Raw genomic sequence first — 144,179 nt, 5'->3', positions numbered from 1 at the left:
AGCCTCTCCTGAATAGGTGTTATCTGATTAAGAATGAGCTGGAAACAGTGGGACAAAACTTGATTTCACATTATTGCTGGATAGACACGGATGAGTAAGGCCATTTGGCCCGTCACTCCCCCTTTTCCTGTCCCATCACAGTAGCCAATGGTCTCTTAAATGACTGCAGGGTGTTGTCTCCACTACCTGACCTGGAATTCCTCACCATGTATTGATCACTGTGTATGACGAAGATCTTCCTGACTCCACTTTCAACCAGCGTCCCTTTATCCTATTGCTTAGTTTGAAGTAGTGTCCCTATGTTCAACAGAGCGATGATGCTGGAAAGGCAGGGTGGGGGAGAAATCTTGGGGTTACAGCTGTGGAGGAACAAGGGATTGCTGCTGACATCAACAGACAACGGTATTCGATGAGTGGTACCGGGTTGATAACAAAACAGATTATTGCTAGCTGCCAACACAAACCACAGGCTACAGCCTGCTCATATTGGCTATAATGATTTTCCCATTTTTTTCTTAAATTACTTCAATACAATCATAAACCAACAGAAATGGACTGCAGCTATCAAGCTGTAATGTAACTGGTTGCTTCGAGCAGTGCAACAGGTCTGTTAATGGTAGCAGTGTTTTCATTATTGCTGCTGTAACCCCTCCCTCCCCCACCTCCCCATAATAGTCAAATGTTGTCAGGAGCTATCAATGTTACTGTAATATATAGGGTGCTAAATGGATTCCAGCATTATCCTAGTTTTGACCCTTAGACTGCCAAGCATGTTCGGGAAGCTCCAGTGTCTGTGGACTGAGTGCCTTTAGCTGCTGTTATATTGGTGTGAGTGGGGTAAGTGCGGTGCTGGTTCACGTACAGCTGGCAGCGACCCCACTGTACATCTATCAGATTCATTACCTTCCACATCCAGGAAGCCCAGTATAAACCGCACTGTGACACTGCAGCAAACACTGGTATTCATTCATAAATCTACTGCAACATTGGGAGTAGATTTATTACTGGAATATTAACTCTCAGCCAGCTCGTTAAACGCTTAAAACACAATCTATATAGAAATTAAACCTCGCCCTGTAATCTTTTTTCCTCGAGTTCTCTATTCTTCCCAACTCTCGAACCTATTTTAATTTTGCCACTTATTCTAACCATTTCTCCCTACTTTTTAAAGCTCCCAATTATTTGGTTCTTCTGCCTCCCTGCTCCCACCATCCCATTCCTGATCCCTGTCCCGTGAAAGTGTGGCGCTCGGATGAAGCCAGGGTCAGGTGAGGTTGTGCTAGCCTTCACGGTTGAATAATCTGCTAGCACTCAGTGCCTAGGCTCACATGTGTAGGAGAACCACTTGGGACAGTCGCCACCCAATGGAATCATACCCCATCAAGTCAGTGCCTTCAAGGGAGGAGAGGGAGACAAGAGTACTGAACACAGTAATAAACTTGCGTGTAATAAAATACATTTACAGTGGCAATGAAGTCATCCTGTGCCTTATTATACACTGTTCATCTGTAACATCTTTCAGTTCTGAGGAAACTTATACCTGAAACAAAAACTGTTTTTTTCAATAGATGTGGGCTGACCTTCTGAGTGGCTCCACCGTTTTCTGTATTTGTTCCACTTACAGTACATTCATTCCAATGTCTCAATTCACTTAACTGGATTGCCAATCCAGGTACAAGTTTTTTTTTAAATCACAAATTGTAAAGCATCTATTTATGTTTGGAATTCTGACCTCAATATTTCTGTGGCTAGATTCACGTTTTACATAGGAACAGGAGTAGGCCATTTAGCCCCTCGAGCCTGTTCTGCCATTCAGTTAGATCATGGCTGACTCCATTTACCCACCCTTGCTCCATATCCCTTGATACCCTTACCTAACAAAAATCTATCGATCTCAATTCCAACTCTCCAAGGCCAATATATTCTTAGAAGTTTGGTAAACTGAACACAGTACTCCAGCTGAGCTCTGACCAAGGCTCTGTAGAAATGAAGCACCACTTCCTCATTTTTGTATTCCGGCCCCATTGAGATAAAGGCCAACATTCCATTAACCTTTTTAAAATTATTTTTTGGAATTCTATTCATTGCTCTTTGTTCCTTACAGGTTCTTTTTATTAATTTTTTTCATGGCGATTGTCACAACTCCAAAGCCACGAGTTGAATTTGACTTGTCCTGTGAGGATGGGGCAGATGACCCGATTAACATCCCATCAGATTTTTTGCTCTAGTTCAATGGAATGTCAAATCGGGTGGGGTGTAAACTGGACACCTGAGACAAACCCACCGTGTTCTCGCCAGGTGAGTTGAAATTGGGGCTTTAAAGTCTCTGAGGTAGTACATTAAGTTAACATTCTCCAACCTATAATTTCCTTCTAATTTGCTGTTTTTTTAAAGCTACCTTAGGTTAAGGTTGGCTTGGTTGGGTAAATATTGATCTAGTTCTGCCCATTCTGTCTGATTCTAATTCAGTGTTTTGTTCATCCTATGGGACCCAGTTGGCTCCTGATACAGTAACACTTCTCATATTATAATAATAACTGCTTTCCTGATACAGTAACACTGCTTTCCTGATACAGTAACACTGCTTTCCTGAGACAGTAACACTGTTCTCTTACTGGAATTAGTTTCTAGACACAATTTTCTGTCTTTTTAAAAAAAAGTTATCAGCAAACTCCAATTTGCTCCCTTCACAGAATCACAGAAACCCCACAGTGCAGATAGAGGCCATTTCGGCCCATCGAGCCTGCACCGACACATATCCCACCCGATCCCTGTAACCCCTACACCAACACATATACCACCCTATCTCTGTAACCCCACACATTTTAATCCCCCTAACACTAAGGGTCAATTTATCATAGCCAATCAACCTAACCTGCACATCTTTGGACTGTGGGAGGAAACCAGAGCACCCGGAGGAAACCCACACAAACAGGGGGAGAATGTGCAAACTCCACACAAACAGTCACCCGAGGCCAGATTCGAACCCGGGTCCCTGGCGCTGTGAGGCAACAGTGCTAACCACTATGCCACCGTGCTGCCCTGGGAAGGAAGAGTAGGGTGAGAGGCAGTGGGGATTTTGGTGTAAGCACTACTGGTGATATAAAAATTGTTATTGTTATAAAAAGCCTTAGATATATAACAGGGTATCAACTTGGCTCAGTTGGTAACACTCTTGCGTCGGAGTCAGGAGTTTGTGGGTTGCCGCCCCATTGCAGGACTTGAGCACATGACCTAGGCTGGCACTCCAGTGCAGTAATGAGGGAGTGCTGCATTGTCAGAGGCATGGCCTTTCAGATGAGATGTTAAAGCGAGCAATTCAGGTGTCTGTTAAAGATCCCATGGCAAAGTTGAAGAAGGAAAGGCTCCTAGTAACCTGGCCAACATTTATCCCAGCATGTTATTGCTATTTGTGGAATCTTGCACAAAATGGCCACCAGAGACCTTGTAATTCAAAGTAATTTATTGTATGTGAGGTGTGTTTTGAGGCGTTACATAGTCTTGCTTTATGATGAGGTCTCCTGTTTGAATTTCAGGCCTCCTTCGGAGCATCCCAATACTGGGTCTGATGCCTGGGACCTCACAGCATCTGACCATAGTTAACATCTCACTAAAGTTTTCTCACTTTGAATGTTGTGTTGATGTGTGTCAGTGTTGTGTGTTGGGTTTAGAAATACTCAGATTATACTCTTTATGCAATGTGGAATTTATGGAGTAAGATGTGGGACTGGCAGACCTGAGTTACAGGGCTGGATTTTGCCAATAGGGAGCTTTTGGAGGCGGGACTCCCACTTGTCGGGTTTTAGTCACGCCTCCATCGACTTCTGGCCAACCCATGCTATTTTTCCTTGATTGACCTTGTTAAGCCCACCCAGCGGGCTTAGCAGGCCAATTAAGGGGAAGCCGGTTACAGAGAATGTCAGCGTATGACGTTTCATCTGTCAACAATTTTTGACAGATGAATTGTCATCATTTGACAGCTCTGTGAAGCTGTCAAACACTGACATTCTCTGTAGTTTGATGAGTTCTTGAATTCAAGACTCACTAAACCTCTTTCTTTAGCAGAAATTAGATGGCTGTTGCATTGGAGAATGCAGCAGCCATCTGTCATCTCTGCCAGTGAGATGCGAGACTCTCTGCATCCCCAATGATTGAAGCCTGCAGGAAGAAACAAAGGTAAATAAACTTTTTCTAACACTTTCCACTTACCTCACATAATCACCTCTCCACACTTGCACCCATCACTTACCTTCACAGTGCACTTTTGCACCCCTCCGACCCCCGCAGACCCACTGCTTGCCTCGGTGATCCTGGCGGGGTTTGCAGCCTTCGGGAAGCCCGCACTTGTGTGGGTGAAATGGGGATAATCCTCTTATCTGCCTGTTAACTACCTGCTAACAGGCAGTTAAGTGGCTGTAATCCCTTTGCCGCCTCCAAGGAGACGGGACCCGGCGCTGGTCAGCTACCCGCCTCCTGGCAAGATGGCACGGAGGTGGGTTGGGGCCGGATGGGCACCCACCCCCAGATTCTGCCATTGTCCCAGCAGTCCCGCCTCCAAACCCTCCTCCCCAGGGCTGGCAAGATCGCGCCTACACTGCCGGCAGTGAATCTCAGTCTATTCAGTTACAAAGAGAGCGCACGTGTGCCAAGCTTGGCTCCCCATCTATTAAATTTAATATCAGCAGGGCCTGGGCTCCCACCCAGCATAAAAAAAATTCACAGTTAAATCAGCTTTTGTGCTGAAGTCTGGGTAATGGAAGATTGAGCTAACTGGGCTGCTCTCCTGTATTGAGTAGTGGTCAAGGCAACTGATCTTACCATAAACCTTGTGCACTGTGGGGTTCAATATACCGTGAATTGGCTGACTGGCTGAGGCAGTTTTGCCGGTGAGCATGTGTGAAGTACTGACGTCATGGCTTATCGTCAGGGCATCACCAGCAAAACATGCCGCTGGCACCTCAACAACCTGTTTACAGGCCTCAGGGTGACTGGCGACAATTGGGAAGCCCAAAAATGGGTCTTCGGTTTTAAAATCTTGAGCAAATTTATTTTGATAGCGCCAGCAGCTGCACCAAGACCCAGCCTATAGGAGGCAGTGGCTGAAGGCCAATAGAAAAGCAGCTTAGTCTTAAAATGGCCTCAAGGTGAACTTTCCAACTTGGTTTTTGATGGACTACAATTATACTGCACCTGGTGCGCAGCCACAGCAGTGTGATGCTCACTCCTGGATGTGGCAGCAGATCTCTTGGTATTAGTCACGTTCAAGGAGGTACTTTTGAAGTGCAGTCACTGTTGGTACGTAGGTAAACACAGCAGCCAATGTGCACACAGCAAGGACCCCAAACAGCAACAATAACAGGTAAGTGACCAGTTAATCTGCTTTGGTGGTGTTGGTTGAGGAATAAATATTGGCCAGGACATCCGGGGAATTGACCGCTCTTCTTCAAATAGTGACATGGGATCTTTCACATTCACCTGAACAAGCAGGTATGGTCTTGGTTTAATGTCTCACTTGAAAGCTGGCACCTCCAACAGTGCAGCACTCCCTCAATCCAGCACTGAAGTGTTGGCCTAGATTATGTTCTCAAGTCCGTAAGGTACTTGAACCCACAACCTTCTAACTTAGAAGTGAGAGTCCTACCACTGATTAAAGCTGACACTTGAGGGATGAAAATTGGAAAATGTATTGTTTAAAAAAAAAATGAGGTTTTATACTCTCAATAATTAAATAGTTAATATTTTCATTTCTTCTTGAGTAGGAGTAGCAAGCCGTTTCTTCTCAATAATTAACAATTAAATCAAGTGTTGGATAATGGGTGACGTACATGAAATTTGGCAATGTTCAGTACTGCCTGCAGATAATATCCTGTTCAGCTTAATTGCACTGTGATACTGCTCTCAGGGTTACTGAATTCCATATAGAATAACACACAATCTGAAATGTGTTACAAGATAGGAACCCAATGAAAGGTTAAGACAATGTGCACACAAAGAATGCATGATTTAGTAAAGTTATTTTAACCGTTGGATGTGTTGCTGGATCTGAAAACACTCAGTGTCATTGGTAATTTGTAGAAATATGCTGAAACCTAAGAATGCAAGGAACAAGAAAAGGCCATTCAGCCCATCAATCCCACTCCTTTAACAACCCAAGTACTCTCTACCTATCATGGACTCTATCCACCCATTTAATCTCATTCCACAGCATGTAGTATCTACCCTGTCACGGACTCTACCCCATCTACTTAATCTCATTCAACAATCCACATAGAATCTACCCTGTCACGGACTCTACCCCATCTACTTAATCTCATTCAACAATCCACGTAGAATCTACCCTGTCATGGGCTCTACCCCATCTACTTAATCTCATTCAACAATCCACGTAGAATCTACCCTGTCACGGACTCTACCCCATCTACTTAATCTCATTCAACAATCCACGTAGAATCTACCCTATCATGGGCTCTACCCAATCTATTTGCTTATTCCATAATCCATATAAACTCTACCCTATCATGGACTCTACCCCATCTATTTAATCTCATGAGGGAAAGTTCTGTTAAAATATTCAAAAGTAATCAAGTGAAATGGCACAACGTTCTTCCCATCTCCATCTCCAGAGCCTGCTAGTCTTGAGACAATGGGGGGAATTTTTCGGGGGGGGGGCTCAGCAGGCGCATTCAGTGGTGGGTCAGGTGAGGGGAAAAAAATTTTAACAGTGGGTCGGGGCCCCACTGTCAACCCTCTGCCACGCGCCTTTCCCAGATGTTGGGTCTGTCAGCGCTGAACAGACCCGACACACAGCAACAGGGGAGGGAATTCAGGTCATTATGACCTTGTTAACAGCCCATTAAAAAGTATTTTGAGCTCACCTTTACATTTTACGAGGTCGCCCACGGGATCCACGCTGCTCGGGGATCACGTCAGGTAAGCAGGTCGGGAGTTGTATGACCATGGGATCATCTCATTACTTGACAGCTGCAAATGTGCTATAAAAACTCCCATCTCACAGCTGTTCACTTTCCAAGCTCAGAAGCTGTTGCCTACTGCATTTGGAAGACAGGTTGAGCTTTATGCAGGTTTCAAGTGTTTGGAGCAAACTCTCTATCCAGTGTCACCTCATTGGAACAACCTCTCTCGCCATTGACAGATTGCTTGTCATCTCAAGTTCACCTGCTATCTATTACAACAGCATTGGTGCCCTTGAAACTACCTCACCTTGGTCCTCAGAATCCCACCACGATCAGCCCCAACACCAACAGCACCAGGCACACCAGCAGCACCAACAACCACACCAACCTTCCCCGCAATCAACTGATGCAGCACAGGACACAGGGCATCAGCACCTGACCACATTGCTGCCTGGGATGCAGGGATGGCCTCACCATGGCCAGATTTACTTCACTTGATGCTGTACACCCTGGCTGCCACATGATGCGCCAGGTTGGCACCACCAGGCACACCAACACCATAAAGCATCCCTACAATGCCCAAGCCATTCCTTTCACACTCATCACCATTGCGGGGGGTACCGTTATGTCTCACCATTCACTGCAATTCACTAAGCCACTTCCAAAGGTGCACACAGATCTGTCCAAGAACAAAAGTAAAGGTTTCAATGTTTGACACCACATTAACAGAAATTTTACATTAACACTGGCTAAAACACCCAAGTGCCTACCCTTGTGTGTTGTTAGTTGATATGATTGGACTAGGATGAGGGTGAGGGTGAGCAGTGGCTAGTGAGATGGGAAAGTGATAATATAGATAGAACAGATGAGTAGAGGTGCAAGGTAAGTTGGTGTGAGTAAGGATATGCAGGAGTAGGGTAGGGAAGGCAGAGTGTTGGGGATGTGATGAGTGGCACAGCAGGATGAGGTTGAGTGTGGCTTTGTACTAACATTTTGTGATCTACTGAGATCATTGAAAAGTTTGCACCACTGTAGCCTGGTCCCCCTGACAACCTCCCTGCTTGTGTCCTCCTGTGCAATGTGCAACCAGGCTGCGTTGGTCTCCTGGGGAGGTCTCTTCCGCCCATTGGATCAGAAAAGAACCTCTCTGCTTGGTGCGACTCCCTCCAGTGGGAGCTGTGGCTCAGTGGGTAGCACACTTGCCACCTTAATGCTGTAGAACACTGACAGCACAACTGTCAAAATCAATTTGCGCATGGTCCCTTTAAGGAAACCGGCTGATGATGCGTCATCAAATGACCCGCTTCCTTCAATTGACTGGCAAACGCGCTGGGTGGGCTTAACAAGTCCAATCAGGGGGAAATCATTTTGGTCAGCGGGCTGGAGCCGGCAGCAGGGCCGGGACCCGCCACCGACATCGCCCGCCATGGACCTGCCGAGGTAGGGGAAATCGCAGCCAACATTTCCTGTCCCTGACCCTGCCCCAACCCTATCCCTACCCCTGCCCATACCTCTACTCCTATCGCTAACCCTGCCCCTACCCTTACCCCTGCCCTGCTCCTACCCCTGCCCTTATCCCCCACCAACAGTACCAGAAACATTGTGCCTCATAAAGCAGCTAATCATCTCAGTCTGAACCTGTCCCTAAAGCCTATTATCTCCCTTCTTGTTTTTGCGCACTGTGGTGCAACTGCCGACACAACGAGAATCTGCTGTATGCTGTGTGCCATCCGATTAAGCTAGAAGCAGTTCCATCGACACTGATTTCTCTGACCAATACAGAGAGTTATCAGAGTGTATACCTCTTATCCTGTAACACAATTCGATGACTTTACATCATTACCTGTATCGATGCCTGGCAGTTCTCTGCTCAGTTTTTATTTAATTATATTCCTCTCATTTTTAAATGATAATTCCTTTATATTCCTCCTCTGCTGATCTGCAGGCTCTGGCTCTTGCTGAGGTTGTTTTTTGCTGCAGTGCTGGCAGGCTCGCAGCTCCTCGCCCAAGTGACCATTCTTTACAAGTGAGTGTCGGCAGGCTATTTAACCATGTTACAGCCAAGCCTGACGTCCACACGTGCACTTTCCAGCAAAGGTCCCTGGAATGCAATCAGGAGCAGGAATCCTGGCTGATTTTTTCTCCTCCCCTAACCCAGGGGCACTGATGACAATGGTGGTCCCTCTACTCTTGCCCTGGCTGAGATCACTAACTCCACAAAGACCAGGATGGAAGGTGGGATCTTTCTGGTCTGTGCGTTTACCCACTGAGGCATTGGGGCAGCTTTCTATTCACAGTTTCGTTATTTTACAATACCAGTCTCAGTTTCACTCAAGCCAGAACTCAACAGACAAAGGCTTAACCGATCATTATAAGTATCAGCCATGGCTCAGTGGTGGCACTCTCACCTCTCAGTAAGGAGGTTGTGGGTTCAAGTTCCCCTCTGTGAGACTTGAGTACATAATCTAGATTGGCACATCAGTGCAGTACTGAGGGGTGAGCTACTAAACTGAGGCCCCATCTGCCCTCTCAGGTGAACGAGAGCAGAGGGAAATCTCCCCAGTGTCCTGGCCAATATTTATTCCTGAAGCATCACCACCAACAGCAGATTATTTGGTCGTTTCCTACATTATAACAGTGACTACACTTCAAAAAGTACTCAGTAAAGTGTTTTGGGACATCCGGTGATCGTGAAAGGCGCTATATAAATGCAAGATTTATTTCATTGCTGTTATTTGGAGCTTGCTGTGCGCAAATTCGCTGCTGCATTTCCTACATTACAACAGTGACTGTACTTCATGGGCTGTAAAGGGCATTGTGGCATCCTGAGGTCGTGAAAGGTGCTATATAAATGCAACTCTTTTCTTTGCTATGATTTATTCCTACAAATCGACAATAATTAAATGATAGCAAAATACCGCGGATACTGGAAATCTGATATAACAGCAGAAAATGCTGGAAACACTCAGCAGGCCAGGCAGCATCCGTGGAGAGAGAAACAGAGTTAACGTTTCAGGTCTGTGACCCTTCGTCAGAACTGGAAAAAAGTTAGAGATGTAACAGGTTTTAAGCAGGTGCAGAGGCAGGGAAAGTGGGGGGGGGGTGGAAGGAACAAAAGAACGGTCTGTACTAGGATGGAAGGCAGGAGAGATTAAATGTTGCAAATGGGGGATGGCAGAATCATCAACAGCTGCTGCCTGAAAAAATGGGGGCAGGGGTTATAGTGTAGGAGTGCTTGAACTCCTAACGAAAGTACTGAGACTGAAACTAGCAGTTAACCAAACGTGGTTTAATGCACGAGTAAAAGTTACAAACAAAAACGCAGGAGAAACTCTATACAGGTCTGTACACCAACTGGTTCCACGAGGACTGAGGGGGAACGCCTCTCCCCTCTAACGTCATGATGTCATCACGTCTCCCGCCGTTGGGAACGTCACGTGGCCTGCGTGATGACGTCATCGCGCTGGATCGCCATTTTACCGAACCCGCGCTGTTTATACAGAGCAAACACTTAAAGGTAACAAGCCCCTGTTAAAGGCAATTATATACATTACTGCAAGAGTCTCTTGGTGGCTTTGCCACATACGCCCCCCCCCAGAATTGTCTTTAATAAGGAAAGTCAATCGCAGAGGAGGTCGGACAAGCCTGTTTGAACGACTCCTAAATTCCCGGAGAGGAAAACGCTGAGCAGCTGATGAGCTGGAGGGGATAGCGGCCTGGTCAGGTGCGGCAGCAGCCAGCGGTCGACCCCTACGCGGTGGCTAAGCGGGCTCAACTGGCTGTTCAAGGTCAAAGTGCGTGGGCTTGAGGCGATCGATGGCGATGTGGTCTGGCCTGCCCCCGAGGTCGACCAAAAAAGTCTTAGCCCCTGTCTGTAAAACCCGGAAAGGACCCGTATACGGAGGCTGGAGCGGGCTGCGATGGGCGTTTTGACGAACGAACACGAATTTGGCCTTCATCAACTCCACTGGAATGTGGGAGGCAGGAAAACCGTGTTGCGACGTCGGAACTGGCCGGAAGCACTGGGCCGCTTCCCGGTGGGCTTCCCGCTGAGTGGCTGCGGATCACGGCTGTGATGGGGACGGCAGGAATTCGCCTGGTACCCGGAGCGGCTGGCCGTAAACCATTTCCGCAGCCGAAGCCTGCAGGTCCTCCTTTGGCGCCGTGCGCAACCCCAGCATAACCCAAGGCAGTTTATCGACCCATGCCGCATCCAGGAGGCTGGCCCTGAGCGACGCCTTCAATTAACGATGAAAACGCTCACACAGCCCATTCGCCTGCGGGTGGTAGGTTGTGGTGCGATGGAGCTTGGTGCCTATGGCTGAGGCCACCGCGTTCCAAAGCTCAGATGAGAATTGTGGATCGCAGTCGGATGAAATATCCGTCGGAACCCCAAAGCGTGCTACCCATGACGAGATAAAGGCTCGAGCAACATCCGCAAAGGTGGTAGACGTCAGGGGAACCACCTCTGGCCATCTCGTGGTGCGATCTACCATCGTCAGAAGGTGTGTGAAACCCCGCGATGGCGGGAGTGGCCCCACAAGGTCGACGTGGATGTGGTCGAACCGACGTTCCGGTACATCGAAGGTGGCCAAGGAGGCCCTGACGTGTCATTGTACTTTGGCTCGTTGACAAACCACACATGTGTTCGCCCAGTCGCGGATGTCCTTGCGCATCCCTCTCCAGACGAATTTGGATGCTAGCAACTTCTGCGATGCCCTCACACCCGGATGCGAAAGTCCGTGTATGGCGTCGAAAACTTTCCGACGCCAGGTGGACGGAACAATCGGACGGGGGTCTCCCAAGGAGACGTCACAGAGTAAAGTGATGCCCGCCGAATGGAACGGCACATCCTTTGGTTGAAGGCTGGCGGAGTCGGAACGAAAGGCTTGAGTGTCCGGGTCGGCAGCTTGGTCGGCCGCCATTCTCGCATAATCGATCCCCAACTGCACGGCTTGGACGGTGGCACGGGAAAGGCAATCCACTACCACATTGTCCTTGCCGGCCACGTGCCGGATGTCGGTGGTAAATTCGGAAATAAATGTAAGCTGTCGCTGCTGTCGAGCCGACCGCGGTTCGGCAGTCTTGGCCATCGCGAATGTCAGCGGTTTGTGGTCGACAAACGCAGTGAAGTGGCGCCCTTCGAGCAGAAAACGAAAATGGCGAATGGCCAAAAACAACGCCAACAGCTCCCTGTCAAAGGTACTGTACTGGTGTTCATGCCGTCGCAGCTGGCGGCTAAAAAACGCCAGTGGTTGCCACGTGCCGTCGACCCATTGCTCTTGGACGGCCCCTATGGCGTAGTCCGACGCGTCAGTCGTGACAGCGATGGTGGCTCCTGGCAGGGGGTGTGCCAACATTGTCGCATTCGCGAGGGCAGTCTTTGTGTCCCCGAAAGCGCGGTCCATTTCCGGCGTCCAAACTACGGGCTCCTTTCCCGGCTTCCCTCTGAGGGCCTCGTACAGCGGCCGCATGAGCTGTGCAGCCCTGGGAACAAAACGATGGTAAAAATTTACCATAGGGCAGCACGGTGGCATAGTGGTTAGCACTGTTGCCTCACAGCGCCAGGGACCCGGGTTCGAATCCGGCCTCGGGCGACTGTCTGTGTGGAGTTTGCACATTCTCCCCGTGTTTGCGTGGGTTTCCTCCGGGTGCTCCGGTTTCCTCCCACAGTCCAAAGATGTGCGGGTTAGGTTGATTGGCTATGATAAAAATTGACCGTTAGTGTTAGGGGGATTAAATACGTGGGGTTACGGGGATAGGGTGGGATATGTGTTGGTGTAGGGGTTACGGGGATCGGGTGGGATATGTGTCGGTGCAGGCTCGATGGGCCGAAATGGCCTCTATCTGCATTGTGGGGTTTCTGTGAGTGAGTTTCTGTGAGTACCCAGGAACTCCCGGAGTGCCTTCACGGACTGCGGCCGCGGGAATGCGGCGATCACCTCCACCTTAGCCCGAAGCGGCATTGCCCACTCTGAAGTGATGCGGTGGCCTAAGAAGTCGATTTGCTGCAGGCCGAACTGGCATTTGGCCGGGTTGACAATGAGGCCGTGCTGCTGAAGGCGACGAAAGAGAATGCGCAGATGCTTGAGATGGTCCGCCTTTGTGGCGCTGGCAATCAGTATGTCATCCAGATAGACGAACAAAAATGTGAGATCCCGCAGCACCGAATCCATTAGGTGTTGGAATGCCTGCGCCGCGTTTTTAAGTCCGAAAGGCATGCGGAGGAACTCAAACAGGCCAAAAGGGGTGATGACCGCTGTCTTTTGGACGTCCTGGGGATGCACCGGTACCTGATGGTACCCACGGACGAGGTCGACCTTGGAGAAGATCAAATTCCCCGCCAAATGTGCGGAGAAATCCTGTATGTGCGGTATGGGGTACCGGTCGGGGGTCGTGACATCATTGAGGCGGCGGTAGTCACCGCAGGGCCGCCATCCACCCCCGGGCTTAGGGACGATGTGGAGAGGCGAGGACCAGGGACTATTCGACCGGCGAGTAATCCCCAACTTTTCCATGGCGGCGAACTCCGCCTTAGCAGCCACGAGCTTGCTGGACGCTAGCCGCCGTGCCCTGGCGTAGACGGGCGAGCTGGTCGTCGTTATATGGTGCTCCACCCTATGTTTGGCGGTCGAAACCGAGAAGGTGGGCTTAGTCAGCTCTGGAAAGTCCCCGAGGAGGCGGGAGAAAACTTTGCGGGGTGGCCGAGCGCAGGAGACCGAGTGCGGTGCGACCGTGCCATGCACACAGGGAATGCAGTCGAACATGGCGGCGTGAACGAGCCTACGATTTTTTAAATCAACCAACAGGCCGTTGGCGCATAAAAAGTCGGCACCTAGGAGTGCCTGTGAAATTTTGGCGGTGACGAAGTCCCATATAAAGCGTTGGCCACTGAAGCAGACCTGGATCCGCCATGTCCCGCAAGTATGAATCGCACCCCCGTTGGCAGCTTGGAGGGGAGAACCACGCCTGCCGGACCGAAGGTCGAGGACTGACGCGGGAAGGATGCTGCACTGCGCCCCTGTGTCGCACAAAAAACGATGGCCCGAGATGGAGTCGGTTAAATAAAGTAGTTTCCCGGAATCGCCGATCGCCATCGTGGCCGCGGGGCACGCCCCGGAGTCGGTGTTTTTGACGCGCAGTTGCTTGTTCGGTGTTTTGGGCACGAAACTGCAAGGCGGACGGCAGCTTCTGGCCTTCACGCCAAACCGAGCGTGGTAATAACAGAAATCGGTTGTTGGAGGCATTGAGGCAGGGCCCTTTGGGGCGGGGCATCTCGCGATGGCGCAGTATTGTTGTCGGACCGCGTATATTTTATCCGCTTCTTCGGCGAGCGCTATGCAATCCCCGGCGTCCGATCTGGCGAGGGCCGCCTGCACCTGTTCGGGCAGTTGACTGAGGAACAGTTCGCGGAACAGGAAACATTGCGGTTCAGACCCCAGGGGTGTGAGCATCTGGCTCATCAACTTCGAAGGTTTGGAGTCTCCTAACCCGGGTAGTGTGAGTAGGCGGCGTGCGTGCTCTGCCTTCGTAAGGCCGAATACCTGCATTAGCCATGCCTTAATGGCGACATACTTGTCGGTGGCCGGGGGGTTCTCCAGTAGGCTGATGATCCTCAACGCCGTCGAGCTGTCGAGTGCGGAGATCACGTAAAGATAATGGGTCTGATCCTGCACGACGTTGCAGAGCTCGAACTGCGCCTCCGCTTGTACGAACCAGGAGGCCGCCTGTTGTTCCCAAAATTGGGGGAGCTTCAAAGCCACTGCGTTGGCTTCCATCATGGCCCTGCGTTCCGTTTCCGCCGCGAAGAACGTCCGCGAGGATTCGGGGTCACCAATGAAGGAGTGCTTGAACTCCTAACGAAAGTACTGAGACTGAAACTAGCAGTTAACCAAATGTGGTTTAATACACTAGTAAAAGTTACAAACAAAAACGCAGGAGAAACTCTATACAGGTCTGTACACCAACCGGTTCCACGAGGACAGAGGGGGAACGCCTCTCCCCTCTGACGTCATGACGTCATCACGTTTCCCGCCGTTGGGAACGTCACGTGACCTGCGTGATGACGTCATCACGCTGGATCGCCATTTTACCGAACCCGCACTGTTTATACAGAGCAAACACTTAAAGGTAACAAGCCCCTGTTAAAGGCAATTATATACTTTACTGCAAGAGTCTCTTGGTGGCTTTGCCACAATAGTCTGAAACTGTTGAACGCTTTGGCCTGCAGCTGTGAAACCGGCCCCAGTAAAGTCATTGCCTCCATGAGGGGAGGGGAGAGAGTTAGGAAAACTGACATGTCTGGGAATATGATCTGTTGTCTAATGCGTTCTGATACAAAGTTTCATTTCACTTTGAAAATCTTCCAGGTCGGAAAGTGCTACAAATCTTATATAACTGCTCCAAATTCAATAAATATTAAATAGCAATAAAAAGATAATTAAAGCTATATATTGTTTAAAATGTCTCACAGTTAAATTTCAAGTCAATATAACTCAGGTTTTTATATTTTAAAATTCCCCGCATTATTTACAATAAAACGCCAATGAGGTTGCCTTACAGAGCTCTGCTCTGCTGCAGTTTCTGCATCAATGGGTGCTTGACTTTGCATTGCATTGATGCAGAAAGTAGCCAAGTGGATAGGCTTGACACCAACTCCCGTGCAACTGTCAACAGGGTGCGGATGTCTTTCAAAATTCTAAAAGTAAAAGTTAAGTAAGTTCCAGGCTAGCTGCGGGGCCACTGGTTCATTGTTAATGAGCAGGCAAAACTGTCACCTTTACATTAACTTAAAAAAATGCCACAAGAACCCTGAGTAGTGCTCTGAACATCCTCTCCTGAAGGTGCTGACTCCCCCCCCAACCTTTGAGGTACAGTTCCATGGGTCCCAGCAGCCACATGTGTGCCAAAACCGTGAGTATCAACAGGTTATACCACTGTGGGAAAGGGGTGGCAATGCAGCCAACCTCAATCCTGTTCTCATCCAATATTCACACTTCCCAGCAGGGGTCCCTGCATAGTGATCAGGACCCTGAGAAACATAGAAACATAGAAGATAGGAGCAGGAGTAGGCCATTCGGCCCCTCGAGCCTGCTCCGCCATTCAATGCGATCATGGCTGATCATCCAAATTCAGTACCCGGTCCCTGCTTTCTCCCCATACCCCTTGATCCGTTTAGCCTTGAGAAATATATCCAACTCCTTCTTGAATATATTTAATGAATTGGCCTCTGCTGAGAATTCCACAGGTTCACCACTCTCTGGGTGAAGAAATTCCTCCTCATTTCTGTCCTAAATGGTCTACCCCTTATCCTTAGACTGTGACCCCTGGTTCTGGACTCCCCGACCATCGGGAACATTCTTCCTGCATCTAGTCTGTCCAGTCCTGTCAGAATTTTATAAGTTTCAATGAGATCCCCTCTCATTCTTCTAAACTCCAGCAAGTACAAGCCCAATCGACCCAATCTCTTCTCATACATCATTCCTGCCATCCCAGGTATCAGCCTGGTGAATCTTCGCTGAACTCCTTCCATGGCAAGAACATCCTTCCTCAGATAAGGCGACCAAAACTTCACACAATACTCAAGATGTGGTCTCACCAAGGCCCTGTATAACTGCAGCAAGACATCCTTGTTCCTGTACTCAAACCCTCTCACTACGAAGGCCAACATACCATTTGCCTTCTTAACCGCCTGCCACACCTGTATGCTTACCTTCAGCGACTGGTGCACAAGGACACCCAGGTCTCGTTGCACTTCCCCGTCTCCCAATCTATTGCCATTCAGATAATAATCTGCCTTCCTGTTTTTGCTACCAAAGTGGATAACCTCACATTTATCCACGTTATATTGCATCTGCCATGCTTCTGCCCAATCACCCAACCTGTCCAAATCATCCTGGAGTTTCTCGGCATCCTCCTCACAGCACACACGCCCACCCAGCTTTGTGTCATCTGCAAATTTGGAGATATTACATCTAGTTCCCTTGTCTAGATCATTAATATATATTGTGAATAGCTGGGGTCCAAGGACCGATCCCTGCGGTACCCCACTAGTCACTGCCTGCCATTCGGAAAAAGACCCATTTATTCCAACTCTTTGCTGAGTAGAGGGGCCACTGTTGTGCCCCTACTCCTACTGGCTGAGATCAGCAAAGCCAAATACAGCCCAGAGAAATCCTTGGTGTGTATGGTCCAGTACCACGCCAGGTAGTACATGCACTCCCTGAGCCACTGGACGAACTGTCGTATTGTAAGACAGGAACTCACAGACAACCAACAGCATGGAAATTGGTGCCGTTTAAAATTCAAAAACAGAATCTCAAATGTTTTACATAAGATCACAGGGCTGATGCTAATCACATGACTCCGTTCATTAATAACTCCAGCTTGCAGGGGAGTGGAAACACTTACACGGGGCTTAACAAGGTAGAGTGGTGTTGGCTCGGCCTGCCCTCTAGTATGAATTTAAATCAATAGCGGTGTGACCCGAGCTGATTTATTGATCCTGCGAGCTTTATTTAGCCTGCTAATGGCAAACATTAATGCATTTTGAATAAAGTAAATATTCTGAGAAATACAGAGCACAATCAATAGCAAGATACAAAATCCAGAACTATAAACATAAATGTGTTAATTTATCTGTTGGGAAGGTCATTTGCTTCCAAACTAATAGCTATTTCAAGCTACATTATATTGAGTATAAATTAACAGTGCGTTTCCATTGCAGGAAGGGTTGGGAAAACGTTCTAGAAGTTTCCCATAGCTCGGTGACTGTTTTTAAATGCACTTAAAATAGCCTTTCAGAGTCCCGAAACGCTTACTTAAACTTTTGATAACTCATGGGGTAGCTGCACTACCTGGTCTTTCACTAAACCGCATAGGTGAACAAGGGTCTATACCAGGGCTTGGCAATTATTTGGGCTGAAGGGCAACTTAAGCTTTGGTGAGTGTTGAGGGCTGCGTGGTCTGGAGGCCCCGCACAGGCCACTTTCAAATTAATAGCTGCATAATTAGTACAGTAATGAGCTCAATTACATTGCTCACCAATTGCCTAACAAGCAGAGAGTGTTAATTAGTGAATAAATCTGTTAACTAATTTACTAATGATCAGTTAGTATAAATAATTAGTGTTGAATAAATTTGAGATAATTAAAATGTTAATTAGTAAACACAAATCAGTTTTGCATTAATTAGTTAGGTGGTAGTTAATAACTGGTTAACAGATCTCATCCATCAGTCACCCCATCACTGGGGTTTGGGTTTGGGTTTGGGCCTGGGCCTGGAGGGACAGGCCTGCGCCCTCCCCGCTGCTGCACTCACTGCTCTCCACCGGTTTAGGGGTCACGCTGCCATTGGTAATAGGTTCTCACCAGGGGGGCCATGGCCCAATCCACAATTCCCAGCCACCTTCTGTCCACCTCAGCCACCGGTCTCCGTATCTTCACCTTCCGTCTCGAAGGCCCATTGCCTTGGAGACAATGACCCGCCTCCCGACGTCTCGTGGGGCGGGGTCCGGCTAGGGGTCAGGTGCGGCGGACATTCGGCCTCGAAGCCAGGCCTTGGCAGGCCGGACAGAATCCATTGGTGGGCTGGATACGGCCTGCATTTTGCTCGCCACTGCTCTATACTCAAACTGAAAGAGACCATGTTGAGTTAGCTTATCTCAGTCAAGGTGCTGCAATTGACCTCGGTGACCCCTGACCCAGAGACAGAAAAGAAATCAGCTCGGATTCCTGCTCCAGGTCACTATCCAGTGACTCCTGTTGGAAAGTGCACGTGCGGCTATTGGGATTTAGCAAGTACTGTGACTCCCCCATGGCCCATTAGCCTGCAATATCTAACTTCATACATGAAAAATGGCCACTTGGACAACACACTAAAAGGACAGCTGGTGGTTAAGGAACCATATCTCAGCACATCAGCAGCATTAGGAAAGGCAGGGAGAAAATAGGGACAAGAACCGAATGAATTGAGCATCTTCTAGGTATAAATGAACTTTTTTTTCTCCCAAGTAGATATCGAGTTGGGAAATAATTTGCCAGGGAAGGACAGTATAAATGTGTTCAAGGGACAATTAGATGTGTTTCTGGAGGAGTTGGTAAGAATGTGGGTAGATTGGATTGAAAACTATCAAAAAAGCGATAGCCTTGTCAGGCCTAATGGGCTATTACTGTTCCTGTTCCTAAAAATAATGAGAGTGACAAAGGACCTACTGAGTTTGTAGTGAAAAAGAGACATACATCATTACAGATTCAGTGCTGCATGCTCTCCTCTCCTTACTCCCCTGAAAAAATAAAATAAGGGAGTGTTATTAGGAGGTGGGATTATCCCAGCTTCCATAGAGCAAATGAAAGAGCCTCATTAAAGTAGAACTATTGGTTTATGTGCTTTTAATCGGGTTACATCGAGTTACAGCAGAGAAACAGGCCATTCGGCCCAACTGGTCTATGCTGGTGTTTATGCTCCACATAAGCTTCCTCCCACCCCTCTTCATCTAACCCTATCAGCATATCTGTTTTCGTACTACCGTTTTTTTTGAAGGACCCACCCTCCACTTGGCAACTGCCTACAGTAGCAGGATTGAAATCAGGAGATCTGTGTGGGTGACTCACAGCCCAGACCCATACATACCCTATCACTTCCTGATGTAAAGTGATGCAGCATTCCTGAGATCAAGTTGTGATTATGTCCTTGACATTGCATTAGTCCTGACAATGACCTAAAAAAGAACTTACATTTCTGTAGCACTTCCATGACCTCAGGATGTCCCAAAGCGCTTTACAGCCAATGAAGTACTTTTGAAGTGTAGTCACTGTTGTAATGTACAACTAGGCATGTGTTACAGCATCCTAACCCCTTGGGTAGTGTCCAGTTATATATCTTTTACTCTGGAATCTTTTACTCTACAATTTTCTCCCTTCCTCTCCTGAAGGAGTCGACCCCTTGCTGGGATCTGTTGGTTAATTTCAGACTTGTGGTCAATCATTGGCTTTCTTTCTCTCTTTTTAAGATTGTTTTGTATCAGCCATCAGGTGCCCAGTGAGAGTCTGGAGTAATTTTTATAATAAATCTTTAAACATCACCAGAATACCATGTTATTCCAACTAAAAGTGCCAATTCCAAGCCGAACGTTCAGTCTGACTTACACTATTCAACAAATTGGAAGAGTTAACAGCAACAGAAGTGCAAGTTGCATAAAACCGCACGCAGGCAGTGCATATGTACACTGAGCTACTCGAAAGGTGACACCACATTGAAAAAGCCCATCTGACTGTAATAGTGGACTAACTGACAGCAGTTGCCAAAGTTCTGTTTGTACCTGTGAAGTTTCTTGTGCATCTATACATATTGGCCTAGAAATTGAGTAGCCTTAGCGCCGCATTTGAGTCGCTAGAGGGCCTAGCGCCGGAGTTATGGCCAGTTGGGAAATTGAGTGGGGCCCTTCCGTCGGCGTTAAGCCGGTAGCGCTGCGCCGGCACCGATGACGTCATCGGTGTGCGCAGCGTCCCGGTTGCCATGACGACGGGCCCCAGCGCCGAAATTCAGTTGCGGCCGCCTCGCCCGTGGCAGCCGCAACTAAGACTCTGGCAACCGAGTCTTCCCCGAGTTAGCGCCGGCGCATTAAGGTCGCGCGGCGGCCGGCCGCTTTCCCGTCAGCTGCCTGCCCGCACCTCCCTCCCCGGACTCCTCCACCCCCCCCCCCCCCGCGGAACAGATGCGTCTGGCCTGCAAGCCCGGCACTTGTCCGAGGTGCCGGGCTCATTTTTTCAATATTTGAACGGACAGCGGGCGGGTGCAGGCAGCTCCTCCTTAACTGAAGGAGGAGGCCTGCACTTCCCCAGCCTGCCGCACCGCATCGGGTGCCGCAGCGCCGGATTAGCGCCGCAATTCGGCACTCAGCGCCCATTGGGAGGCGCTCACGCCCGCCAGTAGCGCCGGCAGCCGTCTGGGCGCGGCGCTACTGAATTTTTGGCGCGCGCAAGGGAATTAGCGCCGGCGCTAAATTTCCGGCGCTAAAGCCCTGGCGCGGCGTCAACTCAATTTCTAGGCCATTATTTATAAAGAAAGGAAGGCCATGCATTTAAATAGCGCCTTTCACAAACCCAGAACATCCTAAAGTGCTTTACAGCCAATGAAGTACTTTTGAAATGCATTCACTGTGTAGTGCAGGAGACGCAGCAGCTAGTTTGCACACAGCAAGATCCCACAAACAGCAATGAGATAAATGATCAGATAATCTGTTTTTAGTAGTGTTGATTGAAGGATAAATGTTGGACAGGACACCAGGAGAACTCCCCTGCTCTTCTTTGAACAGTGCCATGGGAATTCTTTACATCCACCATAGCAGGCAGAAGGGGCCACAATTTAACATCTCATCCAAAAGGCAGCACCTGCTGACAGTGCTGCACTCCCTCCGTAAAGCACTGGAGTGTCAGCCTAGATTATGTGCTCAAGTCTCTGGCTTCGAACTCACAACCTTCTGACTCAAAGGCAAGCGTGGCACTACCGGGCCATGTAGCGCATGTCCGTCACATACCAGAAATTACACACTGGAGGTTACACACCAAATGTCACACTTCAAAATGTTACACTATAGCTTCAAAAGTAGGTGTCTGAGAGGTGATATAATGGATGTATACTGTACAATATTATAAACAGTTTGTATCAAATAAAACAAAATTATTTTAAATTAAACTGCAAGAGAAAGGCAATATGCCACAGGTTCAAAGTTGCTAAAGGTAAATTTAGGTCTGCTTTCAGGAAGTTCTTCTTCACACAGAGAGTGATCAACACATGGAATGGACTCCTGGATAGAACAGTGAGGGCAAAAACATTTGGTATCAAAACCAATAGAATACTGCAGTGAGGGGATTTTAGAGTAATTCTAGATGGATAAATTAAGATGGGCCTCATGGCCATCCTCATCCATAATTATCTTGTGATCCTGAGTGATATTGACTGGATCATTTCAGTCAAATGAACAATTCTGATCCGATGTATATTGCTCTTGGTTACTGCCTCACAGTCACTCACCCATTCCTACATTGCACTCCAGTCATCTCTCAACCTCTCGGGGGTCATTTTCAGACCTTGTGCTCCTGCCGGAGAGCCAAGTGGCGGACGGAGCTTCTGCCCACTCCTGCCCCCACAAGAAGCTCCCATGGCACCATCTTCTGGACGGGTCTTGACCCATTTCCTGCCCCGCCATGCTTCACCCATCAGAGGACCACCACAGGTACACCGCAGGCTCCAAGGAAATTCCGAACCATCATGTATACTTCAAACAGGATATTGATGGCGAGGAGGCAGAAGTGTAGATGAATTTATATATTTAGGAAATTGTACATCTGGTGAGATGGGATGTGAAGAAGGGTGAAAGCATTTTAATAGACTATGGCAGGAGAGATGTAATATATGGGATATGTAAAAGACAGTCTATGAAGCCATAGAGGGTAATTTTAACCTAACACATCCGGGTGAGAAGCCCATGGGATCAGGTGGAATGCTGGTTTCACACCCCTCGCGCAATATTACTCTCTACTGACTTCATTGGACAGTAAACTCATGTGGCGTGTAAAACCAGCATTCCACCCAATCCTGTCAGTTTTCCGACAGGTGGAATAGGTTACTATTGCCCCCAGAATGTCCAATGGCCACTTCCATGTGGTGCTGAAAGCTGGACCCAGGTGAAAGTACAGAAGTGGAGTCTGTTTTTTTTTAATACACGGCAAGGAGGCTTTTGGTATTAATTGAGAGAGCAGACGATCCCACACTAAAGTACCGAGAAGAAAGGGCCTGTGTATCGAGGCTTTTATAGTGAGAAGATTGCGATCAGCCAGCCATATCTGAAAATGTATGATAGAATAGGTTGCTGCTGGGAAAAGCCCTCATGGAAGGCCAACACTGAGATTGTGCGAATGTGTACAGGAAGTCCAGATTGAAAGACAGCTGTAGGAGCTGGCAGAGGGGTGACTTAATGGCAAGGCCTTGTGACCTCTATGGTCACCCTGGTTACAATGATTGACTGTGACAAAAATGAAGCAGTCTTGTCTTATCTTTGTAGAGGCTCCTTTGATTCAGTAACTCACCATAAGGAGTGCGCAGATGGAATCTTGTCCCAAAAGTAACTTGATACTAATGTTTCCCGTTTCATTGATAGTCTGCAAAGCTTGAGAGAGAACAGGCAGTGTGGTTTGTTCCATTATGTGTTTAGATAGACTGCTGTCAACAGTTATTCAAATCCAGGAAGTCTCAGTAATTGTGTTTGAGGATATTTCGGGAGCTGTAACTGTTCAAATCGGAGAGTCAATTTGGAATTTCCAAGAGATCTGGTTCAGATTAGCACAGCTCCCACAGTGGTAATAAATACAAGAAAAGGAACACTGCATATAAAAATAAGAGAAAAGCTTAGCATTTAGAGTGTGACCTTTATTGCTTTCTTTTTGAGAAGCTTGATAGAAGAACTTCTTCTGTAAATATATAAATATATTATTGCTGTTACTTGTAAACCTTTGGTGAAATAAATTCACTTAATAGTTTAAACCTAAAATGAGGTTTGATGTTGTGATGCTGTACTGTTTTTTGAAGACAAGAGAGAGATCCTATGGTGGCAGAGGATAATTCTAGTAGCTAACAATGATTCATAGAAAGTTGTCCTGTTCTTCAACCTGGAAATATTGCTGAAACCTTACTTGGATATCAAGGCTAGTGAAGATGTTCTCAGACACAAGGGGAGCTGGGACTCAACTATGAGAGCAATCTAAAATACAAAAGCTAAAGAATCTAGAGTACAAAGAGTAGAAAGGACCAGTAAAACATAATACAGACTAGTGCACACTAAAGGAAAAATAACCGACATTTACATAGTGCCTTAGCCCATGCTCAGGACATTCCGAAATAGTACACAACCAATTAATTTGTTTTGAGGTGCATTCACTGTTGTTTTGGAGGCAAACATGGCGACCAATTGTCAGACTGCACTAGCAGCAAATTAAATAAATGAACTATTTTGGTAGTGGTGGCTTCTGGAAGAATGCTGGCCAAAACACTGGGAGAACTCCCTGACCTTCACGTAGGAGTAAGGGCTCTTTTACATCCACTTGAACAGGTAGATAAACATTTTCATTTAACGTCTCATCCAAAAGACACCACCGTTGAGAGAGTGAAAAGAAATACATACATAAAAAAAACTGTATGCCATAGTCGTAAATTGAATTTAGGGCATTTTATTCCTGTTCAATAGAGTTCTTTCTTGCTACTCAATCAGAGTTAAAAGAGTTTTGTTTTAAATTAAGTTGGGTTTTATCTCAAGGGCAGTCGTTTGGAAGGAGATGGTGTATTTCTTTCAATTTCAAATTGTCTGAGTGGGAGCAGGAATCTCATTCACTGTTACTGATGAGACTTTGATAGGTGTTATTAGATCCCCAACATGTTGGAGGGTCTCAGGGCAATGTGCTTAATCAGTCCTGACTATACTTCAACCAAGACCATCAGTCAACCCTCAAATAAAACGTCCCTCTGAAGGTTTGTATTATTGTTTTCCCATTCACCTTATCTCCCCCAATCTTCCTTTCCTCTAAAATGTACAGATTTTCAAAATCCAAGCTTGCCATTACTTAACCACTACTTAACCCCCGTCTGCTCTCTCAGGTGAACGTCAAAGATCCCACGGCACTATTTCGAAGAGCAGGGGAGTTATCCCCAGTGTCCTGGCCAATATTTATCCCTCAATCAACATCACTAGAAACAGATTATCTGGCCATTATCATATTGCTGTTTGTGGGAGCTTGCTGTGCGAAAATTTGCTGCCGTGTTTCTTACATTAAAAGAGTGACTGCACTTCAAAAAAAAGTACTTAATCGGCTATAAAGCGCTTTGGGACGTCCTATAAGATGTGAAAGGCGCTAGATAGATGCAAGTCTTTCTTTTTCTTTACCTAATGTTCTCCTTTACTCTTTTCAACCTTATGGTGTCCTATTGTGTTGCTCTTGGTTCCTCAGTTAGTTGTATTAAATATATTGCACAGTCCTGGGCAGAATACAAGGAAAAGTTTGTCACCTGATTGGTGATTCCTCCCTCATCTCTAGGCTCCAATTTTTCTCTCAGTCCCTTTCTTTGTCTATTTTATCAATCATTCTTTGATTATTACTTCTGTGAACTTTCAGTTCTTTTTCCTCCTAAGTTCCAAATACACTACTGCATTTACTTATCACACAATGTGCAACCCTTAGCCCATTCTTCCCTGGAACCTCCTTCAGGTGTTCAGAATCCAAACTTCAATTTACCCAAGCACTATTCTTTGATTTATCTCATCTTCTTTCGACGGGGGGCTAGGTATTCCGTTCATTCATAGTCAATCTTGGGAGCTTCCCGCACTAAGGGTCCTGCCCCCTCACCTAGGTTTCTCAATTAAAAATAGACCCTATAAATGTCTGTAATGATGAAGTTCCTTGAACATGTACTTCTGATATTTGGGACTTTATGATTCAATCCATTGCTTTGATCTGAACTCTCTAAAATGATGTAAAACATTGATAGCTTTTAATCTTCTTAGCATCTGTGGTAATTGTATAAAAAAAAGGAGAGAGGCTCATGTATGTAAAGCCATGGGTCGATTGGAATTAATCAACTCAAGTTTTCTACATCTTAATTAAGAATTAGCCAGCCAATAGAAATGACCCCAATCATTATCGAATAATCATGTGCTTTTGTTCAGATGTCTGAATCCTGAGTTTGTTTCTGGCTGTGGAGCTTCTCCAATGGATGGTCCTAACAGGGAAACCATCTAAAAACTGTATTACTGGCCTATAGAGGTGATCAGAACTAAAAGTAACCAACAGCATCCAATGTGGTTGGCCATGCTTTGCCCCTGGAGGCCTTTTGGCAACCCGTATTTATTTTTATTCATTCTCGGGTTATGGGCCTGCTGGCAAAGCTGGCATTTATTGCCATCCTTAGTTATCCTTGAGAAGCTGGTGGTGAGCCTTCTTATTGAACCGCTGCAGTCCATGCAGTGAAGGTGCTCCTACAATGCTGTTAGGTAGGGAGTTACAAGTTCTTTCTTTTTTTTCTTTTTAGTGGGAGAAGATAGTAAGAGAAGGTTAAATGTATCCAGCATGGAACTGTAATGAAGATTAGCCTTTTTAATATGGTTTTCTTTTCCAGTTTTCCTCCCTCACCCCCTGAAGGACGAATGCAATTCCATGGTGTTTCCAGTCCTATGGTACTGTTCCCAAGTGGCTATCCTGTATTTGTAGGTCCATACAATGAGTACTGTCTGGTATACAACAGTGGAGGGCATCGCACTGTGCTCAATCCTGCCCTCACCTGTGTAATGATCAATAACATGTCATTCTATAGTGGACACTAGGTGGAGCCGTAGAGCTGTATATAGCTGTATGTATAAGACTACACTACCCAGCTATATATATATTAAGACTACATTACCCATGAGGCATTAGGCTACCCACAAGGCAACAGTCAAGATGGCAGCCTGCACACAGGAGCACACATGCTGCATCTCTACAGATACTGTACCTAGAGAACGTGTATTGAATAAATGACTAGCTAGAAGCTAGCTGTGTTCATAATAAGAATGTCTAGTTATTAATGAGCATAACATGGTACCAGGATGGTGAAGATCTGCTGAAAATTGTGAAAAGCGACATGGAGAATTTGAAGCCACCAGAGCGTTTGAATCTCACAGAAAAAAACGACTACAATTGGCAGACTTTTAAACAGCAATTCGAACTCTACATTGCAGCCATCGGATTCGGTACGAAGCCAGACGCAAGGAAGATAGCATTGCTGCTTACGGTTGCAGGCCCACAGGCGATAGAGGTATTTAATACATTTGTATTTAATCCAGCGGAGAACAGAGAAAAATTAGAAGATGTGCTAAAAAAAATTGATCCACATTGCTCTCCCAAAAAGAATGAGGCGTATGAAAGATATATCTTCCGTTCTCGGACACAGCAACAAAATGAGACTTTTGATAGCTTTATAACTGATCTGAAACTGAAAGCACAGACATGTAATTTCTCTGAGCTGAAATCATCCATGATTCATGACCAGATTGTGTTTGGTATTCATAATAAAAAAGTCAGGGAACGTCTGTTGAGAGAAACCGAACTAAATTTGGAAAATGCAGTGAAAATATGCCAAGCCAGCGAGCTAGCTCGAAAGCACGCGAAGACTTTCAGTGAAATCAATAATGATGCGATTGTAATGAGTGAAAATGCTGCTGTCGGTGCTGTGTCCTACAAGGGGAAGAAACGTGGGCAGAACAGAAATGAAAAGCAATCGGAGGATGAAATTTTTTATTGTAAACGCTGTGGTTACAAACACCAGTTAAGACAATGCCCAGCATTTGGAAAAATGTGCACAAAGTGTAATGGAAAGAATCACTTTGCCAAACAATGCTTTTCAAAAGTAAAAACAACGAAAGGGCAACAAGTTAATGTGATTGAGGACACTGATTTAAGTGAGACATTTTTTGTAGGAATGGTGTCATGTGACGATATCAAAAAAGATACAGAAAATGTGCAGCCCTCAGAAATGGACAATGCTGAACATAAAGTCAATGCAGTAAAAGTGGACAAATGGATGATCCCACTGCAGATAAATGGAGCATTAGTTACATTGAAACTGGACACTGGGGCAAAAGCAAACTTAATCAGTGTGAGTGACATAAAAAATATGAAAGAAAAGCCCAAAATACAGAAAAAGTCAGTACTACTGAAAAGCTATAATGGACAGAAAATAGATAGCTTAGGTGTATGCAGACTCAAAGTGACAGTCAAAGACAAAGTGCATCATCTCATGTTTTCTGTTGTGGCTGAAAGACTTCATTCGATACTAGGTGACAAAGCTTGTGAAGACTTAGAACTGGTCAAGAGAGTCTACCGTATAAACTGTGCCATAAGCAGACCAGATGACTCAGGTGATGAAGCAGAGAGCCCATCAAGGATGAAAAGGCAAAAGGGTATCCATGTCTTCAAAAAGCCTAGTTTCTCCAAGAAGAAAGAAAAAGACTTTAAGGTCAAAGAGAAGCCAAAGGAAGAAAAGCACAAAGAAGAAAAACACAAGGAGAAAAAGTCCAAAGATATAACCGCAGCAGATGTTGTTAAGCAGTGGAAAGAGAAAAAGTAAAAAAAGAAGCCTGCACCAGAGCAGGAAGCAGTTCCGGTGGATACTCCTTCTTCCCTCAGGCCAATCTTTGGTGTTCCATTAGCCGAGGCTGCTGAGAGGACTATGCTGTATGATGGGATCCAGCTGCCAGCAGTTTTTCGAGAGTGCATTGACTACATTGAGAGTTATGGCATGAAGAGTGAAGGAAACACTGAAACCCTCTCCAAGCAAAGATCGCAAGGAGACCTCGATCTATACAAGAGCAGATTGATGACAATGCCGCAACTGCATCTTGTCATTCACCACCAGAACAATCTCATGAAGACACATCAGACTTACCCGTGTTGAGAAGATCCACACGTGAAGTAAAAAAGCCTGATAGACTTAATCTTTGAGTACAATGTAAAGCTTTGAAAATGTGTTGACTGTTATGAAAATGTTTATGTTTATAGAGCACTAACAAAAGTGTTACTGATATTATCTTTATTGTTTTCTTGAAAGTTGATTGATATTGATTTTGTTAAACCTCAAAGAAAGGGGGATGTAATGATCAATAACATGTCATTCTATAGTGGACACTAGGTGGAGCCGTAGAGCTGTATATATAAGACTACACTACCCAGCTATATATATATATTAAGACTACATTACCCATGAGGCACTAGGCTACCCACAAGGCAACAGTCAAGATGGCAGCCTGCACACAGGAGCACACATGCTGCATTTGAAAGAATCACAGAATCACAGAATCTACAGTGCAGATAGAGGCCATTTCGGCCCATCGAGCCTGCACCGACACATATCCCACCCTATCCCCGTAACCCCACGTATTTAATCCCCTAACACTAAGGGTCAATTTATCATAGCCAAATCAACCTAACCTGCACATCTTTGGACTGTGGGAGGAAACCGGAGCACCTGGAGGAAACCCACGCAGACACAGGGAGAATGTGCAAACTCCACACAGACAGTCGCCCGAGGCCAGATTTGAACCCGGGTCCCTGGCGCTGTGAGGCAACAGTGCTAACCACTATGCCACCGTACAGCATCTCTACAGATACTGTACCTAGAGAACGTGTATTGAATAAATGACTAGCTAGAAGCTAGCTGTGTTCATAATAAGAATGTCTATTTATTAATGAACATAAGAACCTGGACTTCCAGCAGAAGCCATAAGTGAGTGATTAAAAGTAGCAAGCTGCCAATGCCAATGGCTGATTCTTTTTTCCACTTCCTATCTCAGAAATGCTGATGCCAATTGTCACACCTCAATAAAGGTCAGCAAAGTCAGCACAGGCAGTTGATTGATACTGGAATCTTCTGGTCCCAGTATGGCTCAGTACCACACTGGCAAAGACAATTATGAACTGAGTCATTAGGGAAGCTGTACATAGCTTTTTCTTTCAATTAACTGCAAAGCCTCAACCATGGTCCAATTGGTCTACAACTGCCACATGGGACTCAATTCAAAAGTAAGACATGAAAGGGTAAATTTTACAGGGATGCACTCCCTGTGCAGAGCCTTGCTCACTGGGAGCATATTCTGGGAGATTGTTCATATACTCAAGTTTTTCTGTCCATGATTCTAAATTATCGCTGTCAGTCTGACTTTAAGAAGATTTGCATTGTACAGCATTAAATATCCTTTTTCATTTATCCGATTATATAGAAATGTTTTAAAGTGTCCATATAATGTGAAAATATTACTTATACCCTTTATCTTGCACAGTGAGAAATACAACTCCAAGGACTGAGTGTGCTTAGTGGTAGTGGGATAGCTTTAAGAGAGTTCAGATCTGATTGAATATTAAAATATGCAGGGTATAACTCTGGCACTGACAGAGAGGAGAGAGGTCTTTGCTGCAAGCAGCCAGGCAGTCTGCCTTGTGCACAGACAAGGCATGGGAGTGTGAAAGCTGAGAGAGAGGGAAGGATAAACCAAAATCACACAATGTCTGAGGAACAGAGCTGGACTGGCGAGGACTTAAAGGCACAGGATACTCAATCCAAGGTGAAGGAGCAGATAATGTGTATTGTGAAAGACCTGGAATTGGTTCTAGGGGAACTGAAGACAGTCTCTACTGAGATGAAAGAGGTGGGTACATATCCACTTTGGTCACAAAATTACAGTTTCAGTGTTGTCAGTAGGATTTCAGTACAGTCTTGTGGTGAGAGTATATACATTTCTTTCATATGGTGTCCACTTGAAAACGTCCCAATTTTAGATTTAGTTCTGCCAAAGTTGAGTTGTGTCTGGAGAGAGAACATTTTGAGCTGTACAAAAACCTGGTGGGGGAAATTTGAGGGGATGAATTATGAGTAGCAGACAAGAAGTGCATCACACAACAGTATAACGTATTGATTGAAGTGGGATTTTTCCTATAATGTCTTGGTACCAACATACTGGTCTGAAGAGGTCTGGCAAAACAGCCGGTATATAAAACCAGTATAACAGCAGCAAATATCATTGTTGTAGGGAGAAAAACTACAAATGCTGAGAAATAAAACTAAAAGAGAAAATGCTGGAAGTACATAACTCAGGAGCCCTGACACAGGATCTCTTCCCGAAACGCTAACCTGTCTTTTTTCTTTTCAGATGTTGATGGATCTGCTGGGTGTCTGCAGCATTTTCTGGTGTTGTTTTAATTAGTTAAACCTGCCTTATTGATGGAATTGCTTACATTAATTTGAGTTGGTAATTGTGAGACAGGAAGCAGTGCAGAAATGATTTATATTGTTCAGATTATGAGCAGTCTATCCCAATTAAGAAATTTTGATTATTTACGGAGACTCACTGACAGCTGCCAACTGCAATTGAAAGGAGTTGTGGTGCCAGTTTAAAAATCCCTGTGTTTCCCCCATCCGCAATCATATAAAATATCCTTTCTTTCTATATGTGCCGACTATCTCCCCTGTACCGTGCCCAGAATGGGCATTCTTCACATGGGTGCCTTGACGGCAAGTGTTGGTAGGCTATTCGACTGTGTATGGGGGAGCCATCACAGCTGACCCTGATCCTGCCATGACTGGACTTCCACATGTACACATTCCAGCAGGGGTCACTGGAGAACAATCTACAGCTCTTTAGCCAAAGGGCACTGAGGCCAATTGTAATGCCTTAACCGCTGCCCGGGCTGTAATCCGCTAACCCCACAAATAGGTTCAAAGCCAAGGCCTCCCTGGTCTGTGCCACACTGGGCAGTGAGCCCTCGGGGATATAGTATGTACCCGCCTCCGTTATATGTACCCGCCTCCGTTATATGTACCCGTCTCCGTTATATGTACCCGCCTCCGTTATATGTACCCACCTCCGTTATATGTACCCATCTCCGTTATATGTACCCGCCTCCATTATATGTACCCGTCTCCGTTATATGTACCCGCCTCCGTTATATGTACCCACCTCCATTATATGTACCAGCCTCTGTTATATGTACCCACCTCCGTTATATGTACCCGCCTCCGTTATATGTACCCGCCTCCGTTATATGTACCCGTCTCCGTTATATGTACCCGCCTCCGTTACATGTACCCGTCTCCGTTACATGTAGCCGCCTCCGTTACATGTACCCGTCTCCGTTACATGTACCCGCCTCCGTTACATGTACCCGTCTCCGTTACATGTACCCGTCTCCGTTACATGTACCCGCCTCCATTACATGTACCCGTCTCCATTACATATACCCGCCTCCGTTACATGTACCCGCCTCCGTTACATGTACCCGCCTCCATTACATGTACCTGCCTCCGTTACATGTACCCGCCTCCGTTATATGTACCTGTCTCCATTATATGTACCCGTCTCCGTTGCATGTACCCGCCTCCGTTACATGTACCCGCCTCCGTTACATGTACCCGTCTCCGTTACATGTACCCGCCTCCGTTATATGTACCCGTCTCCATTACATGTACCCGCCTCCGTTATATGTACCCGTCTCCGTTACATGTACCCGCCTCCATTATATATGCCTGCCTCTGGAGACAGAGAGCTGCCAACAGCAAATGTAAGTGGATGCCCCTGGCTGCCATATTCTGGCTGAAGCCGGATGGCCCACTCAACCTGCCCATGAAGGCCAGCATTTCAGAATTTATATTACTGGCCCATCCGAATTTTCCCCTTAATACCAAGAAAGGTGTGCAGTCACAAACTTAAAGGCACAAGCACAATTTTGGAGCGACCACACGTAAACGGGGCAAAGCTGGGCCAGCAGAGCCTCCGCCATATTGGAGAATGGCTTCAGCTGGGAGTGGGTCTGCAATATAACTGAGAGTAGGAAGGTTGCCAGGAACTCCTTAATCTAAAACAGGCAGGTGAGAAATGGAATTTAAATTAACCCTCTAACTTTACCAATCAAAATTGAACTAGACTTCAAGGTAGGCTTCAAGTGCTAGAGGATTGAATAAGTATTTGAAAAGGGTAGGGAAATAGGATTAAAGTAGAGATCTCCAGTTAAAGAGGTTGTACCAGCATTGGGACAAATGGCCCCTCTTGTACAGCAATTTCTATGATTTCTCCTTCCTTTTATTGAAACAGTGCAGTCTCACACAGGTGATCAACTGCCAATAGCCTGTAGTCGCAAGTTCATCACAATCAGTTTTTCGGTTACATGAAAAATCAAATTGAAAGTGAAGAGAAATTCATACCAGTTTCACACCATGTTTTAAGACTTTATAGAAAGACCTTTACTATTTTCTGACTGTACTGCAATTAAATAGTTTGAAAGTTAACCCATTAGCTGGCTGGGAAGCTCAGGGAAATTTCTAGCCAGACCAGTATTGTTTTTGACTCGCACACTGTAACAAATACTAAGATTACAGTAGTAAATGAGGCAGTGATAGCTTGCTGTAATATTAACAGCAAACTACCAAAATAAACAATTAAAATACAATTTTTAATAAAACATTTTAATTCTGCTCTCTCAGTGCCTGAGGAGCTTCATCCTGTAAAGGTTAACATTGCTTTCCATCTGTTCCCTTCCAATTTTCTCCCCTTCCCTGCTGAAAGCACTGACTGTTTTGGGGTGCAGTTCCACAGGCCTGCTCCAGCACCTCACCCACATGGCTGTTCTTCACGTGAGTCTAGGCAGCGAGCGTTGGTCGGCTATTTACTGTGTGCGAGGAAGCACAATGGATCCCTATTGTAGCCTTACAACAGATGTGGTCTTCCTACCAGAAGTTGTTGGATAGTGATATGTAGATTTATGGGAACAGTAACAATGTTACTGGACTAGTAATCCAGAGGCCTGGGCTAATGATCCAGAGATAAGAGTTCAAATCCCACCATGGCAGTCTGGGGAATTTAAATACGATTAAATAAATCTGGAATAAAAAGCTTGTATCAGTAATGGTGATGGTGACCATGAAACTACTGGATTGTTGTAAAAACCCATCTGGTTCACTAATGTCCTTTAGGGAAGGAAATCTGCCGTCCTTACCTGGTCTGGCCGAGATGTGACTGCAAACCTACAGCAATGTGGTTGACTCTGAAATGGCCTAGCAAGCCACTCAGTGTCAAGAAGGCAGCTCACCACCACCTTCTCAAAGGCAATTAGGGATGGGTAGAAAATGCTGGCCTTGCCAGCGACGCCCACATCCCGTGAATGAATTTAAATAAAAGGAACCATGCCTGATGTTTCTGCTCCCAAGCCTTGGGTAGAGTGACCACAACAGTATAAAGGCTATTGTTTTAATTTGACTCCCTAAATCACACCAATATAGAATTTATATAATTATATATGTGGAATATTAACTGGTCTTTATCATAGTTGTAGATATTCTGTTGGTCTGACTTTGAATGCATTGAGGAAGCAGTTGAGGGTTGAGATAGCCACTGCTTCAAAAAGGAGCTGGATAAATATCTGGTTGAGATTTGGACTGAAGGTTACAGACTGAGATAATCAAATACGCCGCAGAACATGGTGGTTCCTATGATGTTGGGATGGGGGAAATATTGGTCAGAACAGCAGGCTGGGTTGAACAGCAGAGATGTAAGGAACATTCTGAAATTTCATTTGATTACTTTTGAGGATTAAGGAATACTTATATAGAACTTTCCCTCAGAGATTAAGTGCGTGAGATAGTGTACGCGATAGGGGAGATTGTAATAGGACTGTGGAAGAGGAAATAGTGAGGTAGAGTCCATGACTGTACATGAGCCGTGGAAGAAGCGGAACTGATTGGTCTTTTCTCGTTCGCGGGCTCGGGAGTTACAGAGGGCTGGGATATCAGAAACCTTAAAAGAATAACATAAGGAGTCAAAGTCTTGAATGTAAAAAAACTCTTATGACAGTAAGATACAAATCCACTGGAAAAACGTTTAATTAGAAGGTCAGTCACTAGAAGTAATAAAAATGTTCCCATCAAGTTTGATGAGAGTAATTAGCTTTATACTATACACTTGAGTGAAAACTGGAATATAAATGACATAATTAAAAAAAAATCCTCCTGCCAGCTAACTGGTTCCAGTGGGTGATGTGATCCGAGAGCTTGCTGAGCTCTGACACATTAAAGTGATGCTCACTGACATCCGTTCAACAAAAGTTCTTCAACACCTTAGTGGGCAAGTGGATTTTGTGCTCCAGCACTGAGCCAGTCCAACCAGACGATCCCAGCTTCAGTCGAGTTAAGTGGTCTCGGCCCTGCAGTGTTTGGGTTGCTGCAAAATGGTTTCAGCAAACCTGGGCTGGGAAGTGAAAAATCCACAGGCGTTCTGCTTCTGATCATGTCCAGTGACCCCCATTGCGAATGGCCATATATGGATGCTGGGCAAGGACAGGCTCTGACGCGGCTGCATTTGCTCAACTCCCACTCCCAACACTTGCTTTCTTGACACACACCTGAATGTGGCCATTTGGTCAAAGTACTGGATGGCAGCCAACACCCATGAAGCTGCAGTCCAACAAGAGAAATGTCTTGCTGGATAGAGGTCAGGAGCATGAGCCCTGGCTGATTTTTATCTTTCCCAAGCCCTGGAGTCTGTTAATTGAGAACAAAGGTTTGTGTTACACTGACAGAAATACTGATGACAATGTGCCTTCAGAGTCCTGAGCAACATCATAACCAAACGACATTATTGCCTCAACCTGCAAAGGTGGAGGAAAAATTCAGTATACATTCCATTTGTATCATGACAGTGTCGAGCATATTTTCAGAACTATCTGTCGAATCAGCACATTAGTCCCTGAGTGAAATCTAGCTGCATTAGGGCCCAAATTGGACCTGTTAATAATTGGTATGCTGGACCAAGGCTGACAAATGACACCCAGTCATTATATTTGCTGAGTATCACTGGCTGGCATCTGGGCTAAACTGTCTGACACCTCATTTTCTCCATGTCAACCAATCAATGTTTCTCTTTGCATAAGACCCTCTAAGGAGGTTAATTGTACATGAAGCAATGGAACATTTTAACATTCTGAGATTTCATTCATGTGGGCTTTCAAAAATAACAATGGAATACATGAATATATAATCTAGATCAGTCTTGCCCACTTTACAGCTCCACTATAAGATGGGCAATTGACTGCAACTAAAATATTGTTGACTTTACTTAATATTTAGACTGGTTTGCTTCCCGATGGCTTAATGAGAATTGGTACTGAGCCATACAAACCAGAAAGATCCCAGGTTCACTCCTCATAGAATCAGTTAGCACAAGAGGAGTCCAATCAGCTCATCATGCCTGTGCCGGCTCTTTGAAAGAGCTCTCCAATTAGTCCCGCTCCCCTGCTCTTTCCCCATGGCCCTGCAGATTTTCACCCTGCAAGTATTTATCTAATTCCCCTTTGAAAGTTACTATAGAATCTGTTTCCACCACCCTTTCAGGCAACGCATTCCAGATCATAACTCACTGCGAAAAAAAAATCTCCTCCTCTCCCCTCTTTTGTTAATTACCTTAAATCTGTGTGCTCTTTTTTTTTAATTCGTTTATGGGATGTGGCCGTCGCTGGCAAGGCCAGCATTTATTGCCCATCCCTAATTGCCCTTGAGAGCCACCTTCTTCAACCGTTGCAGTCCGTGTGGTGAAGGTACTCCCACAGTGTTGTTAGGGAGGGAGTTCCAGGATTTTGACCCAGCGACAATGAAGGATCGGCGATATACTTCTAAGTCAGGATGGTGTTACCGACCCTCCTGCCAGTGGAAGCAGTTTCTCCCTATTTACTCTATCAAAACCCCTCATAATTTTGAACATCTCTATTAAATCTCCCTTAATCTTCTCTGCTCTAAGGAGAATAATCCCAGTTTCTCTAGTCTCTTCAAATGCACATCAACCACACTACCTTCATTGACCCTCTCCATTACTTCATCAAAGAACTCAATCAAGTTAGTCAAACAAAATTTGCCTTTAACAAATCCGTGCTGGCTATCATTTATTAACCCATATTTTTTCAAGTGTCAAATAATTTTGTTCTGTTTTATTGTCTCTAAAAGTTTCCCCACTACCAATGATAGACAGACTGGTCTGTGGTTACCGGGTTTATCCCTCTCCCCCTTTTTGAACAGGGGTACAGTATTTGCAACCCTCCAGTCCTCTGGCACCACTCCCATATCCAAGGAGGATTGAAAGATTATGGCTGGAGCCTCTGCTATTTCCACCCTTAATTCCCTCATCTGTGCTCAGTTAGGTCAATTTAGCCGAGGTAGTAGAAAGACTTCTACAATTGGTCTTAACAGCTCAGGCTCAGTCATAGAAGTTTACGGCACAGGCACAGAAGGAGGCCATTTGGCCCATCGTGTCTGTGCCGGCCAAAAAAGAGCTATCCAGCCTAATGAGTCAGAAGGTTGTGGGTTCTCAAGTCCCACTCCAGAGACTTAAGCACAAAAATTTAGGCTGATACTCCAGTGCCGTACTAAAGGAATGCTGCACTGTCGGAGGTGCCGTCTTTCAGATGAGACATTAAACCGAAGCCCCGTCTGCCCTCTCAGATGTACTTCGAAATAGTGCCATAGGATCTTTTACGAAGAGCAGAGGAGTAATCCTCGGTGTCCTGCCCAATATTTATCCCTCAATCAACATCACTAAAACAGATTATCTGGTCATTATCACATTGTTATTTGTGGGAGCTTGCTGTGCGCAAATTGGTGGCGCATTTCCTAAATTACAACCATGACTACACTTCAAAAAGTACTTCTTTGGCTGTAAAGCGCTATGGGATGTCCGATGGTCATGAAAGGCGCTATACTAATGCAAGTCTTTCTTTTTTTTCTTTCTTTAATCCCACTTTCCAGTTCTTGGTCCGTAGCATTGTAGGTTACGGCACTTCAAGTGCATAGCCAAGTACTTTTTAAATGCGATGAGGGTTTCTGCCTCTACCAGCCTTTCAGGTAGTGAGTTCCAGATACCCACCACCCTCAACTCAACTCCCCTCTAATCCTTCTACCAATTACTTTAAATCTATGCCCCCTGGTTATTGACCTCACTGCTAAGGGAAATAGCTCCTTCCTAGCCACTCTATCTAGGCCCAACATAATTTTATACACCTCAATTAAATCTCCCCTCAGCCTCCTCTGTTCCAAAGAAAGCAACCCAGTCAGGGGATAAATCAGACCTGCTCCTGATCATTATCTAGTGATAGCTACTAGCGAATGCTCGTGTGAACATTAAGTGAAGATAGGATGAAGCTCAGCTGTGATAACCACTGTGATCAAATAGTCTGTTGAGAATGACTATTTGGGTCTGGTACAGCTGGCCAGCAAAATTCAGCATGACAGGAAAATTAACTAAAACTTTAAAAACCTAAGCCAGCTAGTTTTGTAGAGTATGAGGAAATAGATTTATGGAGGATCATGGGATTTTCTGGTCTCTTTGGGCTGATCAGTTTTATTTTCAGCCCATGCATTGTGACACTGAACCAAAGACTAGCATTAGAGTAATAAATCTACTCAAACACCAGGAATGGATTTATTACTGGAATATTAATACTAAATTACTAAACTAAACACATAATATACAATTTGCACTGAACTAAACATTGATACTTTATCTATGTTCACTGTACCACCCCTTCCCCTTTTCCTCCTATGCTTTCTTTTCAATTTAACTTTAATTTCACTTTTTCTAACTAATTTAATCTATTCGAATCAGGTTAACGGACTCAATTGAAATGTGTTTTGAATACATGGGACACCAGGATTTTTACCAGTGTCTTGGGGATTGCATTCCATGATTACATCCATTTTTCTTTAAAATCAGTGGCCTTGATAGTGTTTCTCTCACATACCTGTTTCCTTCTGCCTCCCTGCTCCCACATGTCATTTTGGAGATAAATGCACTTTGAAAAAATTCAAAAAACCGCTACAAAGGCCATGGCCTAGAAATTTGATACCTGTGCACCGGTCGTTACCGCTGGTTTGCTGCAATAGAATGGCAGCTGCCTCCAGCGTGGGACATGGTGACCGCCATTTTGGTAAGGGCCATAGCACTTCCATTGGCAGCACTGGCCCCTGAAATGTAAATGAGCAGAGCGTGAGGTCAAGTGGCATGCAACGCTAATTGATGCCACGTCTGCAAACTTTGACGTTCTCGCTGTGTTTAACGTCGGGTCCTAAGCACGCACAGAAAAGCTTGCGTGAAGCAGCCCTGCAAAGATGCTGTCAGTACTTCTTAAAGGAACACACACGTCTTTCAGGTAAGTTTGGATTTAAGCTTTTGGACTTTAAAAAAATATTTTATTGAAGTAGTGGCATGGCACAATAGATGTTACAAGTTTTAAAAGAGGGCAAGGAGTGCTGCTGGATGCTTGCAAGGCTTTAGATGGTAAAGGAAGGCCTCTGAAAAGACAGAAAATTCTGCAAATACTCAGTAGGTCAGGCAGCATCCGTGGAGAGAGAAACAGAGTTAGCATCTCAGGTCGAGATGCTGCCTGACCTGCTGAGTATTTCCAGCATTTTCTGCTTTGATTTCAGAATTCCAGCATCCGCTCGCAGAGGAAAGAAGAAGTGGAAGAGCAGGAAGCAGAAGGGGCTGCAACCCAGACAGCCCCTTTCTGCCCGGGATATCTGGGATGGAATCATCTGCTTGTGGTACCAGTGACCCCAACTCCCTTTCAACATTTGTCCTACATCTTACCTTCCCTCTGTTACTGACCATCAGTGTCCTCTTGGATGCAATGCTGAAATAAAAGCCACCACAAAGCAAACGTTCCAATCCAACTTTATCCATATAGCATCCAATATGACATCAAGAAATCAACTAATCACCCTTATGCATTCTCTTAGTGACTGTATTGTGTGTGCCTTTGCCTATCCTAGTGCTGTCACGCAGTGCTACCCCAGTGGCTGCAGCATAGCTGGTGACTTTCAGTGGGGTACACTGCAGATGGCCTTGCAAGACGACCTCGAGGAGCTGGTGGCTGGGAGTGTGAAATCGAGTGGTGATTCTTCTTCTCCTTCCTTCTTCTCCTCCACTGGTTGGGCAGGATAGATTTCTTGGGTGAAATGAGGAAGGCACAAGGGTAGAGTTGTGGTGAGTGGAGGTCGGGAAAGCAAGAGCTGTATGCTTACACCATGTGCACCTTATAAAGCAGAAGATATTGTGGGAAGTGGGATATGAGGAGGAGGATAACGTAGGATGATACCAGCATCTTGCATCCTTTCAGCCCCGCTGCTGGCCAAGGGCTCAGCTATGCCGCTGCCAAGAATGGCCAGCACTGTTTCCTCCAAGGGGGTGAGGTGAGGCTAGGAATGGGAGGTATGCCTCGTGTTTGGTACAGATTGTTGGTAGGTGAGTGATTGGGGGGTGGATCGTGCAATCAGCAGTGTGTGAAGCTAGTGGTGCAGTTGGTAGGAGACGGCTTTTGAAGATGCATTCACTGACCTTGACCAGTGGTCTGAGGTCATGATGCTTCTTTAGGCACTGGAGCCAGGTGGTCGGGGTGACACTGCTGGCAGTGACAGCCTCGGTAATGTGGTCCCACATCATTGTTTCTGGAGGGTCTCCTGGCCCCTGTGGGTAGAGGACCTCTCTTGCAGTGTTGAACCCTGCACAAAGCTGGAGCTCTTTCCTGGCTTGCTGAGGCATTTGTGTTAGTACTAAAGCACTTTTACCATTTTTTTAAGGAGCTGAAGACTGCCATTTCGGAATCATTTTTAATGTTTATTTTTTTCAGGAGGCAGTTGAGCTCTAAGGGCTAAAGACTGCCTATTTTTAAATGATATTTATTTTTTTAATTTTAGAAGGCAGTTCCCTTTCGGTTCTAAAAAGACAGGCTAGCTTTAGGACAACGTTGCTGTTACTCCAGCCACACGATGGCCACGCAACATTGGGCCTCCTGCTTAGACTACCGCCAGAAAACAAGTGTTGCACTGCGCTAATTTAAATTAACAGGCAGCACCAAAATACCAGTGCTGCCTGCGCTATTATTTCAGGTGGCTGTTAATTTCAGCCACAGTGGCAGCGGCAAGTTTCCGGCCTACTCTAATTTCTAGGCCCATATTTTTAGCCAATCTGGTCGCAACATTGTCAAGATCACTTTGACCAGGTTGATCTTCGATGCATCTTTTCACATTCAAGAATATGAAGAATAATGCTCCTGGCAAACTATTCCACTTGGCAGTCCCTAGAAGGGGAGCAACCCGGCTGATGGGCTTCTTTTCGACACGTTAACGGCTAAAGTCTGAATTCTGGTGTACTGTGTATTCACTGAAAGGTAACCATACATCAGCCAGTGTGCAGAGATTAAACATTCTGGGACTGGATCTACTGATTCTAATTGATTTATGAGCTACATTGTGTTGGTCTGCCGCCTAGGGGGCTAAATAATGGAAGATTAGTGGTCAAATTTTTCACTCCAAGTAGGTAGTAATTTCACTAGAATATACATTAACTTCTTAATTCTCTTAAAACTCTGCCTTGGAGCTGCAGAAAAAATTTCATATCATACCCTCCTGTGAATCTTGTGTTTATATTGTTCCATACCATCTTCAATTAATGTACCTCGGGTTCCACTTCATGGTTATTACAGTCATTATTGTGAAAGTGCAACAGATATTATTAAACCATTCTAATCTTGGACAGTGGCTGTAATTTAGTTTGAGGTCAGGTGGCATCTATAGTGTACTCAGGCTTTGCTTGTGACTTTTTGAGAAACCACGGTGAAGGTTCAAGAGCCATAATCCCCGACACCACTGGCTCAACAATATAAAAAATTAAACTCAAGAAGTTTCCTGCCAGTGTGAGGCCCAGGTGATCAAAGCTACCTCCTTGAAGTAACCCCATCTCTAAATTCAATTCAGTTGACTTCACAACTGAGTTGCACTGCATATTAAATTGAAAAAGGGAACATATCTAACTGTGAAACATGCCACCTTGACTTCTTAAACTAATGTTCCCATGAGTCTTGGCAAATTCAAGTGGCATTTCAATAAATACTTGACCAAGAAAAGAATTGCGAGACATAGAGTAGCTTATGATGTTTTTCAAACGTAGGGACTGGCAGAATGATTCTTCCAGGCTGTGCGTTGTTAAAGCCTTTTAATTATACAGCGTTGGATCGACCCTGTGTGTTCGGACACGGTCCGCCCATTGGGCCCGCACATGAATCATACATTAACATTGACGCAAAGCAAAACTCTTTTGTATCAACGCACCCTGTGTAGTGTATCTGGCCTAGGAAGAACTTTCCAGAGAAATGTTTTGTTCTGAGAAAAGGCATTGGCTGAATTCCTAAATATTCCAGCCTCCTTCCTGGTCCATCTGCTCCTCCACTTCACCATCAGTGCCCTGCACTCTGCAGCTCACTTCCTAGCCCCTCTCCCCCAGTTGCCACATTTTCTCCACCTCCAAAAGCCTCCTCAAAACCTCGCCTTTGATCACTTTCTCTAACTCTTCGAACTCCTGTTTGGTGTCCATTCAAAGGTTTCTCCCTATGAAGGCCTTGGGTGTTTTGCAACATTAAAAACACAATACCTACGTGTTTTAAATACCAAACGTGGACTATTACCAAACAAACTGTGGTAATTGTCTAAATAACAACCTTCCTGTTCTCCTTTTGAAAAGCAACAACTTCAAAATATTCTCCTAATTAAAACCAAATGTAAGAAGTCACACAACACCAGGTTATAGTCCAACAGTTTTATTTGAAATCACAAGCTTTCGGAGTGCTGCTCCTTCGTCAGGTGAAGTGAAGAGATGCATAAAGACACAGCTTATATAGTCAGAGAATAATGCCAGATGATTACAGGTAATCTTTCTAACTGCCATTTATTACACCTCGGCAGAGAGATAATCACGGCAATCAAAGGTGTGAATGGTGTTCAAACAGGTCAGTCAGGAAAACATTACATTACATTTGTCCACCCCAGTCCAACACTGGCATCTCCACACCATAATTAAAACCAATGTGATGTTTTCTGACTACAGGTGCATAGACCTTAAAAGTGACAGTGCATCCAGAATGAGCCAGCACTTTTAGGATGGGAGCAAACTGGCTGGGGAAGGGGGGGGGGGGGGGGGTGCGGTGCGTGGTGCAAAATCAAACTATTGCAGATGCTGGAAATCTAAAATAAAAATAGAAAATGCTGGAAACATTCAGCAGGTTAGGCAGCATCTCTGAAGAGAGGAACGGAGTTTGGTTTTAACCTATACACAAATTTGTTTAAATTTTTATATGTTGAACTGCAGCCTTAAGGAAAGATTTCTGGTACGTGAACAGAAGCTCAATGTGACTTCTTCTACATCCAGCCATTACACAGAATCTGGCTAACTAAATGGTTCCAGCAGTAAATCATTGTTAGGTACTTATCCCTTCAACAGATAGACATTTCTTCATGTTATTCAGCACGTTTTACACAGAAGCTGAAATGAATCACATATTATAAAGCTACTTGAACTGGTCGGGTTGTTTTATACTATAATTTTGTGGGATTTTTTTCAAATTTAAGATTAATTCAACAGCACAAACTAGTTTGGAGTTCAATTATAACCCAATAAAGCAAAGCTTGTCGTTCAGTGGCACCTTCGTATTTCAAAATGAACGGCAGTGAATATACCTATAAAACGCATAAATGTTAGAGCAATCATATTGTTCACTTAACAGGGCAGGAGGGCATGGTTCAGCGGTTAATCCCATTTTTCCCTCTCAAAGCACCTCTTGCATGAAAGTACCAATTCAGCACCATAAAAAGGCAGACAGCTCCCAAATGACAACCAGAGCTTGGTTGGTTCATATGTCAGTGCTGCACAATAGATGGTACGTTACATCCCTGCACTTTTATCCGACTACCACGGAGCTCCACTGAAGGACTCAGCAGTATGTTCCACAAGTGATAGCCAGCAACCTGTGATTTGCAAGTGGCAGATGCATCATGACAACCGTGCATCATTTTTCCCCCTTACAATGAGAACAGGTGCACTGTTTTAGCAAGTACCCTGTACTTATTGGCCCGGATTTTTGCGGTTAGCGCAAAGGGATGGCGATCGCCGCTGACTGCGAAAAAAGCTGCCCACAAAGATTTAGCGGGCTCTAGGATGTTGATTTCCCCTATTCCGATGTGACTTTTAATCTGGTGCCATCTACAGGGGATCTGTAACATCCGGTAACAGTGAAGTCATCAAAGCAAGCTGATCAGCCAATCAGACTGAAGAATTCTCACAGATCGAAAACCAGGAAGTAAAAAGCACAGATTATAATTCACTTTTTAATCATTTTACAAAAAGCGAAATAAAGATTGGGACGTACACATGGGATTAAGGTAGTAGCTGAAATATAAAACATTAAAGAAATAAAATTAAAATTAATTTTTATTATTTTAAAAATCATGGCATTTTAAAATGTTAATTTTAGGGAATAACACTCCACACTTGTAAAATTAGTTTTTCAGGGCCAGAGAGGTTGTTCAGCAGTAATTATGATTTAGTATGCCATTACAAACTCAGTTACACCTCATTCAACAAGGCTTAACATTTTCAATGAGTTTTACAGCAAGAATAGAGCGTAAAAAATCGAAGTTCACGTCAAATCACTGATTCTGTGTTGATTGCATTTGTAAAAACTGCAACTGTTGAGAAGCAAAGTATCACTGATGACAACTTCCAGATTTCTGCGTTTAACTGTGCATGTGCGAATGCTAGAAGTTGCTGTCAGTTTTACACAGTGATGACGGTAAGCATTGACTGTTTTGCCATCATTACAACCCCAAATTCTGGTATATTGTATAAATTGAGGCTAGTCCTTGGTACTGGAAGAGGGCGTTCCTTGTTGGAAAGAGAATTAGCTTGAGTGCGCTAATGACTATTGAGACAATTTCTTCAGCACTTTTCACAGACCCAACGAGCATCCTCTGGGTTCAAAAGGCTCATGTTTCTGCTGTTGCAGTTTCCTTTCAGATCTGCGCCTTGGTGCTGGTACAAATCAGCACTACCATGCATTGCTGCTTGCCAGTTTATGAGATCAGCTGCAGGATTTCTCCAACTATTGCAATAATTACATGCAGAATAATGGTTTCTAGGGAGGGAATTACAAGGCAGGGTTATAATAGAGGAATCAAATTAATTGTTAAGTAGCTTTTCTATCGTGAAACTATCTGTTGTCTGGTGTGCTGCTGCCTGAAACCTAGAAACATTTACATCATCTCAAATTCTTCTGTTATCTGGCTGTGATGTAACTCCCTGCTGAGATATTGTTCACATCTGATGTACAATAAAGGACTCTGGTGCATCCACAATTGAAAAATGATTAGTGCTTATATGAGAGAGATGTCCCTAAATGGCAATATCACTCAGAGAATGCATGTCAGTGCAGCAAATGGGAAAATGTCACACTGGTGCATTTGCAGATGTTTTTCCTGAGGTTGGTGTTGAAGTGCATGGTTGGGGCAGAATGAAGGAAGCTTTAGTCTGTATCTAACAGTGTGATGAGATCTACAGTTTCCCATTGATTTATGAGCTGCATTCCACTGTTCTGCCACCTGAGGACTAAATAATGGAAAATTAGCGGTCACATTTTCACTGTGAGTAGGTAGTAATTTCACTATAATACATATTAGCCTCTTAATTCTCTTACAACTCTGCCTTAGAGCTGCAGAATAATTTCCATACCATACCCTCCTGTTAATCCTGTGCCTATGTTGTGCCACAGTGTCTTTAATTAAAGTACTTACAGCTCCACTTTTTAATGGTTATTAGCATAGTCATTATTTTGTGAGTACAGTTGATATTATTCAAACCCTTAGCTGGTGGATAGTGAGCTGAAGGCTGTAATTTAAACTGGGAGTGCTTTATGTCAATACAGGATGTCTGAAATGGAATGTGTTAAATTCCCAAGCACGGGGAACGATCCCTCACTGTGATGATCACAAACTTAAATAAAAGTTGAATCATTAGGTGGAATCAAAGTCAAAATGCAAGGATTGTACATTTAGCAATTAAATGTCTCAGAATTGTGACACTGGTGTTCACTTAACAGAATTAACCCTTGTAGCCTTAAGAAACACATATCTACACTTTACATGGTATAACATTTCTGACCTTATAAAACAGTGCCTCCTTTTGCTTACATAGGAAATAGGAGCAGGAGTAGACCACTCGGCCCATAAGCAGCATGGGAGAGCTGCTAGTTTTGAAAAACTTTGAGAGTTCTGCTGTATTCATAATTAGGCCAGTTACAACCCTGTACCAAATTGTACAATGGGACAGTTTAAAATTATTTATAATTATTATTTCTATTTAGGAATTTATTTGACAAGCATATTTTATCTTCCACACATGGAGGTACTTTATGCAGAAAATACAACAGCTAGTCTTGTATTATCTCAAATTGAGGATTTAATGAAACTTTTAGTAGAGGTTCATTTCTTTTGAAGTCCTTCCAGTTTGCCCTAGATATGCCACAAAGGGTGTTCCAGATTAAAAGTATGTACTATATATCTATTATCCAGCCTTTTTATAGTGGAACAGCGGTTCTCCATGCTTAATCATAAAATAGTCAATATCAGGTGATTTGTTCCCAGCTCTTTCCTCACTCCCAATGAACTGCTGTCATCAACAATGAATGTAGCCTGAAGTGCAGGCAATTAGCATGGGAATATTAAAATTTGCCCATAGATTTAAGTCTTTCTGTAATATCCTGCTATTGTTTAAACCATACAAAAGCATGATTTGTTTTAAAGCAGGGTTGTTACAATCACAAACCATATGCTAAAACAGAAAGCATGAGCTGAACATCTGTGTTACAAATTGGTCTGGTGGCCAATTATAGCAATATCTATACTCACCCAGTTGTGGATACAGTTTGATCAGATTTTTTCCTCTATATATTCTTTTCCTCAGATGTTGTCAACTCCTTGGTACCTCCTCTATGTAGCTAATTTCTGTGCGTGAGCCTAGGCAATGAGTGTTAGTAAGCTGTTCGTCCCTGGGATGCATCATGACCAAGCTTGTTCCTGTCCTCACCTGCTCTCCATGCACCTGCGCTCTTCCAGTAGAAGCCATTGGATTACAACCAGGAGTGGGAACTCTGGCTTTCTAAGATTCTACATCAGTAATCCACTTAAAACAATTTGAAAGTGGGGCATTACATGAACAAATTTGCGACTTGTGGTTCATTTAACTGAAACAATATATAATAGACATTGAAATGTACTAATCAGTTTAACTCCCAAGAAAGCAGTGATCAAATTGTTGGCCCAGAAAAGAACCAATTAGTAACAAATATAATTAGTAGATCTGACACTCAAACTTATGGTCGCTCAAGTGCGAAGTCAGCAAGATTTACTAATTTATTCCCTGCCCTAAATTAAGGCAGCGAATTAATTCCTCTGGCTCAGGGAGTAAATGCTTTACCTCTCCCAGGTGATTACATGGCTCCGATGGGGTGGGAGTGTATGTATTGTGATGCATATGGCATCATAACTTTGTGGGATGGGCTGGATGGACCAGTAGATCTTTTCCTGTCAGTTATTTTCCTATGTTCATGCAGAACAGGAAGGTGCCAGGTTCAATGACAATCTCTGCTCATGTTAGTTGATCTCAGTTTGAGTGGCAGTAGAGTTACTCTACCAGTACTCCTGCTCCTGATCAAAATCCAATGGCTCCTAATGGAAAGTGAAGATGTGGATTGAGGATGAGGACAAGAGGGCTGACTTGTGATGCCTCATTAGATTGAACAGATTGCCAACACTCAGTCACAAGCAAAGAATGGCCACCTCAGGGATGTCCTGAAGGGCTACCAACACTTGTGGAACAGAACCCTCAGGAGAGGAAGAAGAAAAAACAGAGGCGGGGTGGGAGAGGATATCTAGAAAAATAACTAAGATTATGTTGCTTTCATTTCCAAACAGGTGGTGGGACAAATAGACCAACTGACCTCGAATCTAAACCTGTGTGAGGGTATAAGCAAAAATTACAAAAGTGACACCCTTGACAGCAGTTCCAGTGGAGTGACGGTGTCTACGCTGGAGAAATCCAAAGATCGGCCGAGAGTGATTATCAGGAGTACACCAGCCTCAACAGCTATCCTGACAGTGCTTCGCAAATCAAAACCCCCACCCCCACCACCACGGAGGACACCAGTCAGGGTGATGAGTCCAGCAAAGCCAACTTGTATAAATAACAATCACAAAATAAATGGCACCCTCATCCACAACGGAACAGATTCACCTACAGACCATCTTGTGGGTGACAGTGCAGGGTGCAGTCCAAGTGCTGACACTCCAAAATGGGTGCCACAGAACCAAATGGAAGATGATGGTCCCACCAAATCAATATCAAACACACTTCATTTTGGCCAACAATCCTCAAAATGCAGCCTTTATCCCATCTCCACCAGCAAACAGGAGTTTCCCATTCAACAGAGGGATGTGTGCACTGCTAATGTACATTGCTGCTGTACCAGATCACGGCTCCACCCCTGCCTTCACAGAAGAGCACCAACATTCTGTAACAGCAGCACCTCTACAACAGCAAGTGTCAGCACAAAATCACATCCAAAGCATCCGCAGACAACAGTGAGAAAGCCTACCTCCACAACCGTTTGAGTCGAACATTTGAAAACAAACAATTTATCCCCAATATCTAACCAATGGAGTTAAATTGTCTGCCACCTTGGAATGTTCAGAGCAGTAAGACAGAGAAAACCACAAGCAGGTAAGTAGTCCAAGAATTAAAAAAAATGTCACTGCAAAAATACCCTATTGTACAATCTGATTATCTCATGGGAGGAGCTAGTCTAATCATCCAATTTCTGTTTATAAATTGGTCTCATTGAGGCTGAACAGTTTCTGACTAAAATGGAATCAACACTGGAATGGAGGGGAGGAATTGGCTTTTGCTGCTCTCTTAGCTTTCCCGAAGACACTGGCTTGTGCTGGGAATGTTGCCACAAGTACTGGCAGCCCTCAGATACCTTACCCAAGTTGCTGTTCTTTGTGCACGAGTCTGGAAAGCAATCAGTCGGAGGAATTGTGGCTGAATGTTGGTAGGGCTATTTTGACTGTGAAGCACGTTACAGACTAGCACAATCCTATCCAAACATGCACATTTTTCAACAGCAGTCACTAGATAGAAATCAGAAGCAGCAGCTCGAACTAAACTTCCTGCTCCCAAGCCCTTTAGTACTGAGGCCAATTGTAGCATGTAATGGTACCCAATCTGGAATCAGCTAATTCAGCAGATACCGAGAATCAAACCTGGGACCTTTTGGTTTGTGTGCCTCAGTACCAAACCCAGTGGCTACTTTGCCTACTAAACCTTCAGAAAGGAGACCCTAAATTATATGCAGCATCATTTAAGAATTTTAGCTGATCAGATTTACAGTTTAAAACGTGCAATAAACAATTTGATCAGAAATAAATAATTTTATTTACCTCTGTGTAAATACACCAACTAAGATCAAAGCACTCAACACACAGAACATGTTTATAAACAGCTAGCTAATGTTGATCAAACAGCAGAAACACATTACAGCCAAACTGCACAATGTCTGAAACACTACCACTCAGGTAGAATGTACTGCATTTCCAAAGCAACTATTGGCCTTCTGTGCAGCCCATTCACTGAAAGCAACTCAGCATGCATTGAAAATAAATTGAGGGGACAAATTCTATTAAATCCGCACACAATAGCTGTCAGTAAAATTTGGTGGGGTGTACTATACATAGTATAAAAGCCTCCAGTGTTTCCATACCGTGTATTCCAGTCATGTTGATGGCCAAGAGTGGGCATTCAACCCTGAGAGCCAGGTCTGCCATTCAATTAGATCATGGGTGATCTGTACTTCACCTCCGCTGACCTGTCTCTGCTTCATAGCCCTTGGTACCCTCATCGAACAAAAATCTATTGATCCAAGTCCTGAAAATTTCAACTGACCCAGCATCCACAGCCTGGGGGGGGGGGAAAAAGAGGGTTCCAGATTTCCAACTACTGAAAAAGTGGTTCCTGATTTTACTCTTAAATGGTCCAGCTCGAATTTATACGGTTATGCCACTTTGTTCTGGATTCTCCAGCAGAGGAAACAGTTTCTCTGTAACTACCTTATTGAATACCTTTATCATTTTAAACACTTCAATCTTCTAAACTCAAGGAAATACAGACCAAGTTAATGCAACCTGTCCTCATAATTTAACCTTAGTGTCATTCTGGTGAATCAGCACTATACTCTGCCGAATCAGCACTATACTCTGCCAAGGCTATTATATCTTTCCTGTGGCTCAGTGTCCAAAACTAAACCCGAGGTCTGACTAAGTCTCTGTACAACTGATAAATCACTTCCTCACTTTTATGAACATACGAAATTGATGGGCAGGAAAAGACCAGCTGATCCATCGAGCCTGCCCCACACCATGGTGGCCAAACCTTCGTGGCTTCTCAACCCCGTGCAGCCATGTAATCTCCAGGGTACAAAACCCTGGTTAGACCACAGCTGGAGCACTGTGAGCAGTTCTGGGCACCACACCTTAGGAAGGATATATTGGCCTTGGATGGAGTGCAGCTTGGTTTACCAAAATGATACCCGGACTTCAAGGGTTAAGTTACGAGGAGAGATTACACAAATTAGGGTTGTATTCCCTAGAATTTAGACGGTTAAGGGGTGATCTGATCGAAGTTTTCACGATATTAAGGGAAACAGATAGGGTGGATAGAGGGAAACTATTTCCGCTGGCTGGGGATTCTAGGTCTAGGGGACATAGTCTAAAAATTAGAGCCAGACCTTTCAGGAGTGAAATTAGGAAACACTTCTACACACAAAGGGTGGTAGAAGTTTGGAACTCTCTTCCATAAACGGTAATTGATGCGAGATCAATTGTTAATTTTAAATCTGAGATTGATAGCTTTTTGTTAACCAAAGCTATTAAGGTATATTGGCCAAAGGTGGGTATATGGAGTTAGATTACAGATCAGCCATGATCTCATTGAATGGCTGAATGGCCTACTCCTGTTCCTATGGGAAAGGAAAACAAGAGAAAAAACCCAGGGCCAGTAAGGGAAAAAATTCCTCCAATCCCCTCAGGCAATCAAAGCCAGTCCAGATCATCACATGGACCAAGTGTTATCTGTAAAGACACTTACCTTCTATATGATGCAATCTCTGCCCCAGTCAGGAACCGGTCCAGCTCCCTCTTGAAGGCAGAGAGTCAGCACCCACCGCACCAGCCAGCAGCATATTCCAGAGGCTCACCACTTTCTGGGTAAAGAAGAACCATCAAACATCCAGTCTATTCCTACTCTTGCATAGTTTAAACTCATGTCCCCCGATTCTCCCCAATCTGTTAAACTGGAATAATTTATCAATAGGGACACTATCCAGCCCTTTATTTTATAGACCTCTATTAGGTCGCCTCTAAGTGTACGCTGCTCTAAAGTAAATAGACCGAGGTCCTTGAGCCTATCCGAGTAGCTGAGGTTGTTTAAGCTAGGAATCATTATTGTAGCTCTCCTCTGAACCTTTTCCAAGGTCACTATATTACCCACCATGTGGGAGACCTAAAGTGGGCACAGTACTCTAGATGCGGTCTGACCAGCAACCTGTAGTGTCCAAATCATGTCCTTGGATTTAGACTGAATGGTTGTATTAAGACAACCCAATACCCTGTTAGTTTCAGCTACAGTTTCTCTGCATTGGTCTACATTGATCTACTTTCGTGATCTGTGCACAATAACACCGAGATCTTTTTCTTTCTCAATCTCTTTTGGTATTGTTCCCTGCAACTGATACGTATATTTTGTGTTGGTCCTACCAACATGTATGACACTACATTTATCTAAATTAAACACCATTTGCACTGTGTGGCCCACTCCACTAGCACCTCTAAATCTTTTTGGATTTGCATGCACTCCTTTTCTGTCTTAACTCTTGCACAAATTTTGGCGTCATCTTCAAACTAACTTACAATACTCCCAACACCGCTATCCAGGTCATTAATGAAGACCGTGAAGAGTAGCAGGCCTAGGACCGATCCCTGGGGGACACCACTAGTAACATGTCTCCAAGTTGAACCACATCCAGTAACTACAATGTTTTGGCTGGTGGATTGAAGCCAATTCCTGATCCAGCATTTCAAATTTCTACTGATACCACAACATTATATCTTGTGAAGTAACCTAGTATGAGGTTCCTTATCAAAGGTTTTCTGAAAGTCCAGGTAGACAATGCCTACTGGATTTCCCTCATCCACAACCTTAGTGATTTCCTCAAAAAACTCAACCCCCTTGAGATCAAGGCCAACATTACATTAGCTTTTTGATAATGATGAATGTATTTTAAAACTCAATCAATACAAAAAAAGATTAATCTTGTGTGCACGCATATTTGATGAAGGGAGTAAAGATTTTAATGGGTTATTAAACTAGCCAGTAACAGGCATCAGAAGGACATGAACACTGGAAATACACAGCCGGTCTAGCAACTTCTGAAAAGAGGAAAGACGGGTTAATGTTTTGGATAGGGACCAGGTTTCAGAGTCAAGAAACTGAAGTTATATAGAATGAAGGGTTAATGAAGGTTACAAGAGGTTAAGTCAGTCCCATCATACTGCTGGAACCAGGAAATCCTCCAAAGGAACTCAAAAGTAGAGGGTAGCAGATATAGAAGAAAGTTTTATAAAGTACCAAATATTAGACTTGTTCGCAAAATTGAAGTCCATGAAATCGGCTAAGGAACTGAAAGCAGAGAGTAGTGGTGAACTGGAGGGAAGTATACAGTGGTGTCTTCCAGGGGTTGGTATTAGCACTACTGCTCTTTTTGCTAAATATTAATGACCTGGACCTGGGTATAAAGGGCATAATTTCAAAGTTTACAGATGACATGAAACTCAGAAATGTAGTAAACAGTGAGGAGGATAGTAGCAGACTGCAGGAGAACATAGACAGACTAATGCAGACACATGGCAGATAAAATTTAATGCAAAGAAATGTGAAGTGATGCATTTTGGAAGAATGAGAAGCAATATAAACAAAATGGTACAACTTTAAAGGGGGTGCTGGAACAGAGACCTGGGGGGGGTTTACATGTACAAATCTTTGAAAGTGGCAGGACAAGTTGAGAAGGCTGTTAAAAAAAAGCAACAGGATCCTTGGCTTTACAAATAGAGGCATAGACTACAAAAGCAAGGAAGTTATGCTAAACCTTTAGAATTCACTGGTTAAGCCTCAGCTGTTATGTTCAATTGTGGGCACCACACTTTAGACAGGATGTCAAGGTCTTGGAGAAGATATACTAGAATGGTACTAGGGATAAGGGACTTATGTGGAGAGACTAGAGAAGCTGTGATTGTTCTCCTTAGAGCAGAAAAGGTTAAGGAGAGATTTAAGAGATATTCAAAATTATGATGGGCTTTGATAGAGCACTTAGGGAGAAACTGTTTTCACTGGCAGAAGCGTCGGTAACCAGAAGACACAGATTTAAGGTAATTGGCAAAAGAACCAGAGGGGAGCTGAAGGAGATTTTTCTTTTACACAGCGAGTTGTGATGATCTGGAATTCACCACCTAAAAGGGTGGTGGAAGCAGACTCAATCTTCTTCTTCTTCGGCAGTCCCTCAGAACTGAGGATGACAAACTCAATAGTAACCTTCAAAAGGGAATTGGACAAATACTTTTAAAGGAAATTTTTGTAGGGCTGTGGGGAAAGAGCAGGGGAGTGGGACTAATTGGATAACTCTTTCAAAGAGCCGGCACAGGCATAATGGAGCCAAATGGACTCCTCCTGTGCTGTACGATTCTATTAAAGTCAAACAGGTGCTGAAGTAAATCATAAGTCTTTGTAATATCTTTAAGTCTTGCATATAGCATGCACTTTGTGTCTCACTTTGGATGTCACACTTCAGCTCATCCTCTGACACACAAGACATGCCACAGGGCATATGTTAGAATTTTCCTTGTTCCCATCTAGCACTAAAAATAGTGACTCTTAGAGATAGTATTCCAGATGCATCAGCCAGCATCCAGTATCTCACCTATGTGGCCATTCTTCAAACGGGAATACTGAGAGCGATGGGACATACATAACCTAAGAAATTGGAGCAGGAGTAGGCCATACAGCTCCTGGAGCCGGATCCGTCATTCACTAAGATCATGGCTGATCTTCGACCTCAACTCCACTTTCCTGCCTGATCCCCATATCCCTTGATTCCCTTAGTGATCAAAAGTCTATCGATCTCAGTCGTGAATAGACTCAATGACTGAGCATCCACACCCCTCTGGGGTACAGTGGTCCTCAAACAGGACACTGATTGAGATTATGGCTCGCAACAAGTGAGTAAAATTGTTAAGATTATTTCAAAATAAGACTTAAAAAGAAATCATCTGGAGAGTTGCATGCTCACTGAAATTACAGAAGAAAAACAACAACAAAAATCCAGAAAGCATCCTGATTTTGACCGTATGCAATTATCAGCTCCCTGAATAAATTAGGCCATCCCTTGGCACAAAACATGGAAAAGCATTGTATTGTGACGTGGTCATCCTTTACCATCAACCAAATGCAGAAAAAACAAAATCAGAAACAGAGTTCAGGATTAATAAAGGAAACAGTTACTCTGGATGCCAAATATGTACTGCCTTCTACCACTTAGTGTTAACACAAGTAAAAGTATGAAAATACAACAGGAAAGGCACTTTAGTCAAAGATTACAGTCCTGTATTTACGCTCCACACGAGCCTCCTCCCACCCTTCATCTAACTCCCTCAACAGTTCCTTCTATTCTTTTCTACTTCATGTGTTTAACTAGCTTCCACTTAAATACATCTATGCTATTCGCCTCAACTACTCCGAGAGAGTTCCACATTCTAACCATCTCCGGGTAAAAAAGTTTCTTCTGAATTCCCTATTTACCAGTGACTCATATTTATGGCCCCTTGTTCTGGTCTCCACCGCAAGTGGAAACATCTTCTCTCCGTCTACCCTATCAAACCCTTTAAGACCTCCGTCTAGAGAAAATAGCCCCAGCCTGTTCAATCTTTCCCGATAGGTATAACCTCAGTTCTGGTATCATTCCAGTGAATCTTTTTTGCACCTTCTCCAGTACCTCTATCGTTTTTATAATATGGAGACCAGAACTTTTCAGTTCTCCAAGTGTGGTCTAACCAAGGTTCTATAACTTCTCTGCTTTTCAATTCTATCCCTCTAGAAATGAAACCCAGTGTTTTTTTTTAATAAATGGCCTCATTAACCTGCATCACTACTTTGTGATTTGTGTATCTGTACCCCCAGATCCCTCTAACCCACTTAGACATTATTTCCATTGAGTATGTGATCTCATTTTTCCTTCCAAAATGTACCACCTCACTTATCTATATTGAAGTTCATTTTCCAATTACACTACAAGTTTACTAATGTCTTTCTGTATTGTCATTGTCCTCCTCTATATCAACTACACCTCCCAATTTGGTGTGGTCTACAAATTTTGAAATTGTACTTCAGATTCAGAGTCCAAATCGTTTTATGTAAATGGTGAACAAGAGGTCCCAGCATCGATCCTTGAGGAACACCAATTCCCACCTTTTGCCAGTCTGAGTAACTACCTTTATCCCCTACGGTTGTTTTGTAGCCAGCTTGCTATCCATTCAGCTACATGTCACCTGACTCCACATGTTCTGACCATAGTCATGCGTCTACTATGCGGTACCTTATCAAACGCCTTTTGGAAATCTAAATATATTACATCTACTAATTACCCTCATCTACCCTTTCTGTTACTTATTCAAAGAAATCAGTAAGGGTTGGTCAAGCATGACCTTCCCTTTTGAAATCTATGCTATTATATTTAGTTTCTAGATGTTTTTCCAATATATCTTTGAGTAAACATTCCATTATCTTTCCTACCACCGGCATTAAGCTAATTGGTCTATGGTTCCCTGGACTTGTTTTATCTCCCTTTTTAAATAAAGGAATCACATTAGCTATCCACCAGCTCTCTGGCACTATTCCCTTTTCTAATGAATTATATAATGTGCAATAGTGCCTCTCTCGCTTCCCTAATATGTACGGATGCAATCCATCCGGACCAGAGGTTTCATCCTCGCTAAGTTTGATTAGTTTATTATCTCTCCCTTTCTATCTTAAATGTATTTATATATTTCTTTTTTTTATTTCTTCCCCGTCCTGTCCACCATGTTAAGTCTCCCTGGTAAATACCGAGGCAAAAGTAATTATTTAATATTTCTGCCATTTCACTGTCATTACCTGTGAGTTTATCATGCGTATCCCTTAGTGGCCCTATTCTGATTTTTCTTTTGTTATTCATGTGTCTGTAGAATACTTCATTTCTTTTTATATTCCTTGTAGTTTCAATTTTGCCTTTTTATTCATCCATGGTGTGTCATTACTGGCTAGTTTGTTTTTGCTTTTTAGCAGGATATATTTCTTCTAGACTCAATTGATCACCATTTTAAATGTTTCCCACTGCTGTTGTATTTCTTTATTTGTCAGTAAATTTTTCCAGTTATTTTCCCTAGTTCCATTCTCATCCCTTTAAAAATCAGCATTTTTCCAATTTATTACTTTGGTCTTTGTCTTAAACCTTATTATGTTATCACTATTGCTGAGATATAATGTTATAAAATAACGAGTAAAATTCAAGCAGTCATTAATAAAATGAGATACAAATGAGCCGATATCAGTAATTTATTTCCCTTTAACAGAGCTCTGGGACAAAAATAAAAACAATGGATCATGTGTAAAGTAGAACCAGAAACAAGGCTAACTGTAGATGGTACATCAGGTTTGTATCACAGTACTTGCAATTAATAGTAGACTATAAAGGCATATGTGGTCCCAAAATGACAATCTCTGTCTGTCACAGAATCACAGAATCACAGAAATCCCACAGTGCAGATAGAGGCCATTTCGGCCCATCGAGCCTGCACCGACACATATCCCACCCGATCCCCGTAACCCCTACACCAACACATATTCCACCCTATCCCTGTAACCCCACGTATTTAATCCCCCTAACACTAAGGGTCAATTTATCATAGCCAATCAACCTAACCTGCACATCTTTGGACTGTGGGAGGAAACCGGAGCACCCGGAGAAAACCCACGCAAACACGGGGAGAATGTGCAAACTCCACACAGATAGTCGCCCGAGGCCAGATTCGAACCCGGGTCTCTGGCGCTGTGAGGCAACAGTGCTAACCACTAAGATTATGGAGGAAATCCAAGAGTACATAAAAATTAGTTTGCACCTCACCATCTACAGCTGCATTCATTCAGCACTATGTAGGTAAGCGCTATAAATTAACACCCATGTTTATTAAACAATTTGCTTAAAAACCTTTGCACATGAAAATGAATTTTGTAAGGACATCTACAGGTCAAGGTTCATTCTGACAATTACAGATACAGGTTTCATATTTTTGGTGTAAAAAGATGTAACTATCACAGACACAGTGTATGTTAACTGATCGAATACACCTCGACTAATGCAAAAAAGTCTCAGTATTGGAAAGGAAGGCGTACTTTTTAAAGCGCAATTTACAAATCTGATATATTTAATCAGATTTAAGTGAGGTACCAACGTTTTTTTTAAAAAACAGTATGGACTACGGGGTAGGTCAACAGCTGCAGAGTACTCTGGCCTCAAGTGATCCTCCATGGGTGCTTTAATGTCTCTTCCCAAGCAGGCTGCTAAGTGAGGCATCTTGTTGGGACCAGATCTTAAGGTTTGTGAAAGAATAACCAGCAAGGATATCCGTCCTGCCCAAAAACTCTCACATGATGCCAAACGAGATTGCTTTAAGGTGGCGGAGCAGCAGTCAGCAGTCCACACTGTCCTGCTCCTCCGTTGAGAGAGAGGACGAAAGGAAGGATACAAAGGGAGGGAATGCTCCTATTAGCTGACTTATGCAGTTAAGAATATAAAGAATGAAATTATCCTAAAAGATTTTGAAACTTTTCAATTACAAAAACAAGTCATCCAAATCACAGTTCATCATGCCGTGAGCGAGCAACAATTAGAAGCTTGGATAGTTCTGATCTGAATGATCCATCCTTGTGGGTCACTGTAATAAGAAAAAAAAAATGCTTAATCACAAACTAATGACTCTCTACCCTGCAGGTATGGCTGCATCACTGCTATACAGTTCAGAACTTTGACATGAGCTGATCTTTATCAATCATAACGTTATCAGAATGTTAATTGCAACTCATTATGTATTAAAATAGTTTATGCAACAGTGAACAAGTTCATGTTATTTAACCAAAGTGAAGTTGCAGTGGGAATTCTATAGCTCCAATTCTCCAGCATGGAGCCTAAACTGTGCTTTTTCATTATCAATTTCAGATCAACCGATGGGACAGTTCAGGGACACGTTTGAGTAAAATGAAAAACAGCCAGTTGGGGAAAGTCCAGTGGTCAGAAACAAAAGTTATGAATCACATTGTGCATGTTGCTCTGGGGCTGTCAATGCCGCCTAATAACAGAGCAGGTCCCACTGCACTTGGAGTGTGAGGTATTATGGATCCATTTACTTTTGAAACAGTAATGTAACTAAATTTCAACTGGACAAAATATCTAGGTACAGGGAAAGTTTAGTCAGAGATAGAGGTATTCGCCTGGAGAATTATATTGGAGGGCCCAATCATATTGGAATCAAAGTACATCACTTGTGAAATGTAGCTGGGCAGAGCTCACTAATGTTAGATGGATATGCTGGAATTTTTGCTAGTCTACCGTCAGAACTTGGGGAGGTATTTCAGATAGTTTCCTCTCCTTTTCAATTTCACCCTGTGGCTATTTGCATCTCAAATTAAATCAATTTAGGAGGATGCAGGCAGGACAAATTGTACACATCCAGTGGAAAGGGTAGAGAAAAATGGCTGATCTTGTTCAGTACTTTGTACTTACCAGTATTCTCACCAATTACATATTCGTCTTCTTTCAGGGGAATGTCACTGCGGCCTTCTACTGCTGCTTGAGACTAGAAAGGAGAGACAGAAAAGTGGAACATTAGCAAATCAAAATATTTGTGCCACCTGAGGGACTAAGAACTGGAAACCAAAGCAATTTCCTCTATTAAACATCAAAGTGCGTGGCTATTGAAGGTTACTTTTGCCATTGGTAGAAAAGCTACAATTTTCAGACAAGAATCCCCCTGTACACAATTTACTTTCGTTTGGAGAATTTAAGAAATAGTATAATCAGCACTGATGTGACATACATAATCTTTGTTTAAAAACAGCCTCAACTTTAAAAGGGCATGGTGTTTGTAAAAAGGGTGTGGGAAACTACTATGTCTGGAAAGAGCAGGAAGAACTGGGCACCATTTGTCACACTGACATACTATGATGTAATTTGATGAGATTTGTGATATGGGAGTTGTGCATTTTAGGACTAACACATTTCCCAAACACTTTTTTCATGAAGACATTACCCCTTTAAAGAAGACAAAAAAGAAATCCATTGAATAAAAAGGTCACTAAATGTCAATTTCATCATCCAGAATCAGGTGCCTATTATCTACTCCATTTTAAAAAGGCAGGAAAAAAACCAGGGTTAAGGAAGATAAAAGGTTTTCTGTTTAGAAGGGATTTCCTTTCAGTGTTTAGAAAAAGTTATTACCCACTTTGAAACAACAATTTAGCCACCTTGGGAGAGCCAACCGTTCTCGTCTCCTCTCCGGTGCTGTCAGTTACAGGGAAGGGCTGCCTGTACCTGGCATCAGAGTAGCTCTGGAGGGACATCGGTGAGGCAGCAAAACCAATGTTATTTTAATACTGGCAATATATTACCTAATTTTTACATTATTTCCAAGATAGGGATGGGGCAGTATTTCTCTTCCCCCAGGTTTTTCTCCACCTCTATAGGTGGCAAGACGCCAGGGACATGTAGCTTTTGCACCCAGGATTCTTTGCTATGTACAACTCACTCAATATCAATCTGCAACCAGTATACCTACAATCCTAAAAGTTTTTATTTTTTATTTTTTTTAAACTGTACAATTTCAGATCCGCAATAGATATTTCCAAATACTTATATCCACATAACTGTCCATCTGTATTTTTCTATGAAATAAAAGGTTTGAAAATATTTCTGTATTGAGTACTGGTGGCATTTAAAAGTACGGTCATGAAAATAATCCTAAAATAACTTGCATTGGATACTTTACAAATAGACAATTATCATCTCTGTATATGGTGTGCTTGGTGATTTACACAAACACCTCCTTCAAGGAGAACCTATAGAATATTCTATCGTAGGAAAACAGAGAAAGCATTATTAGCGTGGAACCCAGAAACAACACGCTATGTTAGAGTACAGATCAGGATTGGCCGTGATGGGCCACATGGTTAAATATTCTGTCGACATTTAACATTCATGTATAACCACTGAATGTGGCATTGGATGCTCACTGGTGCATACGAACCATGTATCATCACCATCAGGAAAGAATGAAGGAAAATCAACATGGGAATTTGGAAGAAGCTAAACAACTCAAGTGGCATTACCCTTTACAGGTGTTGCTACTACGATTTAGGTAAGATGTAATGGTGGGCATGTGAAACTTTTATTACTTAAACTGATATACATCTCAAAATGGTACTGTTGTTTTAACACTAGGATAATTACATCTCTACAACTGATCAAAGGAGCAGTTTGAGGTGATGAAGTGTATGGGTGCAGTGTGATTTTTTTCCCCCTAGTGTATTGGACCTAATACTTTAGACAAGTTCAATGACAATACTTTTAAAATATTTATCAGGTATAGATTTTTCTATCTATATTGAATAGATGTAATTAACTTGGACCTGTTCCAGAAACAATTTAATTATTCTGCAATTAGAAATATCCACTGAAAAATGACATTTCAACAGTCAGCTCAAAGTTAATGACCTGCTCTCTATTCTTTACTCCATTCTTCCTCAGTGAGGCAAATTAAACCTCATTAAAGATTGAATTTAGCATCTGGAACAGAGATTCCCATGTTACAAATCACACACCCAAGTTTTTCAGCACAGCTTTACACCAACTTCCAGAACATTTGCTCCATTCTACATGCTCTGAGATCCAAGTAACTTGCTATGGTCACAAAGATTATACATGTGCAAAAAATAAAGTTACATTGCAGAAGGATCTATTGGAGGTGGCGGCTGGCAAGGGGTGGGGGGGGGGGGGGTGGTTATTCATATAAACCTTTCCCCCTAGACAATGGCTCATTTGGTACATTTGCTGTGCAATCTGAAAAAGGAAAGTCTCAGGTTCAATACTGGGGCATCTGTACAATAGTCCAGGTAGCCCTAGGCTAGGGAACAGGTGAATAAAATAAAATCAGCCAGGATTCCTGCTCATGATCACTGTCCACAGGTTAAGTATACCTGTGTGGATAATGGCTATGATGTTCCCCATAACTGAATAGCCTGTTAATATTTACCATCTAGGCCCACACTTACATGCTTTTGTTACTGTTTTATGTGAACTGCATTAGAAAGTTGCATTTTAGGTGAAGAATTATTCATTTGGAGGTTGGAAACGTGAGCAAGCTCCAAACCCCACAATTCTCAGTGCACATACTTACGGTGACTCTTGATTACATCATAAAAGTTTGCAATTAGTGCTGAGTTAGCAGAAATGGCCACCTCAACCGTACTCTCTCGAACTCTCTCCTGAACGTTGCCATCTTGCTATTTTCCCTACTCTTAAAGAGTCATCAAAACTTAGCTTTTCAACCATGCCTTTGGTTAGTTCTCCTATTACTACTAGGTGTCCACACACTCCTTTTTTGGAGTGCCATGGGACATGTTTTGTGTGCTATAAAAAATGCCAGTCATCTGGCTGAAGGAAATTATTTACTTGTTCTCAATATTCCCCATTAACAGGCAGTACAATAGCACCAACTGTTGGAGCACATGTACTACTCCACTCAGTTCCTAATCTGAGGCATGCCAAGTGCAGAGGGCAAAGATGATATTGCGGAGAGAAATTTCATCCATTCATCACCTCGCAGCAACTGTTGCAGTCACCACCACTCAGCTCCCACCACAGTCATTACCAACATCCCCTCCCACCCCCCCCCGAGGATGGCCGCGCATCAATCGCGAGGTCCCACGCAGGCCGCTCACCAGCTGCTGCCGCTGGAAGAGATATCGCACATGAGCGGCCGCGCAGCAAATTTAAAGGGACCGCGCACGAGAACAAAATTAGAGGGAACATTGGTCATCACTACATAGAATCATGCAGCACAGAAAGAGCCCATTCATCCCATCGTAATTGTGTCGGCTCTTTGAAAGAGCTATCCAGTTAGTCCCATTCCCCAGGTCTTTTCCCATAGCTCTGTAAATTGTTCCTTTTTAACTATATATCTACTTCACTTTTGAAAGTTACTATTGAATCTGCTTCCATCACCCTTCCAGATCATAACAACTCACTACATTAAAAAATTCTCATCTCCCCTCTGGATCTTTTGCCATAACTCCTCACGGCCACAGGTGGAGGCCTGGAAAAAAGCAACCGGCTCTCCCAGCAGTTGGAAGTATAGGACACAAGTAAAGTCTGCGGATCCAGCGGAACAAATTGTGGGTATATCTCACTCGCAGAAGTGGACATGCCTTCCAAATTAAAAACAACCCTACATAAGAACAAGTCCAATTCAGACACCTTGTTTATCAAATTGTTAAAGGACAAGGTTTGCTTCTACAGCAGTCTAGGTGGCAATGTCCTCATTCAACTGAACTTGTAGATAGATGCTAGCTAGAAACAAGGTATTTACCTTCTGGGGGGAAAAAAAAGACAAAATCCCAAGCCAATATTCTGCACAGCAGCTAACAGCTGAGGGCAGGATTGACACAAAGTTGGCATCAAGTGCCTAGTTCAATCCCTTAGAACTATAAATGGCAAAATATCAAGCAGAGATCACCTGGAAGCCAAACTTCATTTCCAGAAAGCATTATGAACCGGAGGATTATGTGGAGCCAACCTAGTTGGTCTGCCTTCCTTCACAGAAGGCGAAGGAAGTTTTGAGTGAGGCAGTTTGGAGGGGGGGGGGGGGGGGGGGGGGGGAAAGAAGGGGGTGAAGAGTTTACTCTTCCCAGCTCTACTTCTTAGTATATATGAGGTATAAAATTAACATAGCCAAAGATTTGGAATAGATATTTAATCAATCACGTTCTATCTAGCCTATACCGGTTTACATGACAATTACATAGTTGTGCAACAGACAAAATCTGCAAGAAATGATATTCTTTGAAGGATGGACAGTTGCCATTCATGATATGACACCACCTCCAGATTAAGTCTTCTAAAGTAAAGATATCATTTTCAAAGCCGCACCGAGCAGAAGTTCACAAAAGCATCAGTGTATGATCTGAACAATTTCATACCAGCATAATATGCCAAATACAAATGAGATACTGGTCAGTGATCTGCAGATTATTTTTCCTTCAAAAACAGTGAATTTGTTTTACAAGTGTATCAAAAAAAATTAGAGATTTATTTAATTGTTATTAGTTGATCTCCTGAGGGGCATGATAAATGGGGAGTCAAGACCAAGTATAGTTTGCAGGTGAAATAGAAACAGAAGTTGGAGGGAGTGGGATAATTGGACCAGGTCATGCAAATGTAATTCAATTCCCATTTTAAAGTCGTACATTGTGCCCTTATCTTTTTAATGCTTTGATTTTATAGGTAAATAGCAAAACTTAGAAAAATTTGGGAAGCACGGCAGAGTTGGGTGGAGCAGAAGTGTTTTTTTTTTTTTTTTTGCAGTACAAGCTGAGGAGTCGAGAGACGCAAAAATGAGGCACTTCAGTGACGCCACAAGTAGAAGGGTCTAATTACAGCACAAGTTTACATACAATTTCCATTATAAATGTGAACAAAGGAATTTATAATACAAAATGCTGATAGCAGTGTGACAACAGGAAGTATAGACAGGAACTGTGCACAGATGCAAGATTTTAAAAAATATATTATAGTTAGAAAGCATGGTTGAAGAGCCCAGATCCATAGAGCAGTTCCAAGTTGAGTAGAGTAGAAGAGCGCATAATCACTATTTAATTTCTCATCCGTCTACACTGTAGAAGAGGAAAATTAAGGCGGCAGGGAGTTCCACAGTTTTGCAATCTTGCGAAAGAATGAGTTAGAGTAGAAATTAATGCAATTAGTTTTGATTTCAACACAGGTGAGGAAGCAGGGAGGAGAAAGAGTATAAGGACAGGGTATTTTCCTCACCTGGACAATATTTTAAGCCATTTGTAAACTGAGGAACATCTTTAGCTAGCTCGGGATGAAATGGTTAAGGCAGCAAGTCAAAAAATGCAAAGAGAGAATTATCAAAGTATATTTTGGAATGCTTGCTGTTCAAATGCTGCAGGGTGCCCTTCCAATGTCTTCAGTGCATGAGCTGTCCTTGATGCCACCATTTCACATGGCAAATGAGCCGTATAAATGACATCTGCTTTATTATATGAAGTAATAAAAACAGCTTCCCCTCTAACATCACATTCAAACAGTATTAGAATAAAATATAAACACAGCCTTTTTAATAATGGTATGAACATCCCACTTAACAAGAATTACATCTGTATTGCTGTCAATGTAATAAGCTGGTGCTTCTGGTGAAATTCCACCCTTTATAACTGAATATGGCAACATTGATGCTGCTCCACGCATTCAGCTGCTCAGTTTACAAGAAAATTAAACTGCAATAAACGTAGAGCGATTATTACATTTTAACCCTCCAGTTGAAACTTTAATTCAAACCTTAGAGCTGAGGAAATTGATTTTAACATTTACTCTCAAGACACTGATAAATGCACTAAAAGGAAGCATTAACATATGCTGCACCAATGCTTATTTGGCATACTGATATTAATAATGAATTACTTAAGCGGGTACATTTCAATTTCACATGATATGCTCGTGTGATACTGCTAATTGATTGCCTCAAATTACTCTTGCTACCTGACAAGAGATGCTGCCACCAGTACTATACCCTAGTATTACACAGCTCAAAATTCTCCCCTTTATAGTATCCAATATTTTTAAAGAGTGAAGCAGCCAACAGTAGTCACTAGAATTTCTGTGAAGGATAGGGATGAGTGTGCAAGATTTTGATGCGTCGACTTGAATGATGAAGAAACATCCATCTGTACATTTTTGTCCACTGAAGCTCGAGTTGTGTCTGGAGACAGCATCTTCTTTTGTAACTCTAGTGAGAAGTACTGGTGGCGTGAATAACTTGAGGTGATGAATCAAGAGCATTCAAGAACCGTATTAGCAACATTAAGGTGCACTGGCTTAAGGGAGATGTTTTTTCCCTACATAGTGTAATGGTAGCAATATACTAAGCAAGTCTTAAAACCTACAGGGGTACTGGGACAACTGCATTGTCAGGCATTGCTTTTTCAATAACATTCAGCATTTTACACTTTCCCTACTTAACAAAATTGGCTAAAAGCTAAAGACCACATGTTGGCATATGTGACAGTGCCCCTAGGCCCCACAACTAGCATACAAGGCAGTCTTTGAGCATTCCACCAAATTTCCCAGCTGAAAGTCCAAATAGAAGGACACATGATATCACAGATTGAACAAGGGGGCATAATCTTAAAATTTAGAGCTGGACTATTTAGGACTGAAATCAGGAAGCAGTTTTTCCACACACACAAGGTAGTGGAACTCTTTCCCCCCCCCTCCCTCCACCCTCTCCCCAAAAATCTGTAGATGCTGGGTCAATTGAAATTTTCAAGACTGAGATTGATAGGTTTGTGTTGAAGTGTTTAGTCTATTAATTGTCTAATTAAACCACACTTTCTCTTAATTTTTAGAGCATTTAATCTCTCATCTTAATCTGAATAGTATACTAGTAAAATACAACATTTTAGTGATTCAATCCACTTCTGGACACAAAGCAATACAAAGTTTGTGTAGACATTTATGCCTTGAACTCTCTTCCAAAACATAAAGCATCACACTGCTTAATTTTATGTATAAAGATTTAAGAAAATATTCTTCAACTCATGTATATTATAAGGACTGCTGTGTTTATTTTTTTTAAATAAAGGCCACTTAAAATGCAAATGCCTGGAAATGTATTTGAATTGCTGCTTATAACTTTAGCAAGCTGTTAATAATTCTATTTGGTAACTAGCCAAGTTGACTGATCCACACAATGAGACACAGCAGGTAATAAGTGAAAGCATAAAGCTTTCAAAAATATATACAGCTAGTGTGGGATATACAGCCACAACGTGGGCTATCTAGATAAGGAAGAATTCAAATTAAGAACTTGTACGGAAGAATCTGTGGATAGATATATATTGCAATCATTCTGCCTGCATCCTTTCATTTCCTTATTTATTTTTGAACAAAATTTTAAGTTCCTTATTAAATGTACAAATTGCTATTATCTCAAGTATAATTTCTTCGGTGCAAATCATCTCTGTACAGAGAACTCCACCTCCCCTTTAGCCGAACTGCCAACATATGCCTAATACAGTAATCCATCTAGTTTGATACATGCTTCTCCCCTTCGAACTAAATACCCTTTTTAAAACCATTCCACATTTTTATAATTATATTGGAAAAATAAGGATAGTCAAGGGTAATGTGGGCCCTTTAAAAACAGATACGGATAATATTGCAAAAGAAAATAAGGAAATAGCAGGCTTGTTGAACAATTACTTGTGTCAGTCTTCACAGCAGAGGAAGAGGATGTTCCTGTCATTTCAGGGAAACGAATAATGAATCAAGGACTGGAACTTACTAAAGTTAAAGTAAGCAAGAAAACAGTATTAAAAAAAATAATGACACTAAAGACGGACAAATCTCCAGGACCTGATGCTTTCCACCCCAGGATTTTAAAAGGAAGGAGAGTAAACAGCAGATGCTTTAACCATAATCTTCCAATGCTCTCCCAATTCAGGAATTGTCCCTTAAGATTGGAAAATTGCAAATGTAACTCCATTATTTAAGAAAGGAGAGAAACACCAGGAAATTAGAGACCCAGTAGTATAACATCTGTTGTGGGGAAGTTATTGGAATCTATAATTAAGGACAGAGTGACCGAGCACTAAAGAGAAACTTGAGCTGATTAGAAAGAGCCGACATGGATTTGTAACGGGTAGGTCATGTCTAATGAACCTATTTAAATGTTTTGAGGAAGTAACAAAGGTAGCAGACAGGGGAATGTTTATGGATGTAGTTTATATGGACTTCGAGGAGGCATTCAATAAGGTTCCACATAAGAGACAGTTAGCTAAAATTAAAGCTCATGGAGTTGAAGGCAAATTATTGACCTGGTTAGGCAGTAGAAGGTAGGGGTAATGGGTATGTACTCGAATTGGAGGGAAGTGACTCATGGTGTCCCACTGGGGCCTCAACTACTCACTATATTTATTAATGACATAGATAACACAATAGAGAATCATATATCCAAGTTTGCCAATGAAACAAAGATTGGTGGCATAGTACGTAGTGTTGCGAGCAGCATAAAATTTCAAAGAAACATTGATAGATTAAGTGAGTGGGCAAAACTGTGGCAGATGGATTTTAACGCAGGTAAGTGTGAGGTCATCCATTTTCGGCCAATAAAGAATAGATCAGAATTTTTTTTTAAATGGTGAAAAGCTAGGAACAGTGGAGGTCCAAAGAGAGCTGGGTCCATGTACACAGATCACTAAAATGTAGTAGTTAGGTACGAAAAGTACTCAAAAAGGCTAATGGAATGTTAGCCTTTATAACTAGAGGGCTAGAATATAAAAAGGAGAAAGTTTTGCGACAGCTATACAAAGCCCTGGTTAGACCACATCTGGAGTAGTGTGCACAGCTCTGGACACCGCACCTTAGAAAGGACATATTGGCCATGGGTGGAGTGCAGTGCAGATTCACCAGAATGTTACCAGGGCTCCAAGGGTTAAATTACGAGATGAGATTACATGAAGTAGGCTTGTATTCTCTGGAATATAGAAGATTAAGGGGTGATTTGATTGAGGTTTTTAGGATTTTGAAAGGAATTTATAGGGTAGAAAGAAACTTTTTCCGCTGATGGGGGAGACTAGGACAAGGGGACATAACCTTAAAAATCAGAGTTAGGCCATTCAGGAGAGAAAAGTTAGGAAACTCTTCTTCACACAAAGGGTGGAACTCTCTCTCACAAAAACCAGTAGATGCTAGCTCAATTAAGAATTTTAAATAGATCACTCGATTTTTGCTAGTCAAGGGTATTGGTATTAAGGGATATGGAGCCAAGGAGGGTGGATGGAGTTAGGATACAGATCAGCCATGATCTAATTGAATGGTGGAACAGGCTTGAGGGGCTGAATGGCTTATGCCTGTTCCTATTTGCAAATAGTTGCTTTAAATAGCCCTGAGCTGACCTTACGGTCCCACGCAATTTTTTATTCATTAATGCCTCATCTAGGAGAGCATTCTTCTACGGCTGTATGCCAGGCAATACATCTGTTCTAAAATTGTAATCTTACATACTTAGCTGATATCACCACCAGTAACTCTATAGCCATTTTACTCCTATATCCAAGTCACTCTGACAGGTTAGATTCCTAGATCCAGTAATATTCAATCATCTTACATGCTGCCTCTCCACCATTTGTCCAACATTGACCATCGCCATGTTTGCAGTCTGAATTCAGTTCACCAGTGTCATTAGGAGAACCCTCAACGTTAATACATTCTACAGACTGTGCATTCTCAATGCTCACTGGCATTTTAATTCATAGTTTGCAATGCTGCCTAAAACTTCAAATATACTTACCATTTAATATAATCAGAATCTGGTGGTCTTGCATAACTACTCAATCTCCAGGTTATCAATTCCCTGTTCAAGTTTCAACATTTGTTTTATATTTCTCTACTCCCCAAATTTGTTTTCGTGGGAAGAAAATATCTGCAAGAGGCTTATTACAGCTTCAATGAGTCAAATCTTAAAACCATTGCACTTGCCTTAGTGGCATTTTGCAAATATGTGTGCTAGAAATAGACATGTTACTCCTACTGTGATCTCATTAATGCTCTACAAAGAAATGTCCCGGGACTTATACATGATTCATCTAGCTATACATCCCAATATGCAATTTGATTTGGTAGTGATTACTTCATATTGTGAGTTACACTGCTGCTACAGGAAACTTTCGATTTACCGGCACCTAAATAACCGGAAATCTCGGTTAACCGGCAAAATTCAGGAGTAGGTTCATACTTCATATTACTTGCCTTCCTCCATCTGTTGCTGTGCAAGGGTGTGGCTGCAGCTGTTGCTAAGCTACAGAGACGCTTGTAACTTGTGGCCATTGTTCTGAACCTGTTGCTAAGCAACAGGGTTTGTTGCTTTATACGGAGCTCTCAGCTCTCGTATCTTTTACCATAGCGCTCGGTGATCCGGAATTGATGATGAACCGGCACCACGTCGGTCCCGTCGGTGCCGGATTAAAAAAAAGTTTCCTGTATTATGAAGCCAAATTGGTGAAATACTACTTCTTGACTTGGGCAAATTCACATTCTGCCACACCGTACGTTTGTTGCAGTGCAAAGCTAAAACCACTCTGCTTCAATTCCTAATATGTAAATATATATGGGATTCAGTGGTGAAAAGGAAATAACTTAAATAACTCATTATTTAAAAGCTAACTTCAAAAAATTTAGAACGACACCATCTGTAAAGTTATGTTAGTGTACATAATTCAATGGCCCAGAAATTCCAGAACGAGGCTTGCAGCGCATGCAAGCCCCGTATTTACACTTACCCCGCGCTACTGACGATCAGCTCCAGGGACGCCTGGACTTGGTGAATGAAAAAGAAGAATCCCGGGCAGCGTATGACGTCACGCCGCCCAGGAGTGCAGCCAGCGCGAAGCCAGGAGCGTGCAGTGTAAGTGAGACACGCCCCTTGAGGTCTCAGTTTCACTGGACACGCCCCCAATGTTTCTGTCAAGCTGCTAAGGATTTTTACATGCAAAGCAGCAGTTTAAATAGGTTTTTGGAAGTTTTTTGAAGATTTTGGTAACTTTTATAAACTTTTTTAAATGTTTACATTATTTTGAGTAATCTGAAGTAGTTTTAAAGAGAATTAAAGCAATTTAAAGACTTTTAAAAGCCCTAAAAGAATTTTTTTAATTCCATTTATTTATTTAGCAATGTCGTCGTCATACGTGTCTTCACACTGTTCCCTTTGGGGAACTGTAGGAAGTGGTGGAAGGATTTATGGCCGTGATTAACGCTCATTCCGTGACCGTAACCATCTTTGAACCAGCCATTAGGGCGGTTAGTCCTATGGCGGGAGGGTTTTACGGGCTCCCACAAGCTATACAAGGAGGGGGGGCCACCCACACCCACGGACGCAAATATCCCACTGGATGTCAACCCAGAATTTAGAGCCGGAGCTCCGACTCCACTTGCCGGGACTGTCTGGAGCGGGGTTTGAAACCCTACCCTGATCTGGCCCAGCGGCGGGGATCCTACCGCTATGACAAAGGCCCAATCCGATTAGCAACGTGAAATGGCAGCATAGGGCTCCAGTCACGGAGGGAAAAGGCGCAGGAAACGTATGGGTGTCACCTTTTGTGCGGAGTGGGCCTTTTGCGTAGCAGTAAGCATCCCCGCCGCTGGGCCAGAAGGAGTAGGGTTTTGAACCCCACTCCAGACAGTCCCGGCAAGTGGAGTCGGAGTTCCAACTTTAAATTCTGGGTGGACATCCAGCGGGATACTTGCGTCCGTGGGTGTTGGTGGCCCCCCCCCCCCCCAGATGGGCTGTGGGAGCCCGTAAAACCCTCCCGCCATAGGACTAACCACCCTAATGGCTGGTTCAAAGATGGTTACGGTCACGGAATGAGCGTTAATCACGGCCATAAATCCCACTTCATACAGTTCCCCAAAGGGAACAGTGTGAGGATACGTACGATGATGACCTCTTGCGCAATGCACCTCCTTGGACCCTCAGTCGCAGATGCGAGGGGGCAAGTCGTGCAATTGTTAAATTTTTCATTTTATTGACATGTAAAATGTTGGCCCAGTAATTCCCTTCCAACTGCGCGAGCACGGTCGGGGTACTTACGCATCTGGCCGGATGAAATGCCTGTTTTCAGCATGCACAGTGCTTTTGGGGAAAACCGGCATTTCCTGTCCTCTGAACGAAGGGGTTCAGAGGCAGAACGCGTGCGACTGCACAGGCAGCGCGTGCGCAGTATAATTTGCCGCTTTCATTACTGCTTTCAGTGAGGTCAAGTCCTTACAACTTACACATGAAAAAAGCATGGGTACAGTTGCTCCAGAGGCTGCGGAGGAAGATATTTCTTATCGTGGAGCTTCTGAAAGTATGTATGTCTGTATATATTCCTTTGCGTGTTATGTATATATTCCTTTACTTATGTGTATGAATGTATTATTTAATTGTGACTTTCAGAGAAAGTAACTTATTTGAAAATCATAATTAAAAACATACATTCATACACATTAGTAAAGGAATATAAAACATACATACATATACGTAAAGGAATATATGTGGACATACATACATAACTCATTCTCACATTCCATTCACATAGCCACAATTGCTCCTTCTACCTACCGTTCTGAAAACCCCTTTTAAAAAAAAAAAAAATTTTAACTTTAAAACTTACTTAAAATTTCTTAAAATAACTTCCCTCCCTTTCCCAAACAAAAATATTGCATTTCAGAAGCTCCACGATAAAATGTTTCTTCCTCCGCAGCCAATGAACCACTTTACACTTGCTTTTTTCAAGTGTAACTTCTGAGGACTTACCCTCACGGATTTCATGAATGAAATCTACGAAGTTCACTGCGCAAGCGCTGCCTGTGCAGTCGCACGCGCTCGAGGTCTGGAAATGCCGGCGTTCCCCGCATGCGCTGTTCATGCTGAACGCCGGCATTTCCAACGGCCAGATGCGTGAGTACCCCGAGCGCACTCACGCCTTTGGCCGCGAATTTCTGGCCTAATATGCTATAAAACAAGCATGCCATTATACAAAAGAATAACTACTGAATTACTGGTGAAGCTAAAAAAATTTTTTTTAACATCCATGTTAGAAGCAATTACACTGAATCTTTTTAGGGTTACCACCTGAAATTATATATTCTGTTCGGAAATGACAAGCTAATTACACAGCTAAATGGATCTCATTTTACATTACTCACATTGATGTCGTGCTTAATTAACAAGATCTGACAGTTCACACTCTTGCTGATGCATGAAGATCAAAATAGAATGACCACCTTTGGAATACTAACTTTCCTATGCAATTTTCAGAATGTAAACATGTGCTTTACACAGCAAAGGGACAGAACAGTACATTTAATTCCTTACAAATATAAAAGCCATTCAAAATTTTACTAACATAAAAAAAATAAACTTCCACACTTCGGTTGGTAAGCATGGTAGGTACTAAGCCATATAGACCAGGAAGCTTTTGGAACAATTGTTAGGGATAGCTGTAGAAAGTTGAATTGGTTCTAAAAAAAAGATAAGTCACTGGACCTGATGGCAAGCACCCTAGGCTGTTGGAAGAAGTCAGAGAGGAGGCAGCTGAGGCTCTGGCCACAATTTTGCAATTCTCCTTAAATATGAAAATTGCGCCATAAGACTAGAGAGTAGGCAATGCAGCAGACAGGATAAACTGGATAACTATGGACTGGTGGTCTTGTATCGGTTGTGGGAAAACACTTAGAATTCATAATTTGAGATAAAGTTAGTAAGCCTTTATAAAAGCTTAAATTAATGCAGGACACTTAGCATGAACTTTTAAAGGCAAGTCGCGTCTGATAAATGTAATTAATTTTTTTTTTTTTTTTTTATAAAAGAGATCAATTGGATAAAGAGGATGCAGTATAAGTGGAATTTCAGAAGGCGGTTGATAAGGTGTCTCAGAGACTTATTAGAAAAATTCAGGTGTATGATACAAGGAGAAATGTGGCAGCATGGATAGAAAGTTGCTCGACAAACAGGAAACATAGTTAGGGTAAATGGGTGTTGCTTAGATTGGAGAAGGGTTGAAGTGGTGCATCCCAGGAGTCAGTGCTGGGGCTACATTTTCTTCCCTCGGTATGTATGTATGTCAGAAGCACTGTCTCAAAATTTGCTGCTGACACAAAAGTAGGAAGTATGACAAAGTGAGGGTTGTAAAAAAAAAAAACTTCAGGACAACAGGGCAGCAGGATGGGCAGACAGATTCCAGATGCAATTTAATGCCGAGGAAATGTGAGATAATACATTTTGGGAGGAAAAAAAAGGAATGGGAGTATACACTTGACGGAAAGACACCAATGGGTGTAGATGAACGAAGAGATCTAGGGATTCAAATACATAATCCCCTGAAAGTCCGAGTGAAGGTAAACAAAGCCATAAAAAGGCCAGTAAAATAGGGCATAGAGTACCAGAGTAAGGAAATAATGATGATTTTATTCAAAACTTTGGTTAGGCTAGAGTACCGTGTACAATTCTGGGCATGCCTCTACAGAAAGAGCATTAAAGCCATAGAGAACACACAACGTAGATTCACCAGGATGAGGCCAGGGATGGGAAACTATAATTTTGAGAGACTTAAAATATTGGGCTATTCCATTGGGACAGAGAAAGCCAAGGAGCTTTAACAGCGTGAATAGGAAAAGATTATTTCCTCTGGTTCGGGAGTCAGTGATGACAGGTCATCAATTTATAATGGCCCAGTAATTCCGGGCACAACGCGCGAGTATGGACGGGGTACTCACGCGTGTGCCCGGAGGAATTGCTGGTTTTCAGCATGCACAGCGCATGCGCTGAAAACCGGCATTTCCTGTCCTCTGACCCAAGGGGTTAAGAGGCAGAACGCGTGGAAAAACAAGACGTAAGTATTTAGTTTTTCAGTTAAGTGGGCTTTTAGTACAATGTAGAAATTTTTTTTCCACAGGTTTGTTATTTTTAAAGAATTTACAGGATGGTAAGTTTAGTTTTAGACCCTATTTTTTAAAAATTTATTTTTTTCAAAAAATTGATTAATTGTTTAAAACATTTTTTAAAACTTATTTATAGTTATTATAATCAGTGGGATTTTTTTTTAAATTTTATTTAAAGTTAAAGTAGTGTTTTGGCAGCCCATACTTTTCATGAGTTTGACAGCTCTTACTGTCACTCATGAATGAGTTTCCCCTCCCCTGATTGGCTGCACAGTGCTCACCTGATCCCAGCCGGCACATCGCACTAACTACGCCGCTGGATCAGGTTAGCACAGCGCGCCGACAGCTGAACCGGGCCTGTGACAGGAAATGCAAGCAGGCCCGGGCTTCAGATGTCGGCGCGCAGGGTGAGTGCAGATCGGGGGCTTGCACGCGCGGCAAGCCCCCGATCCTAATTTCAGGGCCAATATTCACTAAATGGTTGAGAGGGGTTCCAAGAAAGTTATTTACACAGAAAGTTGTTACGAGCATAGAAAGCTTTGTCACATGGTGTGGTTGAGGCAGATACCATTGCATCTTTTAATGGGAAAATTGGATAAATATTTGAAGCAGAGGAAGATACAAAGCTATGGGAATACAGCAGGGCAGTGGGATTAGTTTTGGATTGCTCTAGCAAAGAGCCGGCACAGACATAATGAGACAAATGGTCTCCCGCTTTGCGGTAAATCTGTATGGTTTCAATCCCCCATGTGCATCGCCAGTCAAATATCCTGCAAACACTCAAGTCTACGCTCATGCATGAGAAATGGCTACTTGGGTGAGGTCCCGGAGGACAAGCAGCACCTATGAAACTGTATCTAGCATCAATTGGAGCAGGAATAAAATGCACCTTCTGTTCAGCTGAAAGTTCACACGAGTCTTGGTGCTTACATCAACTGATTGATGATGTATCCAGCGTGTGATGATTTCCTGCTACTCATGTTGATGGTAACTAGAACTTAAACTTGTAGATTTACCTTCAAGGTTTCTATTTTCACACATCAGCATTACTCAAATAAAAATTCTATCGTCAGCAAGTTAGAAGGGCCAAAATTCAGCTTAATATACTGCTGGGGAAGATTTGCTCTATAAAAGGAAAGGCTGATTTACAAATCCTGGGTAATGGCTATGAATTCCAGAGATCTGCAAAGATTTTTTTTAAATTAATATACAAAAGGAGCCTGCTTGATTGGCACCCCATCCACCATCTTAAACATGCACTCCTTCCACCAACGGCGCACTGTGGCTGCAGTGTGTACCCTCTACAAGATGCACTGCAGCAAGGCTTCTCCGACATCACCTCCCAAACCCGCGAACCTCTACCATCTAGAAGGACAAGGGCAGCAGGTGCATGGGAACACCACAACCTGCAAGTTCCCCGCCAAGACACACACCAGCCTGCCTTGGAAATATATCGCTGTTCCCTCAGTCGCTGGGTCAAAATCCTGGAACTCGCTCCCTAACAGCACTGTGGGAGTACCTTCACCACATGCAGTGGTCTAAGGCGGCAGCTCACTACCACCTTAAGGGCAATTAGGGATGGGCAATAAATACTAGCCTTGCCAACAACGCCCACATCACATAAATTAATTTAAAAAAATACAAGTTGCGCTACACTACAGAGCAGGTCTGTTGTCTAGGAAAAAATTATTTAATCATACCTCGATTTTATAAATAAATGGCTTACTTTAGTTTTCACTTAATCTGGTGTGTTAAGAGTTTACTTACTATGTTTCAAATATGCCCTCAACATTTGACATTCTACCGGAACAAGTGCCACATTAGAAAAGTTTGAAGAAAATTTTCATCGCAAGACTGCTGCTTTAGCAAGGGGAGTATGTAAAAAGACAGAGGCATGATTCCTAAACCTGATCATTATCTAGTGCACAGAAGTGCAGGTGTGTGGATGTTAACAGAGGACAAGATCAGGTTCAGCTGTGATGCCTTCCACGATCAAATAGCCTGGTGACACACTCTAGTCTGGATTCACACCAGTCAGGAAAGGTACCTCAGCAAGGAGTTGACAACTCCAGGAAGGAAGAAGAATGGCAGGAAAAGAAGCACAGGGAAAAATTGAGAACATATTTATTTTTATAGCATTTATGTTTTGGTTATTTATTCCATGGAGCAGTAAATTCTAATTTATAGTAAACCACACAAAAAAAGCCCCTCTGGTTAAGCCTCCATAATAACCTTGAACATAAAAAGAATGCAGTGTATTATGAGCTACGGTATATTCTGCACTTCACAAGAAAACCAAATCACATATTCCCTGGAGTGCAAGGGAGGTCTGTTCAACTTAAAGGAAGTGTAATTCTACTGAATTGCAACAAAATCTTCAATCAGATCATGGAAAATACTGATGAGTTCATCTACTCTTTAAAGTGAATATAGCTAACTTCTTCAAAGGATAAAGCTACAGAGGACCTTCTTTAAACTGGCTGCCTGGCCCTGTTGCTATTCTTTCAGCTGTATCATGTTACCTATATATTACTTTGCAATGCACCAAGCACATTTATTGTAGCCTTTATAATTAGAAATTCTAATCAGTTGTAACCTTTCCAGTCTCCCTCTGTTGTGTTAATACTATTATGGTCATTATTCCCCTGAACATTCTTTCTTTACCCCATCCTATACTTTTTCTCTTCCTGCTCATTGCATCCTTACTTGCTGAAATCAAGACTCACTCATGCCATCCTCTACCCTCATTCCTTCTCGGACTTCAACTACTTTACTCTTTACTTCCTTCAATCTTCCCCCTTTCTACAGGTCTCCTATAATCCAAACTGGATGACATTTCGCCACTGCTTGCTGTTGCATCTCACGCTTGGTAGTGTCCTCTGTGATGAGTCTTCTAGCCCTTCACTTGGGTTTCTCAATAAAAGTAAACATCATAACCCAACAACGCTTTTGGCAGCAAACCATTTGAGAGTTGATATGAACGTAGTATTCAATATAACTACAAACATCAATTAACACATTACACCTGCCATTTTTGTGAGGGAGGGGAAGGGTAAGAAATTCCCTGCATTGAATTTGCTCATCTCAGCATAATGGCATTTGCTGTGTCACAATTTTTTTTCAAACACGAGTGGGATAAGGCGACACCTGTTGAAAAATGCAAAAGTAGGAACAAGATCGGGACTACACTGCAACATCCTCCACAATCAGCTCGCCCACTGACTAACTACCTAGACTCACACATGAAGTTTGCCACAGCAGTGAGCGAATAGTTGCCATAGATCAGAATCCTAGCATGAAGTGTCTCCAGAAAGGGAAGGAAGAAAATTGGATGGAAACGTATAGCCTTTTTGGGTCAGTGGCATTTTTTGAAGCTCTAACTCCAAGGCAGAACACACTATTAAATATTTCAACCCTGACAAAATGCTGATGTATACATTTTTCCCCATAATACAACTGAATGATGATGGATTCAGGTGCCACTTGGTTGGTGAATTGCAAGAATATTAACATTCACATTGTAAGTCACACTTAAAGTGTGACTTACAATGTGATTCCTTCCAAGGACGAAACGTAAGGAACCCTGGCAAGTTACCTCAGGCGAAAATGAAGGGGGGGGGGCGGGGGGAAAGAGAAGGAATTCACATTTTATATAGTGCCTTTCATGACCTCAGGACATTCCAAAGCACTTTACAGCCAATGAAGTACTTTTGAAGTGTAGTCACTGATGTAATGTAACGTGGCAGCCAATTTGTGCACAGCAAGGTCTCACAAACAGCAATGGAGATAAATGACTAGATAATCTGTTTTATTGATGTTGATTGGCTGAGAGATAAATATTGGCAAGGACACGAGGAGAATTCCTCTTGCTTGAATAGTATCATGGGATCTTTTACATCCACCCGAGAACAGATGGGGCCTCAGTTTAACAGTTTGTCTGAAAGACTGCACCTGATGGCGCAGTAGTCCCTCCGCGCAGTAGTCCCTCCGCACTATACTGAAGTGTCAACCTAGGTTGGGGCAGAAATTCGGGTCGGGGGCTTGCCGCGCGTGCAAGCCCCCGATCTGCACTTACCCGACGCGCCGGCCGTTGAGCTTCAGGGACGCCTGGAATTCCTGTTTTAAAATGTTGACTCCCGGGCAGCGTCTGACGAAACGCCGCCCAGGAGTGCAGCCAGCGCGAAGCCTGGAGCGCGCAGTGCAAGTGAGACACGCCCCTTGAGGTCTCATTTTAAAAGGACACGCCCCCAATGTTTCTCACAAGCTGCAAAGCATTTTTACATGTAGAGCAGCATTTTAAATAGGTTTTTGGTATTTTTAAGAAGCTTTTGGTAACTTTTATAAACTTTTAAAAATGTTGACATTATTTTGAAGAATCTGAAGTAGTTTTAAACAGAATTAAAGCGATTGAAAGACTTTTAAAAGCCCTGAAAGCATTTTTTTCATTCCATTTATTTAATTAGCAACGTCGTCGTCGTACGTGTCTTCACACTGTTCCCTTTGGGGAACTGTATGAAGTGGTGGAAGGATTTCTGGCCGTGATTAACGCTCCGTGACCGTAACCATCTTTGTACCAGCCATTAGGGTGGTTAGTCCTATGGCGGGAGGGTTTTACGGGCTCCCACAACCTATACGAGGGGGGGGGGGGGGCCACCCACACCCACGGACGCAAATATCCCACTGGATGTCTACCCAGAATTTAGAGCCGGAGCTCCGACTCCACTTGCCGGGACTGTCTGGAGCGGGGTTAGAAACCCTACGCCGTGTGGCCCAGCGGCGGGAATGCTACCGCTACGCCAAAGGCCCACTCAGATTAGCAACGTGAAATGACTGGAATGAGCACAATTCACGGCATTAAAAGAACTCACAATTGAACTGATGATGACCTCAGCAATCTCCTCAACGAAGTGGAGGCGCAGCGCCTGCTCATCATTGGTAATGAGAAGTCCAAGGCGCCGCAAAAAGGATAGATGATAGCTTGGTCTTTCAAGTGGCAGCATAGGGCTCCAGTCACGGGGAGGGAAAAGGCGCAGGAAACGTATGGGTGTCACCTTTTGCGCGGAGTGGGCCTTTTGCGTAGCGGTAAGCATCCCCGCCGCTGGGCCAGAAGGAGTAGGGTTTCGAGCCCCGCTCCAGACAGTCCCGGCAAGTGGAGTCGGAGCTCCAACTATAAATTCTGGGTGGACATCCAGCGGGATACTTGCGTCCGTGGGTGCCCCCCCACCCCCCCCCCCCCTCAAATGGGTTGTGGGAGCCCGTAAAACCCTCACGCCATAGGACTAACCACTCTAATGGCTGGTATGAAGATGGTTATGGTCACGGAAGGAGCGTTAACGTGGCCAGAAATCCTTCCACCACTTCATACAGTTCCCGAAAGGGAACAGTGTGAGGATACGTACGACGATGACCTCTTGCGCAATGCACCTCCTTGGACCCTCAGTCGCAGATGCGAGGGGGCAAATCGTGCAATTGTTAAATTTTTCATTTTATTGACATGTAAAATGTTGGCCCAGTAATTCCGTTCCAAACGCGTGAGTACGGTCAGGGTACTCACGCGTCTGGCCGGAGGAAATGCCGGTTTTCAGCATGCACAGCGCATGCGGGGAAAACCTGCATTTCCTGTCCTCTGAACGAAGGGGTTCAGAGGCAGAACGCGTGCGACTGCACAGGCAGCACGTGCGCAGTAAAATTCGCCGGTTTCATTCATGCTTTCAGTGAGGTTAAGTCCTTACAACTTACACATGAAAAAAGCATGAGTACAGTTGTTCCAGAGGCTGCGGAGGAAGATATATTTTATCGTGGAGCTTCTGAAAGGCAATATTTTTGTTTGGGAAAGGGAGGAAAGTTATTTTAAGAAATGCTGAGGTAAGTTTTAAAGTTTATTTTTGTTTTTTAAAACGGGTTTTCAGTACTGTAGGTAGAAGGAGCAATTGTGGCTATGTGAATTGAATTTGCTGTGTTTATTAAATGTGAAAATGACTCCAACATTTTTAAGAAAGAAACTTCATCAGTAATATACTCTTTTAAGTAATTATGTATGTATGTCCATATATATTCCTTTACGTATATGTATATATTCCTTTACTTATGTGTATGAATGTATGTATTTAATTATGATTTTCCAATAAGTTACTTTCTCTGAGTCATAATTAAATACATACATTCATACACATAAGTAAAGGAATATATATACACATATACGCAAAGGAATATATACAGACATACATACATAATTACTTAAAAGAATATATTACTGATGAAAAGTTTCTAAGTAATTATGTATGTATGTCTGTATATATTCCTTTGCGTATATGTGTATGTATATATTCCTTTACTTATGTGTATGAATGTATGTATTTAATTATGACTTTCAGAGAAAGTAACTTATTGGAAAATCATAATTAAATACATACATTCATACACATAAGTAAAGGAATATATACATATACGTAAAGGAATATATATGGACATACATACATAATTACTTAAAAGAATATATTACTGATGAAGTTTCTTTCTTAAAAATGTTGGAAATGTTACATTACTCATTTTAGAACAGTCATTTTCACATTTAATAAACACAGCAAATTCAATTCACACAGCCACAATTGCTCCTTCTACCTACAGTACTGAAAATCCGTTTAAAAAAAAAAAATTAAACTTTAAAACTTACCTCATTTCTTAAAATAACTTTCCTCCCTTTCCCAAACAAAAATATTGCCTTTCAGAAGCTCCACGATAAAATATATCTTCCTCCGCAGCCTCTGGAGCAACTTTACACATGCTTTTTTCATGTGTAAGTTGTAAGGACTTAACCTCACTGAATCCATGAATGAAATCGACGAAGTTCACTGCGCACGCGCTGTGCCTCTGAACCCCTTCGTTCAGAGGACAGGAAATGCCGGTTTTCTCCGCATGCGCTGTGCATGCTGAAAACCGGCATTTCCTCCGGCCAGACGCGCGAGTACCCCAACCGTACTCATGCGTTTGGAACAGAATTACTGGGCCATTATGTTCTTAAGTCGAAGAGTGAGGCTTGAATCCATGACCTTCTGACTCAGAAGCGAGAATGCTAACACTGAGCCGATGTTGACAATTTCATTAGAATAACCTGTATTCATCGAACAGAATTATTACGGCTGCTGGTGGATATTTGTGTTAATAGTTTTAAAGTTCTTTTTACAATTACATTCAAGGGAGCAGAGCCAGAAAACCAAAATCTCCTTTTAAGATTGATGTCACACAAGTAACAATTGATTTACATATTCATGTAGAAGATGTTGCAGGTTTTATTCTCCAAATGCTGGAATACTGAGAATTCTAGAACTAAACCCTTAAATGAGTGGAAGACGTAACTAATTTATTTTTACAGTTCCCCATCTGCCTATTCATCACAATGAAGTGAGTTGAAACACAATATGGACAGTAACAATTATGTTTTCTGAAGTGCACTATGCTTGACTAATGAGAATGTGAAGCTTTCTCACCTAACATGCTAAAATCAGACATCAGCTGTTGAAATCCTTAAAAAAATGGCAGATGCAACTGATTGGGGATTTTAGCATCTTGGAAGAAAACATCACCCTTATTGTCCTGTAATACACATCACTTCAATTAATTTACTACACTAAGCCGCTGCACTCAGAGACCTGTTTTTCATATTAAAACATTTTTGTAAGTTAAATATTTATAGTTTTACTTAAATCAGCTTTATGGACAAAATACCCAGAGAAAATAAAATATGCAGGAGCTAGAACTTTATAATTCACTTGTGATTGCCATCTATGAACTTGTGACAATATGGTCAAACATAGAAACATGGAAGATAGGAGCAGGAGTAGGCCATTCGGCCCCTCGAGCCTGTTCAGCCATGATCTCGTTAAATGGCAGATCATCCAAATTCAGTACCCTATCCCTGCTTTCTCCCCATATCCCTTGATCCCTTTAGCCTTAAGAAATATATCCAACTCCTTCTTGAATATATTTAATGAATTGGCCTCAACTGCCTTTTGTGGTAGAGAATTCCACAGGTTCACCACACTCTGGGCGAAGGAATTCCTCATCTCTGTCCTAAATGGCTTGCCCCTTATCCTTAGACTGTGACCCCTGGTTCTGGACTCCCCCGCCATCGGGAACATCCTTCCTGCATCTAGTCTGTCTAGTCCTGTTAGAATTTATAAGTTTCAATGAGATCCCCTCTCATTCTTCTAAACTCCAGCGAATATAAGCCCAATCGACCCAATCTCTCCTCATACGTCATACGTCAAGTGGTGTTGGGCTCTTCATCTATTGGGCAGTGCAGGCATAGGCTCAAATCTCCATCTCCCCGCTGGGGCAGCGATGGCCGTGAAGCGCGCAGCGTTGCATCCAGTTTGCCAAAGCCTGCCTATTTGACACTTCTGGGCTCTCAATCTATGGTGCAATGCAAGCATGGGTTTGAATCCCAGCCTCTGCACTAGGGCAGTGATGGGGGGCCATTGCCTCCAGTTGGGTAAAGACCTGATAAATTGCCATCCACAAGCTAACAGGACTTCCATAAAATAAATTGGGGAATTCCATGGTGTATCATTTACAAAAACAAAAATAGCAGTAATAATAGCTCTGATACAGTATTTACCTCACCCTTTATAAAAGTTTAACTCCTAGGCTAAATACAGGAATTTTATTTTTTTAAACTCCATAAGGAAATCAATATACTAAAAGGTACCAGGTGACCAATATGTATTTAAAGAGAGCCAGCAAAAACAAGTTATACTGACAACTCCACTTTGCTCTTTGACCAGTAGAAATGCATCTCTGAGCCTTGTGCATGACTACATACTGATTGGAATCCGAACACTAATCTAAGTGTTAACCAAGAATCAACATTAAATAAATCAAAAGTGAAGTTTATAAAAGTAGCGAACCTTTTTAAACTTTGCATGCATACAAGTCGTTGCACGTTAAAAGTATTTTGTTGTACATGAAGTGCTTTGAGACATAAGGAACGATATAAGGTGCAAGCCTTCTCTAACACAGATTACAATGCAAAGCTGAAAACGTACAAGACTACCTCCTGAAGGTGGTCTCTTGTCTGGATCTCATTCTGACAACTTCACACCCAAGTTACTCTACTCAGTAAGCACTGATGCAAAGATGAAACCACTTCACATCGACTCAAACGGTGTAGTATAATCAGCCTGTAAGAAAGGGTATACAGCCCGACAAAGCAGCATATTATTTGGTTCGTATTACCATTTTGCAAAAGGATATGACAAAAATCAAAATTTAAATACACTTACAAAACCATTTGCAAATTCAATCTTAGCATTGGTGACTTCAGTTTTAAACTGGGTGAAGAACAGGTAGGATTTTCCCTGAGGTCTGCAAAAGAAAAAGTCAAAATCTTCCATAGACAGTTGATGCCAAGTTATTTTGAAAAATACATAACCCAAGGCACTCTTATTAAACATAGAAACATAGAAGATAGGAGGAGTAGGCCATTCGGCCCCTCGAGCCTGCTCCGCCATTCAATGCGATCATGGCTGATCATCCAAATTCAGTACCATGTCCCTGCTTTCTCCCCATATCCCTGGATCCCATTAGTCTTAAGAAATATATCTAACTCCTTCTTGAATATATTTAATGTATTGGCCTCAACTGCTTTCTGTGGTAGAGAATTCCACAGGTTCGCCACTCTATGGGTGAAGAAATTTCTCATCTCAGTCCTAAATGGCTTACCCCTTATCCTTAGACTGTGACCCCTGGTTCTGGACTCCCCTGCCATCGGGAACAGTCTTCCTGCATCTAGTCTGTCTAGTCCTGTAAGAATTTTATAAGTTTCAATGAGATCCCCTCTCATTCTTCTAAACTCTAGCGAATATAAGCCTAATTGACCCAATCTCTCTTCATACGTCATTCCTGCCATCCCAGGTATCAGTCTGGTGAATCTTCGCTGCACTCCCTCCATGGCAAGAACATCCTTCCTCAGATAAGGCGACCAAAACTGCACACAATATTCAAGGTGTGGTCTCACCAAGGCCCTGTAGAACTGCAGCAAGACATCCTTGCTCCTGTACTCGAATCCTCTTGCTATGAAGGCCAGCATACCATTTGCCTTCTTAACCGCCTGCTGCACCTGCATGCTTACCTTCAGCGACTGGTGCACAAGGACACCCAGGTCTCGTTGCACTTCCCCTTTTCCCATTCTATTGCCGTTCAGATAAGCTGCCTTCCTGTTTTTGCCACCAAAGTGGATAACCGTGCATCTGCCCAATCTGTCCAAATCGTACTGGAGTTTCTCTGCATCCCCCTCACAGCACACACGCCCACCCAATTCTTTTTTTAAATTAGCTTTCTCCTTTAAAATGGGATTCTTTCTTCCATTCCGTCCTACCCGCTTCCACTTAATGTGCCCCTGCATTATTCCCTACCCAACAGAGGGAGCAACCTAGGTCCAAGACCTCTGCAATACCACTTGACAATCAGCTCAGTAGATACAAATGTGAAGCCTAGTGCTCTATGCGGTCATTAGAATTTCAGTGAAGTGTAACAGCGGCTGTATGAAATGGTCACTTGGACTATGCAAAACACTCAGCAGTACAATTATGGATTTTGTCTTTCCAAACGTAGGTTGTCTCGAACATTTTGAGTTGTATTAAACAATGGTGACGTACTAGTAGGTACAGGTCTTCTGCTAATGGTGGGAGCAGCTGCAGGAGCAATGAGAGGATTGTTGATTTTTATTCACAAAATACAGAAGATGATATTCCTGCTGAATCTTTCTATTTCAGTCATTCAATATTAATAGATCGGCAAAATGTACAGGCATTATTTTCAATGTTAGCAATGAAGCCTGCTGAAGTGATTGTATCTTTGTGCAGGTTAGGGCAGCACATACGAATAATATTCTGTACAAAGTCAATGTTCCTGATCAGTTAGTTGAGAAATAAAGTGCACACAATACCATAAATTAGGTGGTTTTTTTAAAAAACAGATATTGCATTTGCTTGTGAAAATAAAGCCCATACAAATGTTTACCCCATCAGTAATCTTACCAACATGCAAACTTACCTTTCTTCTCCCTCCTGGGAAAATTTAGTCCTGTGTAAATTTCCTGACGCTACAGGAAAGCAACAATCACTGAAATTCTTTGTTATTTCTAAGCTTAGATTTGCTCAAAAGTCTGAGAAGTGATTAATCGAACTCTAAATAGGTCTAGGTAAGTTTATTTTATGTACTGTGGCTGATACAGTTCTGTATCTGAGGCAGTCTCATAAATCCTTATTCACTTACCGCCAGACAGAGCAGGAGAATAGCTTGTTGTCCTCACTGATGCCTACGCTCATGTGCCATCGCTGCAGGGAGAAGGCAATTATGCTTCATCAAAAAAAGACATTTAAAAAGAAAACCATTATTTCTGTGCTATAGTCAGTCAGTTAACTTAGAGAAATCATAGCAGCTGCAAGGCTTGAAAACCTAAAGCTGCAGTCTCTCAAAGTATGGTTGCTAAAAATCACATCGAAACAAATTTCTTTTTGGGGGGGAAATGGATGAGACACAAAAATCAAATTGGTACTGGAAGATTAATTCAAATCATTTAAAAATTGCCTATATAGTAGAGGGAATAAAATAATGGGCAAAAATCAACACCTTATCCTCGCAAACTGAAGTTTCCAACATACATACTGAAAGCATTTAAAGTTTCTTTAAGCAATTGTGAGAAGATGGTCACAAATAATGTGCTGGCTTTCAGGTTTCATGGGAAAATAGATGGGAAGAAAGACGAATTTACTGTAAATACACAGTCAGCATCTGTAAAGAGAACAGATAGGTCAAGGCATTTCGAGTGTGTACCCTAAGCCAAATGGAACAGTGAAATGCAATCCCCAGCCAGTAAAATTCTGACTTTTGAGAGATAAAAAAGGGAGTTTTCCTTACCGTAAGAGGCCCAAACCATGAAGCAATTTCTAGTTTACTTGTGCATGTAATATAAATCACAATTACTGGTGTATCTGGGTTTCTGTTCCTGATGGCCATCAGTGACCCCCAACTAAAACTGCTTGGGTATATGGACATTGGGTAAGGTCAGGATCAGGCTGAGCTGTGATGCACCCATGAAAAAAATTCCTGCCAACACTCTCAATCTGGGTTTGCATGTGAAGAATGGTTACTTGGGTGAGGTAAAAGAGTTCCTGCTGCCCATAGAATCACACAGCAAGTGCTAACATCTTCAGCAGCAAAGGTAAGGAGGGGAAGAGAGAAGATTAAAAACATCCCTTGGAATTACAAAATTGAATATTTCAAATGGTGGATATAAAATAACAATTTCACATTACCATCACATCATCAGATGTCATAAATTATTTAGTTACACACAAGGCTGCACCATTACATATTTTACAACATTTGGAGTTTGTGGTACAAGTGCCCCTGGGCTTTGAACTTAAACTTCAAAACAAACCAGTAAGGTAACCAATTGTATACAGCTATAGTCACATAGTAGCTGACGTGGGAGTAACTATGACTCTCTTCAGGGAGTCTAGGGTTACAAAGTAGCTGTGGCCATCTTTGGGGCTCTAAGTCACAGTGAGTCGTACCTCCACGCGGTCCCACTAAATGACTGGCCTAGTAACTCCACAAATAGACAGGGCAACCAAACCTCCTCAACCGCTTAAGAAGTTACCACAGGGCTTTCGAGAATCCTTAAGCCTGTAAGTCTTGCTTTCTAATGTTGGGGAGCCGGTGTTACGCTGTAGCTGTGGCAATCTTTTGAGTTCTAAACCACAGTGAGTCATACTAATATGCGGTCCTGCCAGCAACACATCGGTGCAGCCAAACTGACTAGCCGAGTAACTCAAAGATGATCGGCGGCGATAGGAGGGGACTTAAAACCTAAAAAACACGATGCTTTTGATACCCTCTGGGGGTCAAACTGAGAAGAGGCCTCAGAATAAAACCTCATGTCAGACTCGCTCCTACAGGGCTGACGGAACAAGACTCTGCCAATTAAGATCGCGACCAGATGAGAGTATTGACGATTTGAACGCTACCAACAGCAGTTAATCAACTCAGGTTACCCTGGATAGGAAGCTGCCACCATTCCAAGGGATCAGGGGCCTTGAGAAGATTCTCCAAAGTTGACGATGTCCAAGATATAACCTCCAGAACCCCAAATGGTGGGTATGGACCCAGGCCGGACTCCACACAGGGGTGTGAGTGTACATAGTTGTTGCTATTGTCGTACCTGGTTAGTTTTTTTGTCCATCATCGTTGATGTATTGTTTGTTACAACCCCACGTGTCTGTTGTACTCCCTCCGTACACATCAAATGACTTAGGGCGACTAACTGAACCTTACGACACTAACTCAGTTTCGCTTCTACCTTTTATGGTGGCTTCCATGCTTGGTAAGACCTGTACTGGCCGCCCGCATTCACGAAATCTAACCGGTCCGCCTTAACACCCCAGAATCTGCTGCCCTCCTTGGCCCGTGACGATTCGCTAGGACTTGACCCGTGGACGAGCCACGTAAATACTCGAAAAAGACACTCACTTAATGGGACCTGTCCCACAAGTGTATCCAAATAGTCAACTTTGGGGGTGAAGGGTATGACGAACATAAAACTATACCTTTATTACAACTTGATAAACAAGACACACCCTGCTTCCTTATTTATCCCAATCATAACAATTAAAACATCAGATTAGGTGCAGACAGGTGGTAGAGCAAACAGCAAAATTATGAAGGATAACAATTCAAAGAATGAGTCCACTAAAATAGGTAATCTTTTTCTTCCAATTGGGAAATTTTCTCTAATATCTAATCTCACCACAATTCAGCTAAGAGTGTAAACAGATGTTTGTGGCAGCTTTAACCAATCGGAGAGTCATGCTCAAAATTGAGTTTCTTCTGTATCTTCCTCTCCTGCTCCTCCAAAAGCAAGAGCTATTATTCCGTGGTATGGGGGAATTGCACTTTGTTGTGGAACAACCAAATTGGGAACTCTGTGTATCCTTAAGGGATGCAAATTTTCCTATTTCAACAGCATCATCCGAGGGAGGGAGAGGGATACTTAAACACATCAATTGTAGGACAGTTATACCACATCTTGGATGATGGAGAAAAGTAATGTTTACATCATACTGACAACATAAGCAGCGTAACTGTTCTGGTCAATTCAGTACACCACTGGCAGCAGGTGGTCTAGCATGACTGCGACCCTGTTTTCCAACTTTAAAAATGTTGGCAACAATTGGAGACTGGTGAGCAGAGCTCTGCAAACTTTTAAACATGTACTGAGCTCCACTTTCATCAATTATAATGCATAGCGAGCCCACAGTAATTCAGGCCGTCTGCTTGCACTGCTCAATGGTATCAGCATGACTGTAACATTCAAGGAGCGTTGAATCTTTCAGATGAACATAAGCACCAATGAATTTAATTTAACTACACACTGAGCATAATCAGGTCAGTTTCACTTGTTTACCACTAACCTCATTGGTTCCTCCTTGAGATGCATATGTAAATGTGCATGTGTGTTCACCCTAAAATGGAAAGAGAGTGTCAACTTTCTTTATAATGTACTTTAATCTGAAATTATACTTATTGCTTGTAATTCACAATTTTGGTTCAGATTACTTTTTTTTTTATATAGATTAGAAAAGCCATTCAGGGTATCACCAATGCTGGAATGCAAAATGTGCAATTTCAGTTGCTATACATATTGCTATCCCAGAAGGCAGAATTTCCCTTTTAAAATGATGCAACTTCACAAACTAGTCAATTGAATGGCAATTCTATACCTGAAGAATTGCAAAGCTAGTCAAATGCCATGTGCTGCATAAATGTAAGATGCTCAATTTAGTGGCAAATCTCAGAACAATTGCAAGATTTGTCACAATACCTGGCAATACCAATGTTTTCCTCTGATTGAATATTCAATTATCCTGATATTTACAAAATGCTGCTCTAGAATGAAATTACAATAGTGTTTTTGAAAATAAGAAACTAATACCTCCATTAAGACTTTTTCCAAAGCTCATTTTATACTATGGCTACACTTCTCTGAATTACTGAAGTTAAATTAAGATTCCAGTACTCTCTTGATGCCAATTTCAGATGAGTCTGCTGCCCAAGTTTGAAAATACAATTTTGACTTTAAAAATTGTAAGAGGAATTTTTTTATTTTATTTATTTATTTATTTTTTTAAAAACTAGCTTGGCAGGGAGATGGGAACCTGAGCGTAGCTTCAGAAGGGAGAGAAGCAAAGCTGGAAATGGAAGGCAGAAAATTAGTAAGCCTGTTTCGAAGGCAAAGAAAACAAAGGCTTGAAAATAAACAAAGGGGTTGGCAGTGCTTAAAATAAATACCATTAATTAATACAAGGTGTCTGGTGAATAAGGCAGGTGAGCTGAGGGCACAGATAGGCATGTGGAAGTATGATATTATAGCTATTATTACTGAAACATGGCTGAAAGGGCAGGAATGGCAGCCCAACATTCCTGATTACAAGGTTTTCAGATGAGATAGAAAGGGGGATTAAAAAAAGGGCGGGGGGGGGGGAGGTCGCAAAACTGGTTAAAGAAACAATCACAGCTGTCAGGAGGGATGATATGCTGGAAGGATCAACAAATGAGGCCATATGGATTTAACTGAAGAACAAAAAAAGGGGCAATCACACTGCTGGGAGTGTACTAGGTATAGAAAGTGCAGAAATCTTAAAATGCATTCAGGAGAACTTTTTTTTTTTTTTAAAACAGTAAGTAGCAAGTCCCAACAAGAGAGGAGGCAGTTCTGGGCTTAGTTTTAGAGAATGAAGCTGCGCAGGTGGAAGGGGCATCAGTGGGAGAGCATTTTGGTGGTAGTGATTATAATTCAGGTAGATTTAGTATAGTTACAGAAAAGGCAAAAGACAGACCAGGAGTAAAAGTTCTCAATTAGGGAAAGGCCAAGCAGAGATGTGATTTAGCAAAAGTGGACTGGAAACAGCTACTCGAAGGTAAATCAATGTCAGAGCAGTGGAAGGCATTCAAGGAGGTGATTGTGAGAACATATTTGTACTGAACCCTCACTAAGAAAAAGGGTGAGACTTCCAAATCTGGTGCCCCCTGGATGTTAAGGAGCATACAGGGTAGGAGAAGGCAAAAAAGGGAAACTTATGTCAGATACCGAGAGCTCAATACTGCAGAAAGCAGAGAGGAGTATAGGAAGTGCAGGGGTGACATTAAGGAGGAAACCAGGAAAGCAAAGAGAGGGCATGAAAAAATATTGGCAAGTAAAATCAAGGAAAACCCAAAGATGTTTTATAAATACATAAAGAGCCAGAGGATAATAAGGTAAGAGTAGGGCCTATTGGAGACCAAAAAGGTAACCTGTGTGGAGGTGGAATTTGTTTTTTATGGGATGTGGCCGTCGCTGGCAAGGCCAGCATTTATTGCCCATCCCTAATTGCCCTCGAGAATGTGGTGGTGAGCCTCCTTCGTGAACCGCTGCAGTCCATGTGGTGAAGGTACTCCCACAGTGATATTAGGGAGGGAGTTCCAGGATTTTGACCCAGCGGCGATGAAGGATCGGCAATATACTTCTAAGTCAGGATGGTGTGTGACTTGGAGGGGAACTTGGAGGTGGTGGTGTTCCCATGCAACTGCTGCCCTTGTCCTTCTAGGTGGAAGAGGTCACGGGTTTGGGAGGGGCTGCCGAAGAAGCTTTGGCGAGTTGCAGCAGTGCATCTTGTAGATGGTACACAGTGCAGCCACAGTACGCCCGTGGTGGATGGGATGCCAATCAAGCGGGCTGCTTTGTCCTGGATGGTGTCGAGCTTCTTGAGTGTTGTTGAAGCTGCACTCATCCAGGCAAGTGGAGACTATTCCATCACACTCCTTATTTGTGCCTTGTTAATAGAGGAAAGGCTTCGGGGAGTCAGGAGGTGAGACACTCGCCGCAGAATACCTAGCCTCTGACCTGCTCTTGTTGCCACAGTATTTATGTGGCTGGTCCAGTTAAGTTTCTGGTCAATGGTGACCCCCCAGGATGTTGATGGTGGGGGATTCAGCAATGGTAATACCGTTGAGTGACAAGAGGTGGTTAGGCTCGTGCTTGTTGGAGATGGTCATTGCCTGGCACTTCTGTGGCGTGAATGTTACCTGCCACTTATCAGCCCAAGTCTGAATGCCGTCCAGGTCTTGTTGCATGCAGGCATGGACTGCTTCATTATCTTAATGAATAATTTGCATCTGTCTTCACAAAAGAGGGGGACAATGCAGACACTGTAGTTAAAGAGGAGGGGTGTGAAATATTGGATGGGATAAACGTAGTGAGAGGGGAAATATTAATGGGCTTAGCATCTTTGAAAGTAGATAAATTGCCAGGTCCATATGAAATGTATCCCAGCCGGTTAAGAGAAGCAAGCGAGAAAATAGCGGAGGCTCTGACCATCATTTCCTAATCCTCTCTGGCTACAGGTGCCGGAGGACTACTAACGTTGTTTATAAAGGGAGTAAGGGATAGACCGAGTAATTACAGACCAGTCTGCCTAACCTTGGTGGCGGGCAAATTATTGGAAAAAATTCTGAGGGACAGTATTAATCATCATTTAGAAAGGCACGGAGTAATCAAGGACAGTCAGCATGGATTTGTTAAGGGAAGGTTACGTCTGACTAACTTGATTGACCCTCCTTATTACCTCCTCAAAAAATTCAATGAGGCTAGCGTATTTTTCGTAGTCTCCATGGATTTTAGCAAGGCTTTGGACAAGATTCCACATGGCAGACTGGTCAGAAAAGTAAAAGCCCATACGTTCCAAGGAAAAGTGGCAAGTTCAATCCAAAATTGGCTCCGTGGCTTGAAGTAAAGGGTAATAGTGAATTGGTGTTTTTGTGACTGGAAGGCTGTTTCCAGTGGGGTACCACAGGGTTCAGTATTAGGGCCCTTGCTTTTCGTGGTATGTAGCAATGATTTAGACTTCAATGTAAGGGGCATGATCAAGAAGTTTGCAGATGATACCAAAAAATTAGCTGTGTGGTTTCTAGTGAGGAAGAAAGCTGTAGATTGCTGGAAGATATGACTGGTCAGGTGGGCAGAAAAGTGGCAAATGGAATTCAAGCTGGAGAAGTGTGAGGTAATGCATTTGGAGAGGGCTTCCGGAGGAGCTCAACAACTTCTACGCTCGCTTCGACAGGGACAACAGGGAGCCGGCTACCAAAGCCTTGCCACCCCCGGAAGACCAGGTGCTCACTCTGTCGACCTCTGACGTAAGGGGTGTTCTACGCGGAGTGAACACACGTAAGGCTGCTGGACCGGATAGCATCCCTGGACGGGTACTCAAGGAATGTGCTGATCAGCTGGCTGATGTCTTCACCGCCATCTTCAATCTGTCATTGGCCCAGGCAGTAGTCCCTACATGCTTCAAGACCACTACCATTATTCCTGTGCCAAAACAAACGGCTGTGACGTGCCTGAACGACTATCGACCTGTTGCACTCACACCCATCATAATGAAGTGTTGAGAGAGACTGGTCCTGGCTCACATCAAAGCCAATGTTCCCGCCTCTCTTGACCAACACCAGTTTGCCTATCGTGCAAACAGATCAACGGAGGATGCAATCACAACTGCTCTACACTCGGCACTGAATCACTTAGATGGTAAGGAGACCTACATCAGAATGCTGTTCATAGACTACAGCTCAGCATTCAACACTATCGTCCCCAACAAGCTGGCCACCAAACTCCAAACTCTTGGCCTGAACACTTCCCTCTGCAACTGGACCCTGGACTTCCTAACAAACAGACCCCAGTCTGTCAAATTAGGTAACCACACCTCCGCCCCCCCCCCCCGCCGACCCTGAACACAGGGGCCCCACAAGGATGTGTGCTGAGCCCCCTCCTCTACTCCCTCTTCACCCACGACTGTGTGGCTGTTCATGGTTCCAACACCATCATCAAGTTTGCGGATGATACCACGGTAGGAGGCCAGATCACCAACAACGATAAGTCAGCCTACAGGGAGGAGGTCCAGCATCTCGTGAAGTGGTGCGCCGATAACAACCTGGCCCTTAACATCAAGAAAACCAAAGAAATCATTGTGGACTTCAGGAAGTCTAAAAGGCGGAAGTCACACCCCCATCCACATCAATGGGGCTGTGGTGGAAAGGGTGGACAGCTTTAAGTTCCTCGGAGTCCACATCACGGAAGACCTCTCCTGGTCCCTCAATACCTCTTCTCTGGTGAAGAAGGCCCAGCAGCGCCTATATTTCCTAAGGAGGCTGAAGGGATGCAACCTGTCACCCCTGATCCCCTCTAACTTTTACCGCTGCACAATAGAGAGCATCCTGACAAACTGTATCACAGTATGGTATGGCAACTGTAGCTACTATGACCGGAAAGCCCTGCAGCGGGTAGTCAAAACTGCCCAACGCATTACCGGCACCCGGCTACCGACCATAGAGCACATATACCAGAAACGCTGTTTACGGAGGTCACGGTCCATCATCAAAGACCCTACCCACCCCAGCCACAGTCTGTTCGCCCTCCTGCCATCTGGGAGACGCTACAGATGCATTCGCACCCGTACGACCAGATTTAGGAACAGCTTCTTTCCCAGGGCTGTCATCCTACTGAACTCCACAAATAAACTCTAAAGCCTGCACATCTGCCAATGCACTTTATTATGGTTATGTTTATGTTAATGTATTACAAGCCAAATGTATGTTGAATGTTTAAATGTCTTAATCTAAATGTACACACTCGGGAGCCGCAAGCCTACATTTCGTTGTACTGCACTTGTGCACTAACAATGACAATAAAAGTTGATTTGATTTGATTTTGACAAGGCAAGGGAATATACAATAAATGGTAGGATACTGAAATGTCGAGGAACAGAGGGACCATGGAGTGCATGTCCACAGATCCCTGAAGGTAGCAGGACATAGATAAGGCGGTTAAAGAAGGCATATGGGATACTTACCTTCATTAGCCGAGGCATAAAATACAAGAGCTGGGACGTTATGCTAGAACTGTATAAAACACTAGTTAGGCCACAGCTCGAGTACTGCACACAGTTCTGGTCACCACATCACAGGAAGGATATGATCGCACTAAAGAGGGTACAGAGGAGATTTACGAGGTTGTTGTCAGGACTGGAGCATTTTAGTTCTGAGAAAAGATTGGATAGACTGGGGTTGCTCTCTTTAGAACAGAGGAGGCTATGGGGAGATTTAATTGAGGCGTATAAAATTATGAGGGGCCTAGATAGGTCCTTCCTATCCACTCTATTTCCCTTAGCAGAGAGGTCAATAACCAGGGGGCATAATTGGAAGAAGGATTAGAGGGGCGTTGAGAATTTTTTTTCACCCAATAGGGTGGTGGGGGTCTGGAACTCACTGCCTGAAATGGTGGTTGGGGCAGCAAACCTCACATTTAAAAACTACTCGGATATGCACTTGAAGTGTCGTAACCTACAAGGCTACGGACCAAGAGCTGGAAAGTGGGATTAGGCTGGGTAGCTCTTTTTCAGCCGGCACAGACACAATGGGCCGAATGGCCTCCTTCTGTGCCACAAATTTCTATGATTCTAAAACTGCACTGCATCAACAAGAAATATTTAACAGTACTTCATACTTAGATGGATTAGAGTAAAACTGGAACAACTATGTTATCTGATATACATGATAAAGCATTTCAGTGCACTTCGCTTAATATTTCATCAGACCATTCCAATTTAGGTAGTTTAATTAATTGCAGTTAGTTTTAAAAATAGAACCATTACAAAAACATAACTCAGCAAAATACACTGCTGAAATGTCAAAAAGGTGCAGTGAAAACTAAGTTGCCATCAGAATTTCTTTATACTTGGTAGATTTTAAATACATATTTGCATGAGCTTCTGCCATGCACTGGCTGCAAGCGTCCTAAATGAAATGAGTTTGGGGCAATTTCGATCCAGTCAGTGAGTTTGAACCTACAACTCCTAATTGTGTTTAAAGATGATTGAAGAAATTGATAGAGTAGAGAGAAACTATTTCCTCTGGTGGGGGGAGTCCAGAACAAGGGGGCATAACCTTAAAATTAAAGCTAGGCCGTTCAGGAGTGATGTCAGGAAGCACTTCTTCACACAAAGTGTAGTGGAAATCTGGAACTCTTTCCCACAAAAAGCTGTTGAGGCTGGGTCAATTGAAAACTTCAAAACTAAGAATGACAGAGATTTTTGTTATGTGAGGGTAATAAGGGTTATGGAACCAAGGTGGGTAAATTAAGTTAAAATACAGATCAGCCATGATCTAATTGAATGACGGAACAGGCTCGAGGGGCTGAATGGCATACACCTGTTCTTATATTCCTAATTCAACACTAAATTGGTCATTTCACTCAGACGCCACATGATGGCTGCTGTGGTGAATGCAAAAATGTAATTCTGGTGGTTTGGGGTTAGATACCCAAAATGCAAAAGGGTTACATTCCTTAGTACCAACAGGACAGAATTTCTGTGGGGGGTTCCCAGATCTCCCTTTGTAACTTTGGTGGAAGATCAATAAAAACACCAGAGAAACAGCAGTTTGTACCAGTTCTCAAGGGTTTCTGCCAATCTTCTGAAGTTATGGCAGACGATCAGGAGACCACCAGCGGAAATTACTGTGAACATTCTTTAAACAGATAAACATAAAATTCACAAAGAAAAGCTTTTAAAACAAAATTAGACATTTATTTCTTTTGGATCCCTCCCCAGTATTCTCTGAGCGCTGCAGATAGATGGTTCAGTTCGTGAAAAAGTGTATTTGAGCTGCTGCTAGCCTATCCTATCCTATGACCTTTCTTTACTTAACAGCAATGGGGAACCCAACCTGTCGTACATCATTGTGATCAGGTATACACTGATCTGTGTCAAAGCTTCAGCGGCAGAACGTTAATAACTTAAAGCCATATATGTAATCAGATGAACAAAAATCTTCCAGGGAAAATGATAAACCCACAGGAAATCAAAACTGGCATTGGGCCTCTAAGCTATTTTCTATTGTGAAAAAAATTAACTGATTTTAATTTAACAAATTCTCTGTCAAAGAAACCATTGTGATGTAAACTAGGAGGATAGGATAGGCTATCAGCAGCTCCGATGGAAGCTAAGATCCACCTTGCTGAAAATTACAACATTGTGGCATTATATCTACTATATATTACAGGAGGAAACTTTGTGATATCCGGCACCGACGGGACCGAGCTGTTGCCGTCCCATCAAAACTGCCGGACAAACCAGCGCTAATGTTAAAACATACGGAGTTGAGCTCCGTATCTAGCAACAAACACTGTTGCAGCTTCTAAACAGTCGGCCGTAGCTTGCAAGCGTCTCTGTAGCTAAGCAACAGCTTTAGCTAGACCTTGCAGAGCCTGACTGGTGGAAAAAAAAAGCCACGAAAAGAAAAAAAACTTACTGAACTGACTCCTGAATTTTGCCGGTGGATCGAGCATTCCGGACAGTTAACCTTCGGATAAACCAAAGTTTCCTGTACATTTAGAATGTGGGGCACACACTCCCATCGAAAGCTCGCAGGTACGTGCAGTACGTTACTCCCATAGGTGGTGGCGCGATAGGCATTTTCAATGTTACGAGATATTATCACACGGATAGCGAGAGCATATCAAATTAGAATTTTTTCCCAACCATTTTCTTTCCTCAGGAGTGAAATTTCTAATGTGCAAAATAACCATTTAATCCCATTTTTAAAAATTACAAATTTCACAAAATTAAAATTTAAACCAGAGTTGTCTTGTGTATGCCTTCATTAGAGTTTTTACTTGAAGGCCTCAGCTTTCCCAAGTCTGGGTTTGACTTGATATATTTGTCCAGAGCTGCGGCTGTCAGCTGAATTTGGACGTACAGTTTCAGCATGTGCACTGTGCCTATGAGGCCAAATTTCAAAGCCTTTATTGGGTGTTTTTTTTTTTTTTTTTTTTAAAGAGAGGATGTGTGCGCGTTCACTTGTGTGTGTGGGAGCATGTCCTCACGCGAGAGAGAATGAAGAGAAAAGTAATGATCTGATTATACATCCGTCGTAGCGTTTGTGTTTTAGTATGCAATACAGAAAGTGCTTTAAGCTTGGTGAGGGAAGAGAAAGAGAAAAGGTGGAGAGACTTCATTCATTTATCAAAAAAAGTGAATTCTGAAGCCAACTAATTATACACCCGTTTGCTAACAGTGGGAAAAGGTATTTGCCAATTCCTTAAGTCCATGTGACAGAAATCCTAATTGCTAACACTTATGAGACAAAGATAGAAAGGCTGACTGTCTTTCCTCATTCTAATTTTTTTTTTAATTGAACTTTGAAAACAAACAAAGTCGCTGAGGGAAGCAAACAGGAGGGGGGAGGCATCAAAGGAGAAGAGGAGACATCAAAGGGGCAGGGGGAAGAGGGGCAGGAGATAGGAAAACAGGTTGAGGTTGAAGTGGTCTTTAGCCTCCTGCCACCCAATAAAGCAAGTGGGAGTGGGGTAGATGAAGCAAATGGCAGTTGGGTGTGGGGGGAATGGATAGAGGGTTAAGGGTGAAGAGAGTGATAGCAGAGGAAGGGGGAGGGGAGGATACAGGGGTTGAACACGTAGCCCAAAGGGGAAGAAGTGTCATGATGGGTGTGTGATGGTAGTAAGACGGGGAGGAAGTAGTGGCATGGTGAAGGGGTTGGGGAAATGAAAGGAGCAGGATGGCGATAGGAAGCAGGAGTGATTGGGAGAAGATGGGAAAGGAATGACTGTAGGTCACATTTTCCCCAAAACACTACCCCACACCAAATGCAGCCGGCAGCCATTGGTAGCTCCTTTCCCCGCCAAGAACCGACGGTGTTGTTGCTTACATTTTTGAAGTTCTGCTACCGACATAATGTTGGGGCAAGAGAAAAATTCAGTTTGTACTGCAATAATTATTTTTCCCAGTTCCCTGAACTAAAGGTAGATAAGGATACAACCGATAACAGAATATAATAGTACAAGTACAGGAAACTTTGTGCTATCCGGCACCGACCTGTTGCCGTTCCCTCAAAACTGCCAGACATTCCAGCGCTAATGTTGAAAGATACGGAAGCTTCCGAGCTCCGTATCTGTCAACAAACCCTGTTGCTTACAGCTTCTAAACAGTCCAAGCGTCTCTGTAGCTTAGCAACAGCTTCAGCAGACCTTGCAGAGCTTGACTGTTGAGGAAAAAAGCAACGAGAAGAAAAAAAACCTGACGAAAACGGCACCTGATTTTTTGCCGGTGGCTCGAGCATTCCGGACAGTTAGCCTCCGGATAACACAAAGTTTCCTGTATCAGGATTTATTTCCAGCGACATAAAATATGGTGGAAGCATCGTTTTACACATAATTTAGAGGATATAATAACTGCAGAGAGAAGCAGAGATTTCCAGAAATGTAATGCTGGTCTTCACTTGAGTCAGTGAGGTTTAGTCCATCCACCTATTACTTTTTCTTGCCAATTTTTCCTCCCTTCCTCAAGGCATTGACTCTTCTGGGATACAGTTCCTCAGGTACTGAATGCTCTCTGGTATCTTGCTCAACTGACCATGAGCCTAGCCTGCGAGCACTGGCAGTCTGACAGAGGGAGCATCAGAGCTGATCCCAGTTCCGTCCTCATCAGATGTTCTCACACACGTCCCAGCAGGAATTACTAAATAGCAATCGTGTGAGAATCCTAGGTGATTTCTCCCCCCGCCCCCCCGAAACCCAGAGGCACCGAGATTAAGTTTAAAGAAAAGGCAATGATGTATTTATATATAGTGCATTTTGAATCCTCAGGACATCCAAAAACATTTTACAGCAAGTGAATCACTTTTGAAGTGTAGTCACTGTTACGTACTCAAATGCAGCAGCCAATTTATGCACAGCAAGGTGCCACAAACAGCATTAAGATAAATGATCAGTTAAACTGTTTTGTTGGTGTTAGTTGAGGGATAAATGTTGACCAGGATACCATAATAACTCCTCTTCAAATACTGCCATCCTGCTGAACGGGATAACGGGGCCTCGGCTTAACGTTTCATCTGGAAGATAGTGCCTCCAACAATATAGCGCTCCCTCGGTAGTGCACTGAAGTGTCAAGACTACATTACATGTCCAAGTCCTACAATGGAGTTTAAATCCACAAACTTCTTACTCAGCCGAGAATTCTACAACTGGGAAGGGAGGGCGGGAAGTGAGGGCGGGGGGGGGGGGGGGGGGGAAGGGAGGGCGGGGAAGGGAGGGCGGGGGGGGGGAAGGGAGGGCGGGGGGGGGGAAGGGAGGGCGGGGGGGGGAAAGGGAGGGCGGGGGGGGGAAGGGAGGGAGGGGGGGGGGAAGGGAGGGCGGGGGGGGGAAGGGAGGGCGGGGGGGGGAAGGGAGGGCGGGGGGGGGAAGGGAGGGCGGGGGGGGGAAGGGAGGGCGGGGGGGGGAAGGGAGGGCGGGGGGGGGAAGGGAGGGCGGGGGGGGAAGGGAGGGCGGGGGGGGAAGGGAGGGCGGGGGGGGAAGGGAGGGCGGGGGGGGGGAAGGGAGGGCGGGGGGGGGAAGGGAGGGCGGGGGGGGGGAAGGGAGGGCGGAGGGGGGGGAAGGGAGGGCGGGGGGGGGAAGGGAGGGCGGGGGGGGGAAGGGAGGGCGGGGGGGGAAGGGAGGGCGGGGGGGGGAAGGGAGGGCGGGGGGGGGGAAGGGAGGGCGGGGGGGGGGAAGGGAGGGCGGGGGGGGGGGAAGGGAGGGCGGGGGGGGGGGAAGGGAGGGCGGGGGGGGAAGGGAGGGCGGGGGGGGAAGGGAGGGCGGGGGGGGAAGGGAGGGCGGGGGGGGAAGGGAGGGCGGGGGGGGAAGGGAGGGCGGGGGGGGAAGGGAGGGCGGGGGGGGAAGGGAGGGGCGGGGGGGGGAAGGGAGGGCGGGGGGGGGAAGGGAGGGCGGGGGGGGGAAGGGAGGGCGGGGGGGGGAAGGGAGGGCGGGGGGGGAAGGGAGGGCGGGGGGGGGAAGGGAGGGCGGGGGGGGGAAGGGAGGGCGGGGGGGGAAGGGAGGGCGGGGGGGGGAAGGGAGGGCGGGGGGGGGAAGGGAGGGCGGGGGGGGGAAGGGAGGGCGGGGGGGGGGAAGGGAGGGCGGGGGGGGGGAAGGGAGGGCGGGGGGGGGAAGGGAGGGCGGGGGGGGGAAGGGAGGGCGGGGGGGGGAAGGGAGGGCGGGGGGGGGAAGGGAGGGCGGGGGGGGGAAGGGAGGGCGGGGGGGGGAAGGGAGGGCGGGGGGGGGAAGGGAGGGCGGGGGGGGGAAGGGAGGGCGGGGGGGGGAAGGGAGGGCGGGGGGGGGGAAGGGAGGGCGGGGGGGGGAAGGGAGGGCGGGGGGGGGGAAGGGAGGGCGGGGGGGGGGGAAGGGAGGGCGGGGGGGGGAAGGGAGGGCGGGGGGGGGAAGGGAGGGCGGGGGGGGGAAGGGAGGGCGGGGGGGGGAAGGGAGGGCGGGGGGGGGAAGGGAGGGCGGGGGGGGGAAGGGAGGGCGGGGGGGGGAAGGGAGGGCGGGGGGGGGAAGGGAGGGCGGGGGGGGGAAGGGAGGGCGGGGGGGGGGAAGGGAGGGCGGGGGGGGGGAAGGGAGGGCGGGGGGGGGAAGGGAGGGCGGGGGGGGGAAGGGAGGGCGGGGGGGGGAAGGGAGGGCGGGGGGGGGGAAGGGAGGGCGGGGGGGGGGGAAGGGAGGGCGGGGGGGGGAAGGGAGGGCGGGGGGGGGAAGGGAGGGCGGGGGGGGGAAGGGAGGGCGGGGGGGGAAGGGAGGGCGGGGGGGGGAAGGGAGGGCGGGGGGGGAAGGGAGGGCGGGGGGGGGAAGGGAGGGCGGGGGGGGGGAAGGGAGGGCGGGGGGGGAAGGGAGGGCGGGGGGGGAAGGGAGGGCGGGGGGGGAAGGGAGGGCGGGGGGGGAAGGGAGGGCGGGGGGGGAAGGGAGGGCGGGGGGGGAAGGGAGGGCGGGGGGGGAAGGGAGGGCGGGGGGGGGGAAGGGAGGGCGGGGGGGGGAAGGGAGGGCGGGGGGGGAAGGGAGGGCGGGGGGGGGAAGGGAGGGCGGGGGGGGGGAAGGGAGGGCGGGGGGGAGGGGAAGGGAGGGCGGGGGGGAGGGGAAGGGGGAGGAGAGGGGGGAAGGGAAGGGGGGGAGGAGAGGGGGGGAAGGGAAGGGGGAGGGGGGGGAAGGGAAGGGGGAGGGGGGGGAAGGGAAGGGGGAGGGGGGGGAAGGGAAGTGGGGGGAGGGGGGAAGGGGGGGAGCGGGGGAGGGAGGGGCGTGGGGAGGGAGGGCGCCCCCCCCCCCACCGAGGTGAAGACCGCCGATTGCGGCTGTGCGAGACGGCCGGTTGCCAGGGTGACGCTTGACGCTCAGAATCCCCGCCCCCCGGCCGAGCCAGAGACGCCGCGTCTCAGCTCCTGCTGCGCGCGCACCCTAGCGGCGCTGGGCTGAGGCTCGGCCCTCCAGCCTTCGAGTGGGGCCGGGAGGTGCCTAGCTCGGACGTGGGTGTGAAGGAGAAGCCGAGGCTTCGAGGCGTACCTGGAAAAACGGGGAAAGGTAGGAAAATTAATGAGATTAGATAAGTTAATTCGTTTCTAAATCATTTTTTTTTAAAAACAATATGTGTTTTAAACGCAACGCTTTTTTTTTAAGATGCAGAAAGCGGGAAAAAGAAAGGAAATGTTTGGAATCAAGATGGCAGTGACTCACCTCGGTTCAGAACGATAAAGCCCGGCCACACACGCACCGATTGGCCCGGCGGCACACGCCAGCAACCCGGCGTACGATTGGTCGAGCTCGAGGTCACTCTGTCGCTAATGAGCGGATAATGAGATGCTAATGAGCAGAATGTTGAAGGTTTTTGGGATACCACGGGCGCAATTTTAGCCCGGCCGAAACATAAATACGCTTAAAACCGTCTCGGAAGCATAAGCTTTCTTTGGAGGTAACGCGCGCGTAGGTACGCCCTGTAACTTTCGAGCGCATAGCACGCCAGACGCACAGGCGATGACAGACAGAATGACAGATAGACAGACAGAATGACAGATAAACAGACAGAATGACAGATAGACAGACAGAATGACAGAAGTACCGATTTATTTATATATACTAGCTGGGGAGCCCCGCGTTGCAAGGGCAATTTTGGGGCGCTTGGTCTCCCTGCCCCTGTGTGTCCCCCCTCTCCCCGTCATGCCCTCTCCTCTCCCTCCTCTCCCTCCCCCGTTCCCCCACTCCCCTCTGTCCGGTCCGCTCCCCCTGCCTAGCGCCTGAGGTCCGGTGCCGTTGCGATAGCGGCCGTGCGGGGCCTAGCGCTTAAGGCGCGGTCGGGTTATGAGGCCGGGACGGACCGGAGCTGAGGTCCCCCGCGTATCGCGCGGCTGATGGACGGCCGCTGCGGGCTGGCGGCGCATGCGCGGTTGGCGCGAGGCGGCCCGCGGGGAGCAGGCAAGGGCGGCTTGGCGGCCGTTAGCGAGCGGGAAACTTCGGGCGGCCCGCCCGCGCTACCGTGAAACCTGAGAGGGGGAAGTAGAGAGAGACAGAGAGGGAAGAGGAGGAGAGAGAGGGAAGAGGAGAGAGGGAAGAGGAGAAGGAGAGAGAGGGAAGAGGAGAAGGAGAGAGAGAGAGGGAAGAAAGAGAGAGAGAAATTTTTTGAGCTTCAGGCCCCGAGTCCCCCCTGCGCGAGGGTGAGGAGGGGGTTGCTAAACACAATATAAAACTCAAATAAATTGTTAATTAATTCCCTAACACATAATTCAAATATTTACCTTACTTCCCTAACACACTGAAAGTGTGGGGAAAAAAATCGTGAAAAATCAAGATGGCGGCCACTCACCTCAGTTCAGAAGGATAAGGCCCGCCCCCACACGCACCGATTGGTCGACCGGTCAGGTCAGCGTAGGATTGGTCAATCGTCGAGTCACTCGACACTCAACTGTAGGAAGGAACCCGCCGTCCGATTGGTCGACCTCGACGTCACACGGTCGCTAATGAGATGCTAATGAGCAGAAGGCTGAACGTTTTTCAGATACCGCGGGCGCGGTTTTTGTCCAGCCGAAACGTAAATACGCCTATGACCGGTCCGGAATCGCAAGCTTTCTTTTGAGGCGACGCGCGCGTCGGTACGCTCTTTAACTTTCAAACGTATAGAGAACAGACAGACAGACATCGGGACAGACAGAAGAGCTCTTTTATATATATAGATATAGATATAGTTACAGGTACAAGAGCAGCTGCCATCAGCCAACTCATTTAAATCTGTGGCCTCCGTTACCCAATGGACTCCACTGCATTAATAGTATAGTCAGTATTCCCCTTGGAAAGCCTGCCTCTTCCTTATGGGATTGAATACTATTGACAGGTTAGACTCCATTTCCAAAGCTGCAAGTGCAGAGAAACAGGAGACAAGTGTCATACTGCTATTACCAGGACATGATTTTTTTTTTTTTTTTTTTTTTTTAAACTGTACTTGTGGCAGCTTGCACAGAATGTTAATCTTAGCATTCTCCTTAGAGATTGCAGAGACTGTCAAAAAATCAGTTGTAATCTTTTGTGCTGCAATTTTTCTGTGTGCTTCATAAACAGTGAGACGTGATGTCAACCTAGAGCTTATTAATTTCTAAGGATAGTCATGAGATTTCAATTAAAAGTAGCTCCATGCCCTTTGTTTCACTCAAATACCTTGCTTCTGCTGTCATGCACTCTTTTTAGTGTTATATAAAGGGAACAAAAATGTACTTAATAAACTTTAGTGTTGTGTCAATATGCTTCTGCAATGCTCTTAATTCGTCTTAAACTGTTTCTACCACTGCCACCAGTATTCAACTTAGCATTATAATGCTCAAAATAACCATATTTATACAAAGGCAAAATACGGTGGATGCTGGAAATTTGAAATATAAATAGGAAATGCTGGAAATAGTCAGGTCAGGCAGCACCTGTGGAGAGAAACAGTTAATGTTTCAGGTCGGTGAACTTTTGTCAGAACTGGCAAATGGTCACTGACCTGAAATGTTAACTTTCTCCACAGATGCTGCCTCACCTGCTGAGTATTTCCAGCATTCTCGGTTTATATAACCCATGTTTATAATTGTACTGTCAAGTGTTTGAGTAATTTCTGATGTACAAACTGCAAGACAATTTAATTTACAAAACTGAAGATGCACTTCATTTCTTAAAATATCCCATCATAAACAGGACCAATGAAGTTACCATGGATATAGGAATGGGAGTAGGCTATTCAGCCCCTCAAGCCTGTTCCACCATTCAATAAAAGCATGGCTGATCTGTGACCTAACTGCATATACCCGCCTTTGGCCCATATTCCTTCGTACCTTTGGTTAACAAAAAGCTATCAATCTCAGATTTGAAATTAACAATTGCCGTTTGCAGAAGAGAGTTCCAAACTTCTACTACCGCATGTGTAGAAGTGTTTCCTAATTTCACTCCTGAAAGGTTTGGCTCTCATTTTTAGACTATGCCCCCTAGTCCTAGAATCCCCAACCAGCAGAAATAGTTTCTCTCTACCCTATCTGTTCCCCTTAATATCTTGAAAACTTCGATCAGATCACCCCTTAACCGTCTAAATTCTAGGGAATACAACCCTAATTTGTGTAATCTCTCCTCGTACCTTATCCCTTGAAGTCCAGGTATCATTCTGGTAAACCTACGCTGCACTCCCTCCAAAGTCAATATATCCTTCCTAAGGTGTGGTGCCCAGAACTGCTCACAGTACTCCAGGTGTGGTCTAACCAGGGTTTTGTACAGCTCCAGCATAACTTCTACCCCCTGCCCCTCTAGTCCTCTAGATATAAAGGCCAGCATTCCATTAGCTTTTTTGATTATTTTCTGTACCTGTTCATGACATTTTAATGATTTATGTACCTGGACCCCCCATACCTTAGGGGTGATCTGATCGAAGTTTTCATCCACTGTTTTTAACTTTTCACCATTTAGAAAGTACCCTGTTCTACCCTTTTTAGGTCCAAAGTGGATGACCTCACATTTGCTTACATTGAAATCCATTTACCACAGTTTTGCCCATTCACTTAATCTATCGATATCCCTTCATCTACACTGCCGCCTATCTTTGTGTCATCGGCAAATTTGGATATATGACTTTCTGCCATCATCTAAGTCATTAATAAATATTATGAATAGTTGAAGCCCCAACAGAGATCCCTGTGGGACACCACTAGTCACACCCTGCCAATTTGAGTACCTACCCATTATCCCTACTCTGTCTCCTGCCACTCGGCCAATTTCCTAACCAGGTCAATAATTTGCCCTCAATTCCATGGGCTTCTACCTTAGTTAACAGTCTCTTATGTGGGACTTTATCAAATGCCTTCTGGAAGTCCATATAAATAACATCCATAGACATTCCCCTGTCCACTACTTTAGTCGCCTCCTCAAAAAATTAAATCAGGTTTGTCAGGCATGACCTACCTTTCACAAATCCATGCTGGGGCTCTCTGATCAATGGAAAATTTGAGGTGTTCAGTCACTCTATCCTTAATTATAGACTCTAGCAATTTCAGTAACTATCCTGGCACCCACTCAGCTTTAACCAGAAATTACTAGTTAAGAAAAAAATGTAAAGCAAAAGGAGAATATAGTCAAAGAAACCCAGGGCAATAAAGCATGACAATGGGTGAAATTTTTATACTATGTGCACTTGACATCATTGTTTAACCCAGTTTATTCTGCCTAATGACCATATTCCATTTGCAGGATGAAATAAACCCTCATCCTGGTGTACTTGCTCCCTAAGCTATATTGAGATGATCAATCTCCCTTACCCTGACATTTCAAATATAAGAACTACCTCAGGTACTATCCATTCCCCATGAGAGGAAGCCCTTTTACTATGATGGATATGGACTGCTGTAATACTACTATACACGGTGTATGCTTCAAGTAGTTTAATGTAACCATTTCAAAACTGCCTAAAAAAAGAGCTGTGCAGTTAAGAGAGCATATCATCGCTTAGGAGATGCACTGAAGACGTTACGTTTCTTTACATGACTGCTGCAGGATTGCTGCATTAAAAAGGGTAATCGCTCGCCATACTTCACATTTTTTAAAAAAAATCAATTTAAAAAAAGAACATATCCAGCTGTTTGTAAGCAGAACCAAATGCCAAATTTAATTAACATATATACATCCAGAATTTTGAAATTTACTAACTGTTCTACATCAAAATCACGTTTTTCGCTCCAACAAAATACCAAAGGGGAAAAGAAAGGAAAATGTAATATGAGGAGAGCAATGCTATTGAGGTTTTTTTCAATTGAAGTATTTTACTAATGTAAAGAGTTCTGTACCTTAAGTGATAATCACCACAGCCAATGCTGCACTTAACGATCTGTAGAAAAAGACCCTGGCGTGACTATGATTTTAATAAGGAAAAAAGCATTAATTTAAAATGTATGCAACCTGCCCATTCTACCTCTGTAAAGCTCCTATGTAAAATGAGCTTGGCCACTCTCAAACCAGTTGTTGATCGACACAGGCACAAACCCACTAATCCAGCATTGACAAGCCAAATTTACTATCTCACTCAGAGGTTTCTGAAGGATAGCAGAGGAAATGGAAAAATGTCACAATGGAGCTATTCAGGCATATGACAAGTGGAAATGTAGTAGCAGATAGAAAGTTGGCGTATGGACAAAAAATTAAATGGTTAGGTCAATTCATGTTGCGCGGATTGGATAATGACTGGAAGTGGCATACTCCAGGGATCAGTGCTGGGCTCACTTTTAATCTCGATATATGCAAGTAATTTGGACTTGGGCATATGGAGTACAATAATGACATTTGTTGACAACAAAAAAGTAGGGAATTTTGTAGACAGCTTGGAGTGCAAAAGACTTTGGGGGCACATAGGTAGGTTATCAGAATGGATAGGTGGCAGATCCAATTTAATGCTAAGTAGAAGTTGGTGCATTTTGGAAGCATAAACTTAATGATAGATGCTAAAAGATGTCAGAGAGAGAGAGAGAGAGATCTACGGCTGCAAATACAAAACTTCTCATAAGAACATGTAGGTAAAGCCATAAAAAAGGCCAATAGCATTTACGTCTAATAAATAAGAACATGAGCAAAGAGATTATGACACACGGTTAGTCCATAGTGATAACACTATGTTCAGCTTTGGGCGCCCCAGTAGAGAAAGAGCATTTAAGCCACAGAGAGCACACAGTGTAGATTCACCACCACAATACAAGTGATGAGAAATTATAATTGATGAGAGACTTGACATTCTGGTATTATTTCCATTGAAGCATAGCGGCTAAGAGGAGACTTACTGGCTTTTTTAAAAAATTATGAAGGGTTTTGAGAGGGTGAATAAGGAAAGACCATTTTCTCCGATTAGAGTCAGTGATGGCTCATCAATTTAAAACCGTCATTAAAAATGTGAGGAGGGGTTAGGAGAAATTTCTTTACGTAGAATTGTTACAAGCATGGAATGCCTTATCTCAGGGAATAGTTGAGACAGGCCCTTCTGAATGCTTGCAGTGAATCCAGACTCACTGCATGTGCTGACAACTTAATCCAGAGATCAAAGAGAAGTACCTCCTAGCATCTAACCTACTTCTATGCTTTTGTAACTTACACTTAGGTACCCTAGTCCTCCTCAACATATCTAGCTCAAATAGCCTATCCATTTGCACAATGCCAAACCTTTCATAATTTTGAAGATCTCAATCATATCCCCTTGAAGTCTACGTTTTTTTTAAGTAAAAATCCCCAGCTCTCTAAGCATGACCTGGTAACCAAAGGTCATTAAACAAGACATCGGCCTAGAAATTGGGTATAGCTCCGCTTGGGGCGTTAGAATTGGCGCAGCACAAAGTTTATAGCCAGACGCAACTTATCGCCACCTGGCGCGATATTGGGTTGCATCGCCCCATAAGGTGATTGAGGCGTGAATTCAGGCGTTACACGGGACTCCTAAGGCGCTAAACTTCTGGCACAACCCAATATCGAAGCGGACGGGCTCAGCGCAGGTGCTCTCAATTACCGATGACCACGAGACTTCCAGGCGCCGGCCAGCTCTTAAAGGGGTCAGTCAGCTTCAGCATCCACACTCTGTGCCTTGCAGGCCTCAATCAGCGCAGGCCCTTCTCTGGCGATAAAAACTTGGACCAGATGGAGAAGGTGAGACAGAGAGCAGAGCGCTTCATCAATGAGGCTCCGGAGCAATTGGTGGCCGCAGTGGAGCGCCGGCGAGATGTTCTCTACCGAGACAATGGCAGGAGGCCGAATCATAAGGACTACCGACGAGCTTGGAGGGATGTATGCCAGAGGGTCAACTCCAGCAGCATGATGACCAGGAGCCCTGTCCAATGCAGAAAGAAATTCAACGACCTCACTCGGGTCATGAGGGTGGGTGTTGTTCCTGCAAACTTCTGCATCCCTTCATTTGCACCTGACTTTATGGCTACAGGGTGGCTGTGCCCCATTGGCCATCTGCCAGCAAGCACCCATGGCCCTTTCTGGGCACACACATGCACATTTGACTCAGGGCGTCATGTAAGGGCTCTTGCACCACGGGGGGCATGAGATGATCACTCAGGGCATCAGGTAACATAACTTCCCCTCCTTTCCCCTGCAGTCCATGCTGGCGAGGATTGGCAAAGACCAGCTTCGCACCGGTCGAGGACCTCCACAAGTGATCACTCTCACGGATCTCGAGGAGAGAGTCCACCAGATTCTTGGAGGACGTCCGAGTGGTCCTGTAACCGACCCCATTGCCAACAGCGATGGTAAGGTTCTCACCTTTTACAACTGTCTCCTTCCACTTGTTCCCCCCGCCAGCATGCTTTCTCACTGTGGACCCATGTCATAGCCTTGCTGCAATCTGGCATCCCTTGCTGCCAACCTGTCCTTTTGCTAAAGCCACTCTTCCACCTCCCTGCTTTCAGGTGCTGCATCACCAGCTCGGGAGCCGGGCCCTCAAGCTGCCAGTGCCAGTGCCTCCGAAGGCTCAATGAGAAAATTACTGTCCAACAGAAGGTCAGCAACTCTCTCCAGCAACGGTCAGGCTGGCCAGCCCAAATGGCTGCAGCTTTTATACTAGTGCTGTCCCCTTTAAATAGCGCCCCCCGAGTCTGAGAAGGGCCTGGGAACGCTCCATCCAACTGTCACTAATAGCGCCAGGCGGAAAGGTTGCAGGCACCACCGAATATCCGGTCTGGGGCGCAAAAAAGGCGTTGCACACTGAAATGACGTCATGATCTGCCTGCGCCCGCAAAGAGTTAGCGCCGGCGCTAAAATCATACTCAATATGGGAGGTGGCACTATATTCACTGCGCCCGCCCGAAAATTGGGTAACGCCCCAATTCTCGGGCTCTTTAGGCACTAATCGCTGGCGCTACCAACCGAATTTCTAGGCCATCAAATTTCATGGTCCTCCTCTGAATGTTTTCCAGTGCCTCTATGTCTCCTCTGTGAGAGGGCCAAATCTTGACAGTATTCTAGATATGGCCTGGCTCCATTGTAAATGCATAATGAGGTATGGTACTGAGCTGTACAAACTAGGATGGTCTCAGGTTCCAGCGCTAGCCTATGCTGCATTAAGAACATAAGAATTAGGAGCAGGAGCAGGCCATACAGCCCTTCGAGCCTGCTCTGCCATTCAATAAGATCATGGCTGATCTCTGACCTTGATTGATTACAATTATGGCAGTGTAGCCACTATAATTAGTCACTATTTTCAGGCTGGAAATGAGGGTTTTTTTTTCATAAAGTCAGCTGGGGTTCCCTCTCCTGATCATGACTTTACCCACCCCAACTAGATGATAACATGTCTGTGGATATTGAGCTAGATTGTTCAGCCTCAATGGAATAGCTTGCCCACATCCCTGGCTAGCCTCACACTTAAGGAAAGGCCATTTATCAAGGTACCAAAGGGCTGCCAGCACCTGTGGAACTGTACCACAGTAAGAAGGGAGACTCTCCATTTCAGTCATGCCATTTGGGAAAGCTATACCAGCCAGAGAACAGACTTCCTCTCAACTAGTTACAGAATGGCACTGCCAAAGGTCTGCAAGCAAATCTGCTGTTACCATCCCAGTAAAAAAAATGGTGCCCAACCCTTACATACTTAAAAGGAATAAAGGAGAGAAAATAGTTCTTGAAAAAGTGCAAGCGGAAAGGGATCACATATTCAGAGCAACAGTGATCATCAGCATTACAAATGTAAAAGTCAACTTTCTGGGTTAACGTAATGTAAAATAGTAGCCGCCTTGCTTGTCAAAGGCAGGTACAGTTCTAAATTATTAAATTGAAGTCATAATGAAACAAATAGTTCAAGGGAAGGAAAGTCGAATAAGCACTGATTTGAAAATTTCTTTAAAATGGAGAGAAAATCCAACCGAAAATCAATTTTACCTTCAAAAAATGTTTTTTTTTTAAAGTTGGAAAACAAGGTAATGCAAAATTATAGTTTGACATAGAAAAAAGAGAGAAAAATGCAACTCCATATAATTTAACAGCAAGGCACATGAAGGTATCTTTAAAGATTGAAAGTACTTCTACTTGTATTAAAGATACTAGATAAAAATGCTGAAACCACCCAGATATTGGATAGCCCAGACAATACGTCACTTCACAAATTGTTTCTCTTAACACAAAATGGTTTGCAGCTCATCACCAAGTCTATAGTGACATTTCACTTTTTCTTTCCTTGCACAGCTTCAGTTTATTTTTTACGGGTACTGTACAATGAAGCCTCATTATAAAAGAAGAATTCCCAAATTATTACATTCGGAATCTGATAAATAACTCTCCAAATGTCTCAGTTAGCAAAGTCCATATGCAGTGGAGCCTTACAGAATTTAATATCCCAAATTTGGTTCCAGGTCTGTACCAAATCAGCAGATCAATACTGAAGTGGCAGTCGGAGCATTCTGAAATAGGTTCCTATTCCCGAGCTCTATGCAGGCACCCCTGTATATGTGTGGACGGGGTTGTGATTGGCTGTTATGCACCCAGGTGAATAATCTACTAATGCCCATTAACTCAGCTCACATGAAGAATTACCAGAGCGACAAGTCACCCATGGTGCCATACCCCAAGAAAAGTCACCACCTACGGGAGGATAGAGAGAGGAGAAAAGAAAATTAACAAAGAACAATCTGGCAATATCAAAAATGAGACAAACCTAGAGAGAGATGATGCAGGAACCCAGAACATAGTTCTTCAACTTCTGGGACCTGAGGCAGAATTCCAACCAGACTGATGTGAAGTTACTCCTCCGCTGTTACAGTTCTATCTAAAATGACATTTATATCTACTTCTTGGTCTACTGGAGCCCACAACGCCACAAGACAAGTTACTGTGGTAAATAGGAATTTCACTGATGCAGCAAGGGGTGCTTTTCAAGGGTGAGGGTCAAAGGACAATGGTGGGACAATGTATGGTGAGTTACCCCTGGATCTAACCACATGTTTAACCTGTCACCCAAACCATTCATTCCAAGACACAATGGCCCAGGATTTCCAATTGTAATGCCGACAACATTACAATTGGAAAACCTAGACCAACGCATAAAAAATAGCTACCCAAGGATACTTCATACAAAATGTTTAAACATTTACGAACATGGAATTAAAAAAATTCTTTTGTCACTGGAACATTCCAAAATTTCTCCACAGGAGACACATTGAAAATTACAGGAACCTCACAAATGGGCTAATTCTGGTGAGATTTTCCACAGTATAGTGCTAAATATCTGCATGCGGTTTTAACGTCCTCCTAACCCATCTTTTTATAATTAAACATAATTAATGTTGGCAACTGTATTTTTTTCATTTAACACCTAGTGTAATTGGGGTACTGTGACAATACAAAAAATAATTCAAGATATGAAACGCTATTTTCACTCAAAAAGAGATGTTTTAGAAATACACAGCTCAGTAGTGTCCCCAGCAAACTGTTCCAACAAAAGGATGCAGGGTAAAGCACTGGATGGCTAGGAAGTGACAAATGGAAGCAGAGCCAGAGCTTGTGTGAACAGGAATAAAAGCAAGAGATTGTTTGTGCACACCACCTCCTGGCCAAATTGACAGTAACAGCAGAGATCTGGGAGTGAGTAGCCTAACTATCCCTCAGCTAGAGAATGAGCAAAACCAGAAGAACTTGGAAAAATAAACAAAAGAGCATTAAATAATTTTCTTTCGGCCGCATGGCAAGATTTTCTATTTTAATATTGTGCAAATAAAAATTAAATAGGATTCTCACAATCTCAGTGAAACACAGGAATGTAAAAGTCAAAATGTTATGAGAAATGCCATTACAAAGTGCCACAACTGTTCAATTTTTTTGTGATGCTGTAAATAGGTTTTAACATTTTATGGAAGGAAAGGCACACAATGTTGACAATATCTTAGTCCTTCAGCCCTTTAAAATGCCCTTCTTACACTAGAGCTAAATGCTTATTGTATATTTCAGCAAGGTGCAAGCCCATAGTAATGTATGGGTTTCCTTAATGATGTTAATCAAGCAGGATGGAAAGTTCTGCTTTTTGAAAAGGTCACTTATGAGAGGAAAAAAAAGCCTAGTTAACAACTAAGCTTTTAAATGGAGGTCACATATCCAAGTTCATGAACCAATAATCATTTGTAGCTGCTGAGTGATTTCCAAATGTCCTAGCACGGAGTCCAATACCCAGTTTTGATGCAAAGTTGTATTGTTTAGACTCTGACATCTTGCTGCACTGCTCAAGTACAGAAGGTGCACAAGATGCACACTAACACACAGGCAGTCTGAGCAAGTTAGTTCTGGACAGGGGAAGGAAGAATGCGGAGCAATCTACTCTCCTTAAAATTCAGCAAAATATCCAGAAAAGATTATGAAGTGATTTCATCTCAATAATTCATCTACAAACAAGGTATGTGAAGCCTTCTAAACCTACTTTAAAAAAAATTGAATTCAGTATCTGATGAGGGAAAGAAATCCTGAAAGACAGCCGAGAAAGATTTTTAAAGTTATTTACAGGTTAGTTCTTTCAGCTGGGCAGTCATCTAGTTTCTTTCTCTTTCCCTTTTTCTGGAAAAATATACCTGGAACCTCAACCTTTCTCTCTTAGCTACTAATCTACTTGCTGTGAACTCAAAGCATTTTCTCTACAAGTTGTTTTTCCTTTAAATTTGATTTAAAGACTGACTAGCTAAAACTGCAAAATAAATGGAAGTGTCTGCAATACAATGAATGAAATTTAACTGCCACTGGACTGCACTGACATTCTATAACGGATTTACTTATACAAGACTGCCTGCCATCTGAATGTGGCTAATTTCATTTAGTTGCTTCCAAAGCATGCAATAAAGTTTTCAGTTATTAGTATTAATGGACCAGACCTGAATAGTACTACTGTAAAGAATCACTCATAACACTTACTCAAAGAACTTTTCCAAGGATGCTGCAGTAAAACCATTCCTAAATCAACATAAATTCCACATTGTGTTAATCAAACAAAGGAGGCAGGAGTTATGTTATTTCCTCTCCTATTCCTGAGACTTCATATATCAAACCCAAGCTAGACATCTTCTCCCAGTCACCTCACCACCGCTGCTCAATAGAGGAATACAAGAGCTGACTGACTTTCCAATTTTCCCCTCCACGGAAGTACTAGTCGTGCAGTGGATTAGACATTCCGCCTTTCATCCACTAGACTCGTGTTCAAACCCAGCAGTGACTGCTGAAATAGAAGTCTCCCCTGTTGGCTGAAAGGGTCCCACACAAGTGTGACAGTGACAATCCAGTTATTGTTGTTACATAGCCTCAAACTCAACACTAATTGATAGTCTCACTCAAAGGCCAGAAGGATGGCTAGTGTTAAAAAATAAGAGAAATGGAGTCACACTCATGCAACGGGGGCACTCTTCTAAAGACAGAGTAAAAGGAGGATAAATTTAGAGATTAGGCCAGTGGCATGTTACATTACTTAATCTCATTTTAACATCCTAGCCAACTCCACAGAAACAGGTTAACTGGTCATTCATCTTATTAATGAGAACAATCTGTTCACAAAATAGCCGACACAGTTTGCTGTACAACAGTGACTGTACTTCAAAGTAATTCACTGCATCTGAAGCACCGAGACATTTTGGAGATATAAGACATTAAATGAATTATTTTAGCCCCATAAAAATAAAATAAATTTAAAAATGTATAAGAGAGGAATGACGACAGGAGTTGTGTTCATGAACAGTTTTTTTTATAAAGTACAATTACAACCAATGGCAATATAAGATTCTACAACAAAATTATTTATGTACGCAATATGCTGTTATAAAATGTGCCCATCACCCTTAAAATGCATGTGCTGGAACAGTGTCTTTTGGGTTCAGCAGCTTAAAACCGTGCCAAAGCCAAGAACTAAGCTTTTTTGGGGGGATGGAGCAAACGCCATCAATATCAGAAACATTTATGACCAAGAATTAGCTACAAACTTGATGTATGAACATGAAGCCAGATTAAACAAAGCTTTACTGCTCAGATCTGTCACAAACTTAATTAGGTCTATTTAATTAAAATTAGTTGCCTCATTTGCAGTGCATAAACTAGACCCATGCTGGGCCCAGTTTAATGCTACCCAGCTTGGCTGACTTTAGCTGCATTCCAAATCTATTAAAGAAAACATTTGGGACTGACAGGTCGCAATTGTTCATGTGCAACGAGGAAATTTCTGCAGGGTCAAGGGACCACTTTTATATGGCTCCTGTACCACTGCACACCAACACATATTCTTACTATGACTGCACACAATAAAGAATGCAAACTCTGATCTTCCAATGGGAACTGGAAGCATAGGTCAGAGACACAGAAAATGTGGGTTTGTTTCTACTGATTCTCCAACAGGAACCAGAAACGCACAAGTATAACGGTGGCACTCAAAGATTATGAATTTCCTCCTCAGCAGTGCTTCCTCCAGTAAGCATCAATATAAAAGTTTCATAACATTTCAAATACCAGACACTTAAAATGCAACTTTAAAGAGAGACTGGGTTAAATTCTGATCCAGGCATTCTGCATGCTGCAGAAAACCCACTCAGCTTTTCATAGTGGACTCACTCATTATACCTTTTATCAAGTTGACCCAAGATCTTTACTGTGAAGTCCGAAGAGGCACATTAAAGTGACTGTGCCCAACTGAGTATGCCTCTTTTGTCAAGCACTGAACCTGATCAGCCATTAGTTTCACATGTTCCGATTCATCTTTTCCATTATTAACCCAACTTTTACTCACACTGTGGCCAAGGCACCCCTACTGCACAAGTGTGCATTTCTCTATTTCCAACACTAGTCATTCTTGTGCCCTCTCTGAATAAGACTACCCATCTGTACCAAATTTTAGATAATTTTATGCACTTTTGCATCTAGAAACTGGGTTAAGACTGCTTATATTCATTTCACAGTGAATCCTTGGAACCAAAGGAATTTAAACCCAGATGTTAAGTAGAGTATTCCAGGCAATCACTTTGTAATGCCTTTTTCAATGTTTTCATATCATTTAGTTCAACCTTCCCCTCCTGCATTCAGCATGCTCCGACAGTTCAGAATACACTGCCCTTCCACTATACTTGGAATCTTGTCCTTGCCTTTAGTCTGAGCACTGGTACGTCCAAATCAAGTGCCCAGTAAATAAGATTTTGAAATACTACACTACACTGTAAAAGCAGGCAATGTATAAAATATATCATGCCTATTTGTGCAACAAATGTACGCTGTTTATGTGCTCATTGTCCTTCTATGTTGGGAGGGGAAGTGTTTAATGGCCCCTTTGTGTCAAACTAGTATATTTTCAGTTTGTCGTGCCTATGCTTGTTGCATAGTATAAACTTTACTCAATACAAATGATAAAAAAAACACACTATTTTCCTTCACAAACATCTACTTACCCATTTAGAAAGTGATTTTCAGCCTCAGACTTAATAGTTTGAATTATATGGTTTCCTTAGTTGACTAATTCTAAAGTACAAAGTACAGATTTTTAAACAGTTGCTACAACCAGAAAATGTTGGAAATGCACAGAAGGTCCAGGAGTAAGGGAAAGCTATCACTTTGGGTACAGACCCTTGAATAGGACTTGATCTGTCTGCATCCAAAATGTTAACTGAACTTTTTTCCTTGCAGATGCTGGTGGATCCGGTTTTGATATTTCAAACGTTTTCTGTTTTTATTTCTGATTTCCACCATTTGCGTTTTAACAAAAACTGTTACTCAGAGGTGCAAAAATCCATAGATGCAAGACCTATTTATTTTTGATTAAAAATATAGAATGCATTATAAAGGGGCCACTGGAATAAACTGCAACACTTTATACTTTTTGTCTTCTACCACTCATTAAACTCATCTAGTGACAGGTGCCTGGGACTGCACCATTATAATACAGTACTCTACAATGCTGCCTGTAGACAAACTCACCCCACCACTGCTGAAATATTCATCCAAATATCTGTCAATGCAGTTTCTTAAATTGTTTCCAGAATATCTTTAGTTATAACTTAAAGTTACAAGCACAACTTTAGAGCAATAGCTGAGGTAAGTTACAGGAGCTGAAACTGGCCTGCCAAATGGAGACCAGTATATTTGAACAGGACTAGAAACACTACACTATGACAAGTCTGACAATTCATAGAATCATACAGCAGAGAAGGAGGCCATTCGTCCCATCGTGCCTGTGTCGGTTCTTTGAAAGAGCAATCCAATTTGTCCCACTGTTCTTTACCCATAGCCCTGCAATTTTTTTCTTTAAGTATATATCAAATTCCCTTTTGAAAGCTACGATAGAATCTGCTTCCATCACCCTTTCAGGCAGTGCATTCCAGATCATAACTCGCAGCATAAAAAAAAATTCTCATTTTTCTGAATCCATTTCAACACAGATACACTGTCACCACTTTGCTTCCACAGGCAGGCCCTTACAAATTACCTCCAAATGTTTGAATTCATAAGGCAGAAGTACTTTAATATTTTAAAAACTTATTTTTGGCTAGAATTTTACTAACATGGAATGTTTGGTACATAAAGCACCCATATTGTGTCCATTACAGCACAGAAGGAGCCCATTTCAGCCTATCATACATGTGCGACTCTCTGAGAACTATTCTCTTAGACCCCTGCCCCTTTTCCCATACTGTTGCATTTTTCCTTTCCAAATATTTATCCAGTTCCCTTTAAAAAGCTATTATGGATGCTGCTTCCACCACTGTTGCTGGTACGCCAATTCATATCCTAATAACCTTATGTAAAAAAATTCTTCTAACTTCTCCCTCCATGCTTCTGGCATTGATCTTAACTTTTTGCTCTCTAGTTTCAATTCACTAAATAGTGGAAGTAGCTTTTCCAATTGACCTTAATCAAAACTCTTTATAATTTTGAACACTTCTATTAGATTTTAATCCTCCCTGCTCTAAAGAAAATACCCCCAGTTTCTGTAGTTACAAAGGAAAAAAAAATGTAATATATTAGGTTAAATTAGAAATAGGAAAAGTTAAAATAAAACTAGGAGAAAGAAAATGGAAAAGAACATACAGACAGAAGTAAGGAAAGGAAGACTGGGCAGGAAATGTTTACATTTTTTTATAGAATCAAAATGGTATTTTGTTTATTGATTCTGGGGCTGTGGGCGTCACTGACAAGACTGGCATTCATTGCCCATCCCTAGTTGCCCTTGAGAAGGTGGCAGTCTTGGTCTTGAATCGCTGCAGTCCGTGTGGTAAAGGTAGAGTTCCTGGATTTTGACCCAGTACCATTTAAGTGTTTTAACTATACAGGGTTAATATTACAGCAACAGGACAACTCTTGAGATCTGAATAGCTTTATTACCATGCCAGGATTTGGATCGGCATCAGAGTCAGCTGAAACCTTCCAAAATTTGCAGTCCAATATAACTGTCTATAACCAGGTGTCAAATGTAAGTACGATAGCAAAATACCGTGGATGCTGGAAATCGAAATAACAACAGAAAACGCTGGAAAAACTCAGCAGGCCAGGCAACATCCGTGGAGAGAGAAACAGAGTCAACGTTTCGGGTCGAAACCCTTCTACAGAACTGAGAAAAAAAGGCAGGAAATGCCACGGATGTTGCCTGGCCTGCTGAGTTTTTCCAGCGTTTTCTGTTGTTATGTCAAATGTAAGTAATTTGATTTATCAAAAAAAAGAGAATGTTGAAGCTTTTTTAAATGCATGAAGAGGTACTTATTTTAGGCCTTCTGATTATCTATTAGCTTTATATTTCCATGAAATGGAGTTAAAAACAGGTGAAAATAACCATAACCAAATCTGTGCATTTTTAAATCAAAATAAAATGCAAAGCTCATAATCAGAAAACTGCAGACTTAGTTAGCAAAATAAAATATTTGAAATCACTCTCTTCACAAAGTATAATGCTAAAAAGATTGGAAACTCATCATTGGCTGCTTTTTCAGCACCTGTTCCCCAAGGAATTCATGCAGCCGTCTGCAATAGTGCATGCGCACTCTGGCAGTGCCTCCCATTAGTTAAGTTGAATTATACCCCGCTTCATCTTTGCACATCTACATTTCTGTGTTCATCAGTATCCTGTTAAAAGGACTTGCATGAGATTTTGCCAGGGCTGTCCGATACAGTGAACACTGATTGATGTGATTGGTGATGGGAAGATAAAAGTTTTCACTTCAGGTGAAAAGTAACCCTACAGGTTCAGCAACCTGCCTGTTGAATGGTATGTTATCCTTTATTACAAAAGGATTGGAGTACAAGAGTAAGGAAGTCTTACTGCAATTATATAGGGCCTTGGTGAGACCACATCCGAGTACGGTGTACAGTTTCAGTCTCCTTACCAAAGGAAGGATATACTTGTCTTCGAGGGAGTGGAACAAAGGTTCACCAGATTGATTCCTGGCATGGAAGGACTGTTCCATGAAGAGAGTTTGAGTAGACTAGGCCTATATTCTAGAGTTTAGAAGAATGAGGGATGATCTCATTGAAACACGTAAAATTCTTAAGGGGCTTTACAATGTAGATGCTGGGAGGATGTTTCTCTTGGCTGGAGAGTCTAGAACTAGGGGTCAGTGTCTCAGAACAAGGGGTCAGCCATTTAGGACTGAGATGAGGAGGAATTTCTTCACACAAAGGGTTGTGAATCTTTGGAACTCTCTACCCCAGAGGGATATGGATACTGAATCATCATTGAATATATTCAAGGCTGAAACAGATAGATTTTTGGACTCTAGGGGAATCAAGGGTTATGGGGATGGGCGGGAAAGTGGAGTTGAGGTCAAAGATCAGCCATGATCTTATTGAACGGCGGAGCAAGCTCGAGGGGCAGAATGGCCTTCTCCTGCTCCGATTTCTGATCAATACTACGCGACACCTCCCTGCTCTTCCTGGAGTGGGATTAGGCTCGGTGGCGCTTGTTGGGAACACTGGCACTGTTCCGGATGTAACCCTGCACCGCCCGCCTACTCCCCGCACAGCTGCTGAGTGTTTCGGGCAGTTGCAGGGATTTTTTTCCCTCCCCTCTGCTCTTTAGCGGCCTGTGTTCACTGGAATATCGCTGACACGCTGCCTGGTAACGCAAGTAACCGGGGCCGCGGCTCCAGTCACAGGCCCAGCTGCCTGCCGTGCTCAGCAAACAAGGCTCGGCTTGATCACCATTTCAAGTCTTTGTGGACAAAGCTGTCGTGGCGGCTCCTTCCGACCCGCCCCAGGCCTGCGAATCCATTCCCCGGTGTCTCTCGGTCAGCCCGAAGGCCCCGCTAATCCGGTTACGTGTCCGTTTCCAGAGCTGCCTCTCTTGCCCGCCCGGCGACCGCTTACCAGAGTCTCGCTGTGCGAGTGCACCAGGCCCCCGGGTCTGACGTCGAACTCCCCGGTGCGCGAGCGCTCGGCCGCGCCGCTCGAGTGGACCCAGCAAATCAAAATAACGGCCAGCAGCGCGCGCCCGGCCCGCTCCATCGCAGCCAGGGGGTCCAGCGCGCCTCACTGCGCAGCCGCCGTATACCGCAACCAGCCAGGTGTCAGCGCGCCTCACTGCGCAGCCGCCGTGTATCGCAGCCAGCCAGGTGTCAGCGCGTCTCACTGCGCAGCCGCCGACGTGTACGGATCCCTCCGGCTCCCAGCCAGCGGTTAGCACGCTTCCTCCGCCACCCTTCAGGCTGGTCCCAGGGCTGCAGCGAGACTTCAGAGCGCCAAAAGTGGACTGCATGTTCAAGGTGTGACTTTCCTCCGTTCCCTATCTTAAAGGAGGTGGGATCCATTTAAGAAAGTTACTGCTGATATTTAAATAGCGGAAATTATATATTAAGAAGTCTACGGCCCATCTGGTCTACCTTTTTAATGTTGGCAACTGATAGCAAGTGCGCCCTTCTTAAAGGGGCACAACCAATAAACTAAATTATATATAATTTAAATGAAACTTCAAATTAAAATGTTGTTCCCGTCACAGAAGGCCTCAAGTGTACCGTGTGCTCCATCTGCAGGGATACCTGGACGCGAACATAGCCACTGAAGAGAGGCAGGCATTCAGGCCAAACAGCCCCCTCGACTGCCCGCTGCCTGGACTTGTTGATGGACACCTTGGTCAGGCCCAGGAGCAGTCCTACGAGGCAGTCCTCCGACTTACCCGCTTCCCCCCCCCCCCCCCCGTGACCAAAGATCAGGAGCATGGGATTGAAGTGCAACCAAAAATTGAGGAGCAGCCCCTTCAAGTAGTGCAACAGTGGCTGCAACTTCTCGCACTCCAAGTATACATAAAACACAGACTCTTCCAGGCCACAGAAATTACAGGTAGTCTGTGAATCTACTTAAAAACTGCTCTGTGCAACACATCCTCCATGCCAAATCCCCAATGGAAAAGGGGGGGGGAGGACTCGTGGGTAGAGAGGCCTCCACTGGGGACCCCCACCATCTCCGGTTGGCAAGATGGTACTCCAAGGTGTGTCCAGATAGCAGACGAGGACAATGAAGTGGAGAGTGTGCTGGAGCAGCCCGAACAGTAAACCTCTCCATGCGAATAGAATGGCACAGAGGGAATTTCCAAGAGACGGCTCAAGTTGTGAGACGTCGGCTTCACCCATTTGGTCTATGCCGGTGTTTCTGCTCCACACGATCCTCCTCCCACCCCTCTTCATCTAACCCCATCAGCACATCCATCTATTCCTTTTTCCCTCATGTGTTTATCTTTTTGTTATTCGTTCATGCGATCTGGGCGTCGCTGGCAAGGCCAGCATTTATTGCCCATCCCTAATTGCCCTTGAGAAGGTGGTGGTGAGCCGCCTTCTTGAACCGCTGCAGTCCGTGTGATGAAGGTACTCCCACAGTGCTGTTAGGGAGGGAGTTCCAGGATTTTGACCCAGCGATGATGAAGGAGCGGTGATATACTAGATGCATCTATGCTATTCGCCTAAACTACTCCTGTGGTAGCAAGTTGCACATTCCTACCACTCTTTATTTAAAGAAATGCCATAGGAATACGTTCATTATTCATCCGCTAGTGGTTAAATTGGAAGTACTCTTCCCTGCAACGTGGCGACTCTTTCGCGCCTCCTGAGCCCAGGACTAAGTCCTGCAAATCCGTCCCCGGTGCCTCTGGAGCTGAAACCCACAATGTAGGCCAACACTCTGCAGTACTGAGGGAGCGCTGGATTGCCTTAAATGCTGTCAGACATGAAACCAAGGCCCCAGACACGTGTTCAGCTGGGTATAAAAGATCTTTTGGCACTGTTCACAGAAGAGCCTAAAATTCTTTTGGTATCCTGGTCAACATTCCTTCCACAACCAGCACCAGCAAAAACAGATTATCTGGTTCATGTACATAACAGGGACTGCACTTCAAAACTAATTTACTGGGAGTGAAGTACTTTGGGATATCCAGGGGACATAGGAATGAAAGTAGGTCATTCATCCCCTCGAGCCTGTTCTGCTATTCTATTAGATCATGGCGGATCTGTACCTCAACTCTATTTACCTGCCTTTGCTCCATATCCCTTGATATAACTTACATTTATACAACACCTTTAACAGAGGAAAATATCTCAAGGCGCTTCACAGGAGCGTAATCAGACAAAAATTGACACAGAGCCAAAGAAGAAGATATTAGGATGGGTGACCATAAGCTAAGGTTTTCAGGAGGAGAGGTGGAGAGGCTTCATGAGGGAACTCCAGAGCTTGGGTATTATACTGAGCAAGGTGAGGAATGTTGGTGCTGGGGAAGGAAACACTTGAGCAATTTCAGATAACCAGTGTCAGCATCAACCATTCCCAGGTCAGGTACAGCATGGGCTCGATGCAAAGTAACGCTCCCTCTACTCTGCCCCAACAAAGTGTCTGAGGTCCCAGCCTCTGAAGAGCCGGGACGAATATCCTCGTTGGGGGGTTTGCTAGTGTTGTTGGGGAGGGTTTAAACTAATTTGGTGGGGGGATGGGCACCAGGTTGTAGTATTAGAAAAGAGAAACAAGGTGCAAAATGGATTTGGAGAGACAGATAGCACTAGAGTAAGAAATAGTACGGTATTAGGTGGGGTCAGACTTGGAGAGAATGCAAGAAGGTCTAAGATAGGTTTACAGTGCATGTGCGTAAACACACAAAGTGTGGTAAATAAGGTTGGTGAGCTGTAGGTGCAAATAGCCACATGGGAATATGATGTCATGGTGATAACAGAGACCTGGCTCAAAAAAGGGCAAGCTTGGGTACTAAATATTCCTGGATATAAGGTGTTCAGGAAAGATAGGGAAGGAAGGAAAGGAGTTGGGCTGGCAGTATTGATTAAGGAGAATATTACAGTGCTGGAGAGAGAGGATGTCCTGGAGGGGTCAAGGACAGAATCTATTTGGCTAGAGTTAAGAAACAATCGAAGTACCATTACACTACTAGGTGTATTCTATAGGCCACCAGCTAGTGGGAAGGATACAGAGGAGCAAATTTGCAGGGAAATTACAGAGGGGCGGAAGAACTATAGAGTATTGATATTGGGGGACTTCAACTATCCTAATATAGACTAGGATAGTACTAGTGTAAAGGACAGAGAGGGGGAAGAATTTCTGAAGTGTGTTCAAGAGAATTTTCTTGATCAGTACGTTTCCGACCCAACTAGGAAGAAGGCATTGCTGGATCTGGTTCAGGGGAATGAGGTGAATCAAGTGGAGCAAGTGTCAGTAGGGGAACATTTAGGGAACAGTGATCATCATATCATAAGATTAGCTATGGAAAAGGACAGAGAGCAAGCTAGAGTAAAAATACTTAATTGGATGAAGGCCAATTTCAGTGGGTTGAGAATGGACCTGGCCCGGGTAAATTGAAATCAAAGATTGGCAGGGAAAGCTGTAATCGAACAATGGGCTGCCTTTAAAGAGGAGATGGTTCGGGTACAGTCGAGGTACATTCCCACGAGGGGGAAAGTAGGGCAATTAAAGTCAGAGCTCTCTTGATGACGAAAGAGATAGTAAGATGAAGCAGAAAAAGGGGACATATGACAGATGTCAGGTTAAGAATACAAGTGAGAACCAGACTGAATATAGAAAGTTCAGAGGGGAAGTGGAAAAGAATATGAGGGGCAAAGATGGAGTATGAGAATAGATTGGCAGCTAACATAAAATTCTTCTATAGGCATATAAATAGTAAACGAGTAATAAGAGGAGGGGTGGGGCCGATTAGGGACCAAAAAGGAGACTTACGCATGGAGGCAGAGGGCATGGCTGAAGTACTAAATGAGTACTTTGCATCTGTTTTTACCAAGAAAGAAGATGCTGCTAAAGTCATACTGAAAGAGGAGATAGTTGAGACACTGGATGGGATAAAAATTGATAAAGAGGAGGTACTAGAAAGGCTTGCTGTACTTATAAAGTAGATAAGTCACCAGGACCGGATGGGATGCATCCTAGGATGCTGAAGGAAGTAAAGGTGGAAAGTGCGGAGGTACTGGCCATAATCTTACAATTCTCCTTAGATATGGGGGTGGTGCCAGAGAACTGGAGAATTGCAAATGTTACACCCTTGTTCAAAAAAGGGTGTAAGGATAAATCTAGCAACTACAGGCCAGTCAGTTTAACCTTGGTAGTGGGGAAGCTTTTAGAAACGATAGTCCAGGACAAAATTAACAGTCACTTGGACAAGTATGGATTAATTAAGGAAAGCCAGCACAGATTTGTTAAAGGTAAATTGTGTTTAACTAATTTGATTGAGTTTTTTGATGAGGTAACAGAGAGGGTTGATGAGGGCAATGCAGTTGATGTGTACATGGACTTCCAAAAGGCGTTTGATAAAGTGCCACATAATCGGCTTGCCAGCAAAGTTGAAGCCCATGGAATAAAAGGAACAGTGGCAGCCTGGATACGGAATTGGCTAAGTGACAGGAAACAGGGAGTAGTGGTGAACGGTTGTTTTTCAGACTGGAGGAAGGTATCCAGTGGTGTTCCCCAGGGGTTGGTACCAGGACCACTGCGTTTCTTGATATATATTAATGACTTTGACTTGTGTGTACAGTGCACAATTTCAAAATTTGCAGATGACACAAAACTTGGAAGTATAATAGCCTACTCCTGTCCTGTCCTATTTCTTATGTTCTTATGAACAGTGAGGAGGATAGTGATAGACTTCAGGAGGACATAGACAGGCTTGTGGAATGGGCGGTCATGTGGCAGATGAAATTTAACACAGAAAAGTGCGATGTGATACAATTTGGTAGGAAGAACGAGGAGAGGCAATATAAACTAAATGGTACAATTCTAAAGGGGTACATGAAGAGAGAGACCTGGGAGTATATGTGCACAAATCCTTGAAGGTGGCAGGGCAGGTTGAGAAAGCGAATAAAAAAGCATACGGGATCCTGGGCTTCATAAATAGAGGCATAGAGTACAAAAGCAAGGAAGTTATGATGAACCTTTATAAAACACTGGTCTGACCTCAATTGGAGTATTGTGTCCAATTTTGGGCACCGCACTTTAGGAAGGATGTGAAGGCCTTAGAGAGGGTGCAGAAAAGATTTACAAGAATGGTTCCAGGGGATGAGGGACTTCAGTTATGTGAATAGACTGGAGAAGCTGGGGTTGTTCTCCTTAGAGCAGAGAAGGTTGAGAGGAGATTTGATAGAGGTGTACAAAATCATGAGGGGTCTAGACAGAGTAGATAGAGAGAGACTGTTCCCATTGGCGGAAGGGTCGAGAACCAGAGGACACAGATTTAAGGTGATTGGCAGAAGAACCAAAGGCGACATGAGGCAAAACTTTTTTACGCAGTGAGTGGTTAGGATCTGGAATGCACTGCCTGAAAGGGTGGTGGAGGCAGACTCAATCACAGAATCACAGAAACCCCACAGTGCAGATAGAGGCCATTTCGGCCCATCGAGCCTGCACCGACACATATCCCACCCGATCCCCGTAACCCCTACACCAACACATATCCCACCCTATCTCCGTAACCCCACACATTTTAATCCCCCTAACACTAAGGGTCAATTTATCATAGCCAATCAACTTAACCTGCACATCTTTGGACTGTGGGAGGAAACCGGAGCACCCGGAGGAATCATGGCTTTCAAAAGGGAATTGGATAAGTACCTGAAGGAAAAAATTTGCATGGCTATGGGGAAAGAGCAGGGGAGTGGGACTAGCTGACGCGCTCTTGCAGAGAACCAGCACGGGCTTGATGGGCCGAATGGCCTCCTTCTGTGCTGTAACCATTCTATGATTCTATGGGTATCTCCTGCTGCACCAGTGTGACATTTCCCCATTTGCCACACCAGTCATCTTGTGGCCTTCTCTGCGTGAGATTGCCAATTTAGTGCTAATTAGGAGTGATTTTGTGGTGTGACTCCATGCCCACGAGGAACTGGTGTGAGGCTACCCCAAACTCGCCCTCACAGCCAGCAAACAGAGGAGATTTTTATCCCATTTGAACCAGATTTGAACCCAAGTTTACAGGTTTGTTAAACAAGTGCTACCAAACGATAGCAAATTCTTGGAGACATTGCCTGAAGTTGTTGCGGCAGCTGGGCACCAGTCTATAAAGTAAACTCACCAGTTGTCTGTAATGTCAGTGAAAGACTTTATTTAACAGTCAGGAAGCTCAAAATACAGCGCGGAAACTCAGCAGCAATGGCTTTTACACGCTTATCTGAATTACACAGAAAGCTGCTTTCCAGGAGTGTCTGAGGCTGAGTAAACATTGATTTAAAACAGATGACTTTTCTTACATCCTCATGTTTCCACTGACATCTGGATCCCTCCTGTAGCCATTGACTTTGCACGCCGGGCCGAGGGGAAACAGATATTCTGTCCAGAAAATACAGTCAGCTATTTAATTACCAGCAGCTTCGTTCCCTAAAGCCAAACAGTTCTGCTCGTGTTTTAAAAAAAATTCTCCGCTCCGCTGACTCTTGCTGTACAGTTCCTGGGCACTGGCTGTCTGTGTGATAGTTCCCTGGACGCTGACTCTTGCTGCGACACAGTTCCATGGTCACTGACTCTCAATGGGGTCCAGTTCCCTGCGTGCTGACATAGTCTTGTGTATAGTTCCCTGGATCACTCACTTTTGCTGGAGTATGATTTCTACGTGCATTGGCCGTCCTCCAGTACACCACCCAAATGGCCATTCCTCATGTATTAGCCCAGACAGTGAGATAATCTTATAGAATTGTAAAGGATATTAAACAGCTCAGAAAAGGTAAACCTGAATAACTACTGTAAATTACATTGCAAGGGTAAGACAGGGAGATACTGGTACAAACTAATAAAAGGGAAATTTATGACTGATATTGGGAAGTGCCTCTTCATACAGCAAATGATTAACACTTGGAATGGACTCCCAGATACAGTAGTGGAGGCAAAAAGCCAATGAATCATTAAACAAATGTAGAAATGGATGCTGTAGTGGAGTGTGATTGGAGTATCTGTTGTCTCCGCCCCCCCTTTTTCTCTCTTTCAAAGGGGTTTGATTTTATTTCAGTTTTCAGTTATGATAAAGGATCTCACACCTGAAACATTAGTCTGCCTTTGCTCTTTCCCAATGCTGACTGACGTGCTGTGTATTGCCAGAACTTTATTTTTATTTCAAGTTTCCAGTATTTGCAACTTTTTTTCCTCTTTATCGCAATCTCTTTAAAGTTTGTTGCCTTATCAGCTCTTTGCCAACATTCAACTTTACCTGACATTTGGATGCTACAGCTCTGTGTATCCAATAATAAGGTCCCTATCCATCCAGTTTTGGCCAACAGTCCATTTTTGACAAACTGTCTTTTTTCCTTGAACCGATACCTGTAGTATCTCAGTCCTAAGGCACAGTCCTGGGGATTATTTGGGATCTTAGATTTCATCTCTCAGTTTGTTCTCAATATAAGTATATACACAGGCCCAATTGCAATTCAGGTGCTATCTAAACGTAGTAAGTATATTGTCGTACCACACCAAAGACAGGTGGGTGATTGACGGTCTGAGTCCACTTTCATATCCATTAGTTATTCTTCCCTCAACCAACACCATCAAAAAATAATAATCTGGTCATTGATCTCACTGGTGTTTGTGGGACCCTGGTCTGCACAAAATGACTGCCACGTTTCACATAACAGTGACCGGACTTCAAAGATTACATGTGAAGCGCTTTCTGGTCTTTTTGAGAGATGTTTTTGCCAGAATTGGGCAAGAAGTGAGACCAATCTCCAGGAGGTAGTCTCACATTGCTTGGGCTTCACAACTGCTGGTATATCTGCAGCCAGGCTACAGAGTGAAGTTTGAAAAATTCCCCAAAAATCACTTCAGGCAACTTTACCCAAATAACACTGCAATCCTTGCATCAATATGAAGCCACAACATTTGATAAGGTGCTAGATAAATGCAAGTTAGTTCTTTCATTCTTTCTTTCTGTCTCTCTTTCTCTCTCTATCTGTTTCTCTCTCTCTCTCTTTCCTTCCTTCTTTTCTTTCCTTCGTTCCTTTCAACCTTCCTTCCTTATCCAGACCAGTATCCCTAATAAGCAACGTGAGTTCAGCAGATCCAGGTTACACCGCCATCGTCTGAGTCACTCTCTGTCCAGGAACAACAGAGCTTCTCCACGGATGTTGCCTGGCCTGCTGAGTTTTTCCAGCATTTTCTGTTATTTTTAGAGCTTCTCCTTTGCCTCCCGGCCTGTGTGCGCAAATCTCTGCTCACTGAGGGTAAATTTTAATATGAGAAATCATCGGCTATCTGCTAACAATAAAAAGTAAATGGATTTTTGGAGAATTTTTCAAACCTCACTCTGTAGCCTAGCTGCAGATATACCAGCAGTTGTGAAGCCCAAGCAATGTGAGACTACCTCCTGGAGATTGGTCTCACTTCTTGCCGACTTCTGGAAAATTTACACCCCCATAAAACACTACAAAACTTGCATCAATACAAAGCCAAAACATTTTCACATCAACAGAAAATGCATAATATAACTTTGACAAAACAGTACACACACACACAAAGTCATTGGTAAATATTTTTGCACTTTAGGTTCTTTTTCCATTCAAATCACCACTGAACCATCTAAGTCAAATTAACTGTCTTCAAAAGTAATGTAATTGCCATTCCATTGTGGAGCACTAGAGGCCAGTAATAAACCACATAACAGCAAGTTACACAGAGACTCAGTAACACTGTTCTTATAAAGTGACTTTCTACATTACATTTTCAAACATTGTCCTTTTCACTATAACATACTTTTCCTTGATATGATTCTGAATTACTGACTATGACTTGCATTGCTGGCACTTTTCTCTCTGAGGAGGAAATGTAACATTCATAAAATTCCCTTCAGACAAAATGTTACATTTTAAAGTTTAATCATTAAAATAAAATACAATGTTCTGCTCTCAAGTTGAGGGATATTAGTGCTGGAGAGTGGAACAGTCACCATTTCAGCCACCCACTGCCCCATCAAGCACTCCCAGGTTAGGTACAGCACAGGCTGGATACAGAGTAAAGCAGCCCTTGCTCTGCCTTAACAATGTGCCTTATTCCCAACCTCAGAAAAACAGCCCACATTTGTAGCAGTGTGGCATTTCCCACACCAGCCATCCTATAGCTCCTCTAAATTAATAATGAATACCAAAATAGGGGCAGTTTTCTGCTGTGCATCATTGCCCATTAGGAACTGGGTTGAGAATGGCCAAACTCAATGCACACAGTACCTTTACAGCCAGCACAGAGAGCAGACCATCATTCCATCAGGTTAATCACTTCCATCTATTTAGTTTCTCTATAATCCACATTTCATATTCAGGTTTTTTAATCTGTTTATTTGGGATGTGTTTTGTTTAACATATTATTTATTATATTTCCTAGTAATGTGTAATGTTGCACATTCAGAGCTGAGATATATTCTGTAACACTGTACCTGCAAGGAAATCCTGAAGATCAAATCACCAGCCCAGATAGATTAAACAGAACTAGCCAGACAGTGCTCAGGGATCTGAGACATTTATAAAAGCTAAGTATTTCATTTTATTTAAAACGCATTTAAAAAAAAAATGAATCTTTGCTGTGTATATGTTCCTGATTGGTATTATACCCTGTTACCTTGAAGTTGCTCATCTGAAAGATCATGTAACTCTGAGCACATCGTGGTTGGTTTGTTCCTTCACTGCAGCCACGTTCTACTTTCTGGCATTGAAAAATGTCTGAGATTGACCAGGAGGCAACCATGTCAATCATCAGTATTCTGGCTCTTGCTTGGTTAAGAAAAATTGGCCAATTAAAATCCACTTTTTAAGTTGCCAAGAAGAGGAAGAAAGAGGACAAATACTGAGGAAAAATTCGGTTGATTTGTGCATCCTAGGGTGCTAACGGGGCACAAAGCAACTAGCGCCTAGGCGCGGCACTGCCAACACCTCCCGCGAAATTCAGCGGGAGGTTAGCGGCGGCAGTAACCGTTAGTGCCCCGCAGTGCTGTACCGCCGGCATCGCCGTGTGCAGCGCCCCGGCCGCGATCTTCGGTAGCGCCCCCTGATTTACCACCAGACACTCTGTCCGACAGGGTCAGGGTGGCCTACCTGTGGCCGGGCCAGTGCAAATGAAAGGGGAGGTGCCGGGCGGCCATTTTTGTTGCTGGCTGCCTGCCAGTACCTGCCCCCATGGCGGTCCCCGGCCTTCTGAGCAGCCCCCCCGCGGGGTGCCAGCTGTGCTCTGTGAGCCCGGCACTTCTCTTGAGTGCCGGGCTCTTTTGCCAGCACTCCGATCCCTGGTGGCCCATCTGGGTTCCGGGTCGCACTGCGCATGGTGCTGCGGCACGTTGCGCCGTGATATTCACTCACAGCACCCCAAGAGGGAGGTGGGACGCTTCCAGTAGCGCCCCGCCTCCCTCTTGGGGCACTACCAGTGAATTTTGGGCGTGGGGGCACTAATTATTTTGGGGCGCGACCCAATTTTTTCCCCAAAGTGTTTAAAAGCCAGGTTTTAAATAATAATGTACAGAAAAGAAAGGTTAAATAGACAAGAAGTAAAATTAAATTTAAGTAATAAAAAGGGACAGAGAGAATAGGAAAATGGGGAAAATGGAAGCAATGTTTAACCATTTTTAATTTGAGTTAAAATGTGTTAGTATTTATTTTAGTCATATAGAATTATTATGGGTGAGATAGAGTTGAAGATAAGGCTGTGGAAGGAGTAGGACTCTCCTCATTCCATGTTTTTTGATACTACAGCTGCTGTCTCTCCTCCTCTCCTGAAGACGCTCACTGCCCTCCGGTATCTTGCTCATTCTTCATTTGTGAATCTAGACATTAATATTGGCAGGTTATTAGATCATGGGTGGGACTCACACCCAAGATCAACCTTTCCACCACCCCCTCCCTTCCCCCAAACATCCACATACGCACATTCCAGCTGGGGTTATTGGACAGTGAGCAAGAATGGGAACCCTGGCTACATTTTTTCCCCTTCCCTCCACTAGGGGCACTAGGGTCGATAATAGCGCCACAACTGCCAGCCTAGCTAAAACTTGATAGCTAAGTCAGCAAAGACCAGGGATTGAACCTGGGACTTTCCTGTTCTGGATGGCGCAGTTATCAGTTCACTTGCCAGCTGGGCCATTGGGGCAGTTGGCCTGAGTTGATTCCTCGATATCTATAAAGCCTTGGGCATGTCCATGTGGAAACTAATGAATGAATCTGTTTTGTTGCTGGAATTTCGTAGAACACATGGACCAACTTTGTTTGTTAGGTTTCCAGGAGGTGATAAATTGCCCTTCCTTTAAGACCTTGTCTAGCCATTGAGAGATTCATGTTTGTCTACACAGCTGGGGCAAATAAAAGCCCCTCATTCACAGCAAAAGCTTGCTCAAACAGATGTTAAACAAACACAGCAAGTTGTTTTAGTCTGGATTGCTCCCACGGAGAGATTGCCATGACTCTCTGTTGTGAGGATAGGCTTATGAGTGACACGTGTGTGTGTGTGAGAAAGAGAGAGAGAGAGAGATCAGGTCATTAAGTCCTTAACACATAATACAGGTAAAGCATTACCACCATGTCAAGCTTAGTCATGTTTTAGTGATTTTTCACAATCACTTTGGACAGGTTGCTGAATTTCCAATGAATGGCAGATACTCTATTAAAGAAAGTATCATTTTGCTAAGCCCAGTTAGTACATAAGGATTTTTAAGAACAGGTAAAACTCATAGGGGGAGAAATTCGGTGGGCTGCGCCACCAGTTAGCGCCTAAAGAGGGCACCTAGTGGTTTTAGCACCACTGGCCACGCCTCCCGCGATATTTAGCTGGGGCGCTAATGGCGGCGTTAGCCTGTTGCGCTGCGCCGCCACCGATGACGTCATCGGTGTGCGCAGCGCCCCGCTACCGCCCCGATCGTGATATTTGGCAGCGACTGCCTCTGTAGCGCCGCTCGCTAATTGCGCCCGGTTCATGGGGCCTACCTGTGGCGGCAGTGGCGCAAATTAAGGTGGAGGTGCGGGGCGGCCGTTTTTTTCGGCAGCCGCCTGCCAGCACCTCCGTCCCCGGCCTCCTGTTCTCCCCCCGTGGCATTGCCGGCTGTTTTCCGAGAGCCCGGCACTTCTCCTCGGTGCCAGGCTCTTTTGCCGGCACTCGTGATCGCTCATCGCGCTGGTGCAGGCCCCTCCCCCTTAAGAATGGGAGGAAGGCCTGCAGTAACGCAGCGCGCCGTGCCGCGTGTGGCGCTGCGGCACGCTGCACTGCGATATTCAGTTTCAGCGCCCTAAGAGGGACGTGGAGCGCCTCAAGCCTCGCCCCGTGTCCCTCTTGGGGCATTCAAGCTGAATTTCCGGCGATCGCTGCTGCTCCGATCGCAGCACAAAATCTGCCGCCCAGGCGAGCTTGGCGCCTCGTTTGCGGCTCCACCCAATTTCTCCCCCATTAGGCCCAACAAGCTTATTGCTGTCTGACAGATTAAGCCCACTTACCTGCCTTCTCACCATATCACTCAGCCCCACTTACCCACCTTTTCATCATACCATTCAACCCCACCTGCCTGTCTTCTCATCATATTGCTTAACGACAGATTTGCTGCATAGATGTACAGTTTGCCTGGTCTGCCAGGTGTTATCATATATTATTGTTGGGAAAGTATATGTCAGAGTATGTCAGGATACTGTATAAATTCACTACATCTCTTAGGGCTGGATTTTGCTGAAAAATAATGATGTATGAGTAACTCACACCGTTATTAATGTGAAAATCAGCCAGCAACTTGTAGCGAGGAAGAGATACCCCATGATTTGTGAATTGCCACAAGTTGCTGGCCAATTTGCGCTGTTCCGCCATTAGCTTCACGCAAACGGCATCTTGCCCTTAACCTCGCCATGTGTTTCATGAAGTTGCTGTATTTACACATTAATTGCCCAATAAACTCGTCCCAGAAAGTTAAGTCTAGTAATTAACTAAAATAGTACTCTTTTAATGATGTGATAATTATTAATGACTGCCAATCAACCTCTCTTGCCCAGAAAGTGAACAATTAAAAGTATGGGGTCTCATTCCTTCAGGTTGTGAATTGTTTTAGGAGATTTCAAAATGTCAAATTTTTAATTTTTGTTTCACTTTTCTGTTTCTTTTTTCTCTCCCTCTTATTCCTATCTTTCTTTCCCTCTATTTATTGTTCGGTACCTGCTTTGAGATTTAATTCACCCTTCTTCTCAGTCCTTCCTCTGTTTATTTCTTAATCCTTAAATCTCATTGGTTAAGGGGATACCCTGTTTGTCCCATTGTTCACCAAGTTCCCAGATGCCCTGTTGCCCTCGCCGTGCCGTTATCAGCTCACACTTCCAGCAACTTTGTTGCCAAAAAATGTTAAAACCTGAACATGCACGAACAAGTTAACTAATGGGGCACGCTGTGAGATCCCACGCTCCAGCATAATTTGGCCCTTCGTTTTTATCTCAGACACAACTTTAAGATGTGTTTTCTGGTGAGCGGATTGGGGGATGTGCTGAGAATGCAGGTTGGGTGGGGTTAATCTACAAAGAAAGTGCCTATTTTTCCAGCATATTCTTACCTTTCCTTGCTGGTGCATAGCTCCACGGACAGTGGCCGCCCTATTCTTCATGCGTAAATCTAGAAACTGAGGCTACTCAACCACGAAGGTAATTATAGTCCAGCCAATCGTGTCCCGACCAAACGTCTGCACATGTGCACTTTCCCATGGTCAAACAAACACAGGTGCAAGTGTGGAGATGCACTGTAGTTTCCAGTTGCTGGTGGTGCTGCGGAGTTGGGCCCTGCAATGTTCAGGAAGCAGATTTAACTACACTGCTACCCTCCAACAGATTGCAGAGTGGCCCCGCAATATAACGGAGGCATCAAAGCTGCAAGGTCACAATGGGTGTCTGCTGTGGGAGTGCAAACTCCACTGGAAATAATCCACATTTTTTTGAGATTTAAAAGAGATTACATTTCAGAGGGTGATTAAGGAACTTGTATATATTATGCTGTAATTGGAAAAATGCTTGGTTAAAACCCCACAAAATGAAATGTTCCAGGATTGAGTGCTTAGAGGAAGTGTGACTGAACTTTCAGTGCTGTGTTACTAAGTGCGTGCAATTCTTCTGTCTATGTATCCAAGAAAAATAAAAGTTTGATAAATAACAGTTCTGACAGGAGTCATGACCAGAACATACAATAAAGCGTCTATTTCACAGAGCCCTCAGTTAAGCTCTCCATCACTGTCATAACCTCTTTGTCTGTCTGTTTTATCAGTACTACTGCAGTAAACACTTAGGGGATGAATTTCCTCGATGTTTTCAGCATGAACGGCACAGGAAATTTCTTCAGACAGGAAAATCAGAAGTCGTTGCCATCCCATTTCCGCCATTAAATCGCTTCCCCGGTGTTCCTTCGCTTTGTGAACCTTCCCACGATCCATCCACCACATCCCAACTGATATCATTTGCATATATCAAAATGAGGGCTAGTGGTGCTGCAACTCCAAGCTTCCTGGTTTTACACTCCTCATGCCAGCTGTGTAACGTAGACTGCGAGTTATGAGGCACAACAGCTGTCAGACTCATCTGAGGCAGGTGGAAGGCAGGAGTTTCTGAGTTGGGAGAGTTGGAATAGCAACTTCTGCAGCTGGGAAATGATTTTATTCACAATTTTTTGCCATTCTGCTTATGGACACCTGCATTTGCGTCTGACAGACCACCAGCAGATTTTCAGGATCTTAAAGGCCCGTTTTATGCTGCCTGGACAGATTGGGAGGGGCTCTGCAGTATGCTCCAGATCGTGTGTCACAGACAGTTATAGCCATCTATGCCCTTTAACTTTGCCATTCAAGATGGGCAGCTGATGTTGCTGCTGATTTGTTGGATCCAGAACTACATGGCAGAGAGCTTCATGATGACCAACACTCAGGATTCCTCAGTGACTGTTGCAAGGGGCATCAGAGCACATCTCATCGCTCAAGCCCGCTCTTCTGTGTAACACAGTCTACCTTTGACACCACCACATTACCTCATTCTCCCCCACTTTCCAATAAAGGGACATTCCCTCAATCCATTACCCGTCCTACAACATGACAACGCACTTTGCCCCTACATGACCGCCATTAATCAATACCTGAGTGAATAAGTCAGCACTAAATAAGTGCACCCCTTCATATATGATTGTATCTTCCATAAATTACAAAGTGCCATATCAGTGCACATTATAGAACTGTAAAGGGAAGTTTGTGTTTGACTAATTTAATTGAATTTTTCAAGGAAATCACAGAATGTGGGAACATGGCGGTTGTATATATGGATTTTCAGAAGATGCTTAATAAGATGACAAATAAAAGACATGTTAGAAAAACTCCCCTACTGTTCCGACGTACACTCACAGTAACTTCGGAGGGAGTTGACTGGAACATCCCAAAACTGGATATGCCAGGTTCCAGCCTTATGCCAAAGAATCCAGATGATCGTGTGAGAGCAGAGCCTCAAACTGCCCTAAATAAGTCCACCGTCATAAGGAAAACAGGGCTGTGGACCCGGCATAGGCATACCTCCCGAAGCACTGTGGTTGTCAGGCCCACCCAGGGCCTGGGCTGGGATCGTGGCCTGGACCCCAGAACATCTGGCAGTAACTTTTCTTCAGTCCTGTTTGTGTTTACATTTCTTACTCCCTGGTACGCCCAGTTTGAATTCTCTAAGCCTGAGGTTTAGAAAAGGGCTGTTCTTAATGTTGCTGCCTCATTGGTGGATTAATCCTACATCAGAACCCTAAGATCTGTTAAGTTTCAGCATTTTGAGATATATGCAGATTACTGAGAACATGAATTTAAATTTTAAGGTCTGGAATTTGCCTAAGGGTTCTCCTGGACTGTTCCTAAATAACTGGAATACAATGGTGCCGGAGAGAGTGCCTCTTAAATTAGAGGGGTGGAACAGAGCATCGTGCTCACAAGATGGTTCCAAACTCTGAAGCTGAAAGCCCACTTTATTTGACAGCTGACATTTGGGCAGCTTGCTGACAAAATCCTGCTTCTATTTGTGTGGCTAAAATAATCCGAGGCATTATCTGCTATCCCTTTTTATCAGTTTGCTGTTAATGTACCAAGGAATTTTTATTAAGTGCACATGGATTGTCTTGGAATGTCTGTCATTTTTTTATCCTTCCATTTATCTTTTGCTTTCTCCTCCCAACCTGAAAGTGCTGACTCTCACAGGGGCACAGTTCCACAGATGCTGACTCTCACAGGGCTACAGTTCCCCAGTGCTGACATTCACTGGGATACAGTTCCCCAGTGCTGACTCACAGAGGGGTACAGTTCCCCGGGTGCTGACTTTCTCTGGGGTACAGTTCCCCGGATGCTGATTCCCACAGGGGTACAGTTCCCTGGCTGCTGACTCTCTCTGGGGTACAGTTCCCCAGTGCTTACTCTCTCAGGGGTACAGTTCCCCAGGTGCTGACTCCCACAGGGGTACAGTTCCCCAGTGCTGACTCCCACAGGGGTACAGTTCCCCAGTGCTGACTCCCACAGGGGTACAGTTCCCCGGGTACTGACTTTCACTGGGGTACAGTTCCCCGGGTACTGACTTTCACTGGGGTACAGTTCCCCGGGTGCTGACTCCCACAGGGGTACAGTTCCCTGGGTGCTGACTCTGGGGTACAGTTCCCTGGGTGCTGACTCTCTCTGGGGTACAGTTCCCCAGTGATTACTCTCTCAGGGGTACAGTTCCCCAGGTGCTGACTCCCACAGGGGTACAGTTCCCCGGGTGCTGACTCCCACAGGGGTACAGTTCCCCGGGTGCTGACTTTCACTGGGGTACAGTTCCCCAGATGCTGACTCTCAGAGGGGTACAGTTCGACAGATGCTGACTCTCACTGGGGTACAATTCCCCAGATGCTGACACTCACAGGGGTACAGTTCCCCAGATGCTGACTCTCTCTGGGGTACAGTTCCCCAGGTGCTGACTCTCACAGGTGTGGTGTATGTAACCTGTTCCACCTTAAGAGAACTACCTTAAGAGATGTACTACTTTCTCTTGGCTGCTGTATACTGTAATACCAGTGGTGACCACACCGGTATATAAACGTTGTGTAGTGATTTGCTGGGCAGTTCAGCCCTGACCTCCGAATAGTAAAGACCTGTTAAAGTTATTCTTGTTGTCTGTGTCCAGTGACTTATAATAAGCATAACTGGGACACACAGACTCAACAGTGGCGACGAGTCCGATCTTACCCTGCGGCAGTTTTACATCCAAGGCAGCTTCGTCCTCAGAACGGGCGTCGAGAAGAGGCATCCGCCCTCATCATCCTGCTGAGCACCACATCGCACGGGAGGCATCGAGAACCCGGGTTAAAAAGAAAAATTCTGACCACGAAGCCCTCCATCAGCGACAGGCAGTGATCATCCCTTCTACCACGGTGGTGGGTAAGCCGATCAGCGACACGAGCAGAAAGTCGGCCGCGTTGGCTGTGGAGTAGGGGAGGGAAAACGGAGGAAAAAGGGCGGAGAACTCGACCGCGGACGGTGAAAAGGGCCGGGCTGCAATCGGGGCCGAGAGGCACAGCGACTGGGGCAGCGTTAAGGCCACGAGAACCGCGGAGAACTCAACCGCAGCCGGTGTAAAGGACCGGCTTGCAAGCGGGGCTGAGAGGCGCAACAGCAGGGGAAGCGTGAATGCCCACGGCAACCGCGAGGGAGCAAAAAGCAGCGTCGGGGAATTGAGAACCGCTGGGGAGGCGAGAACGGCAGCAGCACGGCAATCGCCATTGCAGCCAGCGGGGGAAGAAGGCAAACGCGGGAAGCCGCCATTGTAGTCGGCGGGGGACGAAGACGAGCGCGGGAAAAACCGCCAAGCGCGGGAAGCCGCCATTTTAGTAGGCGGGGGAAGAAGACAAGCGCGGGAAGCCACCATTTTGGGAAAAAGAAAATTTAAAGAAACTTGCAAGGATGCCTAAACATGGTAACATCAATGCTTTTGATAGCGATGTCGAAGATTGGGCCACGTATGTAGAACGCATGGATGTTTATTGTAAAGCAAATGAGGTACCAAATGATAAGAAAGCACTAACCTTATTAAACTCAATGGGTGCGAAGGCGTACGGGCTATTGAAGCACCTTGTATCACCAGATAAACCGGCGGATCAGACTTTCGCGAATATTGTTACTGTCCTGAAAAATCATTTAAACCCCACGCCGCTGCTGATAGCGGAACGATTTAAATTTTACAGAAGAACGCAGCTGAAAGAAGAAAGCAACGCTGAATTCTTAATTGAACTGCGTAAGCTATCAAAGTACTGTCAGTTTGGAACAGGACTAGCAGATGCGCTGAGATAAATTTGTGTGTGGATTGTTAAAAGAAGGAACACAAAAGCGACTGCTAGAGGAGAATGATCTTACGCTTGATAAAGCTGTCACTATTGCAGCATCGCACGAAGCCGCAGTGAGAGGCACTGCGGAAATGCAGCTAAGGCCATCGGAACTCAGCACCAATCAAATGGCCTTGGGTGCAGTAAAGTGTTATCGTTGTGGAAAGACAACGCACGATCAGAACCAGTGCTGGTTCAAAAATCAGGAATGCAGAAAATGTGGCAGGCTTGGTCACATAGCTAAAGTATGCCGGTCAGGAAAGAAGACCAGCAACAAAAAGTCACCGCAGGAAAAGTGCAGAAAGGTACACAAGGTGACAGAGAACAGTTCGGATGAACAGAAGTCAGATTCAGACTCCAGCAGTAAGGAACTGGGTTGTCTAAGAGTACACAATGTGGGTAATGAAGCAGACCTCCAAACTATCCAGGTCACACTTCAGATAGCAGGAGTCCAAGTGAAGATGGAATTGGACACTGGATCGGCATTGACGGTCATGAATAAGCAAGACTACAAAAGGTTATTCCCACATATTCCCCTACGGGATACGGAGATTGTATTGAAAACATACACGGGGCAAAGAGTATACCCCATCGGAAAGATAAAGGTAAAGGTGGTCCACAAGGGCAAAGAAAGCCGAGGAATGGACTTATATGTGCTACCTGAGGGAGGTCCACCACTACTGGGACGGGAGTGGATCAGGAGAATAAATATGGACTGGCATTCCTTAAAAGCACTAACGGTAGATTCCGGTAAAAAACATGTCAAGCCTAAACGATTGTCCAGAATATTGGACGATGCTAAAGAGGTGTTCCAACAGGGACTGGGAACACTGAGAGGAATTACGGCAAACATCAAGGTTGAAGAACATGCAAACCCGAAATTTTTCAAAGCCAGAACGGTACCTTATGCGATACGACCTGCTGTGGAAGCTGAGCTGGAAGGGCTACAACATTCAGGAGTACTGTCTAAGGTGGACTGGAGTGAGTGGGCCACGCCCATTGTTCCCGTCATGAAGCGTTCATCGAGCAACAAGCCGGGGGAACCGGGGAAGGTTCGCATCTGTGGAGATTTCAAGATCACTGTTAATCCGGTGCTTCACACGGTGCAATATCCGCTTCCGCGGATTGAGGATATCTTCGCTTCGTTGTCAGGCGGGAAACACTTCACCAAGATAGACCTGGCGCAGGCGTACTTACAGATGGAAGTTGAGGAAGAGTCACGCCAGTATCTCACGATCAACACGCATAGAGGCTTGTATCGGTATAATAGACTGGTTTTTGGAGTGGCATCGGCTCCAGCAATTTGGCAGAGGGCCATGGAGCAGGTATTACAGGGAATTCCAGGCACTTGTTACCTGGACGATATTCTGATTACAGGAGATGATGATGAGGAACACCTTGCAAATTTGGAACTGGTGCTCACCAGATTGAAAGAATATGGACTTCGAGTTAATCGCCAGAAATGTGAGTTCTTTCGGAAGCGGATCTCGTACTGTGGTCATGTCATTGACCAGGAGGGGCTTCATAAGTCTCCTGACAAGATCGAAGCTGTTGTGAAGGCTCCCGCTCCGGATAATGTATCCCAGTTGAGGTCGTTCCTAGGGTTGATTAACTATTACCATAAGTTTCTGCCAAATTTATCCACGGTGCTACACCCGCTGAACGCTCTTTTGCAGAAGGGAGTACCATGGAAGTGGAGCGAGGACTGTAAGAGGGCCTTTCGCAAAAGCAAGGCATTGATCACCTCAGAGGAAGTGTTGGCTCACTTCAACCCAACGCTGCCTATTCGTTTGGCTTGTGATGCTTCTCCATATGGTATTGGGGCAGTACTCTCACACAAGTTGCCAAATGGCTTGGAGAGGCCAGTCGTGTTCGCATCCAGATCATTGACCTCCGCTGAGTGCAACTATGCTCAGATAGATAGGGAGGCTCTCAGCCTTGTGTGGGGAGTAAAGAAGTTTAATCATTACCTGCAGGGCCAAAAGTTTACGTTACTGACAGACCACCAGCCGTTGGTATCCATTTTTAACCCTAAGAAGGGTGTTTCGGTGATGACAGCACAGAGGCTCCAGAGATGGTCCCTTTTCCTAGGGGCACATCAATATCAGATTGAATTCAAAGGTACAAAGCAGCATGGTAATGCTGATGGGCTGTCGCGCCTGCCACTACCTACAGCGGAGGAGGCACCGATGGTTGACCCTGTTGAGTTATTTCACTCGACCATCATCGAATGTTTACCAGTCACCAATGCAAGTATTGAAAGAGAAACCAGGAACGACCCGACACTGTCCCGGGTCTACGAATTGACAGTGAAGGGATGGCCAGCACATGGTGATCCACTGTTACCGGCATTCTCAGCAAGACGAGAACAGCTGTCCGTCTGTCAAGGAACATTGATGTATGGAACAAGGGTGATTATTCCTCCTAAGTTAAGAGAGAGAGTTCTAAAGGAACTGCATGAAGGTCATCTGGGGGGAGTCAAGATGAAAAGCCTTGCTAGGGCTTATGTGTGGTGGCCGGGTATCGACCAACAGATAGAGGATCTGACGAACTTTTTGGCACCCTGAGCAGCTTTTCAAAATGCACCTCCGATTGCACCGCTGCATCCATGGGAATGGCCTTCAACCCCATGGCAACGTGTACATATTGACTTTGCTGGTCCATTCATGGACTCCATGTTTTTAATTGCGGTGGACGCACATTCTAAATGGCCAGAAGTGATTAAGATGACTACCACTACCTCGGAAAAGACGATTGCAGTGCTAAGAACAATATTTGCAAGAAATGGATTGCCAGAACAAATATGTTCAGACAACGGACCGCAGTTCGTGTCAGAAGAATTCCAGAAATTCATGAAGAAGAATGGGGTGAAACATTATACCTCTGCCCCATATCATCCGGCTACAAACGGGTTGGCCGAGAGAGTTGTACAAACGTTCAAAAAAGCAATAAAGGCCATGAGCGAAGATCAGATTCCACTACAACACAAGGTGGACAATTTCCTACTGGCATATCGAAACGCCACTCATGCAGTGACAAACCAAAGTCCTGCCATGATGTTCTATAACAGGAGGTTGCGGTCCAGGTTGGACTTGTTAAAACCAAATGTGCGGAGGGAAGTCGAAAACAAACAGTTCCAGCATATAAATAACAAGACCACTCGGAGTTTCGAAATAGGACAACCAGTGTTAGCCCGGGACTATAAAAATGAGAAATGGCAATCTGGAACAATTCGGGCCAGACAAGGACCCCTGATGTACACGGTAGATATTGGTGAAAATGTAATACGACGTCATGCTGACCAACTGGTAGAATCGAGAACAAGGGTCGAACCCAGGGACAACCGTGGAAGAAGTTAGTGAACCTGAAGCATCTACCTCAGAAGTGAATGTACCTGATGATGATGTCCAATCCATAAGAGATCAACTAGATGAATCACCCCAGCAACGAGAATCAGAGACCCCTGAAAGGCGTTATCCAACTCGGATCAGGAGGCCTCCTCAGAGACTGAATCTTTGAACTGTTTTGCATGAAGTTGTATATATATATATATATATATATGTTATTATGTTATGTTAAATGGGGATATACACTGTTAAGCTAAAAAGGGAGGATTGTGGTGTATGTAACCTGTTCCACCTTAAGAGAACTACCTTAAGAGATGTACTACTTTCTCTTGGCTGCTGTATACTGTAATACCGGTGGTGACCACGCCGGTATATAAAAGTTGTGTAGTGATTTGCTGGGCAGTTCAGCCCTGACCTCCGAATAGTAAAGACCTGTTAAAGTTATTCTTGTTGTCTGTGTCCAGTGATTTATAATAAGCATAACTGGGACACACAGACTCAACAACAGGGGTACAGTTCCCCAGGTGCTGACACTCACAGGGGTACAGTTTCCCGGGTGCTGACTCTCACGGGTACAGTTCCCCGGGTGCTGACTCTGGGGTACAGTTCCCCGGGTGCTGACTCTCACAGGGGTACAGTTCCCCGGGTGCTGACTCTCACTGGGGTACAGTTCCCCGGATGCTGACTCTCACTGGGGTACAGTTCCTCGGGTGCTGACTCTCACTGGGGTACAGTTCCCCAGGTGCCGACTCTCACTGGGGTACAGTTCCCCAGGTGCTGACTCTCACTGGGGTACAGTTCCGCACATGCTGACTTTCACTGGGGTACAGTTTCCCAGGTGCTGAATCTCACAGGGGTACACTTCCTCAGGTGTTGACTCCCACGGGGGTATAGTTCCCCAGGTGCTGACTCTCTTTGGGGTACAGTTCCCCAGTGCTGACTCTCACAGGAGTACAGTTCCCCGGGTGCTGACTCTCACAGGGGTACAGTTCCCCAGATGTTGATTCCCACAAGGGTACAGTTCCTCAGGTGTTGACTCCCATAGGGGTACAGTTCCTCAGGTGTTGACTCCCACTTGGGTACAGTTCCCCAGATGTTGACTCCCACTTGGGTACAGTTCCCCAGGTGTTGACTCCCACAGGGGTACAGTTCCCCAGGTGCTGACTTTCACAGGGGTACAGTTCCCCAGGTGCTGACTTTCACAGGGGTACAGTTCCCCAGATGTTGACTCCCACTTGGGTACAGTTCCTCAGGTGTTCACTCCCACAGGGGTACAGTTCCTCAGGTGTTGACTCCCACAGGGGTACAGTTCTTCAGGTGTTGACTCCCACAGGGGTACAGTTTCCCGGGTGTTATAAATCTCATCATCAGAAAGAAACTACTCATGAAATAACGCTGGACGGCCAGCTGGTGGCGCCGTCCAAGGAGTACAAATACTCGGGCGTGGGCCCAGCTTGCCCAGGGACATTTTTTAAGACAGGAACTAGTGAAGTACAACTAGACCTCCATGTTCTGAAACAAGTTGATTAAAGCCTTGCTTTATGCTCAAACCAAGTGCGTAGTGAGTTTTATTACGTCAATTTAATCAACTTGATATCGACTCCACACTTTGGGTGATTTCGGGAACAGCTAGTTACGACTCGAACCGTAGAAGGGAACTCAGACAAGTAATCGATCCATCATGAAGAAACTACACAGACCCGCCCGTTTTGACCTGGACCCAAATTCACTTACAGCTGCTAAGGTATGGAAACACTGATATTGTACCTTTAGCAACTTCCTTGAGGAGTGTGGTGAGAATGTTCGTAATAAGTTATGAATACTTGCTAATTATGTATCCCCTCATGTGTTTGATTATATCGAAGACTGTAGACTATGAGTAGACTATGACGCCGCTATCCAAATATTACAGCAGCTATATGTCAAGTCCCCAAACAAAATTTTTGCTCGGCATCTACTGGCCACAACTCGACAACAACCCGGGGAATCACTTGACGAATTCCTTCAGAAACTTCACAGGCTCAGCAAGGATTGTAATCTTAAAGCTGTTACAGTTGAGCAGGACCAGGAGGAGTTAATTCGTCATTCCTTTATTAATGGGATTGCGTCTCCCTTCATATGTCAGCGTCTGTTGGAGAATAAAACCCTCAAGTTACAGGCTGCCTATGACCAGGCATGTTCTCTGGACTTAGCAAAGAGGAATGCAGATACCTATCTTTCACCACATGCACGGGCTGCTGCTATCACTTTTAGTGACTCCTTCGATAGGCCTTGGGCGGAAGCCCTCATGGATGACGACTCCAACCTGGCTGATGACAACCCTAACCTAGAAACCTTCACTGATGACCCCGCCCTAGCGGCATCTTGGCAATCTGGAAGGAAGTGTTTCTTCTGTGGAGGTGCGTTCCATTATAGGAATTTTTGTCCTGCTCGTAACGCAACCTGCAATCATTGCAGCAAGAAAGGTCACTTTTCTAAGGTATGCCAGTCAAGAGCCGCTGTTAGTAAGAAAGGTCACTTTTCTAAGGTATACCGGTCGAGAGCTCCTGTTAGTTTTGCAGCTACTATCTATGAAACTGCTCCTCCCCCAAGAACCACTACTAAGGTTACAGCTGTCAAGGGTAAAACTGCCCCTCCTCCAATCACAGCTGTTTTTCCCCAAAGTCTGTCCCATGCAGCCACGAAGGTTTCGGTAAATGGACACATTTTGAGCGCACTAATCGACTCATGCAGCTCTGGCAGCTTCATTAGTGAGCGGGCTGTCAGTAAGTTAAAACTGCGTATTTACCCCTCGGACAGGGAAATTGCAATGGCTCTGACGACACTGACCACCAATTCTTCCGGCTTTTGTCTTGTCGACCTTATTCTCAGTGGCCGCACTTATTTCTCCACCCGGCTCAGGGTGCTCAAAAACCTATGCAGTGATGTGCTCCTGGGACAGGATTTCCAGAAACAACACAAAAGACTCACTTTCGAGTTTGGAGGGCCAAAGCCGGAGCTTACTATTTCCAAAGTACTGTTTTGTGCGCTTTCGGCGGCTTCGCTCGATGAGCCCTCCTGGTTTGCCAATCTTTCCCCCCCCCCCCCGAAGTAAGCCCATAATCACTAAATCACGACGTTTCAGCCAAGATGATCAATCCTTTATTGAGACAGAAATCTCTCACCTTCTAGCTGACGGTATCATTGAGCCATGTTCATCTTCCTGGCGGACTCAAGTCATCGTTGTTAAAAATCCTCTGAAGCAACACAAGAAACATCTTTGCATCGATTACTCGCAAACTATTAACCAGTATACCGACCTGGATGTCTACCTACTACCACCATT

The 144,179-nt window shown here is 44.3% G+C and overlaps 1 protein-coding gene across 1 annotated transcript; it reads right to left on the bottom strand.

Annotated features, from left to right (window-relative positions):
* Positions 1-56,731: 56,731 nt before the first annotated feature.
* mydgf (myeloid-derived growth factor) lies at positions 56,732-119,372 on the bottom strand. Its single transcript, XM_086004872.1, has 6 exons — positions 119,052-119,372; positions 87,787-87,837; positions 84,587-84,648; positions 82,594-82,675; positions 58,322-58,394; positions 56,732-57,476 (listed from the first exon to the last, which is right to left on the bottom strand). Exons 1-6 carry the CDS (start codon positions 119,187-119,189, stop codon positions 57,397-57,399), a joined length of 486 nt encoding a protein of 161 aa, XP_085860998.1. The 5' UTR covers positions 119,190-119,372; the 3' UTR covers positions 56,732-57,396.
* Between the last annotated feature and the right edge of the window lie 24,807 nt (positions 119,373-144,179).

The sequence above is a fragment of the Somniosus microcephalus genome, chromosome 13 (genome assembly GCF_052327205.1).
Source record: "Somniosus microcephalus isolate GS21.2 chromosome 13, FLI_Smic_1.0, whole genome shotgun sequence".
NCBI classification, from domain to species: Eukaryota; Metazoa; Chordata; class Chondrichthyes; order Squaliformes; family Somniosidae; genus Somniosus; species Somniosus microcephalus.
Note: the sequence above shows the minus strand (reverse complement) of the source record. Positions and strands in the feature narration are given on the sequence as shown.

Excerpts from the sequence above, each read along its gene's own strand:
- mydgf (XM_086004872.1), bottom strand. The coding sequence starts at position 119,189 with ATGGAGCGGGCCGGGCGCGCGCTGCTGGCCGTTATTTTGATTTGCTGG. Across the intron at positions 84,649-87,786 it reads CTCAAGGAGGAACCAATGAG|CGATGGCACATGAGCGTAGG; the intron begins GTTAGTGGTAAA and ends TTCTCCCTGCAG. Across the intron at positions 58,395-82,593 it reads TTGAATTTGCAAATGGTTTT|TCTCAAGCAGCAGTAGAAGG; the intron begins GTAAGTGTATTT and ends TCTCCTTTCTAG.